The sequence below is a fragment of the Melanerpes formicivorus genome, unplaced genomic scaffold (genome assembly GCF_026170545.1).
Source record: "Melanerpes formicivorus ecotype bairdi unplaced genomic scaffold, bMelFor1.0.p_v2 SCAF_46, whole genome shotgun sequence".
NCBI classification, from domain to species: Eukaryota; Metazoa; Chordata; class Aves; order Piciformes; family Picidae; genus Melanerpes; species Melanerpes formicivorus.
Window position 1 is genome coordinate 3622366 of NW_027142398.1, and position 124048 is coordinate 3746413.

At 60.3% G+C, this 124048-nt stretch overlaps 5 protein-coding genes across 8 annotated transcripts; 3 read left to right on the forward strand and 2 right to left on the reverse strand.

The window, feature by feature from the left end:
• Nucleotides 1-1323: 1323 nt before the first annotated feature.
• Nucleotides 1324-15515, forward strand: KLHDC8A (kelch domain containing 8A). Of its 2 annotated transcripts, XM_068159665.1 has the most exons (7): nt 1324-1806; nt 9348-9414; nt 9734-10150; nt 10854-11018; nt 12985-13200; nt 14012-14113; nt 14333-15515. In XM_068159665.1, exons 3-7 carry the CDS (start codon nt 9775-9777, stop codon nt 14524-14526), a joined length of 1053 nt encoding a protein of 350 aa, XP_068015766.1. In that variant the 5' UTR covers nt 1324-1806; nt 9348-9414; nt 9734-9774; the 3' UTR covers nt 14527-15515. The 2 variants fall into 2 exon arrangements, with proteins under 2 accessions (XP_068015766.1, XP_068015768.1); XM_068159667.1 differs by lacking the exon at nt 9348-9414.
• Nucleotides 15516-27746: 12231 nt separating this feature from the next.
• Nucleotides 27747-41190, forward strand: NUAK2 (NUAK family kinase 2). Its single transcript, XM_068159668.1, has 7 exons — nt 27747-27983; nt 34048-34168; nt 36055-36206; nt 37075-37140; nt 38407-38526; nt 38869-39001; nt 39086-41190. The coding sequence occupies exons 1-7, from the start codon at nt 27777-27779 to the stop codon at nt 40219-40221; spliced, it is 1935 nt and encodes a 644-aa protein (XP_068015769.1). The 5' UTR covers nt 27747-27776; the 3' UTR covers nt 40222-41190.
• Nucleotides 41191-49548: 8358 nt separating this feature from the next.
• LOC137451716 (antifreeze protein Maxi-like) lies at nt 49549-50313 on the reverse strand. The gene has a single exon (XM_068159416.1). The coding sequence runs from the start codon at nt 50311-50313 to the stop codon at nt 49549-49551; it is 765 nt and encodes a 254-aa protein (XP_068015517.1).
• Nucleotides 50314-54318: 4005 nt separating this feature from the next.
• TMCC2 (transmembrane and coiled-coil domain family 2) lies at nt 54319-86775 on the reverse strand. Of its 3 annotated transcripts, XM_068159702.1 has the most exons (5): nt 86549-86775; nt 74733-75239; nt 57080-58017; nt 56612-56747; nt 54319-55686 (listed from the first exon to the last, which is right to left on the reverse strand). In XM_068159702.1, exons 1-5 carry the CDS (start codon nt 86714-86716, stop codon nt 55375-55377), a joined length of 2061 nt encoding a protein of 686 aa, XP_068015803.1. In that variant the 5' UTR covers nt 86717-86775; the 3' UTR covers nt 54319-55374. The 3 variants fall into 3 exon arrangements, with proteins under 3 accessions (XP_068015803.1, XP_068015804.1, XP_068015805.1); XM_068159703.1 differs by lacking the exons at nt 74733-75239; nt 86549-86775 and adding an exon at nt 69456-69706; XM_068159704.1 differs by lacking the exons at nt 74733-75239; nt 86549-86775 and adding an exon at nt 62447-62825.
• Nucleotides 86776-87670: 895 nt separating this feature from the next.
• DSTYK (dual serine/threonine and tyrosine protein kinase) lies at nt 87671-121601 on the forward strand. The gene is given in 14 exon segments (XM_068159701.1): nt 87671-88061; nt 98929-99314; nt 105818-106047; nt 106049-106485; nt 109286-109560; nt 110344-110427; nt 111228-111404; nt 112269-112398; nt 112628-112784; nt 114954-115086; nt 115624-115737; nt 116986-117100; nt 117515-117649; nt 120193-121601. Coding segments are annotated over 14 exon segments (2811 nt in total). The 5' UTR covers nt 87671-87811; the 3' UTR covers nt 120381-121601.
• Nucleotides 121602-124048: the final 2447 nt, after the last annotated feature.

Below are 124048 nucleotides of genomic sequence, written 5' to 3' on the forward strand. Positions count from 1 at the left end.
CCTACCAGGGCTCTGTTTTGTGTCACACTCTCTCTGCTCCTTATTTTATCACAATCCATCAGGATTTCTGCTCTGGCTGCCTCCAGGAGCTGTTCTCACCAGGTGCTGGATGCAACGTGGGGAGCTCAAGCACAGCCACTAAACACCAGGTGAAATGGGCAGGCAAACAGCAGGAAGGCAACAGGGGAAGGAGATGAAGGGCTGGAGATTACAGGCAAACAGCAGGAAGGGAAATCAAAAGGAGAGGAAGGGCTGGAGATGAAACAGCAGCATGAAACCAAACCCCTCAAACCCAAATGAAAACACACCAAAAAGACTCCACCTGGGGACAAAAGTCTTCAGCCAAGGTCCTGCTTGGACCTCAGCCCACAGAGCAGGAGCCTCAAAACTGTTTAGACACCAACCTGCTGCTGGGTGTCAGTGGGTTATGTAAGCCCCAGTTTGCCACCAGTCTGCCACTGGAAGCTGCTGTGTGATGCAATGGGAAGGGCCAGCTGCAGCCTGTCTCCAGCACCAACCACACAGAGCAGCCAGCACCTGGCAGCTTCGAGCTGAGCCTTCTGTGCTCAGCTCCCCAGTGGCTGAGAGCCTGGGCTGGCCACCAAAGAATCACAGAGCTGGCAGGGCTGGAAGGGAGCTCAAGGCTCAGCCAGCTCCAACCCCCTGCCATGGGCAGGGACACCTCACACCACAGCAGGCTGCTCACAGCCACCTCCAGCCTGGCTGCAAACACCTCCAGGGATGAGGCTTCCACCACCTCCCTGGGCAGCCTGTGCCAGGCTCTCACCACCCTCCTGGGGAACAACTTCTTCCTCACATCCAATCTGAATCTCCCCCCTTCTAGTTTTGCTCCATCCCCCCCAGTCCTGTCCCTCCCTGACAGCCTCAAAAGTCCCTCCCCAGCTTTCTTGGTGGGAAATGGGAGCCCAAAGTGCCCTTCACCCTCCCCCTGCCTCTGCCACCCCAGCACACTCTTTGTGGGACAGCAGAAGCCAGAGCTGCCAAGAGCAGAAGCTCTGAGGGTGCTGCTGCCCAGACTGCCCCTGCTGTGCCCCTGCCCTCCCCGTGGTGGGTGCCCATGGGCCGTGTGCCCACCTTGGTGCTGGGCTCCTCTCTTCCTGAGCTGCACCCAGTTGTCTGTCTGTGACCCACCAGCTCCCAGCCCCGGCTGGCAGCCAGCCCCAGCCCTCCCCACAGCCCGGGGACCCCCACAGCAGCACTTTGGGGGGCTCTGCCCCCCTCTCTGAGCCAGCTCTTGCTCTCCAGCTCCTGCTCCCCTATCTTTTTGTCCATCTGCCTCCCGTTCCCAGGCAGCCGGGGCGGGGAGCCGTGGTTATAGAACACCCTGTGCAAGCCTGAGGAGCCATAAAAGGCTGAAGCAAGGCTCTGGTAACGCAGCCTGCCCACACCCCCAGCCCCCCGGCTGCCGGCCCCGGGGAGGCAAAGACCAGCTGGGGAGCCAGGCTGCCTCCTGATCGCCCTGCAGCTCCGGGAGGCTGCAGCTCAGGGCTGGGGGATTTACGCCGATTTGGATCCCACCTCCCCCTTCCCTTTTCTCTTCCCCTCCCACACGCAGCTCTCCCAGCCCAGGCTGCTCCCAGCGCTGCTCACGTCCCCCCCCTCGCCGGCGCTGCGGGGTGTAGGGAGGGACGGAGGGCGCAGGAGAGAGCGGAGGAGGAGGAGGAGGAGGATGGCGATGCTGCTGCTGCTGTGCTGCAAGCGCTGAGGAGCTGGGCGGTGAAGTTGCAGAGCGGTTGTAGCAGCCAGCCATGCTCCAGCGGGACTCGGCTCGGCTTCCCGGGAGCCGTGAGTACATCCCTGCTTCCCGAGCTCGGCAGGAGGGAGGGAGGGAAGGAATTTCTCCCTGGAGGTCAGTGGGTTATTGTGGGAGGGGGGATGCTCTGGAGGAGGAGGAGGAGGAGGATGGCTGCCTCCCTCCCACCCATCAGGCCGGGTTTGTAATGGGCAACCAGAAACCAAGCCTGGAGTTTGTGGTTCCCCCCTCCCCCAAAATGTGGCTGATCAGGAATGCTTGGCTTTTTTGCCCTTTTTTTCTCCTTACTTTGGGTTTGTTTTGGTCTCCCTCAGCAGTCCTCAAATCTCCTCTCTTCAGCCTCTCTCCCCAGGACAGGCCCTGGCAGCTCAGCTCAGGCAGCAGCGATGGGCTGGGGGCACTGAGCTATCCCCAGCTGAGATCTGCTCTGAGCTCTGCACATTCCCCCAGAGGGCTGCAGCCCTAAATGTTCCCTCACAGCAGCTTTAGAGGCACAGCCAGGGAGGCTGCAGGGCTCGAAGAAGCCCTTCTGGCTTTGACCTGGGCCAAAGGGAAGCTGCTGGTGCAGCCAGCAGAGCAGAGGCAGCCTTGGGGGGCAAGGCAGGAGATGCAGGATGCTGCTGGAGTTGGGCTGGGGAAGAGACATCCCTTGGGCTCCCAGCTGGGATGCTCTCCTCTCCAGAAAGCCATAACTCCTCTCTCCAGACATGTGAGGAACCCTGACCACGTTCTCCTGACCCTTCAGCCCACCCAGGAGGAAACAAGAGGAAGGTTTGGGCTCTTTCTTTGTGCACCAAAATTAAACCCACCCCAAAAGCTCTTTTCTCCCTGTCCCATAGCCTGCTCCTGGCATCCTCCTGCTTCACAGCTGCTGTGCTGCCAGCAGGGGAATGTTTCCTTCCACCACCTCGCTGCCTCCCTCCTATTAGCAACCTCAGGAGACTGCATTTGCCCAGCTGAGGCTGGTGGGGGTGAAGCTGGGGGGCAGGTCAGGCTGGGCACAGCCACTGCCCTTCACCTTCCAGCAGCTCCTCATGCCTGCAAGGAGAGATGCTCAGGAGCAGGAGGAGGGGAGCAGGCTGCTGGGGAGTGCTGCTGCTTTTCACTCCTTGGGAAGTGCCAGGGGTTTCCTCTGCCTTTAGAACTCAGCAGCTCCTTTTGCCAGAGAGAGAAAGAGAGAGGCAGGGAACTGGTGGATTCTTTCCTGTGGTGTTGCTGCTGCTGGGGGTTGGGGTTGGGTTTTTTTTTCCCTGGGGAGCTGTTACTCTGGCAAGGAAACTTGACTCAGTGTGAAGAGAGGTCAGAAACCCCAGGCTGAACATTTCATGCATGCTCTCTTTCAAGCCCCAGCTGCCAGGGCTTGAGCAAGGGAGAAGTCTTGGCAGCAGGCTGGCCACTTTTCAGAGGCTTTTGGAAAGGTTTTTCTGCCCCAAAGCTGGAGTTGGCCTGCAGAAAACTAACCTTGGGGTTACCCTCTGGGCCCTTTCTATGGATCTTGACCTTGTTCTGAGTCTCCCCAGGAAATGAGAGGGAGTTTTGGGGTGGGACCTGAGGCTTCTCTCCTTCTGGGGTGGTACAAAGGTGCTAAACTCTTCCAAAGCCCCTGGTCCCACTAAGAACCTTAAATAGGAGGTGAAGGGTTGAAGAGAGCTATGCCTGGGGGGTGCTGAGCTCTCTGGGCTGTGCTACAAGAGGGGTTTGGGGTGCTGGGCTCCTCTTCAAAGCTTTTCTTCCTTGAGAGGCAGAGAAATGAGCCTTGTCCCTGGGGAGGAGGAATGTATGGCTCCCTTCTGGGTGCTGAGGTAGGGAGAAGGGTAGCACTCAGAGCTTGCTGGAAAAATCTGCCCCTGGGAGCTGCTTTCTTGCTGGCCAGGAGAGGTTGGGGCTGGAGCCTGCAGGGAAAAGGCTTCTTCATGCTGGGCTGAGGTTTATCTGGCAGTGGTGGTGGTTGCACCACGACAAGGATGTGCCCTCTAGGAGGAAAAGCAGCTCCCTTCCACTGCAGTGGTTGGTGGGGAGCTTGGGGTGCTGCTTCCACAGCTGAACCTTCTCCCTGCGCCAGCTGAGATCTGCTGTGTCCTGCTGATGGTCAGCACCAAGGCAACTATCATAGAGCCATGGAATGGTCAGGGCTGGAAGGGAGCTCAAAGCTCAGCCAGCTCCAAGCCCCTGCCATGGGCAGGGACACCTCACACCACAGCAGGTTGCTCACAGCCACCTCCAGCCTGGCTGCAAACACCTCCAGGCAGGAGGCTTCCACCACCTCCCTGGGCAACCTGTGCCAGGCTCTCACCACCCTCCTGGGGAACAACTTCTTCCTCACAGCCAATCTCAATCTCCCCATTTCTAGTTCTGCTTCATCCCCCCAGTCCTATCCCTCCCTGACACCCTCAAAAGTCCCTCCCCAGCTTTCTTGGAGCCCCCTTCAGATCCTGGAAGGCCACAATGAGGTCTCCTCAGAGCCTTCTCCTCTCCAGACTGCACAACCCCAACTCCCTCAGCCTGCCCTCACAGCAGAGCAGCTCCAGCCCTCTGCTCATCCTTGTAGCCCTTCTCTGGACACCTTCCAGCACCTCCAGATCCTTCCTGGCACAGAGGCTCCAGAACTGGATGCAGTGCTCCAGCTGTGGTCTCAGCAGAGCAGAGCAGAGGGGGAGAATCCCCTCCCTGGCCCTGCTGGCTGTGCTTCCCTTGCAGCCCAGACCCTCCCTTCACATCACTTGCTGGGGTGGGTTTTTTGGGGCTAGAATCAGGGATTTTGTGACATGTGAGATGTTTCTGTGATAGCATGGAATTGTTTCTGGTGGGAAAAAGCCTTTAAGAGCAGATCCAACCTTCAACCCCACACCGCCAGGACCTCTAAGCCACTTCCCCAAGTGTCTACAGATGGTTTCTGAGCACCTCCTGCCCAGGGAGGTGGTGGAGTCCCCATCCCATGTGTGGCCATGGCACCTGGGGCCATGGTTTGGTGGCCATGGTGGTGTTGGCTTGCTGCTTGGACCTGATGCTCTTGGAGACCTTTTCCCCACCAAAGCAATTCTGTGACTCCAAGTCAGTGCAGCTGAGGGTCAGCTGGGTATGGCTGGAGTGAACTTGTGCTGCCCAGAAGGGATCTTGGTGGTCTGCTGGAACTTTGTGGTGTCTCTGGAGCCCCCCCCCTGCTCCTCAAGTGAGGGATTGAGTGGGTGATGCTCTGTGAGGCACTGCCATGACCCCACTGCTGGGGCTGCAGAGCTGCTGGGGGCTTTGCAGAGCCTGCAGGGAGCTGCATCTGCCTCAGGCTGGGAGAGTTCTTCCCCAGGAGGGTGGTGAGAGCCTGGCACAGGTTGCCCAGGGAGGTGGTGGAAGCCTCCTGCCTGGAGGTGTTTGCAGCCAGGCTGGAGGTGACTGTGAGCAGCCTGCTGTGGTGTGAGGTGTCCCTGGCCATGGCAGGGGGTTGGAGCTGGCTGAGCCTTGAGCTCCCTTCCAGCCCTGCCAGCTCTGTGGTTCTATGATAACTGCCTTGGTGCTGACCATCAGCAGGACACAGCAGATCTCAGCTGGCACAGGGAGAAGGTTCAGCTGTGGAAGCAGCAGCTCAGTGTGGAGGATCTCATTCTCCCTCTAGCCCTGAGCCCTCCCTGCAGGGCCCTGTGTGTGTCACGCAGGGAAGTGTGGCTGGGGGTGTGTGCAGCGCCGGCTCAGGGTGGATAATCCTCAGCAGGAGCATTAAAAAGAGAGGATTTAGGGCTATCTCTGTGGCTTTTCATCTCCTGGGACCTTTCTGCATGCCCATCAGCTGGCAGAGGTGTAAACAGAGGACCCCTTTGCTCTCTGGGCTGATCCAGGGGTAGCATTTAGTGCCTGAAGAGCATCTTGGTGGCTGGAGGGTGGGGATTGGATGTGCAGCTGAGGGAATCTCCAAGCCAGAGGGACAAAACCTTCCAAATCCTGGTAGGCAGAGGAGCAGCAGCACCAAGCTCTCCCTCCCCTGCTCAGCTCCTCCCTCACTGTAATGCTCACCAGCATCTCTCTGCTGGAAACCACAGCTCACTGCAGGTCCCAAATGCCTCTCGACCAGGAGCTCCCTAAAATGAGCCTGGGGTAATTGGTGGGGTGAGGAATGTCACAGTATCACACAGAGTATCACAGTATCACCTCTCCTTGCAGAGGTGTGAGTGCACAGGGGGCTCAGAACCATGCACTGAGAGGTCCCCCCTCTCCCACCAGAGCCTTATCCCCCCCTCAGTGGGGGATGTGGAGCTCTCCCTGCCCCAGAACCTCTCAGGAAAGCCCCTGGGAGGGCGTGGGGGGTGGTGAGTGCTGTGCTGCTCGACCAGGAGCTCTCTAATATGAGCCTGGGGTAATTGGTGGGGTGAGGAATGTCCTCTTCTTGCAGAGGTGTGAGAGCACAGGGGGCTCAGAACCATGCACTGAGGGGTTGCCCCTCTCCCACCAGAGCCTTATCCCCCTCTCAGTGGGGGATGTGGAGCTCTCCCTGCCCCAGAACCTCTCAGGAAAGCCCCTGGGCGTGTGTGTGAGTGCTGGGCTGTGCTCTGAGCCTGGGGTAATTGGTGGGGTGAGGAATGTCCTCAGAGGTGTGAGCGCACAGGGGGCTCAGAACCATGCACTGAGAGGTCCCCCCTCTCCCACCAGAGCCTTATCCCCCCCTAAGTGGGGGATGTGGAGCTCTCCCTGCCCCAGAACCTCTCAGGAAAGCCCCTGGGAGGGCGTGGGGGGTGGTGAGTGCTGTGCTGCTCGACCAGGAGCTCTCTACTATGAGCCTGGGGTAATTGGTGGGGTGAGGAATGTCCTCTCCTTGCAGAGGTGTGAGAGCACAGTGGGCTCAGAACCATGCAATGAGGGGTCCCCTCTCTCCCACCAGAGCCTTATCCTCCTCTCAGTGGGGGATGTGGAGATCTCCCTGCCCCAGAACCTCTCAGGAAAGCCCTTGAGGGGAGTTGTGTGAGCGCTGTGCTGCTTGCTGAGCTCTTTAGCAAGGGGGTGCTCAGCCCTGCGAGGCTGCAGGAGCAGGCTCAGCACCAGGCCTGCCCTCTCCTCTGATTAGCAGAGCAATTACCGCTCCTTTTGATTTTAATGTAGCCATTTAAGGGGGTGAGGGTAAGAAAAAACACCAGAAAGCGAACGATTCCAATTTGTTTGCTCTAATTAAGTGCTAATTCCCTCTGCCTGGGAGCGGAACGTGGCTGCAGCTCCTGGAGGGGGTGTGCGGTCAGCACCTTTTGACAGCTCCCTCTGCCTCCAGCGCGGCGTTGGCAGCGCAGCATTGGCAGCGCAGCATTGGCAGCGCTTCCCAGGCAGGCTCAGGTGATGCTGGCTGTGGGCACAGCGCTTCCCAGGCAGGCTCAGGTGATGCTGGCTCTGGGCACAGCGCTTCCCAGGCAGGCTCAGGTGATGCTGGCCGTGGGCACAGCGCTTCCCAGGCAGGCTCAGGTGATGCTGGCTGTGGGGGCAGCGCTTCCCAGACAGGCTCAGGTGATGCTGGCCGTGGGCACAGCGCTTCCCAGGCAGGCTCAGGTGATGCTGGCCGTGGGCACAGCGCTTCCCAGGCAGGCTCAGGTGATGCTGGCCGTGGGCACAGCGCTTCCCAGGCAGGCTCAGGTGATGCTGGCTGTGGGCACAGCGCTTCCCAGGCAGGCTCAGGGGATGCTGGCTGTGGGCACAGCGCTTCCCAGGCAGGCTCAGGTGATGCTGGCTGTGGGAGCAGCGCTTCCCAGGCAGGCTCAGGTGATGCTGGCTGTGGGAGCAGCGCTTCCCAGGCAGGCTCAGGTGATGCTGGCTGTGGGGGCAGCGCTTCCCAGGCAGGCTCAGGTGATGCTGGCTGTGGGCACAGCGCTTCCCAGGCAGGCTCAGGTGATGCTGGCTGTGGGGGCAGCGCTTCCCAGGCAGGCTCAGGTGATGCTGGCTGTGGGCACAGCGCTTCCCAGGCAGGCTCAGGTGATGCTGGCCGTGGGCACAGCGCTTCCCAGGCAGGCTCAGGTGATGCTGGCCGTGGGCACAGCGCTTCCCAGGCAGGCTCAGGTGATGCTGGCTGTGGGGGCAGCGCTTCCCAGACAGGCTCAGGTGATGCTGGCCGTGGGCACAGCGCTTCCCAGGCAGGCTCAGGTGATGCTGGCCGTGGGCACAGCGCTTCCCAGGCAGGCTCAGGTGATGCTGGCCGTGGGCACAGCGCTTCCCAGGCAGGCTCAGGTGATGCTGGCTGTGGGCACAGCGCTTCCCAGGCAGGCTCAGGGGATGCTGGCTGTGGGCACAGCGCTTCCCAGGCAGGCTCAGGTGATGCTGGCTGTGGGCACAGCGCTTCCCAGGCAGGCTCAGGTGATGCTGGCTGTGGGAGCAGCGCTTCCCAGGCAGGCTCAGGTGATGCTGGCTGTGGGGGCAGCGCTTCCCAGGCAGGCTCAGGTGATGCTGGCTGTGGGCACAGCGCTTCCCAGGCAGGCTCAGGTGATGCTGGCTGTGGGGGCAGCGCTTCCCAGGCAGGCTCAGGTGATGCTGGCTGTGGGCGCAGCGCTTCCCAGGCAGGCTCAGGTGATGCTGGCTGTGGGCGCAGCGCTTCCCAGGCAGGCTCAGGTGATGCTGGCTGTGGGGGCAGCGCTTCCCAGGCAGGCTCAGGTGATGCTGGCTGTGGGAGCAGCGCTTCCCAGGCAGGCTCAGGTGATGCTGGCTGTGGGCACAGCGCCTCAGCCTGACCTCGGCTTTGGGGGTTGGGTTTGGGGCTTTCTTTTTTCTGCCTTTAAAGAGCAGGAAAGAGAAGATCAGCGAATTATTCCTGTGGCAAGGCAGCCGGATCGCGGCAGAGCTTTGCGCCGCTGCTGCTGCTGAGGGTTGGTGGCTCCCTGCAGCTAGCTGCTTCCCCCTGCTCTCTGGGACCCGCAGGAGCTGCCTAGCGCTCCCCGGACAGACTCAGGCAGCTCCAGGAGGGGGGCTTTGAACCACGCTCTGTGTGCTGGAATGGTGGAGGGGAAAAAAAACACAACCGGCCCAATTTTAAGGCAGTTTCGGACAGTTATGCTCAAGCCTTGGGCAGCCTTAATGACAGCAGAGAACCTGGCTGGGAGGTTCTGCTCTTGGCAGGCGTCTGAGTGATGCTGCTTTGTGTCTCACCCCCAAGGCTGCGCTGCAAAGCACTGCCTTTGTTCCTTTCCACTTGCCCTCTCTCTGTCCTCCTGCGCTAATTAATCTCATCTGCATCCTTAATGGCCGCGCTGAGAGAGGAGAGGAAAGAGGAGAGCTCCAGGGAGAGTTGGTGCCTCTCCCACCTTGGGTCCAGCTCCATGGGTCGGGGTTGGAGAGTGCTGGCTCTTGCCTGGCTGAGGTCTGCCGGAGCAGGTCCTCCCCGGGGTCTGCAGGAGGGACGGATGTGGGGTTCAGGAGGAATAATCAGGTCAGAGAAGGAGGATGCAAGGAAAAGTCTCCCAGGAGGCAGGAAAGCAGGCAGGGAAGTGAGCAGACAGCTCCCAGCCTCCTCGGAGTGGATGTCAGGTGGGGGTGGGGATGCTGGGGATAGCAAACCGGCTCCAGCCTCTCTTGCCAGCTCTTTTTTTTCCCCCCCTCTTTTGTTTTGTTTTATTTTTAGGCTCAGTCTCTGTGCAAGCTTCTGAGGCAGATCTGGAGCTGCAGGATTGATGGAGACACGATGAGAGGTACCAGTGGCTGCTGCTCAGTGCTGGAGGGGGGTGGCTGCAGGAGCAGGGGGGTCACAGGGATGCTCTGTCCCTGCCTTGCCTCAGTGGTTCTCGCTTGCTTTCCCCTGGCACCTTGCTCTCTTTTGCAGCCTAAACCAGGGACTGATGCACCTCGACCCCCTCAGCTGCCACGGAGCTTGCTAACACCAGTGGCTGCTGCTTAGTGCTGGAGGGGGGTGGCTGCAGGAGCAGGGGGGCCACAGGGATGCTCTGCTCCTGTCTTACCTCAGTGGTTCTCTCTTGCTTTCCCCTGGCACTTCTTTGCTCTCTTTTGCAGCCTAACCCAGGGACTGATGCACCTCGCCCCCCCCAGCCCCCATGGAGCTTGCTAACACCAAAGACTTCCAGTGGAAATCCCTGGCCCCCCTCCCGAGCCGCAGGGTCTACTCCACCCTGGTGGAAGCCGGGGGCCAGGTGTTTGCCCTCGGGGGCTGTGATGACAACGGAGTCCCCATGGACTGCTTCGAGGTCTACTCCCCCGAGGCTGACCAATGGACCTCGCTGCCCCCCATGCCCACGGCCCGGGCAGGGGTGGCTGTGGTCAACTTGGGCAAGAGGATCATGGTGATAGGAGGGGTTGGAGCCAACCAGCTGCCCCTGAAGATAGTGGAGATGTACAACATAGATGAGGGCAAGTGGAAGAAGAGGAACTCGCTGAGGGAGGCAGCCATGGGCATCTCGGTGACAGCAAAAGGCAAGGAGGGTTCCAGCCTGCCAGGGCAGGGGTGGCACTGGGTGGTGCTTCAGGCACTGAAGCTCCCTGGGCAATGCCTCAGGGTTCTGGTGGAGTGGAGTGGGATGGGATGGAGTGGGGTGGGATGGAATGGAATGGAATGGAATGGAATGGAATGGAATGGACCAGGTTGGAAAATACCTCTGAGACCATGGAGTCCAACCTGCCACCCAACACCCTCTGACCAACTAAACCATGGCACCAGAGGGCTGCTGTTCTGCCAGGCCTTCTCTTTGCTCCTAGAAGCTGAGCCCTGTGCAGTTGTCATCTGTCACCTGCTGAAGACAACTGCACAGGGAATCACTGGAGAGAGTCCAGCTTGAGGGGCTTGGAGCAGCTCTGTGAGGAGCAAAGGCTGAGAGCCCAGGGGCAGAGCAGCCCCAGAGGGGACCTGAACAATGCTCAGTAAGAGCTAAAGGGTGGGGGGCAAGAGGCTGGGGCCAGGCTCTGCTCAGTGGTGCTCAGGGACAGGGCAAGGGGCACAAACTGGAACCCAGGAGGTTCCATCTGCACAGGAGGAGAAATTTCCTTGGTGTGAGGCTGCTGAAGCCTTGGAACAGGCTGCCCAGGGGCACATGGGGGGCTGGGGGGGGTGGGGGAAGAGGTTCTGGTGCTTTCCTACAATAATTTGTTGGCTTTTGGTTTGCCTCTTGGCCCTGTGCAGACTACAGAGTCTATGCAGCTGGTGGGATGGGGTCTGACCTGCGGCCACACAACTACCTGCAGCACTACGACATGCTGAAGGACATCTGGGTGTCCCTGGCAGCCATGCCCACACCCAGGTATGCTGCCACCTCCTTCCTGAGAGGCTCCAAGATCTATGTGCTGGGTAAGAAACCATCCTGCCTCCTCCTCCTCCTCCTCCTTGGGCAGCAGCTCCTTTGATCTGAGCCCTGAGAAACCTCCCTGGAAGAGCTTTTGGGGATGCTCCTCCCCATCCCTGCCTGCTCTCCCCTGCAGTCAGAAGCACCAAGCTTGCTGATGTTGGGTTTGGATTCCTAGCTCCACAGCAAGCACCCTGTGCCCTGGGCTGCCTGCTTTGCCCTGCCTGCTCTCCCCTGCAGTCAGAAGCACCAAGCTTGCTGATGTTGGGTTGGGATTGCTAGCTCCACAGCAAGCACCCTGTGCCCTGGGCTGCCTGCTTTGCCCTGCCTGCTCTCCCCTGCAGTCAGAAGCTCCAAGCTTGCTGATGTTGGGTTGGGATTCCTAGCTCCACAGCAAGCACCCTGAGCCCTGGGCTGCTCCAGGAGCTGGCAGGTCCTGCAGCAGCTCTCTGCAGGGAGCTGATGGTCCTGCTGCTCTTTGCCTGCTCAGTTTGCAGCCCTGTGGCTGTGCCAAAGGCCCTGGGAACACAGCTAGGGAGGGAAAAGGCTTCTGGGAGCTGTGTGTCAGCCAAGGGCTGTGCAGCTTCGTGAGGGCTCTGCCTCTGGCAGAGGAGAATCCAGCTGTGGCTGGCAGCTGCTGGTCCAAGCTCTTCTGCAGGGGAAGGTTTTCATTAGTTTGGCCTTTCAGAAGGGGAAGCCAGGGCAGAGAGATCTTTCCTGTGAGCTCCTGGCCAAGTGGCCCACCAGGATCAAAACAGAGGAGTTCTGCTTGCTCAAACCACCAGGCAGCTCTGCCTGCTCTTCAGGAGTGGCCAGAAAAGGCTCTTTGATCTAGCCTGCAGTTTGATGTGCTGCTGCTGACCAGTTTGTGGGGCCAGTGGTGGTGCCTTCAAAGGCAGGCTGAGCACCTGGGCTGCCTTCATCTGCCAGGGATGGGTGGGAGAACAAAGCTCATCCCTGGCAGTGGTGGCTTCCCTGCTGCAGGAGCTCATCTGCAGCTTGCTGGAGTGCTCTGGAGCTGAGCTCCTCTCAGTTGCAAAGGCTCCCTGGGCCCTGGCTCTGCTGGGAACTTGTCTTGGTTGAAAGTGGTGCACAGCAAACACCTTCCTGTGCCGGCGACCCGCAGCCGCTGCCGCCGGCGGCGCCGGGGGAGGCGCAGGGGGAGAGGTGCTGACAGCTGAGAGTGTTCTCCTGTCATCAACCTGCTCTTAAAGGAGAGGGAGCTCAAGTGTGAGAGCTTACCTGGGTCAGGAGGTCCTCATCTAGCTGACTTGAGGTGTGGGGGATGTGGCATCACCTGCTGGCTTGCCTGCAGCCTGCCCCAGGAGGCTCTCCTGCTTCCTGCTGCCTTTCCTTGGTGCTAAGAGCCAGGCTGGCCTCGTTCCTTCCATCTCAGCCTTGGCTTTGCCCTCACTCCAGGGACTCTTGGGGCCATGGTTGGGTAGTCAGGAGGTCTTGGGTGACAGGTTGGACTTGATGGTCTTTGAGGTCTCTTCCAACCTTATTGATTCTATGACATTGAAGTGCTGGAGAGTGTCCAGGGAAGGGTCTGGAGAGCAGGGCTGGGGAGGGGCAGCTGAGGGAGCTGGGGGTGTTCAGTCTGGAGCAGAGGAGGCTGAGGGGAGACCTCATTGCTCTCTGCAGCTCCCTGAATGAAGGTTGGAGCCAGGCAGGGGTTGGGCTCTTCTCCCCCATAAGAAGTGATAGGACCAGAGGAGATGACCTTGAGTTGCCCCAGGGGAGGTTCAGGTTGGACATCAGAAGAATCTTCCTGCCTGAAAGGGTTCTCCAAGCCTGGCACAGGCTGCCCAGGGAGGTGGTGGAGTGCCCATCCCTGGAGGTGTTTCAGAGCTGCAGGGATGTGGTGCTGAGGGCTGTGGCTTAGCCCCAGGCTCGGTGCAGTGGGAGACTGGATGAGCTCAGAGGCCTTTTCCAACTGGAAGGCCTCTCTGCTCCCCTCCCCTGGCCCAGGAGGAAGGCAATCCAAGTATGCCATCAACGCCTTCGAGGTGTTTGACACAGAGACCAGGTCGTGGACCAAGTTCCCCAACATCCCCAACAAGAGAGCCTTCTCCAGCTTCGTGCCCACGGAGGACAAGCTCTTCAGCCTGGGGGGGCTGCGCCAGGGACGGCTCTACAGGCAGCCCAAGTTCATGAGGACTGTGGATGTCTTTGACATGGAGCAAGGTGGGCACTGGGCCAGCTCTGTCCTGTCCAGGGCAACCAGAGGGGTGCCACCCAGAGATGTCCCTTGGGGTTTTGCTGTCTTCCAGGAGTTGAGTCCTGGGAGCTGCTTGCTGGAGCTTTGAGCCCAGCCCAGAGGAAGCCCTGCAGCCAGGGTGAGCAGAGGGCTGGAGCTCCTCTCCTGTGGAGGCAGATTGAGGGAGTTGGGGTTGTGCAGGCTGGAGAGGAGAAGGCTCTGAGGTGACCTCATTGTGGCCTTCCAGGATCTGCAGGGGGCTCCAAGAAAGCTGGGGAGGGACTTGTGAGGGTGTCAGGGAGGGATAGGACTGGGGGGGCGGGGGGGGGGGGGGATGGAGCAAAACTAGAAGTGGGGAGATTCAGATTGGATGTGAGGAAGAAGTTGTTCCCCATGAGGGTGGTGAGAGCCTGGCACAGGCTGCCCAGGGAGGTGGTGGAAGCCTCATGCCTGGAGGTGTTTGCAGCCAGGCTGGAGGTGGCTGTGAGCAACCTGCTGTGGTGTGAGGTGTCCCTGGCCATGGCAGGGGGTTGGAGCTGGCTGAGCCTTGAGCTCCCTTCCAACCCTGACAACTCTCTGATTCTATGAACAAGTCAAGACAGCAGAGGGGAAACCCTTGGTCCTGGGTCAGCTGCGTTCAGCAGCTCCCTCCTGACCTGGTGCTGAGGGAGCTGAGCCCTTTGGCACAGGGTTTTGTCACCCCAAGGTGCAGCAGCAAAACTGCACCTGCAGAGGCAGGCAGGAGGTCAGAGAGGCAGGTGGTTGCCAGCCATGCCTGGCCTGTGCTGTGCCCCCCAGGTGGCTGGATGAAGATGGAGCGTGGCTCCTACCTGAAGAAGCGGCGAGCAGACTTCGTGGCTGGCTACCTGAAAGGCAGAGTTGTGGTGGCTGGAGGACTAGGTGAGGCACTGGGGGCTGGTGGTAGCACTTCAAAAGCAGGTCTGACTCGTGGGTTGTCATCCTAGAGGGGAATGGTCCTGGCCCTGGCTGCCTTGAGGGACCAGGGAAAGGGGATGCCATCAGGGAATGGGCTGCAGAGCACAGCTGCTGTCCCACAGCAGATGAGTGACACTTGCTGCTGCTTCCCAGGCGACTCAGTGCCTCCTTTTGTGCCTCCAGGAAACCAGCCAACGGTCCTGGACTCTGCAGAGGCCTTCCACCCTGAGAAGAACAAGTGGGAGAGCCTCCCCCCCATGCCCACCCCACGCTGCGCCTGCTCCAGCATCGTGGTCCGGAACTGTCTGCTGGCCGTTGGTGGAGTGAGCCAGGGCCTGAGCAGTGCAGTGGAGGCTCTGTGCCTCTCTGAGTCCTAGCTGCCTCCTGCCTGGCCAAGGACCTGCCCCTTGCTGCCTCCAGCAGTGGTGGTGCTGCTGGGTGCCCACTGCCCAAGCTGCCCTGGGAGCCTGGCAGCTGGGCACTGCCTAAAGCCAGCCCTGCCCTGGGGCCAGGGCTGCTGCTCCTCTCCCTCCTGGGGGCTGCAGTTCCAGCTGCCCAGAGGGAAGGAGCACGCTGGCCAGGGGTCCTCTGCAGTTGTCTTGGGAGCTCTGCAGGGAAAGCCAGGTGAGGGAGCTGCTTGCAGTGCTGGTGGTGTGCCTCCTGCCAGCAGGAAGGACTCTGGGGATCAGGGTGTGGGCAGGTGGCTGCCTGAGGCCATCCTGGCCCTCTAGCAAAGGCTTTGGAGGTGCTGGGAGCAGCCAGCCAGGTCAGTGGTGGTTCAGGGAGAGCTGTTGTGATGCTGCCCTCTGAGCATCCTGGGATCTCCATCCAGGTGCTTCCCTGCACAGATCCTGTTGGCTTGCAAGCAGGGCCAGTCCTGACCTGCAGCCAGACCCAGGGGATCATTCTTTTGCCTTCATAGCAAGGCTTCTCCTGCAGACCTGTAGCATCTGACTGTTGCTTTGCCAGGAGCTGGGGCAAGAGGCTGCCAAAGCTCCTGGGAGGGATGAATGCCCAAGGGGCTGTTTTGGACCTTCCTTTTGGCACAGGACTGGCACAGACTCTGCCTTTGCTGGGTTTCATGCAGAGATGACCTCAACCCTGCAATGTTCCAGCCTGGCCTGTAGCTCTTTCAATGTTTTGAGATGTTCTGCTCAGCCCTGGGAGAAAAGCAGCAGACCTGAGGGAGTCCTGGAGGTGCCAGGCAGTGGCTTTGGCCGTGGCTTTGTTGCAGTGAAGCCAGGAGCCCCCAGCCTTCCTCTCTGGTTTTGTTCTGCAGGCAGTTGGCAGGAGGGGGCCAGGCACGAGGTCACAATCGTAGCTTGTAGCAGTTGCATCATTAAAGGCTGTCTCAGAAAAGCCCTCAGGGAAGGCAGCTCTGTGCTCCGGGCTGCGGCGGGGTCGTCCTTGTACGAAACTGGGGGACCCAGACTGCAGCTGGGAGCCGGGAGCGGTGCAGCTCTCGGTGGGGTGGCCCTTCCTTGGGCACTGCCCCATCGCTTGTTCCTCTCCAAGGGGCCTCATCCCTCCTCTGAGCGGTTCCTGGGCTGCCGGAGGAAGAGGAGGGAGGTGGAGAGGTCCCGGAGGCAGCCCCTCCGTGCTGCGGGGCTCAGCCGGTGCCGCTCCCGCTGCTGCGGAGCTCCGAGGACACCGTGCGGCGGCTGCGGCAACGGCAGGGCCGGGGACCGCGGGTAGGGACCGGGGACCGCGGGTAGGGACCGGGGACTGGAGGTAGGGACCAGGGACCGGAGGTAGGGACCAGGGACCTCGCTGCTTCCCGAGCGCAGGCTCCGGGGCTGCCCCCAGCTGCGGTCCCCGGGGTGGGCACAGCCGGAGGGGCAGGGACCTTGGGCACAGGTCCCATGAGGAGCAGCTGAGGGAGTTGGGGTTGTTTAAACTGCAGAAGAGGAGGCAGAGGAGAGACCTTCTGGCTCTCTGCAGCTCCCTGGAAGGAGCCTGGAGCCAGGTGAGGGTTGGTCTCTCTTCACATGCAGTAACAGGACAAGAGGAAACAGAGCCCTGGAGCAGGGTGCCCAGAGAGGTTATGGAGCTTCCATCTCTGGAGTCAGCCCAAACCCATCTGGGTGTTGTCATCCTGGGCAAACTGCTGTGGGTGACCCTGCTCTGGCAGGGGGATTGGACTGGATCATCTCCAGAGGACCCTTCTAGCCCCTGTGGAAGGGGAAAGGCTCTGACTCCACAGCTAAGAACCTGCTCACAAACCCTCCCCATCCCCTCCACATCCCAACCTGCTCACTGCCTCCCACCTGCCACTCTCTGGCTGCATGCAGAGGCCCAGCAGTGTCAGTCCCCATCCCCTGTCGTGTTCCCACCTGTGGTCCTGCTGCTTCCTTCCTTCAGTCCCTGTGTTTGGGAAGGTTGTATCCATGCGGATCTCAGACACAGGAAGGAGCCCTGCCCCTGCTGCCCAGCCTGCTGCCCAGCCTGCTGCCCAGCCTGCTGCCCAGCCTGCTGCCCAGCCTGCTGCACATCTGCAGCTCCAGCCAGGGTGGGGGGAAGCTGCCTGCAGTGATGGTGGTTGTGGTCCAGGCTCCTGCTGAGGAGCACAGAACTCAAGCTAAGATCATCTTGGTGCAGTGCAGTCAGGGAGGGCTCCAGGCTGAGCTCTGCTTGGGGCTCTGGGGAATGGTGAGCAGGGCAGCAGGGCCTTTTTGCCTAGCAGCATTCTGGGCTGATTAAAGATCTGCTGGCTGCAGCAGAGCTGAGGGAAGGTGCTGGGAGCACACTCCTCTTCCTGTGCAGCCCTGGGGGTGCTGCCTGCTGACCCCAGCAGGCTCCTAGAACATCCATTTGAACTGCAGGCATTGCAGGAGGGTGGAGGAAGCTTGGAGGGAAGGAGGAAGCCTTCTCTTCTGGCACAAACTCTGTCTCTCCCTGCACAGCAGCTCTCCACTGCAGCCTCCTCTGCAGAGCCCTGAGCCCCTAGCTCTTAATGAAGTGTTTCCCTTTTGTCCCTGAGGAGCCTTTCCCACAGCCAGCACAGCCTGGTGCTCCTCTGCTCTGGCTGTCTCATTAGCCCTGAGCCCTGCTCCTCACAGTGGAGGCTCAGGGTTCAGAGCTGCTGCCCTGGCTTTGTTCAGCTGGAGCAAAGGGAGGAGGAATCTGCTGCCTTTGTCTGGCTGCAGCACAGCTGGAGGCTGATCCTTTGCTTTCTCCCTCCAGAAAGGCTGAAGGGAAGGACAGAAAAGGAACGTCATGGGAATGAGCCTGCTCCAGGAGCTGATGCAGAGGTGTCAGGGGCTGGGGACAAGGCTGGGGGGGGAATGGTCACTAATCAAAGCTGGGGATGTGCTGGGCATGAAGAGTGGGGGAGAAAGAGAGGCTCTGAGTTGCAGCAGGGCGAGGAGCAGCTGCCTTTGCAGTGAAACCAGCACCAGACAGGATCCCTGGGAGGTGCCCAGCGCTGCTGTGTCCCCTGCCAGCGGCAGGGCACTGGGTGGCCCTGGCTGGGGTTGCTTTGATCTGTGCTGGTGCTGTGCAGAGCCAGGTGCTCCAAACCAAGCTGTCCTTTGGACTTCCCCAGGTCACTTCTAGGCTGATCAAAGACTGGGAGGAGATCCTGTGGGGCTCCAGCAACAGCCACCCTCTTGCCAGCCACCCAAGGTCCTTTGGGAACCAGCAGCTCATCCCTGGCTCCTCTCAGCTCGTGGGAAAAAACCTTTCCAGTGGGTTGAGATTCCCTGCAGGAGCAGGACAAACCCTCCAAGCTTTCCCATTGCCTCCAGAGGCTGGCTGGTGGCATTTACCAGTTCCAGCACGCTGGCAGGCAGGAGCTGGAGGATTAAATCTCTCCACGGAAGGTTCTCACAGCTGCAGCCTGAATCCTGCCCTTCTCTGGGCTGTTCCTGCTCCTGTGGGAAATGGGAGACCGGGAGATAATCTGCTGTTGTTTGGAACAAAAGGGCTGTGTCTGCCCTCCGGGTGCTGGGGCTGTGACCGGCAGCCAAGGCTGGGGAGCCGGGAGGTGAATCAGATGCGCCCTGACCGTGTGTTGTCCTGGGCTGCTTGTTTCGAGCGGTGCTGCGCTCGGTGTGGGGCCGAGAGGTGCTGGATGGGCTCCTGCTCTCCTCCCAGTGCTCCGAACGGCAGAGGGCATCCCCGGGCTGAGCCCAGGCTGGAGCAGCGCCTCCCAGCAGGCTGCCTGCTGCCTCTGCCCCGTCCAGGCGGTGAGGCACCCTGCTGCTGGGGCGGCAGCCTGGCTTCAAGATGCCCTTTTGGGGGTTGCTGGCTAATACCTTGACGTGGAAAGGAGGCTGTGCATCTCCCCCAGCATTTCATTCCCACGAACAGGCATCTCCGAGCACCCTGCAGGAGCTGTGGCAGAGCTGAGTCCTGCTCGGAGGTCCCCCAGGCGCAGTCCCTCATGCTTGCTGGCACGATGTCAGCTGTGGGGTTGAACCCTGCTCTGGCTCAGCCCGCTGCAGCTCCCTGGGCTCTGCAGGGGCTCTGCAGGGCTCCCAAAGCTGCAGTTTCTTTCCCCAGATGTTGCTTTTCAGCAGCTGGTGCTGAGTGCTTCCACCTTTGAAACTGATACTTGATGGATGCCTGGGGGGGACACACAAGGTAAAGCCTCAGCTGGGAGGTTGAGCCCAAGGATCAAACCAGCCCCACGGAACAGGGACCTGGATGGGAATTGCCAGGGGTGGAGGGTGAGCTTGGAACACTGCTTGGGGTGAAGGCTGGTGCCAAACTCTTCTCTTCTCCAGCGTGGGTTGGCTGTGGGGACATGCCCAGTGCCGAGGCTGCAGCTGGGCTGTGCCCCTGGGGGCCGGGAGCCAGGAAAATTGCCACCAGGATCAGCACTCCTTGGAGGTGGCAGCTGCAGGCTCACCCCGCAGGCTGCCCCCTGGGCTGGGATTGCCTCCTGGCAGGGCAGCACAGATCTGGCAGCCACTGTCATCTCCAGCAGGTGCTGCTCTCTGTGAGCCACAGAGCTGCTCCAGGGCATCTCCAGGAGCTGCTTGCAGGAGCCCAGCTCCGTGGGTGGCAGACAGCAGCAAATCCTATTGCAGCATCTCTGGTCACAGGATCCCAGCACGGTGGGGGGTGGAAGGGACCTCTGGAGATCACCCCGTGCAACCCCCCCTGCTCCAGCAGGTTCATCTGGACCAGGTCTTAGGCTGGTGGTTGGACTCAGGTGATCTCTGAGGTCTTTCCCAACCCAACCCATTCTATGTTCTGTGATTATGAATCCATGGCTTGGTTGTCAGGAGGTGTCAGGTAGTAGGTAAGAGGTTGGGGTTTGATCTCTGAGGTCTTTTCCAACCTGGCTGATTCTATGATTCAACCAACTGTTCTCATGGGGGGGGGTTGGAAAGTCCAATTAGTATCCACCAGAACAAGAGGACACAGTCTCAAGCTGTGCCAGGGGGGATTCAGGATGGATGTTAGGAAGAAGTTCTTCATAGAGAGAGAGATTGACCATTGGGATGTGCTGCCCAGGGAGGTGGTGGAGTCCCCAGCCCTGGAGGTGTTTAGGAAGAGCCTGGATGGGCTGCTTGGTGCCATGGTTGAGTTGATCAGATGGTGCTGGGTGATAGATTGGACTGGATGATCTCAAAGGTCTCTTCCAACCTGGTTTATTCTATTCCTATTCCTATCCCATCCCATCCCCCAGGAGTAATTTGTACCTATTGCTCCTTGCCTTTGCCATGGCACTCCCTGTCAAGAGGGAGTCTCCATCCTCCTAGCAGCCACCCTTATTGTCCTGGTGCACTTGCAGCCTGCTCTCCACAGCCCTCTCACTGAAGCCCACTGAGCTCTTGCAGTTTCCCAGCCACCTAATGGGGCTCAACAAATCCTGGAGCTGGCTGCAGCCCTGTCCTCGCCTGACCTCCTGCTACTCGAAGTCGTGTTGGCTGAAGCCAAGCTTTTCAGTACCAGTGCTGGTGGCTGCTCTGCTCTGTGCTGCTCCTGCCCAGGCCTGTGCTGCTCCCCCTGCCAAAACCCACTGCTGCTCATTGTCCCTGAGCAGCCTTTGTCTGCATAAACAGGCAACTTCCTGAGAACAACCTCTGACAGACCTGGGGGGGGAGAAGGAATGAGTCCTGCTCCTTGCCCTGTGTCCGTGTCACGTTCTGCTCTGCTGGCCCTGGCCATCAGGGGAAGATGCTCTTTGAGGCCAGTGCTGCCCTTTTGGCCAGCAGCCAGCCCAACCCTTCCCCAAAGGGCCCCGTGGCAGCTCTGTGTGAGCGCCCTGCTGCAGCTCCTGCCACGCATTGCTCTCCGGACAAAGCTTCTCCGGGCTGCCAGAGCTGCAGAGGCACTGGGAAGCACCACGGGGTGGCTGGCACTGCTGTCCCCAACTGCCCTGACCCTCTTTGGCCCCCAGCCCTATGGGGACAAGCAGCAGCTGATGCAGCCTCCCTAGCTGCCAGCAGACAAAGCCTCTCCATCAGCATCCGCCGGTAACGGATGCGGAGTCACTGCCCTGGGACACTTCCTGCGCTGAGGAGGGAAGCTCCAGGGCTTGGGGTTGGGTTTTTGGGGGGGGGAGGAGAGGGGAGAAGTTTGCTTATTTTCCTTTCAGGAATCCCATGACACTTCTGCAGCCCCACAGGCTGTGACCTTCCCCCCCTCGCCCCCTCCCAGTGCCTGGGAGCGCAGCACAGGGCCTCCTGGGCTGTTTGATGGATGCAAGCTGTTGGGTCTGTAGCAGGGGCAGCTTGAGGGAGGTGGTGCCATCGACTCCCAGGGGGCTTTAGGTTGGGGAGAACCTTTAAAGGTTGTCTGGTCCAAGCCCTCTGCAGTCAGCAGGGACACCTGCAACGGCAGCCCCAAACAACCTGCCCTGCAATGGGGCCAGGCATGGGGCACCTCCCACCTCTCTGGGCAGCCTGGGCCACGCTCTCAGCACCCTCAGTGTGGGGGGTTGGTGCTCTGTGCACCATCTCCACCAACCATGTGCTGGCACAAGCCAGGGGTGCCCTGAGAGGAGAGCAAGGCCCAGAGGACTGCTCCAAGCCCACCAAACCAAGAGAAAACTGTGGCCAGGTCCCTGCCCAGCCCTTAGCCCAACCTGTCTGGGGTTTGGGGGCTGGAAGTGGGGGGACTTCAGTGGTGGAAGCCCGGGGTGAGAGTTCTGCTTTTCTTCATCAAGTATCTGGATGAAAGTGTAATGGAGAGCGCTGCACATCTCCCTTATCTGGCTGCAGCAATTGCTCTGAGATAAACGCCACCCAGTACTGAAGTTCAGGTAATCACTCACCAGCACCAGGACTGAAAATCCCCAGAGAAGTTTTCCCTCTGCCCTGGCTGCTTCCTGGCAGTCTGAACTAAAAGAAAAAGCTCATAAATCCAGTGGTTAAAGAAGTGTGTCACTGACCTGGGGTGACTTGTTCTGCACCAGCAGCCAGGAAATGAGGTCTTGGAACCTTTCTGTGGCTGGTTCAGCTCTAGAGCCAGCAGGACACAACCCCAGAGCCTGCCCTTCCCTACCTGCAGCCTGATCCAGCTGGAGATCTCCCTGCTCCCTACAGGGACAAGATGACCTTTGAGGGCCTCTTCCAGCTCACTGCATTCTATGCTGCTCCCAGCCTGGGTCACTCTCATCATGGTTCTGCTTTGCTGCTTTTCTCTTCTTGATGTGCTTCACTGCTCAAATCTCTACATGTGGAGCCTCTCCAAGGGAGACTTTTCCCCTGCTCTGTCCCTCCTCTGCTTTCTCCAGCCATGCTCTATCCCTGGCTGCATCCTTATCTCCATGGCTCCATGCAGCAGCAAGCTGCCTTCTGCTCTCCTTGCCTATGCTGGTAAAGATAAGGAGGGATGGCAGGACCTGGGGTCACCAGCTGCCTGCTGCAGAAGTTATCAGGTTCAGGAGGTGTTGCAGAATAATCCTTACAAATGACTTGTCAGGGCACAACATCTGACCACTGGGGAGGCAGCCAGCTGGGAAAATGAGCTGGGCTATACCCAGGGCAGGTCAGAGAACCAGAGCCACAGAGTCAGAGAATGGTGAGGGTTGGAAGGGATCTCTGGAGCTCATCCAGTCCAAACTTCCCCTGCTCAAGCCACAGCAGCTTGCCCAGGAGCACAATGGCCAGGGGGGCGTTGGAGACTCTCTGGGCAGCCTGCTCCAGGCCTCCAGCAGCATCACAGAAACTGAGTCTCTCCTTAAGTCCAGGTGAAACCTCCTGGGTTCCAGTTTGTGCCCAGTGCCCCTTGCCCTGTCCCTGGGAAGCAGTGAAAAGAGCTCAGCTCCATCCACAGATGTATGTCCTGAGCAGGTGGGTGGATGGATGGGTGGATGGATGGGTGGATGGGTGGATGGGTGGGTGGATGAATGGGTAGATGGATGGTGGATGGGTGGAAGGATGGATGGATGGATGGATGGATGGATGGATGGATGGATGGATGGATGGATGAATGGGTAGATGGATGGTGGATGAGTGGATAGATGGGTGGCTGGATGGGTGGCTGGCTGCATGCCGGTGCAATCCACATCTGTGGTGGAAGAGGGCTGTAGGGGTGGCCTCTGCTGTAATCATTAGATGTGATAGGCTATAAATTACTTTCCCAAAGGCTCCCATTGCTGCTAATCTCTTTCCCTTCTTGTGCTGATGGATGGGGCACCCAGGGGGGAGGATCAGAGCAAAAGCAGTTTCCTCGGTGTTTGTAGAGGAGGAATGGGTTTCACACCTGCCTGTGCGCTACCCAGCAGCAGGTGAGGAATGCTGCCGGCTTGGGAGACCACTAACGAGAGGTGATCATTAAAGGTTTTGTTGTCTTTGGCATTTTAATGCCTCGTGGGGCTCTTCCTTTCCCTCACCGCTGTAGGCAAAGCTGCTGGGGAAAGTTTGTTCCTTGAGAAGTCCGCCAGCAGAGGCGGACTGAGCTTGTGGCCACCAAAACCCGGAGGCAGAGCCGTGGGTTTGGACCACGGTGTGGAGGTTTTCAGAGCTGGGGTGAGGTCCTGGTGTTTATTGGGTGAGGAGAAATCAACAAATGAAAGGATCAAGAAAGTTAGGAGCCTGCAAGCAAAGAGAGCTCCTGCTAGGAGCCGGCACCGAGCTGCTGGGGCTGGCTTTGAGCAGCCGCGGCGCAGAATCATCTTGGTTGCAAAAAGACCTTTAAGGTGATGGAGTCCAAGCATACCTTAAACTACCAAGCCTGGCGCTAAAAGCTGGTGTTTAGCTGACATCCAGCCAAATTCCTTGCCGACTTTCACGCTGGTGTTAGTGGCCATGCCCTGTGGAACAAAGGGGGAACTCCCCCCACCCCCAGTTTAGGATGTCTGAGGCTGCAGCCAGGGAAGTTCAGTGGATTTCCCCGCTTTGAGAAAGCCACAGCGGCTCTCTTACAATAGAGGATCCTTATCAGTGGATTCCAGTGGACTTAGATCTGTGTCCCTTGACATTTCCATCCAAATAGGCTTCCTGAGCCAGGCAGGAACAAAAGCATACCTAAGGCTACGGCTCAGCCACCACAGCCAACTGCGGCGGCGAACTCATCCGGCAGGAGCTGAAAGAGAAGCTGCCCAAGGCTTGGCCTCCTCCCGCCGAGGGGAGAACCTCTGGAGAGCGTTCTTGGGAATGCACAGGAGTGCTAAACACGAGCTGAAAGCCAGAGGCTGCTCAGGTGCTCCCTTGGACGGGTGGCTGAACTCTGAGTGATGCCACAGCTTTCCTAGCAGTGCACTGTGGGCTCCCAGGGTCATGGAAGCATCATGGACTCACAGAGTCTCAGAACCATGGAATCACAGAGTCATGGAATCTCAGAGTCTGAGAACCATGGAATCAGAACCATGGAATCAGATTCAGGGAATCTCAGAACCATGGAATCAGAACCATGGAATCATAGAGTCTCAGAACCATGGATCAGATCCAGGGAATCTCAGAACCATGGAATCTCAGAACCATGGAATCTGTGAATCATGGAATCAGAACCATGGAATCAAAGAGTTTCAGAACCATGGAACCAAAGAGTCTCAGAACCATGGAATCAGAACCATGGAATCTCAGAACCATGGAATCTGAGAATCATGGAATCAGAACCATGGAATCAAAGAGTCTCAGAACCATGGAATCAGAACCATGGAATCATAGAATCTCAGAACCACGGAATCAGAGAGCCTCAGAACCATGGAATCAGAACCATGGAATCAGATCCAGGGAATCTCAGGACCACGGAATCTTAGAACCATGGAATCAGAGAGTCTGAGAACCATGGAATCAGAACAATGGAATCTCAGAACCATGGAATCAGAGAGTCTCAGAACCATGGAATCAAAGAGTCTCAGAACCATGGAATCAGAACCATGGAATCAGAGAGTCTCAGAACCATGGAATCATGGAATCTCAGAACCATGGAATCAGAACCATGGAATCAGAGTCTCAGAATGATGGAATCTCAGAACCATGGGACCCTAACACTGCTGAGGCAGGAAGAGACCTTTAGATCACCAAGTCCAACCCTTCACCTAGAGCTCACAACCACTGCTGCTAAGCCACCGCCACCAAAGATCCCTCAGCACCACATCTAAGCACCTTTTAAATCCCTCCAGGGATGCTGACTCCTCCACCTCCCTGGGCAGCCTGTTCCAGGCCTTGAGAACCTTTTCTGGGCAGGAATCTTTCCTCACATCCAACCTGAACCTCCCTTGGCAGACCTCGAGGCTGCTTCCTTTCGCCCTGGGTCCCGGAGTCGCAGACACTTTCATCTTATTCATCTCAAGCCAGGCGAAATTGTTTTGCTTGCTGCAATCAGGAAGGTTTGTACCTTCTCCCCTCCCACCCCCTCCTCCTCTTCAGCTCTTCTGCAATCCCTGGGCCGTGCCTGAACAGGATCCTATCTGTTTACTTTGACATTGAAATTACAGCAGTTTAGTTAATCTCAGCCTCGCCTTGTTTGTCTTCCCTCTGGGCCCTCCTGGCCACTTGCAGAGCGAAGAGGCTGCTCCTGTTACTCCCCAGTGAATAATTCATGGCTGCAGCTCCACACCAGGATCGTCTTCAACAAGAGGACACAGTCTCAAGCTGCGCCAGGGGAGGTTTAGGCTGGAGGTGAGGGGAAAGTTCTTCCCAGAGAGAGAGATTGGCCATTGGGATGTGCTGCCCAGGGAGGTGGTGGAGTCCCCATCCCTGGAGGTGTTCAAGAGGGGATTGGATGTGGCACTTGGAGCCATGGTTTAGTAGTCAGGAGGTGTTGGGTGACAGCTTGGACTTGATGATCTCTGAGGTCATTTCCAACCTTATTGACTCTGTGATTCTGTGATTCTTCTGACCTACTGGTGGGAGATGGCTGATTTCCCCACAGGGAGAAAGGTTTGCCCATGGCTTCTGGAGAGGTGGGGGTGGGGAGGATGTGGGATCAGGCTGCAGCTCCAAGTTGTACACTTGTGGAATCGTTTCAGTCAGGAAAGGTCTCTAAGGTCATGGAGTGCAACCATCAGCCCAGTACCACTCTGCCCACTAAACCATCTCCCCAAGTGCCACGTCTCCATGTGTTTTGTGTCTCCACCACCCCCCTGGGCAGCCTCTTCCAATCCCTGACCACTCTTGCAGGGAAGAAATTGTTCCTCATCTCCAACCTAAACCTCCCCTGGTGCAACTTGAGGCCATTTCCTCTCATTCTGTCACTTGATACCAGAGAGGAGTTCTTCATCCTTGATATCTTGGGAGGAATGGAGGTGCCACAGGGCCACTGGCAGTGAAAATCAGGGGCAATGCAAGACACCTCTGTGTCCTGGCTGCACTGAAGTGTTGTCTGATCTGGGGTCCTTGGCATCTCGTGTGGAGTCCTTCCAGCACTAAGACAGATGCAGGAGTTTGGTGCATGGCTGCCTCCATGGCCAGGACTCCAGTGCTGGCTGGAATGTCCCCAGCAGGTTGTTTCCTGATCTCAGCCCTCTGGTGCTCACAATGCAAGACCACCCAGGGGACCACAGCACCCACCTGGGTCTCATCCTGACACAGAGCTGTGGCACGGCCACCAGACACGGAGCCAGCGCGCAGCTCCATCCTGTGCCGCCTCCGTGGCGAGGGACACCAAGCCCTCAGAGAGGGGCTGGTGCTGGATTAAACACCCTAAATCACCCCCTTCAGACACTCCTGAGCCCTGGCTCTGCCTCACCCTGCCAGGCTGCCCTGAGCTGCTGGGGGTGGTGGGAAAATCCAGGTCTGGGAGCCGGGGTGAGTAATGCTGGAGCTATCTCCTCCTCCGATCGATCCGGTGTGTCCTCACACATGCCAGAGCTGGGCAAGAGCTTTTGTTTTGGCTCCTTTGGGTAATAACTGCATTCTTTTAATATCTCCAAGCAAAGATTTACCACAGGGGCAAAAAAGACCACACGGGGAGGTGCTGCAGAGCTAACCACAGCTGTCCCTGGGGAGCCTTTGTGTGGGAGCCTGAGCTGCCTGCGGACGTTTCCCCCTCCTGGGCTCTGCTCCTGGAGCTCAGCTGCTCCCACCCAAGCTGTGCATCCAGGAGGGCAAAGCATGGGCCTGTGGCCAGCATGGACAGGTTGTGCTTGCCCAGGCCTCTCCTCTCCCTGTGTTTGCTCTCAATATCCTCTTTTTTGTTCTGTTTTGCTTGTTTTTCTCTGAGAGCCCTGAGTGGATTCTGCCTCCTTGCAGCAAACCACATCTGTCTGTCTGTGTGTCTCTTGGCTGGCTGTATGTCTGTCTCCTTCTGTCCTCACATCTCTCCTGGGGGGGGCAGAAGGAGACCTGGGTGCTGTGCATCCCTGCCTGGAGCAGTGTCCAGCTCTGGAGTCCTCAGAACACAACAGAGATGGAGCTGCTGGAGGGAGGCCACAGCAAGGATGAGATCGCTGGAAGGGCTCTGCTGTGAGGCCAGGCTGAGAGAGTTTGGGTTCTTCAGCCTGGAGAAGAGAAGGCTCCAGGGAGACCTTTTGGTGGCCTTTCAATACTTAGAGGGACCAAGCACAAAGCTAGGGAGAGAGTTTTGAGCAGGGCCTGTTGTGACAGGGCGAGGGGTGATGGTTTGAAACTGAAAGAGGGAGAATCAGTCTTGAGATAGGGAAGAAATGGCTTATGGTGAGGGTGGTGAGAGCCTGGCCCAGGTTGCCCAGAGAGGTGGCAGCTGCCCCATGCCTGGCACCATTGCAGCTCAGGTTGTTTGGGGCTCTGAGCAGCCTGCTCTGGTTGGGGATGTCCCTGCTGGCTGCAGGGGAGCTGGGCTGGATGAGCTTCAGAGGTCCTTTCCAACCCAAACCAGTCTGAGATGCCACGATTCCATGACCACCCCAGCGCTCTGGTCCTGCTCTTCCCACCTTTTGGCTTCCAGCCTCTCCCTGCATCACCTGGAGAGTCCTCCCTGCCCACCCCCAATCTGCAGGACCCCCCTGTGTCCTCCTTTGTCTCCTGCCTCTCTCCTTTGTCCATTACCTCTGCCGCCTCCTCGCACCCAGCTTGTGTCTCCCCCTACCCCAATCCACGGCCCCCCCTTTTCCCTGCCCTGCCGGGGGGTTTCCCTCGTCCTCCCCTCTCCCTTTTGGCCCCGGTTGCGGGCGGGGCAGCCTCTGCTGCGCTGCCAATGGGCGCGGGGGGGCGCGGCCGGCGGGGCCGCCGCATTTAGCAGCCGGGCCGGGCCGGGCCGGGTTGTGCCGGGCTGGGAGCCGGGGGAAGCGGGGCTGGGGAGCGGCATGGAGCCGGCAGCGGGCGCCGGGGCAGCGCTGGGTACCTCGCTGGCCGAGGGGCTGATCAAATCCCCGCGGCCGCTGATGAAGAAGCAGGCGGTGAAACGGCACCACCACAAACACAACCTGAAGCACCGCTACGAGTTCCTGGAGACGCTGGGGAAGGGAACCTACGGCAAGGTGAAGAAAGCCCGGGAGCGCTCCGGTAAACTGGTAAGGGGCTTCTCATGGCATCGTTGTATCGGCAGCGGGAGCCGGTACCGGGGCTCCGAGCAGCCCCCTGCTCTGAGCAGCTCGGGCAAGGTGCTCACCCCCTTCGTCCCGGTGCCTCCCCTCGCTCCCCTCCCTGCTCCCGGTGCATCCTCTTCTCCTCCCTTTCTTCGTCCTGGGGCATCCCCCCCGCTTCATCCCGACGTATTCCTCCCCATCCCCTCCCTTGGTGCCGGTGCATCGCCCCCCGCCCCTCCTTTTCTTCCCGGCTCATTCCCCTAGCTGCAGTGCATCCTCCTCCTCCTTCTCTTCGTCTCGGGGTTTCCCCGCTGAGCCCGGTGCATCCCCCCCAGCTCCAGTGCATTCTCCCTCCCCGGTCCGGTGTATCCCCTTCTTATTCCCGGTGCGTTCCCCCTGGCTCATCCCCCAGTCTCCGGTGCATCCCTCCCTCTCTTTGTCCTGGTGCATCCCGCCGCCCTGAAGCATCCCCCCCCCCCGACTTCATCCCGGTGTACCCCCTCCGGTACGGGCTCTCCTCAGCCGGTAACCGCAGCCCCCTCCCGGCCCCGCTCCCGGGGCACCGCGTTGGGAGGCTGCGGCGTTGCCATGCCCGGGCCCTTGCCGCAGTCAGGGGAAGCCCGGAGCGGCTTCGCATTCCCCTTTCCGCGGGGGGTGGGGGTGTTTGCCGCTCCTTTCGCCCACTTGACCTCGTCAGGCTTCCTGGGAAAGGGACCCCGCAGGTATCCGGCAGCCAAGAGCAAATATTGCACTTGTGTCTGAAGGGCTTTTCCCTTCCTCTTGCCCTGGTTCCCGGTGGGGTTTGCCTTTCTGCTCTCAGCAAGCACAGGCTGAGCCTCCCCCCCGCCCCCCACAAGTGCTTGATTAAATCGTGACTCACCCCATCGACAGCTCAGCCCCTCCAAAAAGAGTGGCTCTGGGTGATGCAAGGCTCAGACCAGAGCACAGCCAGCCAGGCCAAGGTGCTGGGCGAGGTGGGGGCCCCCTTCACCCCCCGGGGAAAGCAGGGTGCTGGGCGAGGTGGGGGCCCCCTTCACCCCCCGGGGAAAGCAGGGTGCTGCCGTCCTGGCAGCTCTGTCCTTTAGGAACGCTGCAAGGCTTCAATGGATGAACTTGAAGGCAATTTCCCTGTCCCTGCTCGGTCCTGAGCCGCCAGCAGCGCGGTGTGGGACCCGAGAGGGGTGCTCGCTCACCCGTGGTCCCAAGGTGGGTTGGTGTGCGATAAAGGTCCTGTTGCAAGTGGCGGGACTGGCTCGGCAAGGCTCTGCGGGCTGAGCAGAAGAGCAAGGTGTGAGGTTGGATCACTAACATCTGGGTGTGAGCTCAGGGCCCTAATGTGCCACAGAGGAAGACAAGTGGAAAGCTGTGAGGGTTTCTTGTGTAACAGGACAGCTCCTTGCTCCGGGCAGATCAGCCCTCTCCATCTGATGCCGAGGGAGCTGCTGCTCTGCTGCATAATCAGGGCCTTGAAACGCAGCTTCCACCCACAGACCTGGAAGGGTCCCTCCCCTCGGGATGGGTGAGAAGATTTGGCTTTCCCTGGCTGCACCTCACGCAGCTTGGGCAAGGGGGACACCTCTGAGCTGCCCCCCGACTCTTTAGGGGCTGTGGGCAGCCCCTGAGCGGGACTCCTTTGTGCGGCGGCGCGGGTTCTGTTATCATGCAAACGCAACGCGCGGGGCCAAGGGCTCCTTAACAAACACCAGAGATAGTCTCAGGCTCAGCTAACAACCACCTCGGCCAGCCGCTGGTGGAGAGCAGGAGGCTTAAACCACAAATCTCTCCTCTTCCCACAAATTCTTTCTTGCAGCGCTCAGCGTTTCCGGACCTGTTTAATCTTTTAGGCTTATCCTGAGCCGGGTTGTTATTTGCTCCCTCTCTAAGTGGCTTTCACTTCCTAAACGCCAAGGTGTGAGAGCAGGTACGGCTGCCTCCACCAGTTACCCCTCCTGGGCTCTGCCCATCCCACGTTACCGGCTGAGGCTGTAGAGCCGGAGCTGCTTCGGGCACGGCTTTAGCCTCTGGCTAATCAGGAGCTGCTCCTCTCGGAGGCGCTGGGGATGGGACCAGCTCGTTTTACCACCTAGCCTGCTTGCTTGCCTCCCGTTTTGCCTCCCCATTCCTAACCCCCCTCCCTCCAGCCTCCCGTTTTGCCTCCCCATTCCCAACCCCCTCCCCCCAGCCTCCCGTTTTGCCTCCCCATTCCCAACCCCCCTCCCTCCCCAGCCTCCCGTTTTGCCTCCCCATTCCCAACCCCGCTCCCTCCCCAGCCTCCCGTTTTGCCTCCCCATTCCCAACCCCGCTCCCTCCCCAGCCTCCCGTTTTGCCTCCCCATTCCCAACCCCCAGGTCAGCCTCCCGTTTTGCCTCCCCATTCCCAACCCCCTCCCCCCAGCCTCCCGTTTTGCCTCCCCATTCCCAATCCCACCCCTCCAGCCTCCCGATTTGCCTCCCCATTCCCAATCCCACCCCTCCAGCCTCCCGTTTTGCCTCCCCATTCCCAATCCCCCTCCCTCCCCAGCCTCCCGTTTTGCCTCCCCATTCCCAACCCCCCCGGTCAGCCTCCCGTGTTACCTCCCCATCCCCACCCCCCAACCTGGACTTGGCTCAGAGGAAGGTGTGCCTAAGCACTTGATAGACAGCTGGCAGGCCCAGGTTCCCACAGCTGAAGAGATGTGGTAGGGGGGGAACACTGTGGCCTACCCCTCCAGGGGGACTTCCCTGAACGTTCTTGTTGCTGGGTGGAAATGCTTCAGGTGAAGGGAGGCTGATGCCTTGCGGTGGGGCACTGCTGAGGGCTCTTCCCAAGTGCTTGGGGAATGGCTGTGTACTTGAAGCAGGTGGGGAGAGAGTCGGTGGGGGGTGATTTAGGCATCTATTTGTCCTTCCCTTTCCTTTTCCCCCGTGGCTTTTGGGTTGAAGGGTCAGCAATGTGCCCCACGGAGGTGCCAAGGCTCCTGCACCTGTTTGCAGAGCAGTGTCTGGCCTGCTCTGTTGTGTTTCCCCCTCTTCCTCCTCCCAGTCTGGTGTTTCTCCCAGCCTGCTTCTCAAGCCCTGGCCTCCAGCCAAGCCAAATAGGAGGAGGAATCTCCTGTGGGACTCACTTGCAGTGTCGGAAATGTAGTTGTGGGCTCGAGTGATGTCAGGGGGAAGGCAGCACCTGGAATATTCCAAAGCAGCAAAGCCTCTTTTGATCTCCAGTAAGGGCTGGACCCTGCTCCCTTCCCTGGTGGTTTGTAATCTGTGTTTCATGGGGCATGAAATGCTGCACTTGCAATCTGGAACAACTTCTGAGGTGCTGCCTGGGGTTGTAGCTTTAATGCATCTTTCAGCAGGTGCTGAAAATACCTGTTCTGTCCCCCCTCCCCCCCAAAAACCCCAAACCCTTTTAATTGACTTCCTTTTTGACTTGGAAAGTACTCTTGAGTTCCCAAAGCTCCTGCAGCAGAGCTTCTTGGGGCTGCTTCCTGCAGGAGCTGCTGCTTGTAGCAGTGGTGGGGTGCAGGCAGGTTGTAGCAGTGTGTGGCCCTCAAGCTGCTGGTCCCCACAGAATGCTCTGGTGGGGTTGGAAGGGATCCCTAGAGACCATCCAGGCCAGCCCAGCCCCCCTGCAGTCAGCAGGGACATCCCCAACTGGAGCAGGTTGCTTAGAGCCCTATCAGGCCTGACTTTGAATGCCTCCAGGGATGGAGCCTCCAGACCTGCTCTGTCTCAAGGGGAGGTCCTCTGCTCTCACCCTCTTAGGCAGGAGATGGTTTGGAACCAAGCTGCTTCTTGGCATCCCTGGGGAAGGATGGGATGGCCAAAGGGACTAACCTCCATGGCAAGGGTTTGACTGCTCCCCTGCTGCAGGAGATGAGGACCCTGGCAGTGGTGCAGCCTCTCTGTGCTGTGCCCAACCGTTACACAGGCGGCTGGCAAGGGGAGCCCCGGGGCTCTAACAGCACTGCTGCTGCCCTGCCTCTGTCTGCCTCGGAGGTCACTAACTGCTGGCTTCAGAGGCAAGGGCGTTCTCCAGCACTGCTGAATGCAGCCAGTGGCATCTCCTAAGGCTTCCCTGGCAGCTTGGAGCCACTCTGAGTTTTCCTGAAGAGTAGATCTTGCCCTGAGCCTTGGCTCAGCAGCGTTGGTGTGCAAGCATCTCCATCAGCACCCTGAGGTACTGAGGCTGTTGGGCTGGGTGTTGAGCTTTAGAGGGGAGATGAGTGGAGTGAGTCAGGAGGGATTTTGGAGAGCAGGAGGAGGCTGACTTGCTGCACAAAGGCTTTGCCTCTGTTCCAGCAGGGGTCAGGTAAGCAGGGGCTGGAGCAAAAAATGGTTAAACTTTAACCTGTTAACCCAGCACAAAGGTCAGGGAAAAGAATACACCTGACTTTCAAGAAGCTGTTAAGCACTTTCAGTATTGCTGTGTACAGAAACTTGGGCCTGGGTTATTGAACTCCTCTTGGCCAGAGTTCATTCTGCTTGGTCCCTTCAGCCCCTGGGGCTGGGGCAGGCATGGTGCTCCACCAGAGAGCTGGAGGCACCCCCTGCCCTGTGCAGCAGTGTGCTCTGAGGCCAAAGGGACTCCATCAGCCACCTCTCACATGCCCCTCTGAGCCCTGAAATTGGGCATGGCCTCCTCCCATGGAGATCCTGATGTGGCAGCTGAGATCTTGCAGCTTTAATGTCTGGTGACTTGCTGTGGGTGTGATGGCTTTTGCTTAGCAGGGGTGGAAAGCTTGCTCTGAGCCTCTTGCTGCTCAGGGGGCAAGAAGCAGCCCACCAAGGGCTGAAGGATTGAGGCCCCTGACTGCCCTAAATCAGAGGGAGATGAGGCTGAGCATCCATCCTAGGCAACCAAAGGTGGGGGAGGGTCTCAGGGTAAGCATCAAACTCAGCCAGCCAGAGGAGGAGAAGGGTCTGAGGCTGAGCATTGAACTCAGCCAGCCGGAGGAGGAGGAGGAGGAGGGTCTCTGCACCGCATAGCTATGAGCATGGTCCCTGTGCTGGCAGCTGGGGCCAGTGGGTGTCCATGGCCCCTCTCCCCGTTGCTGGGAGACCAGTGCAGGGGTCCCTCTCCAGGATTAATGCTGTTCTGCATTCTTGTCTGAGAGAAAAAGAGAGGTTCTGCTGGATTCAGTTGTAAATTCAGCCCTAGGAGCACATTGTCTCCCCCCAGCCCCTTTGAAAGGGGATTAGAAGGCCTCTATTCTCCAGCCCTTACTCTTCTTTCTCCTGCCCTTTCAATTCCCTTGTAGAGGATAACTTAAACCCAAGAGAAAGCCTTGGGAAGCAGCTTGCATCACCAGTGCTGGGTCTGCTGCCTGGCTGGGGCTCAGCCCTGTGCCTAGGAGGGATCTACCCTTTAGTATCCAACTTTCTTCTACCTCTGCACACTCAGCTCCTTGAAACAAATGTTTGCAAGGAAAACAAAAGCCTGAGGGTAGGCTGCTTTGGGGTTTTCTCTCATTTCCATGACCCCAAGATGATGTTGTTGTTGTTGTTATCTTCCAAGTCATGTGTGCAGGTCACATTCCTGTGGCTGGCTGTGGCCCAGCAGTGGCTGCACTGGACACAGTTCCTGTGGTCATAGCACCTAAACGAGGAGCAGGGCTGTGGGAGGAGGCTTGGGGAGCTCCCCTGGCAGCAGGTTTGCCTTGGAGGGGGAGGCAAAGAGGAGCTTCTCCCTCGTGCACAGCAGCAGGGCTTGGAAAGCATAAAGGTGTCATGGATGGAGCTCACTTCCCTTGGAGTTACTGAATCACCTGGTTGGAGAAGACCTTAAGATCAAGTCCAGCCATAACTTAACATCTCCCTGTACACAACTCTTAGGCCATGGCCCTCAGCTCCTCATCCAAATGGCTTTTAGATGCCCCCAGGGATGGTGACTCCACCACAGCCCTGGGCAGCCTGAGAGTTGCTTCAGTGGAGCTGGGGGTCGTGGGCTCTGGGATGCTGTGTGGAGAAGCTGAGCCATTGACCTCTTGCTCCCCAAAAGAGGGGAGGGGACCTCTAGCTCTGCCCCAGTGCCCAGCAGCCAGTGACTCCCTGCCTGTGCTCCTCTGCAGGTGGCCATCAAGTCCATCCGGAAGGATAAAATCAAGGACGAGCAGGACCTTGTCCATATCAGGAGAGAGATTGAGATCATGTCCTCCCTCAACCACCCCCACATCATTGCTGTCCATGAAGGTGAGTCCTCCTCTCCCCTTCCCTTCTCCCCCAGCAGGGCTGGGCAGCCACCGGGGCAGGCTGTGCAGCGCGGGGCTTGGCGCTGCTCCTTCTCCTGCCTCTGTTTGCTCGGAGCAGAAGCTGCTTGCTGCTGTTTGTGCCGAGCTGGTGACTCAGTGCTGCGCGGCAAGCAGATGCTGCTGGGCTGTGGTTTCCCTGCCTGCCTGCAGAGCAGCGGCAGAGGGAAATAGCTGCTCCAGGAGTGGCTGCTTCCCGGCCCCGCCGGCCCCCGGCGGGAAGCTGCCTCCCGGCGCTGCGGTGGGGTTTGCCGGCTGGAAGCCTCAGCGCTGCCTCCAACGGCTTTGTGGTAGACCCCAAGTCACCAAGCTCTCCCTGGGGAGGCCACCACAAAGGCCGGTGCTGTGTGTGGCTCTGGTTGTGCTGGGTGCTGGCCCCAGCCGCGGCAGGCGCCGCAGCAGCGAGCAGCCTTTGCGGCTCTGCTCTCAGCCCCAGGCAGGAGCTGGTCCCAGAGCTGGAGTCCTCCTTCCCTCCCCTGGGGCACGGGGAAACGGAACCACAGGGTGCTGGGAGAGCTGCTGGGTGCTGCTGGGCTTGGCTTCACGGCCAGGGCTGGGCTTTGCTCCCAGGCTGTCAGGGCACCACCGAGCCAAGGGGAAATCCTCAGCTTCTGGCTGCAAGCAGGCTCCAAGCAGGGCTCCGGCTGGGTGAGGTTTTGCTTAAACACTGAGCCCCTGGGCTGCAGGGCTGGGTGCCCTCTGCTCTTCCCCGGGGCTGGCTCTGCCTGGAGTGGTGGCACGGTGCCAGGCTGTGACCAGCGCCTGCCTCCTCCGTGTGTGAGGTATCCAGAGTCCTTTTGTCCTCTAAACAAAAGCAAGTGGCTTGGCAGCTCAGCCGGAGTGTTTGCAAGGGCTGAGTCACGCTGGTTGGTGGAATTCAAAAACCATCGAGGGAGCTTTCTGCAAGCAGGAAGAAAAGGCTGCAGGCTCCTGTGGCCTTGAGCTGGAGCCCTGTGGGGCGCAGCAAGGCCACCCAGCAGTGCCAGTCGGTAGCTCCATCGCCTTCCCCCACCCTGGAGGGCTTTGTCTAGCAGAGACCCCTGCCTTTCAGCCGCCTTCTGGCAGAGCACAGCCCGGGCTGTGCTCGGTGGCTGCAGAGATGGCCTGGCCAGCAGCCCTGGGGGAGCTGTGGGATGGGGGTGGCAGCTCTGGCTGCCTCCCTCTGACCTGCAGGTACCTGCAGAAGCCTCGGTGAAATCCTAACCCTTCCTGCCCTGCAGAGCAGCTTGGGGGCACAGGCAAGGGGGTGAGCAGTGTGCTAGAGTCGGTCAAGGCTACACCTCCTCATTAAAAGGCTGAGCTAATGAAGTCTGTGAGCTCAGAGCACCCTCCTAGCACCCTGTGCCTCCCCATCTCCTAGTCCTTGAGCTCAGAGCACCCCTCCTAGCACCCTGTGGCTCCCCATCTCCTAGTCCTTGAGCTCAGAGCCCCCTCCTAGCACCCTGTGGCTCCCCATCTCCAGGTCCTTGAGCTCAGAGCACCCCTCCTAGCACCCTGTGGCTCCCCATCTCCAGGTCCTTGAGCTCAGAGCACCCCTCCTAGCACCCTGTGGCTCCCCATCTCCCAGTTCCTGAGCTCAGAGCACCCCTCCTAGCACCTTGTGGCTCCCCATCTCCCAGTCCCTGAGCTCAGAGCACCCCTCCTAGCACCCCGTGGCCCCCCATCTCCAAATCCCTGAGCTCAGAGCCCCCCTCCTAGCACCCCGTGGCTCCCCATCTCCAAATCCCTGAGCTCAGAGCCCCCCTCCTAGCACCCCGTGGCTCCCCCTCTCCCAGTCCCTGAGCTCAGAGCCCTCTTCCTAACACCTTGTGGCTCCTCCCCTCTGTGCAGTGTTCGAGAACAGCAGCAAGATCGTGATCGTGATGGAGTACGCCAGCAGGGGGGACCTGTACGACTACATCAGCGAGCGGCAGCGGCTGCCGGAGCGGGAGGCTCGGCACTTCTTCCGCCAGGTCGTCTCTGCTGTCTACTACTGCCACAAGGTAGGGCAGCACCACCTTCCCGGGGGGAAAAGCTGGGAGGATGGACTCCTGTGAGCTTGGTAGGGCTGGCTCTGGATAGAGGAGAAGCAGCCAGGGCTGGGTAGGGATCCGATGGGGAAGCTGGGCTTGGCCTGGGAGGTGAGAGGAGGCTGTTGGCCTTTCCTGGCAGAGGAGTTAATCCTGGGCTCTTATCTGGAGGGTGTAGCAGCCCTCAAGTAGTGCCCAGGCAGCTTTTAGGAAGCTCTTGCCTTGGCTTGCTGCTGCTGTGCCGTGGGGTGACTAACTCTGTCTGGGAGCTATCAGCTCTTCTCCTACCCACCCAGAGGGGGACGCCCTGGGGCTGTCTGTCAGGGCTGAAAGCCAACCCTGGGTCATTCATCCTGTCTGGGGCTGTGGAATGCGCTCTGCCTGGCCTGGAAGGACCCTCGAGGGTCTCCTAGGAGGATGCTCTAAGGCCATGCTTCGGTCCTGGGTGCCCAGATGCCCTTGGAAGGAAGTGGACCCAAAGCAGGGCAGCTCCTGGACCCAAAGCAAACGGAGATCTCCCTTATTTAGGCAAAAACAGCCCTGCTCATCATGCCCTGTCTAGGAGCTGGCACCAGCTGGCACGGAGGGAGGGTGTGGGAGCCCAGCATGGCACCTGGTGTTGGGTGTCACCCAGTTCCTGCTGCCAAGCAGCACAGGGAGCTGGCAGCACCCATGCCGGGACGTGGCTTCCAGCTCGTCCCCGTGGATGCACCCAGGGTTGTTTACTGCTGCTGTGTCGCCAGCCTGGCGCAGCCCTGTGCCACCCCCTGCCCCTGTGCCACCTCTCCTGCCTTCCCCCAGCACCCTGGGGCTCAACCAGCCTCTCCCTTCCCTCCTGCAGAATGGGATTGTCCACAGGGACCTGAAGCTGGAGAACATCCTTCTGGATGCAAACGGCAACATCAAGGTGAGAGGCTGCCTGACCACCCAGCCCGGGGGTCTGAGGGGTGCTGCTCAGGGTAGACGGGCTGGGGGTGGCCACAACACCCTGGACACCCCCAGGATGGGTGGTTCACAACACTCTGGGAATCATCTGCCAGCTCTGGGACCACTGGCATTGGCCCCTCTGCTGCTTGCCTGGGAGGGGGAGAGCCAGGAGGGCAGCGGTACAGGCTCCCTGCTCCCTGTGTCTGCCTCAGTCCTTGACAGGACAAGGGGCAAAGGGCACAAACTGGCACTCAGGAGGTTTCACTTGACCTTAAGGAGAAATTCCTTCACTTTGAAGGTGCTGGAGGCCTGGAGCAGGCTGCCCAGAAAGGTTGTGGAATCTCCTTCTCTGGACAGCTTCCAAACCCGCTTGGACATTGTGTGCCTGTGCACCCTGCTCCTGGCCAACCTGTGTTAGCAGAGGGGGTTGGCCTGGCTGCTCTCCAGAGCTCCCTTCCATCCCTTCCTCACCATTCTCTGGTCCTGTGGGGGGCTGTGGAGGCAGAGCAGCCTCACTGCTGCCTGTTGAGGCCATGCTGTGTGTATCTGGCTGCTGATAAGAGGGCAAAGTCTGAATGCTGAGGTCAAAACACAAGCAGCTGAGTAAGAAAAGGCTCTCCCAGTGAAAGTCCTCAGTCCCTGCAGGTGCCAAGCAGGCTGCTGCAGGGAGGTGCAGGGCAGCTCCTGGCTCCACTAGCCCCAGGTGATGCTTTTGTTTCCTCTGCTAGGGAGGAAGGAAGCAGCCACCCCTGGGATCTGGTGTGGTTGGTGCTGAGCAGGCTGTGAGGCTTTATCTCTCCAAGGGGTAATTTGGCAAAGTGGCAGCTGGGGAGCAGGGTCTGGACCTTCTGCCCCCTGGGGAATGAGGATAATGAAGGCCTGTGTGCTAGGTGGAGCAGATGGGGCCTGAAGCAGCCTCCTGTGGCTGCGAATGAGCTGGAGGAGAGCCCAGCAGCTCTCCCTCCAACCACACCTTTGAGGTTGCCTCCGCTCCTGGCAGGTTGGTGATGAGGCTGGAAGGGCAGAGCTGCAGGGCAGGTCCTGTAGTGGTCAGGATGAGCTTTCTGGGGTTGGGAAAAGGGGCAGGAGCAGCCTTGGAGGTGGAAAGCCAGGCTGCTGCTGGTCCCTGAGGAGACTGCAGGGTGTCAAGGGCAGCTTGCTTGCAGCTTGCTTGCAGGAGGCAATGCTGCTCCACCTGCAGAGGGAACTTTTGCTGCTTGGTAACAACTTCAAACATCCTCTCCAGATTGCAGACTTTGGCCTCTCCAACGTTTACCAGCAGGACAAGCTCCTGCAGACCTACTGTGGCAGCCCTCTCTATGCCTCCCCTGAGATCATCAACGGGAGACCCTACAAGGGCCCAGAGGTAGGTTGTGCCTCCCCCCCCGGGGCAGGGGAATGTCCTGCTGCCTCCTCACTTGGACTCACAAGTCCAGCAGAGCACAGCCCTGCCTGTGGGATTTGGGGCAACAGGTCCCCCCCAAGCCCCAGCACTGTGTGGCTGGTGTGTGGCAGCTGCCCTGAGGTGGATGTGGTGGGATGCAGGTGGCTGGAACCGGCCCCGCTCCATGCTCTCTCCTCCCCACTGGCTGCTGCCATCCAGGAGCTGCTGCTGAGGTTCAGGTGGTGCTGGAGGGGTCCTGGGGTGGAGGCCAGGGCTGCCTGGTCCTGCTTCCCCCCCCTCCAGGCTCATCTGCTCCTCTGGCAGGTGGACAGCTGGTCCCTGGGTGTCCTGCTCTACATCCTGGTCCATGGCACGATGCCATTCGACGGCCAGGACTACAAGACTCTGGTCAAGCAGATCACGAGTGGGGATTACAGGGAGCCCACAAAGCTGTCAGGTAGGCAGAGCCCCCTCCCCACCCCCCCTGTGCATCCTCCCCTTCCACCTGCTCCCTCCAGAGCCTGACCTTCCTCTTCCTCAGATGCCTGCGGGCTGATCCGCTGGATGCTGATGGTGAACCCGGAGCGCCGCGCCACCATCGAGGACATTGCCACCCACTGGTGGGTGAACTGGGGCTACAAAGTGCCCCTGGGGGAGCAGGAGGTGCTGCGGGAGAACGAGTCCCCCCTGGCCACGGTGGCAGAGTGGCTTCGCCGCTCCTCCCGCCCCCTCCTGGAGAACAGCTCCAAGGTTCGATGCTTCTTGAAGCAGCACATCCCCAGCGTGGCCCTGGAGAGGCAGCGCTCCCTCAAGAAGTCCAAGAAGGAGAACGACGTCTCCCACACGCTGCAGGAGGTGGCTCTGGCCCCGGAGAACCCCTCCAAATCCATCCTCAAGCGGCCCAAGGGCATCCTGAAGAAGAGAAACTCCTGTGAGCAGAAGGTGCCCAGCCCGGGTCCCCCCCCGGCAGCGCCCGCGGGAGAGGCGAAGGGCGAGGAGGGAGAGGAGGTGACTGCTGCAGGGCTCCCCCAGAGCCTGCCCGCGGGGGGGCTGCCCTGCAGCACGGAGGTGGCAGCTCTGCCCCCCAGCCTGCCCAAGAAGGGAATCCTGAAGAAGCCCCCGACGAGGGAGTCTGGGTACTACTCCTCCCTGGAGTGCTGCGAGTCTGGGGACGTCCTGGATGCGGGGAGCTTGGACCTCGATGGCAGCGTGTTTGCTGACCCCCCCTTGCCGGAGCAGGACCCCCAGAGCCTCCCCACCCTCCGGAAAGGCATCCTCAAGCACAACGGCAAATACTCCTCCAGCAGCGCCGAGCCGGACAGCCCCCCCGGGCAGGGCTTTGGGGGCTTCAGCGAGGTGCCCCTGCCCCAGGCGCCCCGTGCCCGCCCGTCCAGCGCCGTCAGCGAGGACAGCATCCTCTCCACGGAGTCCTTCGACCAGCTCGACCTGCCCGCCCGTGTCCCCCAGGCCGCCGGCACCATGCGGGGCTGCGTCTCCGCCGACAGCCTCCTGCGGCTGGAAGAGGAGGAGGAGCTGGAGGAAGGGCGCAGGCTGCGCCGCTGGACCGTGACCCACTGCCGCAGCCCCCTGCGCCAGAGCAGCTTGTCCCTGGCAGGCTGTGACACCGTCCCCGAGGGCTATCAGCGCGCCGTGGCCGTCGGCATGAAGCTGAGCTGAGAGCATCTCCCAGCAGGGCTCCCCTGGGCTGCGGTTCTGGGGAGGGGGCTGAGCCCTCCCTGCCCTCTGGGGCTGCTGCTGCTGCTGAGCCACATCCCCCAGTATTTATTTTGCAGCCTGGTGGTCCCGGGGGGGGACACGGACCCGGGCGGGGGGCTGCGGGGGGCGCTGGTGGGGGCTGCTCCGCGGCCAGGACATTCAACGGACCAAAGCCCTGAGCGATTCCGGGCGCCACCCCCGGGGGAGGAAGGGCTTGGAGGGTCCCGGAGGCTCCTCGCTGTCATCCTCCCCTTGCAGACAGACTCATCTCATCTCGGGAGAATCCAGGGCTTGGGGGGGCGGGGGGAGGGATGGTTTTTTGTCGTCTTTGCACTGTTGTGGCTGCACAAGGTATGGGATGGGGGCAGGTGATATACCTCAAACCAGCTGGAGATGTAGCAGGCTGCTGGCACAGGGCTGCCCTGGCTGGGGGTGGGGTGGGGGGCTGGGCTCTTGGGGTGGCCAAATCTGGCCAGGTCCTGGCTCTCTTCCCTTTGCTGTGCTGAGAAACTCAAACTGGATCTGGCTGAACCCCTCCCAGCCCAGCCTGAGAGGATGCTCTGGTGCCAATCTCTCTTTTTTTTGGGGTGGGCTTTGGTTTATTTTCTTCTCTTTTTTTAATGTTGGAAGGAGGGGGATAAAAAAAGAAAGAAAAGAGAGGGGGGAGGGGGGGAAAAGTGCCTTGGGTGAGGCACTGCTGCTTTATTTATTGCCTTTTGTCCAGCTTGCTGCAGAGGTGGAGCAGCACAAGCTGTGCCTGGCTCCAGAAGGGTCTCCCAGATGTTCCTGGGGGGGGGTAGGGTGGGGGTCTGTGCCCCTGCCTCTAAGCTCTGTTGCACTATTGCCATGTGCCCTGCCCCAGGGTGGGTGTTCTTCCCCCCCTGCAAAAAGTGGTCTGGAGAAAACCATTAAATGCAAAGCAAATGGTCAGGCTGAGCTGTGCTGAGTTGTGTCACCGAGGTGCTGCTGCCCCTTCGGCTCTCTGCTCTCTCTCTCTCGGGGGGGTCCAGGCTTCTGTGCTGCTCCTGTGGGGCTGGGGCTGGCTGCAGTGCAGGTGAGGATGGGTTAGGTCCAGGCAGGGGGCTCTGGGGTGTTACAGCTTTGTGCAGTGTGTGCTGGCCCCCCTGCTCCGGGGCTCTGGGGCTCAGCCCTTCTCCTCTGGGGCTCGGCCCCCTTCCTCCAGGGCTGAGGCTGCTGTGTGGATAGAATCTGGCTTTAAACCGCTGCCTGCCACCCCCCGTTGTGTGGTGCTGAGCTGTGATCTGGCACACTCCCCAGGTGGTGGCTCAGCACCCCCCAGGAGGCTGAGCGGCTCACAGAATCCCCAAGGTTGGTAGAGACCTCAGAGCTCATCAAGTCCAACCTCTCACCACAGCCCTCCTGACCAAACCACGGCACCAAGTGCCGCCTCCAATCCCCCCTGGAACACCTCCAGGGACAGTGAGCTGCAGGGTGAGACGGCGGGGAGGGGGTTGGATGAAGGCAGGACTTGCTGGGGGGGGTCCCATGGTGCAGGGATGCTGCTGGGGGTCAGTGCTGTGCCCCAGGCCCAGAGGCCAGGGAGTCAGAGAATTGTTGGGGTTGGAAGAGGCTTTAAAGCCCACCCAGTGCAACCCTTAGCCCAGCACTGCCAGGGCACCACCGAACCCTGGCCCTCAGCACCACCTCTGCACCGCTCTGGAACCCCTCCAGGGCTGGGGGTGCAGCCTGGGCCAGGGCTTGACAACCTTTTGGGGGTAAGAATTTGCTCCTCCTGTCCAAGCTCAACCCCCCCTGGAGCAGCTGGGGGCCATTTCCTCTCCTCCTACCTTGTCCTGTGCTGGGCAGAGCCCCACGAGCAGCTCAGCCCTGGCATGGCCATGAGGCTGTCTCCCCCCTGACCCTTTCCCCCTGCTGCCTTCCCCTCTGCTCCTGCTGTGTGGCACCCAGACCGCTCTCGCTGCTCTGCGAGGCCCTGGGGCCAGATCCCCTTTCCACTTGGGTGCAGTGGAACCATTTCAGGTCTCCTCCACCCCCCTGGGGAGAGGCTGAGCTGCAGAGGGGCAGGGCAGCAGGGCAGCCTGCCAGGAATGCCACCCCTGCTCCCACCGGGCTGGAGCTGTGTGGGGGTCACACAGGCTCTGCCCCCCACGGCGCATTCCCTGCGTGCTTCCTGCTCCACTAACGACCTTCCAGCTTAGGCAGGGCAAAGTCCCAGTGCCCTGAGGGCTGCTGGGGGGGGGGGGGGGGGGGGTGGGGAGGGAGAGCTGGGGGTCTGCAGCACCTATGGCTCCAGGACATGGAGGATCCCGAGGTGGAGGTGAGGCTGGGGGAGCTCTCAGAGGGACAGAGGTGGTTGTGGGGACAGCAGCTGTGGGGGAAGCTTTCTGGAGCATCCCTGGCTGGAGGAGAAGGGGAGGGGGGGGGGGGGGGGGGTGTGCTGGGCCCTGTTTTGTTAATGATTTGCAAGCAAATGTTCTCCTGGGCTGGGGTCAGAGCTGTGGCAGCTCGGGGTGGGCACCACGTGGGTGCAAGACGCCTGCTGCTTGTCCCAGTGGGCACCAGCTGCTGTTTGAGCTGGTGTAGGAGCAGTGCTTGGCTCAGCACAGCCCAGCCCTGGCTCTGGGAAGCCCTCCCTGGGGTGGGCACAGCCCCTGCCCACCCAATCCCTGGCCACAGTGATGTGTAAGGGTGGCAAATGCCACCCAGAGCCTCCCTGGGGTGGGCACAGCCCCTGGCCACAGTGATGTGTAAGGGTGGCAAATGCCACCCAGAGCCTCTCTGGGGTGGGCACAGCCCCTGCCCCCCCAATCCCTGGCCACAGTGATGTGTAAGGGTGACAAATGCCACCCAGAGCCTCCCTGGGGTGGGCACAGCCCCTGCCCACCCAATCCCTGGCCACAGTGATGTGTAAGGGTGACAAATGCCACCCAGAGCCTCCCAGGGCTGGGTGAGTGAGGGAAGGAACAGCCTCAGTGAGGCTCCTTGAAGGTGGTGGGGGCGAGGGGGGGCACAGTGACCATCCCCCATCCCTGCTGCTGCCTCTCTCCCCATGCTGTGCCCACGCTGCTGGCATTCCCTCACCAGCCCTTGGAAAGGTTCCTTTCAGCCCAGCCCTGCTTTCTGCTGCCTCTGCCTACCCCCCACCCACCGTGGGGTGCCCCCCTGCCCCCAAGCTGGGGGCTGAGCTCCCCCCCTTTCAGACCAGGACTATTATTAACAGCTCCACTTCATCCAACCCTTTCATCCCAAGGATTCCCAAACCCTCTGCTCCCCTCCAGCCTCCCCAGCTCCTGGGAACCACTTGGCCCAGCCCCCAGCCTTCCCCTTCCCCCACCCCCCCAGCTCTCACCCCCGTGGGTGTTTGAAATGGGGGAAGTGACCTCAGTGGCTTTCTGCTGAGGAAATGTCATTTTTTGGGGGGGGGAGGAGGGGAGGTGACTTCAGCTGACCTGCTGAGCCTGCTGCCAGCCCAGGCAGGGCTTTGGTGGGAGAGGAGCTGAGCTCCTGCCAGGCTGGCCTGGGGGAGAGGGAAATGAGGCAGGAGGGAAGGAGGGAAGGAGGGAAGGAAAAGGGACATCCCAGAAGTGTTTCTGCTGCAAAAGGCCTCTAAGATCATCCAGGCCAACCATCAACCCAACCCCACCATGGCCACAGGTTCCTTGAGCCCCTCCAGGGGTGGTGGCACCTCCAGGTGAGATCCCTCTGAGACATCCATGAGCAGCTCCCCTAAAAAGGGGCAGAAAAGGCTCCTTAGGGGCTGGGGCAGCAGGGAGCTGGCTGGAGAAGCAGGAACAAGCTGCTCCCCTGGCACTCCCAGCAGGTCCTGCCCAGGCTGGGCCAGGATTCCCAGCACCTTGAGTCACCCCAGGTCACCCCTTGGCACCAGGCTCCTGCCCAGGCTTGTGCCAGGGAGCCCGGATGCACCAAGCCCATATTTGGGGCAGAGCAGGCTGGGGGGGGGGGACACAAGGTGTGGGAAGGGAGCCATGTGCCTTGCCTTGGGGGTGGTGGAAAGCCTCTGAGGCCCCCAGGGACAGCCTGCAGCAACAGCCACTTGCACAGAGCTGTTGAGCAAGCAGCCCCTGGCGGCGCAGGGCGCAGGTGGCAGTGCCACAGGTCCTGCAGGGACCTTTCTCATAGGGGTGGGAAGGAGCTGGGGCTGCCTGAGGGAGCTGGGGGTGTCCAGCCTGGAGGAGAGGAGGCTGAGGGGAGGCCTCCTGGATCCCTGCAGCTACCTGAAAGGAGGCTGGAGTGAGGTGGGGCTTGGGCTCTTCTCCCTAGTGAGAAGTGACGGGACAGGAGGGAAGAGGCTCAAGCTGCACCAGGGGAGGGTTAGGCTGGGGATTAGGAGCAGGTTCCTGGCTGAAGAGTGGTCAGGGCTTGGCACAGGCTGCCCAGGGAGGTGGTGGAGTCCCCATCCCTGCAGGGGTTCAAGAAACCTGTGGCCATGGCACTTGGGGGCCAGGGTTTGGTGGCCACGGTGGGGTTGGGCTGGATGACCTCAGAGGTCTTTCCCAAGCAAAGCAGCTCTGTGATTCTGTGACTCTGTGCAGGGCAGGGAGCAGCTCCAGCAAAGGCTGCAGGGGGCTCTGAGGCTTTCCCCTCAGCGGCCACCACCTCTCTGGCACCGCAGCGCTCTGCTGCTCCTGCCTCCAGCAACCTCTGGCCGCTGCGTTTTGTGTTGTTGGTTGGCTTTGGGGTGGGTTTTTCCCCTTTCCCCTCAGGTTTGGTGCTGGAGCACTTCGGTGCCTGTCTGAGGCAGAGCCAGCAGCGTTTCGGAGCTCTTTTTGGTGGCGGCTTTGAGCGCCAGAACAATTAACACAACAAAGCTCAGACATCTCTCCTGCCTCTGATGCTTTCAAAGCCGGGCTTGCAGCGCTCTTATGGTCGCTTTTTCTCTGCTTTCAAGGTGCTTCCACTGCGACCTGTTTGATGGCTGGGTGTCTTTGAAGATCTGAAGAGGAGAAAATCCCCACATGAAAGTCCTCCTGTCTTCAGCGCAGCCTGGAGCAGCCTGGAAGGGAAGGGAAGGGGAGAACGGAGGCAGCCGGAAGCTTTGATCCGGTTTCCCTGGCCGCTCCGGGGAGGGCTGCAGCCCACCTGAGCCTCAGACTTCTACACCCACCCCCGAGTCCCACTGGGGACCTGGGAGAGGTGAGCTGGCAACCACCCTGCCTCCAGTTCTGGAGCTCCTATGACAAGAGGGATGTGGAGGTGCTGGAAGGTGTCCAGAGCAGGGCCAGGAGGATGAGCAGAGGGCTGGAGCTGCTCTGCTGTGAGGACAGACTGAGGGAGTTGGGGCTGTGCAGTCTGGAGAAGAGAAGGCTCCCAGGTGACCTCATTGTGGCCTTCCAGGATCTGCAGGGGGCTCCAGGAAGGCTGGGGAGGGACTGCTCAGGATCTCAGGGAGTGATAGGGCTAGGGGGAATGGAATGAAGCTGGAGGTGGGGAGATTCAGGCTGGAGGGGAGGAGGAAGTTCTTCCCCATGAGAGTGGTGAAGCCCTGGAATGGGTTGTCCAGGGAGGTGGTTGAGGCCCCAGCCCTGGAGGTGTTTAAGGCCAGGCTGGCTGAGGCTGTGGCCAGGCTGATCTAGTGTGGGGTGTCCCTGCCCATGGCAGGGGGGTTGGAACTGGATGATCCTTGTGGTCCCTTCCAGTCCTGACTGATTCTATGATACCCTGAAGCCCCAGAGCTCCCCCAAAGCTGCTCTGGCTGCTGGCTCTGTGCAAGACCATTGGGGTTTGGAGTCTCCCGTGGGGTGTATGAAGAAGAGTGTGGCCAGCAGGGCAGGGGAGGTTCTCTTCTCCCTCTGCTCTGCCCTGCTGAGGCCACATCTGGAGTGTTGTGGCCAGTTAGGAGCTTGCCAGTTGGAGAAGCACAGGGAAATGCTGGAGAGAGCCCAAGGAAGGGTCACAAAGCTGCTGAGGGGCCTGGAGCAGCTCTGTGAGGAGCAAAGGCTGAGAGCCCTGGGGCTGAGAGCCTGGAGGAGAGCAGCCCCAGAGGGGAGCTGGGCAGTGCTCAGCCAGAGCTAAAGGCTGGGGGGCAAGAGGCTGGGGCTGGGCTCTTGGCAGTGCTGCCCAGGGACAGCCCAAGGGGCACTGGGCACAAAGTGGAACCCAGGAGGTTTCACTTGAACTTAAGGAGAAGCTTCTTTGGTGTGAGGCTGCTGGAGGCCTGGAGCAGGCTGCCCAGGGAGGCTGTGGAGTCTCCTTCTCTGCAGAGCTTCCAACCCCCCCTGGCCATTGTGCTCCTGTGCTGTGGGTGCCCTGCTGGAGCAGGGGGTTGGACTGGATGATCCCCAGGACGATCTCTAAAGCCCCTTCCCACCCAAATCACTCCATGACCCTCTGAGACAAGCCCCTCCATGTGCTTCTGAAACGCTCCAGCCTTGTGCCAACCAGGCAGGGGAGGCCCAGCCCCGGCCCAGCCCCCGTGGGCACTCGGGGAACCAGCCCTGCTGGCTCTGCCAGCACCACCTGCCCGGGGGCTGCGCTCGCCCGGCCAGGGCACAGCTGCCACGGGGCCCTGCTGGCACCTGGCACACCCTGATGCTGTCTCCTTGCCAGGCTGCCAGCTCGGCCCTGCCCCCCCAGAGCCTGCTGAACCACTCTGCCCGGGTGCAGGTTTGGCTGCCTCCAGGAGCAGGAGAGGCAGGGGGGGAGCAGTGGCTGCGGGGTGGGGGCAGGAGCTCAGCCCTGCTCACACGCTGGGCAGTGCTGCTGCAGGGAGCTCCCAGCTGGGATGCAAAGCTGCTCCTGGACCAGGGCAACGATGGCCAGAGCTGTGCAAACCCCAGGGGCGAGAAGCAAGGCTCCTGGTGGGCCCTGGGGGTAGATGGGGGCTGCTGTGCCCAGCTCACACCTGGAGAAGGTGGAGTCACAGAGGTGCCTGGGTGCCTGAAGATGCAAAGTGTGGCCTGGCTGGATCCTCAGGAGTGCCTCAGCTGGCAGCCTGCTGAATGTGGGACCCACCAGCTCCAGCCCTCTCAAGGAACCTGTCTGGGTGCTGCTTTGCATTCACAGGCAATCAGCTGGGCTGGGAAAATCACCCTCCCCTGCAGCTCCCAGCGGTCCCACACTCGCTTGCCATGGGAGGCACGGGACAGGTTCCCTCATGGGATGGGCTGGGGGATGGAGGCTCCTGGCTGATGCAGAAAGGGCTCTGGGCAGAGCTGTTTGGGAGCTCCCTGCTCCCCCAGTGCTGCCCAAGCCCTGTGCAGACCCCACCAGCAGGGCCATGGTGTTGGGCTGCAGCCTCACTCAGGGTCTGGCTGAGCTCAGCAGGGCCCTGCCCAGCTGGGGGATGCTTGAGCGCTGTGGAGATTCCATCACAGTGAGGCAGAGCTGAGGGGAGGTGTTGCCAAGCTTGCTGTCCCCCCAGGCCACCTGAGTCACTGAGCTGTGCTAAAGGATGACAGCCAGGGGCTTGTGCAAGCCCCAGGAGCAGCTGAAGGGCTGGGATGAGGGTGCCTGAGTTGGGAAGTGCCCCCGGTGCTGCCCCACACCTCCATGCTCTGCCTGCATCCCCCACAGCAGCTTGCTCTTTGTAGCCTGGAGGGCACCAGCGGCAATTGGGACAGCAAAGCCATCCCAGAGCCTTCAGGAGGCCTGGGAGGGATGGTAGCAGTGCCCTTGGTGAATGCCTTTGGCCATCTGGTGCCTGGCATGGGGCACAGAGCCTTGGACTGGGCTCCTGCTGGGACCTGAGCATCGCTCCGCGCTCAGCCCCTCGAAGGGATTGGCAGAGCCCAGCCTTGGTCTGAGCTGGGGGCTGACTGCCTGGGGGTGAGGCAGGCTGCAGGGGAGGGGCAGTGCTGCCCCTTCTCCCTGCTCCTCCTGGGTAGCTCTTGCTGGGCAGGAAGCAGCTGAGGAGGCAGCAGAGCCCCTTCCCCACCCCAGCCTCCAGCAGGCTGTGGGGGACCTGGCAGCCCTGGGGGGGGGTGGGAGGGGGGCTGCAGCTCCCTGACTTTTCTAACCTTATCGAGCTGCCTTTCTGCTGCTTTCTCCGGGAGCCTTTTCTCCCCCTGCCTCTCCCCCTCCTCCCCTGTGCTTTGTAGCCACCGACAGCTCCACTTCCCCCCCTCCAGCCCCGCGCTTTGATCCTCGGAAGCAGCAATTGATCCTCCTTATCTTTATTGCGGTGCAGACATTCCCAGCACTGCCCTTAATTAAATTCCTCTTCATTTTCTTCCCTAAGCCTTTTCCCCCCTCCCCCCCCTGTGTCTCCCCCCTCACCCCAGACGAGGATTTATTTTCAAACGTGCAATTAAATCATTAGATTGGCCACGAGTCTAAGGGCTGGCTCCGGCAGGGCTCTGCTCTCCGTGCTCAGTGGGGGAGAACCCCGGGGCTTGCCCTTCCTCTCTCCCTCCCAAGCTGCTGGGCTCCCAAGAGCTGGAGGTGCTGCTGGTCCCCCCCCCCCCCCCCCCCCCGTGCCCCAGGCTGGGCGAGGAGCTCGGCCCTAGGGGCTGCAGGGTCTGGGAGCAGCTGTTGGCTAAGGGGCAGAACGTTTGTGGTGCCCACTGGCACGGGGAAAGGCTGCCCAGGGGGGTGGTGGAGTCACCAGCCCTGGAGGTGCTGAAAAACCCAGGCAGAGATGGCTCTTGGGGCTGTGGTTTGGTGGCCATGGTGGTGGTGGGTTGATGGATGGGATGGGATGAGATGGGATGGGATGGGATGGGATAGGATAGGTCTGACCAGACCAGACCAGGCTGGAAGAGACCTTTGAGATCATCCAGTCCAACCTATCACCCAACACCATCTGATCAACTAAACCCTGGCACCCAGCAGCCCATCCAGGCTCTTCCTAAACACCTCCAGTGCTGGGGACTCCACCACCTCCCTGGGCAGCACATCCCGGTGGCCAATCTCTCTCTGAAGAGCTTCTCCCAGCCTTAACGACCCTCTGATTTCCAAAGCCCAGTGGCGGCAGGAGCTGCTCTGTGGTGCCTCTGATGCCTGCAGGTGATGTGGAGTCCTCCACCGCCGCCACCAGCCCTGCAGGGGGAGAATGTTGCCACCCCTGGCTCCCTCCCAGCCTTTGCCTGCCCGCTGGAAGCAGAGTGAAGCTGCTGGCAGGGGCAGGCAGACCTCCTCCTGGCCCCAGTAGGGCAGGGAAGGCTCCTGGGGGCTGGCAGCACTGCCATGCTCTGGGAAGGGCCATGGTGGCATTGGCATTGGGCTTGGTGGCATCACCACCGCCCAGAGTAGCACAGGTTCTGGTTCTGGTGGCACTGGCATTAGTTGTGGTGGCATGGGCAGTGGCCATGGTGGCACCAGCACTGGACACAGGGGGACAGGCAGTGCTCAGAGCAGCACAGGCTTGGCACAGGTACTGGCTGTGGTGGCACTGACGGTGGTCATAGTGGCATGAGCACTGCCCAGAGCAGCATGGGCACTGGCATTGATTTCAGGGGCACTGGCACTGGCTGTGGTGGCACTGGCCCTGCTTGCAGTGGCACAGGCACTGGCCATGTTGGCACTGGCATTGATCACAGTGGCACTGGTACTACCCATGGTGATATTGGCATTGATTACAGTGGCACTGGTACTGGCTGCTGTGACACAGATACTTCCCAGAGTGGCACAGGCACTGGCCATGATGGCACTGGCATTGATTACAGTGGCACTGGCTGTGGTGGCACTGGCCCTGCTTGCAGTGGCACAGGCACTGGCCATGTTGGCACTGGCATTGATCACAGTGGCACTGGTACTGCCCATGGTGATATTGGCATTGATTACAGTGGCACTGGTACTGGCTGCTGTGACACAGATACTTCCCAGAGTGGCACTGGCACTGCCCATGGTGATATTGGCATTGATCACAGTGGCACTGGCACTGCCCATGGTGGCTCTGGCACTAATTACAGTGGCACAGGCACTGGCCATGACGGCACTGCCCATGGTGGCTCTGGTACTGGTTGCTGTGACACAGATACTTCCCAGAGTGGCACTGGCACTGCCCATGGTGGCACTGGCACTAATTACAGTGGCACAGGCGCTGCCCACGGTGGCACTGGCACTGCCCATGGTGATATTGGCATCGATCACAGTGGCACTGGCACTGCCCATGGTGGCACTGGCACTAATTACAGTGGCACAGGCGCTGCCCACGGTGGCATGGGCACCGCCTAGAGCAGCACAGGCAGTGGGCACGGTGGTATTGGCCCTGCCCGGGGTGACTTTGGCCCCGGCCGTGGCACGGCTGGCTGCAGGTGAGCGCCGAGCCGCGGGGGGCTGCGGCTCTGCGCCGCTCTAAGCTGTTCCGCTCGGAATTGTTTTCCTGCAGCCACTTTGACCCCGGGGGCAGAGACTATTTTTCCTGTAGATCAGTCGAAATTCCCCCGGAGACAGCGCAGGAATGTCAGGCATGTTCTCCTCGGTACCAGCTCTTTCTTCTTACGCTCTAAGCTTGGCCACGCCGCCCGCGGGGGGAGGGAACGTCTGGGGTCCTGCCGGCTTTGCCATTGAGGGCTGCCAGCAGCCACCCCCTCCCCTCCCCAGACTCCTTCCTCCTCATCCTCCTCCTTGGGAGAGCCTTCCCTCCGCCCTGGGGCAGCCAGCCCGGTGGGTACCCAGGGGAAGGGCTCCGTGCCAGGGTTCGCAGCGGGGTGAGGAGAGGGCAAGCTGAGGATGAGGCAAGGCCACTAGCAGCCCCCCGAGAAAAGGAGGTGAGGGAATTTGGGGGGCTGCAGAGGGGAGCAGCTGCCAGCTTTTGGTGCTCCTCGCCTTGGGTGCTGCCCGTGGAGATCCAACCTGGTTTAGTCTGTTCTGTCCTACCTCTGGAGCCGGGGGGATGCTGTGAGGACATCGTGGGAGTGCCAGCAGCAGGGCAGAGGGCAGCAAACACATCTGGAGCTGGCAGCCCAACACCAGCCGGCTCATTCATCACCATTAAGGGCAATTACCCCTTAGAACCCAAACCAATCAATTGTTCTTCCTTCTTCCAAGTTGACAGGATGGGGAACGGGGCCACTGCCCACAGGCCACCCCTTGTCCCACCACGGGGCAGGGGCACCCCAAGGTGAGTTTGGGTGGCACCAGTGGTGTGGTTGGAAGGCTGCAAACCAGTCCCAAAGGGGGAGCACAGAGGAGCCCTGCAGAGGGAGAGGTCTCACCCCACCAGCTTGGTGCTTCTCACCCCTGCAGACCCCCCTGGCCCATCTCTGCCTCTCTCACTGAGCTCCCTCTATGCAGTGGGCACCAGTGCCCGCATGCACCCACACCAGCCCCAGGGGATGCAGCTTGCAGTGGGTGCCAGCTGCTCCCAGCACCAGGGAGGGAGTGGCTGAGCCTTGGGACCCCGAGGAGCAAGGCTGTGAGGGTCCCCATGCCCGGTGGCATCCATCTGGGATGCCTTGCTGCTCCCAATGCCAGGCAGGGGGTGGCTGAGCCCTGGCACCCTGAGGGATGAGGCCCTGAGGGTCCCTATGGCTGGTGGCACCCCCGTTGGCGTGCCTCGCCGCCCGGCGCCCCCCGGGGCCGTGGCTCTGCCTGATGCCAGGCTCGGCAGCAGAGCGGGAGCCCAGCTGCGGCTATTACATAAAGAGCAATTAGCAGGCGGGCACGGGAGGCTGAGTGGCATTAAGGAATTCCTCCCGGGCTGACGTCAAAGCTTCACCTCTCCTCCTGCCACCCGCACAAAGGGGGCCGTTATGAACCCCCCAGCCCTGGCCCCCGCTGGCAGAATGCGAGTCCTCAGGGAGCCCCGAGCCGCTCATGCCCCGTGGGCACTGTCCCTGCCACCAGCGCCGACGTCACCGGCGGCTCCCTGGCTCCCTGCGCAGCATTTCCCGGCTCCTGCTGCCCCCTTGCCGGGCATGGGAAGATGCCAGCAGACCCCCCCCCCGCCAGCTGCTTGCCCAAGAGAGGGGGGCTCGGCTGGGTGCCCAGTCCTGGGGAGTAGGAAGGTGCTGGATGCCGGAGGGGATGTCGCTCCTGGGATGTGGCTCCCGGCTGGCACCACCTGCCCCTGGGCTCCTCTGCTGCCCGGGGTAGGATAGAGTGGAAGTGGGCACCCCGGCGGCTGGGAAGGGAGGATCCAGCGATATTTGGTGCCGAGCTGTGCCTCTCACCTTCTCCCTGCTTGGGCACTCCGGGGCACCCACCTCCCGCTGGCAAAGGAGCCTGCAGCCTCCTGGGACAAGGTGCTCGCTGTCTGCAGCACCAATCCCCTCCTTTCCTGCGAGCCCAGGGACACCAGCCCCCCTTCATTCTCTGATCAGCCCCCCAGCTCCTCCTTCAGTCCCTGGGCATCCTCCCCCCCAGCCCCTCTCGCTGCTCCAGACCCCCGTTCCAAGGGAGATGGTTAAGGAGAGGTGGGAGATGCAGGCAGGAAGGGGCTAAAGCGACTCCGCTCTGCTTTTGCAGCCTGTTTAGCGAGGATGCTCCAGAGCAGCTGCCGGCTCCTCTCCAGCGGATACCGGGGGCCCCCCTGCGGCCACGAGTCCTGATCCGAGTCCCCTGACCTGGTAGGATCACGGGGAACGGCAGGAGAGGCTTTTCCTTCTCCTTCCCCTCTCCTGCTGCGGGAGTGGGGCCGGGAGCGGTGGGGCAGCTGCTCCTCCAGCGCAGCCCTCAGGGGCTGAGCTTGGGCGGAACCAAGCAGTGAACGGAGCTGGGTTTGGGGAGCTCAGGCTTGGAAATGTAACTCCTCACTGGCTTGTTCTTGCAGGTGCCCTGCTCTGGGATGTGAAGCTCCTGCACTGAGCCCCAGCTGCCGGCATGCACTGGCAGTCGTGCCCTGGGTGTCCCCTGCAGCAGCAGCAGCCAGGCTTTGGGGAGCCCCCACCAAGGTCTGTAGTGCCCCTGCCTGCTCATCTCACCTGGGAATGGTCTCTCCACTCCAGGGTGCTCCTGCACCGTCCTGCATGCTGGGGCTTGGCTGTCTTGTCTCTGGTACTAACCCCACAGCAGCTCCTAGATGCCCTTTGCAGCAAGCACTGGGGATGCCTGGGAGTGGAGCTCACCCACGTGCCCCTCACCCATCACCAGCCAGAGGCACTGCCAGGCCATCTCAGCCCCCCAGCACCCTCTGCCTTGTTTCTCCCCACCTGGGACTGCTCAGCAGCCACTTCAGGTCCATTTGCCACCCTTCCAGGTCAGAGCAGCTGAAACTCATCTGTGCTCCTCTGCTCCTGGCTGCCCCCAGCCCACCCGTGCTGGGCTTGCTCACAGCCTGTGGTAGAGCCTCAGTGCAAACCAAGGGCTGGGATGTGCCTGGTAGCTGCTGGCTCTGCTGCCAGGTGTCTGCAAGGTCATCTTGCTGTGGTCACCTTCCACAAGCCATGGCTTGTCTCCATCCTCAGCTTCCTCCACCAACCTCCCATCCCTGCTGATGCATCAGACTCGGCACCCTGGGGTCAGGGCTCCCAGCCAAAGCCCTCCTCTGCAATTCCAAGGTACAGAGGGTCTCCTGCCCAGTGTCCTGCTCCCCCCAGCACCCAGTTGTGCTGCTGGCTCCTCTGGCAGGGCTCCTGCACCAACCTCTGGCTGCTGGGACACGCTGGGAGCTGCGCTGGTGTGAGAGGTGATGCTCAACGCGGCACTTGGTGCCATGGTTTAGCCATGGGGTCTGTGGTGCCAGGGTGGACTTGATGAGCTCTGAGGTCTCTTCCAACCTTGGTGATTCTGTGATTCAAGTGCCTGGGGGATGCAGAGAGCTCCATGTAGGGCCAGAGGTGAGCCTGGCCTAGCCCTGGGAGCAGGGAGATGGTAGGAGAGGACACACAACCTCCCCTCCACAGCTGGGGCTGCCCAGGGAGGTGGTGGAGCCACCACCCCTGGAGGTGCTCCAGAAGCTGTAGGTGTGGTGCTCCAGGATGTAGTTTCGTGGTCCTGGCAGGTGTGCTGTGGTTGGAGTTGATGACCTTCAAGGTCTCTTCCAACCTTCATGATTCTGTGGGTCAGAATCCCCCTGCCCCACACCAGCTTTGTGTATGAGGCTGGGATGTGCCACAGGACAAAACCCACCCAAATCCCACCCCCAAAAAACCATTAAAGGGTCAAATTCTGAGGCCAAGTGATGGAGGACCTCTGAGGGTGGTGGAGCAGCAGCATCTGCACCAGAGGAGGATCTGCCTGTGCATATGCCTTTATAGATCTATGTACAGATATATTTATACCTCTAATGTGTGTGTGTAGAGCTATAGTACAGAAAGATATAGGTAGGAAATAACTGAAGAACCATCTGAGACAGCATGCTGTGCTCTTGGGTAGGGCTGGGGGCAGGGGGGAAGAAGGCAGCTGCTCCCCTTCCTCCCCCTCCCCCAGCTCTCCCAGCTCTTGATTCACAAATGGGGAGAGAGTCTTGGGGTTAAATTAAAAACCACACACACACACACACACACAGAGACAGACAGACAGACACAGTGCAGGGGCTGCCAGGCCTGCAGGTGTGATGCTGCACAGTCCAAGTGTCCCTGAAGAGATCAGATCAAAGCTGAAGGAGAAGGAATCAAATCGATGAAGGGAAACCAGCTGAGGGGATGCTGCTTGTGCTGGAGCTGTCTCCAGCATTGGGTCCCCCCCGCCTCTGTCTGCCCAGCTCCACTGTCCCAGCCCTGTAGGGACACAGGGCTGGTGTCACAGCCCTGCTGCGTCCTGCCTGGGCTGTGGTGGGGTTGGGAGAGGCTGGTGGGATGCGCAGGTCCTGCTGTGCTGGCTTTGGACCTGCTTTCTTCTTTGCCACCTGCTTTGCTTCCACTCCATCCTGGGACTGAGCTGTTTTGCCCTTTTGGCCTTCCAGGACAGAAGTGCAACCCCAGCCCCAGCTAACCTCTCCTCTCTCTCTCCACAGAAAGTCCTCTTGGGGCCAGGTTTGGTCCAGCTCAATCCTTCCCACCGCCAGCAGCCCCCTGCAGAAGGCCTCTTTCCCACCAACTTCCACAACAGAAGGACATTGAGAAACTCATCCAAAACTCCTAGAAACACCCCCAAAGCCCCCTAAACTCCCAGGTTCATCCTCCTGCTTCCCCATCCTGCCCAGCCCAGACACCCCAGGGGACCAAGGGGATCCCAGCTCCACCAGGCGAAAAGCAAACCGCCGAGAGACAACCCAAAGGCTTTGCACCACCTCCCCTCGGACAGACCTCGGGGAGGGGGCAGGGGAGGCAGCAGTGGCCGGGCTGCAGATCAGCTGGGGAGCAGGATGTGCTCCAGGAAGTAGCTGATGGAGTCCCAGTGCTTCCAGAGGAAGAAGAGGAAGAGGACGAGCAGGGCGGTGCTGAGGATGCGCGTGCGAGTCTTCATCAGCGGCGTGATGAAGTTGGCGATGGTGGAGACAAAGACCAGCAGCACGGCCATGAGGGCCAGGATGACGTTGATGAACTTGCCCAGCAGTGCCCTGGCGTTGGCATTCTCCACCCCTTCCAGCTGCACCACCTGCTGCTGCTGCTGCTGCAGCTCCAGCTTGGTCACCCGCGTCAGGCAGGACTCCACCGCCTCCTGCGAGGGACAGCAGCGGCTGCTCAGGGGCTCCCAGAGGGGTCCTGCCCTGGGCTCTGAGGCCTTGCTGCTTGCCACAGCTGAGCCCTGGGTGGTCAGCTTGCCTGGAAAGGAGTTTCCTTCCCACAGACCCTTGGCCTGCTCCTCACTGGCACAGGTTGCCCAGGGAGGTGGTGGAAGCCTCCTGCCTGGAGGTGTTTGCAGCCAGGCTGGAGGTGGCTGTGAGCAGCCTGCTGCGGTGTGAGGTGTCCCTGCCCATGGCAGGGGGGTTGGAGCTGGCTGAGCCTTGAGCTCCCTTCCAACCCTGCCAGCTCTGTGATTCTGTGATCTGCTGGGGCACTGGGGCAGAGTGCCCAGAGAAGCTCTGGAAGCCTCCTCCCTGGAGGTGTTCAAGGCCAGGCCTTGAGCAACTTGTTCTAGTGGGAGGTGTCCCTGCCCATGGCAGGGGGTTGGAACTGGATGATCTTTAAGGTCCCTTCCATCCCAAACCATTCTGTGATGTGCAATCCATGCCCACCCTGCTCTGCCTGTGCCAGGGACGGCCTCAGTGCCCTGAGTACCTACTGCAGCAGAGAGGATGACCCAAACTGGGACAGTGGGGACTGCCTGCTGGCCCACACAGGGCTTGGAACAGCCTGGGGCTGGAGCCATCCACCCAGGGCCTTCAACACAGTGGGGGCTTGCTGGGGCACAGACAAGGATTTGGGGGGACAGGGCTCAGTTACCTGCTCCTTGCTGTGCCAGCATCACAGTGAGGACCTCATCTAGAGGGTGCCAGAGAAAGGGACCCACCTTGCCCACCCTCTGTCCCAGCCCAGGGTCCCTCCCTTGCCCCACAGATGGACCCAGGGAGGGTTGGGCTCCATGATCTTAGAGGCCTTCTGTGGAGGGTGCAGGGGGAGGCTGAGCCCTCACCCTGCCCTACCTGGATGTCCCGTGCCCTCTCGTAGGACTGGTAGGCCACCTTCTCCTCCATGCTGGCCAGCTCCTGCTTCAGGTTGGTCATTTCGTTCTGGTGCAGCTCAGTGAGGTCGTTGAGCTGCTCCTCCAAGCGCTCATACCTGCACAGGGAGGGTGGAGGGGTGCTGGGGTGGGCAGAGCTCCCTGCAGGACCTCCTCCTGTCCTCCTCTTCCTCCTCCTGGGCACTGGGGGAAACCACCTGGTGCCTCTGCCCCACCCTGCTCCTGCTTATGGCTGCTGAAGGGGGAAAGCCTGGCACGATCCTCCATGGCAGCGCTGCTGCTGGGGAGGGTTGGCAGCAGAGAGGAGGGCAGCAGAGAGGAGGGCAGCAGAGAGGAGGGCAGCTCCTTCCATCCCTGGCACGCAGGGTAAGCTTAGCAGGCTGGCAGCTTCTGTGGTCCTTAGAGCCCCCCAGCACCCCCCGACCCCTACCTGTAGCGCTCCTCCTGCAGGCACTGCGTCATGTAGGTGTAGTCCCTCTGCAGCTGGGCCTTGAGGTCCTCCATGGAGTCCTCCAGGTGGGACTGGCTGTCCTTGATCTCCCGCAGCTCCTCCAGGATGGCGTCGAAGCTGTTGTGGTGGCTGTCCAGGGTGTTGGACTTGGGGCTGCCCAGCCCGCCGGGGGCCGCCCCGGAGTTGCTGCCGGCGGCCGAGCCGGAGGTGGCGCTGGAGCACTCGTCGTCGCTGCCGTACTTGGGGCTGGAGACCAGGGTGGCGCTGCCGCTGAGCGCCCGCGCCGCCTCCTCGGGGTGCCCGTCGTCCAGCGCCTCCTTCAGGTGGGCGATGTTGTCGGCGCTGCCGAACTTGTTGCGGATGAGGCTGGCGAACTCCCGCGGCTTGGAGACCACGGCGCTGTGGGTGGCCTGGGAGAGCCCCGAGAGGCCTCCCTTCACCCCTTCCACCACGCCGCCGCCGAAGCCGCTGATGCTGGAGCGGACGTTGGCCCCCACGTCCTTCAGGCCCTGGTGCATGTCCCTGAAGACGTCCTTGGGCTGCCGGGAGGGGCCGTTCTGCTCGATCTCCTTCAGCTTCTTGTGGTAGTGCTCCAGCTTCTTGTGCAGCTGGGCGATGGTCTGGGCCGACTTCTGGTTCTTCTTCTCGAAGACCTGCTTGATGCGCGACGCCTGCTGCTTGTCGGCGTTGTTGGCCAGCTTCAGGTACTCGGCCACGTTGTCGTCCCGCGCCTCCTGCTCGATCTTGATCTGCTCCGTGATCTTCAGGATCTTCTGGTGCAGGTGCTCGATGGCGGCCTTCGTCCTCTGGGGGTCAGGGGTGCCCTCGGGGACGTCCAGGCAGATGGTGCCATCGGCGTCGCCGTGCCCGCCGGTGCCGGGGGGCAGGTTGAGGGCGGTCACGTCCCCCTTGTCCAGCTGGGGGCAAAGAGAGAGAGAGAGAGAGAGGAGGGAGATGCTCAGCACAATGCAGGGAGGTTGGAGCTAGATGAGCCTTGAGGTCCCGTCCAGCCCTGACAGTTCAGCGGCTCCCTCTGCCCCCCGGCAGCTCCCTCTGCCCCCGGCGGCTCCCTGCACCTGCAGTTCCTTGCCTCCGGCGGCTCCCTCTGGCCCCAGCGGTTCCCTGCCCCTGCAGCTCCCTCTGCCCCCAGTGGCTCTCTGCCCCCTACAGTTCCTTGCCCTTGGCGGCTCCCTCTGCCCCTACAGTTCCCTACCCTCGGCGGCTCCCTCTGCTCCTACAGTTCCTTCCCCCTGGCGGCTCCCTCTGCCCTCGGGTGGCTCCCTGCCCCTGCAGTTCCTTGCCCCCGGCAGCTCCCTCTGCCCCTGGCAATTCCCTGCCCCCCGGCAGCTCCCCCTGCCCCCCGGCGGCTCCCTTGCCCCTACAGTTCCCTGCCCCAGCAGCACTGCCTGGGGAGGGGGCAGGAAGGGAACGCGGCAGAGGAGGAGGAGGAGGAAGAGCTGGGCAGGAGAATAGTTAACCAGAGCAAGAAGTTGTTGGTTTATCCCCCACTGGTTAAGCATTGCCCTTGCAGGCCACTGGCACCCCAGCCAGAAGCAGCAATAAGCTGAGGAGGGTTTGGAGGATGGTGGTAGCCACTGGCTCTCAGCAAGGAGCAGCCTGACTGACTTCCCATCCTCTCTCTGGGCACAGCTGGGCACCTGCTGGGTTTTCTTTTCTGGGCTGCTGGACACCCTGTGCCAGCCAGGGAAGAAGAGGAAGCAAGGAGGCAAAACTGGAACCCATCCTCAACTCGCAGCAGTGAGAGCAGGGATTGAGCAACCTGCAGGTAAACTTGTCCTTTGTTTGCAGTCTTGGGTGCACAGAGAGGGTTTGTAGCTGAGGAGAACCTCTGCCTTCAATCCCAGTCTGTAGTGACTTAGGAGCAGCCTCCGGCCCCCAGGGAGCAGCCTCCGGCCCCCAGGGAGCAGCCTCCAGCCCCCAGGGAGCAGCAGGCTGTGGTTGCAAGATCTCCTTTACTTTCTTTCCCAAGCTTTCCCACCTTGCATTGCCAGGTTCCTCTTCCATGCCCAAGAAGCCACCTAGAAAGCTTGGACACAGGCTGATAGCCATTTCCAGGTGGAAAGATTGGAGGTTTTGGGGGAGGGAACCACTCCAAGGGGGTAAGATTGGAGCTTTTGGGGAAGGGAGCCACTCCAAGGGGGAAAGATTGGAGCTTTTGGGGGGAAGGAATCACTCCAAGAGGGAAAGACTGGAGCCTTTGGGGAAGGGAACCACTCCAAGGGGGAAAGATTGGAGCTTTTGGGGGAGGGAATCACTCCAAGGTGGAAAGATTGGAGGGTGTGGGGGAGGGAACCACACCAAGGGGGGGAAATTGGAGTGATTCCTTCCCCCCAAAAGCTCCAAGGGGGAAAGATTGGAGCTTTTTGGGTGAAGGAATCACTCCAAGGGGGGGAAAATGTGGGAGCTTTGTGGGTCAGGAAATCATTTGCTTGAGGCCACACTTAAAACCGCTGGACTGCAAGCTAGGGGGCCAGGGTCTGCAACCCAGGGTCCAACCCGGGCAGGTTGCTGTGCCACCTGGAAACAAGCCCAGCCAACCCATCAGTGAATCTTCCCAGCTGCTGGGTTTGCTCTTGCAGATCCTTATGCAAATCTCAGTGGTTGTCTAAATGGCTCCTGGCTTCTAATTAAGAGGCTGCTGGAAAGTTAAGCACTGTTGGCAGACCTGAATAGGCTCTCATTCCCATCAGGCTTCTCCCCTGAACGACCCTTTGATGGGGGTAACGCCGGGAGATCATTACTCAGGAGTGTGTTGTCCCCAGGAAATGCCTTGCACGGGAGGGAGGAATGTGCTCAAGATGCTGCTTTGCAAAACACTCCTGCTCGCAGCAGGTCCCACGCAGGGTTTGGCAAAGCAGAAGCGAGTGTTGCCCTCCTCTTAGTGCCTGGCATCTCCTATCCCTGTCCTGCTGGGAGCCTGGGGGTGCTGCTGCTGCTTCATGTAGGAATCAGAGAACCAATAAGGTTGGAAAGGACCTCAGAGACCATCAAGTCCAACCTAGCACCCAGAACCTCCTGACAGCCAACCCATGGCTCCAAGTGCCACATCCAATCCCCTCTTGAACATCTCCAGGGATGGGGACTCCACCACCTCCCTGGGCAGCACATCCCAGTGGCCAATCTCTCTTGCTGGGAAGAACTTCTTCCTAACACCCAGCTTGAACCTCCCCTGGCGCAGCTTGAGACTGTGTCCTCTTGTTCTGCTGCTGGGTGCCTGAGAGAAGAGACCAACCCCCACCTGGCTCCAATCTCCCTTCAGGGAGTTGTGGAGAGCAATGAGGTCTCCCCTGAGCCTCCTCTTCTGCAGGCTAAGCAACCCCAGCTCCCTCAGCCTCTCCTCCCAGGGCTGTGCTCCAGACCCCTCCCCAGCTTTGTTGCCCTTCTCTGGACACCATCCAGCAAGTTAAATGGTTGGCCTGGATGATCCCAAAGGGCTTTTCCACCCCACCCCACCCCACCCCACCCCATGATCTTTGCATTTATTTGTGGGGCAGCAGCTGGGAGCAGAGCAGGGAGGGCAGGGGGGCTGGTGACCAGCTGCCTGCCCGTGCTGACATGGCTCTGGGGTGAAACCCTTTCCCCAAGCCCCCCGAAAGCTCTGCTCTCTCTCTCTCAGCATCACAGGGAAGCCACAGGAGGTTACTGCTCTGCAAACAACCATCCAAAGGAACAAAACAAAAAAAAACCCCAACCCCAAACCAAATAAAACAGAGCATTAAAGACAGTGCTGCCCATCCCTGCAGCATTAACAGACAGTGCCTGCTAAATCCCAGCAAGCCCAGATGACTGTGCAGTGGATTTAACTGGGGGATTAGTCAAAGCCACACTTTCCCTACATGCAGAAAGCCTTCTGCTGAGCACATCCCAAGGGAAAAGCTGTTTTCCAGCCCTTGTTGCTCACAGGGGCTGATGTGGGATGAGGGAGGAATGCAGGGATGCAGGGAGAGGTGGAGGGGGGGAGAAGAAAAAGCCTAAAATTGTTGTTATCACCAGAGTTCAAACCGGGAGAGCTGAGATATGCAAAAGGCTCAGGCTAATAAGCTGAGCAAACAGTACTTAGAGGGCCAGGGCCAGGCACAATTATGCAATGCTTGGGTTATTTGCTGCTGCAGGTTGGAAGGAGGGAAGCCTGGGTGGAGAGGCTCAGGAGAGGAGCTTGCTGAAGGGGGGTGGGGGGGTGGGGGTGGTTCACTTGTGGTCATAGCCCTGGCATGGGGCTGTGGGGCTCCCAGCACACCCAGGAGCAGGAGGGATTTGGAGGAGTTCTTAAGGAATTGCATAATGGTGGCAAAGTTCAGGAGCAAACTCTCCAGGCACTTACTCATGCCCTGAACTGTTCTGTTTTCCATCCCTGCTGTAGCCTACTGGAGGTGCAGAGGATGAGCTCACACCGTGGCTCCTGCTGCCCTGACCCCGAGCCACAGCTTTCACTGAGCTGTAGCCACAGCTCCCAGCCAGAAGGTGACACAGGGACAACACAGCTGTGGGAAGGACCTTATGCACCCCTGAGTGTGGAAGGAAGAAGTGCCAGCGAGCTGCTGAGGGATGCTGGCATGCAGGGCAGACCTGAGGAGCTGCTGAAGCGTGCCCTGAGCCCACGGTGGCTGTGGCAAGCCAGCAGAGAGAGGCCACAGCCAGCACAGAAGCCCAGGTGGGAAGTGGATGTGGGGAGGTTGGTTTCTGGGGCAGCTACTAACTGTGGTCCTTCCATGGCCCCAGAGCTCCTTAGCAGCACAACTCAGGATGGCATCTGCCCTGTGAGCTGCTGGTTGTGGTCAGCCCAGTGCTGCTGGGGACACTCTGGGTGTCCCAGCCCCATCCCCACAGGCTTCCACAGCCCTGTGCCTCCTGGAGCAGAGCTGCTATTCCCACCAGGCCACATTACCCACCCCAGGAGTTGAAAATAGAAGCAGGAGCCCTGACTCACACTTCCCACCCTGCTTACTTCCAAGCCTGCAGCAGGGACCAAAGCAGGCAGCTCCGTGCCCCCCTCCCTGTGCCCTGCCTGGCCTGGCCTGCCCTACCCTGCCCGCTCCCACATCGCCCCCGATGGACACAGCAGGCCAGCAGCAGCTGCCTCCACTCCTTTCCCAGCCTGAGGAGCGTTTGTCTTGTATCCTGTAGAAGCAAGGTAAAGGTTTCAGCTCACAGAGCAGCTCCCCAGCCAGCCTTTGCCGTGCCAGCACGGGGTGGTGCCTGCGGGATTCATTCACCGAGCACCAGAAACGCAGGTACCCGAAGTCCCCCTAAAGTCCTTCTGCCCACCACCATCCTCCACCTCCTCCCCACAGCCTTATCCTAACCCCAGCAGCTGCCAGGACCTACCTCCATTGCGGGCAGGGCTCGGGTCCCCCAGGACTAGTCGGTGCCGGCTGCTTGGCCGCGTCCCCGCCGCGTCCCCCAGCCTGGCAGCGCCGGGCGGGCAGCGCTGGCTGCCATGGCAGGGTGCCTGGCCGGGGGGGAAAGCGGCAGCTGACGGCAGCAAAGGTTTGGGGGAGCAGCGGGGAGGGAGGGAGGAGCTGAGCCCTCTAGCAGCCCCCCAGGAGGGCTGGCCCCGCGTCCCCCCGGGGGCTCCCTCCCGACGGCGCAGGGCTGGAGCGTGGCTGCAGCAGGATTGCAGACTCAGGAGATCTGCGGGAGCTGTTTACGGCTCTCAGCCTCCGGAGCTTTCAGGGCTGAAATGCAAACCCCCCCTCCCCCCCGGCCCCGTGGCGGGAGATTCGCACGCCTGCAGCCCCAGCCGCTGCCCTGACGCGCAGGGTCGGCACAGGCTGCTGGCAGCTGCTGGGTCACCTCCCGGGACGGGGAGCCCCGCAGAGGCTGGGGGAAGCGTGCACGAAGCAAGCCCCGGGCGGGAGCGGCGCACGGGGGGAGCACAGTCACCAAACAAGGAGCTGGGCAAGCCCGGGGGAGCTAAACGCCGGGAATCAGCCACTCGTGTCAGGCCCAGAGAGAGCCCTGGAAGTGGAACCTGCCCTGGGCGCAGTGCTGCACCTCTGAGCCCTGCAGGGTGCAGACCCTGGAGCTGGGGCTGTCTGGGTTTAGCAGCTGGGGGAGGCAGCAGGAAGATCCTTGCACTGGGATGGAGCCAGGTCCAGGTGGCCCATGGAGCGCTGCCAACCTCCTCACACCACAGAGGGACGATGGGCAAGGTGGCACCGACCCGGCTCTGCCGCGGGAGACAGGGCCAGGCTTGGGAAACAGCCACTCAGCTGCCCAGGCACCGGAGTGGGAGGCTTCAGGTGCAATTCGAAAGCCATTAAACGGGATGGCTGAGCAGCTGACAGCAGGCAGGGGATGGTGGCAGCCTGGAGTCACCTCCCAGGTGCTGCATTCGTGTGGGAAGAGACCAAAGTGAAAGTCCTGGGTGAGAAAGGAGACCCAAGAGGCTCACAGTTCCTGTCTTTGACTCAGCCCAGGCCCGTGGGGGTTGCACAGAGCAGGGTTTCTGTGGCCAGCAGTGCAGGATCAGGCCTGGATAAGGGAGATTGAGGGAAGCAGGATTCAAGCCCACAGCCTTACCAAAGCCCTCAACGTGCCTGGGCTGAGGCTGACAGCTCAAACCCGCTGTGGCTGCAGAGCAGAGAGCATCTGTGCAGCTGCAGACAAAGGGACAAATGAGAGAGGCTCATCTGCAGCCCTCAGCTTTAGTTATGGCTCACAGAGAAGCAGCAAGACAACAGCTTAGCAAGTCTGCTCTGAATGGTGCAGGCTGGCCCAACAAGCTGATCATGACCTAGATGCAAGTTCAGTGGAGAAGACCAAGCTGCTCCCACAGCTGAGCCGTTCCCACCCTCCCTTGGGCTCTCCCTATGTCCCTCCATGCCCTGGAAGTTGGAGCTGGAGAGGCTCTGGGTGCAATGCTGCACCTCTGTGGTGCACAGCCAGCACTGCCCGTGCTGGAGCTGGCCCTGCCTGGATTTAGCAGCTGGGAAAGGCAGCACAGAACTCCCCCTGACCCTGGTTTGGTTTGAGGGCTCCACAAAAGCACCACCCCCAAGCCTCTGTTCCTCTGTATCCTGCAAATGCTGAGCTCCCCTAAACCTCAGCATGGACACAGCTCCTGCAGAGCCAGCAAAGAATCTCTGCAGGAACACTTCCAGAGCAATTGCTCTGACAGCTCTGGGCAGGGACTGCCACAAGCTGCCTGCCTTGTCAAGCCTGGCACTGTCAGATCCTTCTGGACCTACAGTGATGCCTATGCCTGCATGCCCAGGGACCCCTGGGTGCCAGGAGCAGGGAGGAGGCAGCTGAGCTGCACTAGAGCATCCTCAGCCAGGCTGGGAAAGCTGCATATGGATGAGCAGGAGCCAGGCTGCTGATACAGGTAAAGAGCTGCCAGCCCAGTGCTCCTCAGCCTGGTGTCTCCAGCTGCTTTTGCTGTCCAGAGCAAGAGGCTTCTTGGCTGAGACCTCCAGCCCTGCCAGCAGCAACCACACAGAGCCCAGCAGCAGCCTGACTGCCCCAGCAGGCACCACCTTGCTCCTCACCCCTTATGCCTGGACATCCCAAGTCCTTGCCCTGCCCGTGCCTAGGAGCAGGGAGGGGAGCAGGGAGGAGGTACTTACAAAGACACCCAGCAGAGAATTTAAGAGCAATATCCTCTTCCCAGGACAAGAGTCAGGAGGAGGTGGCTCTGGCAGGAGCAGGCCCTGGTCACTCCTGCTGGTGCTCCGGCAGGCAGCCGCATCCTCTCCCTCCATCATGGCTGTGGCTAAGCAGTTGAAGAACCAGAGGACTGCAGGCTGTGTGCTTGCAGAGGAGGCTCTACGAGGCTCTGAGGCAGCCAAGAACAAGCAGCACAGGCTGGTGAGCAGGGAGGGAGCCCAGGGGGGGAGCAGGAACAGGCTGGGAGCTGATCCTGCTCCTCCAACTGTGCTGGGAGAACAAACAGCCCCACCGAGTGCTGCCTCCCAGCTGCCTTCTAGCCGTGCAGAGAGCAAACCCAGGGCCCCCCCAGTCTGAGCTGGGGTGATGCCACTACCCCCCCAGGGCACAAGGGGCAGTCCCCAAAGTGGGGGACGTGGTGTCCAACAAAGAAAGGCTGAGATTCACAGCGTGTGGCGAGGCACAGGGCACCGGGAGGCTGTGTGTGGAAGGAAGGTGGTTGTGTGGCTGCAGGTGGGCAGCTCCTGGGGTCCATCCCTGCTGCCTGCCCTCAGCTCCCTGCTTCCCAGTGCCTCCCAGTGCTTCCCAGTGCCTCCATGCCTCTCCACACCCTGTGAATCCCAGCACTTCCTACCTGGACACCACATCCTTCAGCCTGGGGACTTGTGCCTTAGGCTTGCAGGTCACCAGGAGAGCAGCAGGGGTGATCCCATGGCCACCCCTCAGGGGTGAAGCTGCTCAGGGCCCTGCCTGCCCTTGGAGAACCTTTGGAAAAACTCCCAGCAGTTTTCACTGGGGAGGTTAAGTAACCCCTGGGAGCTCCCAGGATGGTGCTGCCCTTCCACTGGCTGGCTGGCTCAGCCTTAAAGCCACCAGCAGCACCCCCAGTGGGTTTCCACACCCCCAAAGGGCTGCTTGGGCAGCTGGGGGGTGGACTTCTGGCAGCTTTTGTTTGCAGGGGAAGGCAGAAGAGGCTGAGCTCAGCTGCAGCAAGGTGAGGAGGCACAAGGCAGGACCCTGCTTTGCTCATCCTGACTCAGGAGCCAGATCCTGCTCTCAGCTGCAACCCAACCACCTGCCTGGAGAGGAGAGCTCATGGTACAGATGTGAACCTCTGCTACCCACATCCTGCCCTGGGCATCCACCCCACACACAGTGATAGGGTTTGGAAGGGACCTCTGGAGATCATCCAGTCCAACCCCTCTGCCAGGGCAGGGCTGCCCCACAGCAGGGCTGCCCCACAGCAGGGCTGCCCCACAGCAGGTTAGAAGAACTAGGAAATGGGGTTGGTTGGAAGGCCCCTTTGAGATTCCTGAGTCCATGGTCATTAAACCAAAGTGTGTGAACCCCTCCAGGTTCACCAGGGTGATGTCCAGGCAGGCTTTGAGTGACTCCAGCGATGGAGACTCCACCACCTCTCTGGGCAGCCTGCTCCTGTGCTCCACCACCCTCCACAGCAAGAAGCTCCTCCTCGTCTTCAGGTGGAACTTCTTACAGCCAAGTTTGTGCCCGTCCCGGGAGCACCGCTGAGGAAATCCTGGCCCCATCCTCCTGCCCCCCAGCCTTTGAAGTATTGATCAGCATCGATCAGAACCTTTCTCTTTTCCAGGCTACAAAGGGCCAAGTCCCTCAGGCGTTCCCTCGACCCAGCTCCCCCGGCGGTGCTGCCTGCAGGGAACGGGAGCTGCTGGTGGGCTGGGAACAGCAGCCATATGTCAGCGAAGGCTGAGGAACACGATGTCTCTGCTGGGGGGGGAGGGGGGAGGGCTGAATCAGTGCGAGAGGCTGACATTCTTCTCCTCCTGCGTTAATTAAGCGGCAATCTCGGGTGTCTTTTTGTCTTCCCAGCTATTATCTGCTGGTTCCCAAAGTGCTCCTCAGCAGCACCCTCCCCAGGGGAGCGAGGCAGCGCCTTCCCACCACCGCCCTCCGCTCGCAGGCTCTCGGCCGCCTGTCCCACGCCGGGAGGAGGAGGCAGAGAGGTTGGACCTGACCTGCGCCCCGGAGCTCTCCCCTCTGCGCTTCCCTGACCCCCGCTGGGGGCTCGGGTTGCAGCCAAGGTCAGCATTTTCCCCCCACCCCCCAGCCCCAACCCCTTGGTGCTTTGCCACAACGACCCCAGGCAGAGCTGCAGGCTGGGGGCAGAGTGGCTGAGAGCAGCCAGAGAGGGACCTGGGGGTGCTGATGAACAGCTGGCTGAACATGAGCCAGCAGTGTGCCCAGGTGGCTGAGAAGGCCAATGGCATCCTGGGCTGCATCAGGAAGAGTGTGGCCAGCAGGAGCAGGGAGCTCATCCTGCCCTGTGCTCAGCACTGCTCAGGCCACACCTTGAGTCCTGTGTCCAGTTCTTGGCCTCTCAGTTCAGGACAGATGTTGAGCTGTTGGAAGGTGTCCAGAGAAGGGCAACAAAGCTGGGGAGGGGTCTGGAGCACCCTGGGAGGAGAGGCTGAGGGAGCTGGGGTTGCTTAGCCTGCAGAAGAGGAGGCTCAGGGGAGACCTTCTTGCTCTCTCCAACTCCCTGAAGGGAGGTTGGAGCCAGCTGGGGGTTGGTCTCTTCTCCCAGGCAAGCAGCACTAGAACAAGAGGACACAGTCTCAAGCTGTGCCAGGGGAGGTTTAGACTGGAGGTGAGGAGAAAGTTCTTCCCAGAGAGAGTTGTTGGCCATTGGGATGTGCTGCCCAGGGAGGTGGTGGAGTCCCCATCCCTGGAGGTGCTCAAGAGGGGATTGGATGTGGCCCTTGGAGCCATGGTTTAGTTGTCAGGAGGTCTGTGGTGCCAGGTTGGACTTGATGGTCTTTGAGGTCTCTTCCAACCTTGGTGATTCTGTGTTCCTGTCTCTGCACACCAGTGCTCCTCAGCTGATGTCCAGCCCCGGGGCTGTGGGGCTGCAGGGAGGGCAGCTTTACTCCACTGCTCTCTCTGATCACTTCCTCCCTCACCTCTGGCATGTTTTAGCTCCTGCCTCTGGGATTTTACCACCAGAACTTGCTTGGAGGTTGGGTGGGAGGGCAGGGCATGCTTTGCTTCCATCAGCAAATCCTCCTAAGGAGCTGCCAGAGGCTTCCCCTAAAGCATGGAAGTGCTGCCTCTGCTTCCCAGATGGGGAAGCTGAGATAAGGAGCAAAGGACAACTCTGGGAATTCCCTGCCTGGGAAACTCCTGCTTGGGGTAGATGTAGGGACAACAACCAGCAGCAGTGGGATGTGAAGGTCCTGTGCCCCCTTAGCCCATGCTCAGCACCTCCAGAAAGCAGGCTGACAGCTCAGGAGCTCAGCCTCAGGCTTCTGGGTTTAGGATCACCAGCCCCAGCTCCACCAGCACTGCACCTCCCACCTAAAATGAGTTTTAGGGGCAGGAAAGCATCCCCAGCATGCCACCAGCTGAGCCACTGCAGTGTGCCCAAGTGACCTCCCCTGCCACCACCACCTCCTCACTCGCTGCAGGGAGAAAGGATACTCAGCAAGCACCATGGAGCAAGCCTGGCTTCCTACCTGCAGGCCCCAGCCCCAGAGCATCTCCCCCCCGAGCTGGAGCAGGGCTGGGGCTGCTCAGCACTCCAGGGGTTCCAGGGAGTCACAGCTAGATTGCACAGAGTCCCTGTCCCCATTCCTGTCCTGGCTGTCAGCTGAGAGCAGTTGTGGGTAACTGGAGCCAGAGGGGTGAGACACCACCTCCCCACCCTGGAGCCAAAGGGGGGCAGATGCCAGTGGGGCCAGAGGGAGCCAGGGCCATGCCACAGCCAAAAAGAGACAGCAGGGGAGGTGAACTTTGCCTGATGGTCCCCAAGGGCTGAGCTGTGCTGCAGGTTCCTGGCTGCCCCTCACCCACTCCCCTCCAGGCCCACAGCAGCCCTGGGCTGGGTGCTCAGAATCTGCTGCTCTCTTCCACTGCTGTAATCCCTCTGGCCCTGATCTGGTCCCTGACCCAGCCAGCTGCTAAATTTAGCAGGATGAATCCTGCCCTGTGCTGGGAGCACTGCTGCCCTTGGAGCAGCAGGAGGGTAGGGATGGGGCCACAGGGACAGGTCCCCACCCTGCAAGGCACAGTCCCAGGATGCTGTGGATCACCTGGGCACGAGACAAGGAGCAGAGGGAGGAGATGGGAGCAGGGAAAGGGCACAGACAGGCTCCAAGCCCAGCAGCAGGCACAAGCTCGAAGCTGAGGGGTGGCACAGAGTCCCTCCTGCTCCCCCCATTCCTCTCCTGTGTCTCATGGGAGAAGCATCTGTGCCAGGGGGCGGGGAAGGGTGGCTGCAGGAGGAGCACAGGGACAGCAGGCAGCTGCTGCTGTCACTTGCCAAGGGCAGAGGGGCAGGAGGAGCCCAGGCAGGGCTCTGACCCTTTGCACCCCTCGGGGGGGAGCTCCGTGGGGTCCACGCAGGGCTGAGCCCTTTGCACTCGTGACACTTGTGAGTGGGTCCCGCTGGGATGCTGGGCAGAAGCTGGGTGGGCACAGACAGACACAGGCGGCGGGACAGGAGGACGGAGAGTGGGACAGGCGCAGAGGGACGGACAGAGAGGGGCTGGGACAGACACAGGCAGATGGACAGGCAGAGGCTGGGACGGAGACACGGACAGACACGGCCAGGCGGACAGAGACGGACAGCCAGCCAGGCGGACAGGCAGCGGCGCACGCCGGTGCGGCAACGCTGCCCTCTAACGGCCGCCAGCCCGGTGCCAGCCCGGCCGCTCGGGGGGTCCGGGAGGGCTCCCCGGCAGAGGCTCACCTGGACATGGACCATCCCGCAGTCCCCGCACGCATCGGCGCAGCTCCCCGGCAGCGCCAGGCACAGAACCCCGCGGCCGCCCCGGTCCAGCTCTGGCCAGCCCCCGGCAGGGGACGAGGGTCCCCCCGGGATGCTCTGTCCCGCCAGCACCGCCACTCGGTGTCCCCCCACCTTGTCCCGGGGGGGGTTCCGGGCCCGCGGGGGACCCCTCAAGCGCCGCTGCGGGGCCCTCGGTGGCCGTCCCGGCTGGCGGTGCCCTTGGGGGCGCGGCGCTGGCGGGTCACCAGCAGCAGATTAGGGAGATAAGGAGAGAGCTCTCAGCGCGATCCCAGCGCCACGCACGGTCCCTGCCGGCAGCCTCCCCCTGCCGCTGTCACATGTGCCACTCTGCCTGCGGCTGCGGAGCCGGAGCGCTGCGGGGAGGCTGGGACCCAGGCGGATGCCCCCTGCCTGGAGGTGCTCAGGGCCGGGCTGGGAGAGGAGCAGCCTGGGCTAGTGTGGGGTGTCCCTGCCCACGGCAGGAGGGTTTGGAGCTGGCTGATCCTTGAGCTCCCTTCCAGCCCTGACAATTCTATGATCAGGACCCTCCAAAAGCTGCTTTGCTCTCCTCCCAGAGCATCAGACACCAGCTGTGCTCCCTCCCTGCGGGGTGGCACCAGGGGCTCTCAGGCTCCTGCCTGCTTGTGGCCCTCTTGCAGCAGCACAGCCTGGGCTGGGGTAATTGTCTGATGCTTGGACACCCACTGAGCCAATCAGTGCAGCCCCTCACCCATCTCCTCCTCACCTCCCCACCCAAGAGCAGCTGGAACATGAGGCAAGCCCCAGGAGCTACAGGGAAAGGGCTGATCTTGAAGGTCCCCTCAACCCAGACCACTGTGTGTGTGGTGTGGAAGGCTTGGGCCACAGTCCCACCTGCCCCCTCTACCCGTCCCCATCTGCTTCTTCCCACCACAGCACCCTGGCAGCTGCTTCTGGTGGGCACTGAGGGGGGGTGGGGGGGAGAAACAGTGTGTGCCTGCCCCCAGGAGGGTGGCCCAGGGCCAGTGGGGACTGCAGGGCAAGGAAGTGGTGCAAGTGAAGGTAGGGAAGGGCAAGGAGCTGGTGTGGATAAAGGCAGGGAAGGGGCAGGAACTTGTGTAGGTAGGGAAAGGAACTGGGGCTGCAGAGGGGAAGGAAGGGAAGGGCAAGGAACTGGTGCAGGTGAGGGAAGGGGAGGGCAAGGAATTGGTGTGGGTAAAGGAGGGGAAGAGCAAGGAAGTGGTGTGGATGAAGGCAGGGAAGGGAAAGCTGCAGGAAGCTAACTGAGGAAACCAAAAAAGAAAGAAGGAAAGAAAGAAAAAGGCAAGAAAAATCGGTAGCTGCTCCCAAAGCACCTGCTGAGGCTGAGCAATCCCCCGGGGGCTGGAGCCAGAGAGTGCTCAGCTCCCTACACAGCAGAGGCAAAATCCAGCAGCAAATTCCTGGGGGGGAAAAGCCTCTTTCCCAGGAGCCCTCTGCAGCCCTGGGGTGGTGGCTTCTGGAGCAAGGCTGAAATGGGGAGGAGAGGTCTGAGGCCAGCAGGGGAAGGCAGAGGTGAAGGCTCTGCTGGGGTCTGTCCCAGGCAGAGGTGAGGTGAAGGCTCTGCTGGGGTCTGTCCCAGGCAGAGGTGATGTGAAGGCTCTGCTGGGGTCTGCCCCAGGCAGAGGTGAGGTGAAGGCTCTGTTGGGGTCTGCCCCAGGCAGAGGTGATGTGAAGGCTCTGCTGGGGTCTGTCCCAGGCAGAGGTGAGGTGAAGGCACTGCTGGGGTCTGTCCCAGGCAGAGGTGAGGTGAAGGCTCTGCTGGGGTCTGCCCCAGGCAGAGGTGAGGTGAAGGCTCTGCTGGTGATGTGAAGGCACTGCTGGGGTCTGCCCCAGGCAGAGGTGAGGTGAAGGCTCTGCTGGGGTCTGTCCCAGGCAGAGGTGATGTGAAGGCTCTGTTGGGGTCTGTCCCAGGCAGGGGTGATGTGAAGGCTCTGCTGGGGTCTGTCCCAGGCAGAGGTGAGGTGAAGGCTCTGCTGGGGTCTGTCCCAGGCAGAGGTGAGGTGAAGGCACTGCTGGGGTCTGTCCCAGGCAGAGGTGAGGTGAAGGCACTGCTGGGGTCTGGCCCAGGCAGAGGTGAGGTGAAGGCACTGCTGGGGTCTGGCCCAGGCAGAGGTGAGGTGAAGGCTCTGCTGGGGTCTGTCCCAGGCAGAGGTGAGGTGAAGGCTCTGCTGGGGTCTGTCCCAGGCAGAGGTGGTGTGAAGGCTCTGCTGGGGCCTGGCCAAGCTGTGCTGGGTGTGCTGGAGGCCAGGGCAGGGCAGGAGCAGCCGTGCCAGGGGGAGGGAGCTGGGCTGCTGTGGGCAGGAGGCAGGGTTTCCTGAGGGCTGAGGGAAAAGAATACTGCATGGGAATATCACATAGCTCCTGTTTCTCTAAATAGGTTTATTTTTTCCACTGCCTCACAAAGGCCCCAGTATCATCTCTCTCTCTCCTTATTACTCTTTGTGTCATATGCAGTTAATTATTCATCCCCTTTCTGGGCTCTTTGTCCTGCTGCTGTCCCAGTGCAAACCACTGCAGCTCAAAGGGTTGGCTGTACCCCCCCGAGAGCTCAGCAGGATCAGGCTCCTTCCAAGGCCAATGCCACGGGCCAGCTGGGGGGAATTTTGGCTGCAGATGCTCAAATTAACTCCCTGAGTGGCTCCTGGCCCTGCTGGGGCACTTGGTGTGGGTGCAGCAAGCTGGTGGAGTGCAGTGGGACTGCCTAGGAAGGGTCAGGGTGCCCTGACTTGCACACTGAAGTGGTGAGAGGAGGACCTGGGTAGCTTTATCTTGTGAGCACAACACTGTGTCTGTCCTCTGGGACCAGATTCCCACGTCCTGCTGGTGGCCCCATCCCTGCACAGCCATGGCAGGGGAGCAGTGCTGGCACCCACTGCAAGCTGTGAGTGTCTGCTGCAGCTCAGCACTCACTCAAAGAGCTGAAGGGAAACCAGACAGAAAAAGTATCTGGAGGATCCTCTTTCCGTGAGCTCAGAGGGCAACAGAAGTCCCCAGGTCAGATTTCCCTCTCAGAGGCTCAGTGCCAAAGAGAGGAGAGAGGCTGGGCCGGGGGACAGGTGGGAAGCATCGTGCCCAGTCCCACTGGAGAGAGTGCAGGGACCTGCCCCCCCCACTGCCACCCCACCCTGGCAGCTCTGCCCAGCCACTGCCACCCTGTGACACAGCTGTCCCTGCTGAAGCCACCAGTGGCCAGCGGGGGTTGGAATCTCTCCAGAGAAGCAGAGTCCACAGCCTCCCTGGGCAGCCTGCTCCAGGCCTCCAGCAGCCTCACACCAAAGAAACTTCTCTTTAAGTTCAAGTGGAACCTCCTGGGCTCCAGTTTGTGCCCAGTGCCCCTTGTGCTGTCCCTGGGCAGCACTGCCAAGAGCCCAGCCCCAGCCTCTTGCCCCCCAGCCTTTAGCTCTGTCTGAGCATTGCTCAGCTGCCCTCTGGGGCTGCTCTCCTCCAGGCTCAACAGCCCCAGGGCTCTTCACAGAGGTGCTCCAGGCCCTTAATCATCCTTGTAGCATCCTCTGGACTCTCTCCAGTAGCTCCCTGCCTCTCCTGAGCTGGAAGCTCAGAACTGGACACAATACTCCAGGTGAGGCCTCAGGAGGGCAGAGGGGGAGAATGGGGGCTTGGGATCCCCTCAGACCCTCTGCTGGGGGTCTCACCCCCTCATCACTGAGCTCTTGCCACATCCCTCTCTCTCCCTCAGATCCCGCTCTGGGAATCCCTGCCTTGACCACCCCATGAGAGGAGCATCAGCCCCAGCAGCTGTCCTCCACCCTGCACACTCCATGAGAGGAGCATCAGCCCCAGCAGCTGTCCAGCATCCTGCACACTCCATGAGAGGAGCATCAGCCCCAGCAGCTGTCCAGCATCCTGCACACTCCATGAGAGGAGCATCAGCCCCAGCAGACATCCACCACCCTGCACACCCCATGAGAGGAGCATCAACCCCAGCAGCTGTCCTGCACCCTGCACACCCCATGAGAGGAGCATCAGCCCCAGCAGCTGTCCAGCATCCTGCACACTCCATGAGAGGAGCATCAGCCCCAGCAGACATCCACCACCCTGCACACCCCATGAGAGGAGCATCAGCCCCAGCAGCTGTCCTGCACCGTGCACACTCCATGAGAGGAGCATCAGCCCCAGCAGCTGTCCAGCACCCTGCACTCTCCATGAGAGGAGCATCAGCCCCAGCAGCTGTCCTGCACCCTGCACACTCCATGAGAGGAGCATCAGCCCCAGCAGCTGTCCAGCACCCTGAACACTCCATGAGAGGAGCATCAGCCCCAGCAGCTGTCCTGCACCGTGCACACTCCATGAGAGGAGCATCAGCCCCAGCAGCTGTCCTCCACCCTGCACACTCCATGAGAGGAGCATCAGCCCCAGCAGCTGTCCTCCACCCTGCACACTCCATGAGAGGAGCATCAACCCCAGCAGCTGTCCTGCACCCTGCACACTCCATGAGAGGAGCATCAGCCCCAGCAGCTGTCCAGCACCCTGCACTCTCCATGAGAGGAGCATCAGCCCCAGCAGCTGTCCAGCACCCTGCACTCTCCATGAGAGGAGCATCAGCCCCAGCAGCTGTCCTCCACCCTGCACACTCCATGAGAGGAGCATCAACCCCAGCAGCTGTCCTCCACCCTGCACACCCCATGAGAGGAGCATCAGCCCCAGCAGCTGTCCTCCACCCTGCACACTCCATGAGAGGAGCATCAGCCCCAGCAGCTGTCCTCCACCCTGCACACTCCATGAGAGGAGCATCAGCCCCAGCAGCTGTCCTCCACCCTGCACACTCCATGAGAGGAGCATCAGCCCCAGCAGCTGTCCTCCACCCTGCACACTCCATGAGAGGAGCATCAGCCCCAGCAGCTGTCCTCCACCCTGCACACTCCCTGAGAGGAGCATCAGCCCCAGCAGCTGTCCTCCACCCTGCACACTCCATGAGAGGAGCATCAGCCCCAGCAGCTGTCCTCCACCCTGCACACTCCATGAGAGGAGCATCAACCCCAGCAGCTGTCCAGCACCCTGCAGACCCCACCCCATGAGAGGAGCATCAACCTCAGCAGCTGTCCAGCACCCTGCAGACCCCACCCCGTGAGAGGAGCATCAGCCCCAGCAGCTGTCCACCACCCTGCACACCCAGCACTCCCCCAAGAAAGGTTCTCCTCCCAGTAGCACTTTGGGCTGCTCCCCACCCGGGGGCTGCCCCCCGCGCCTCAGCCCTACCTTATCGGCCAGGCCCTCGGTGTCCTCGGTGAGCAGGTAGACGGCGCCGCTCTCGGCCAGCAGGATGGCAGTGTCGGTGGTGGAGGAGGACCGGGGCCGGCCCTGGTGCTGGTGCAGGATGGCGGTGAGGCTGCTGTCCTGGGGGGCCTTGCGCAGCAGGTGGGGGCTGCCCCGCTGGGGCTCCAGGGAGCCGCTCTTGGCTCGGCGGCTGCCGCTGTGCAGGCTGCTGCCGCGCTTGATGGAGGGCCGGGCGCGGATCTGCTGCAGCACGCGGTTGAAGGCGGTGGGGCGGGCGGGGAGGTCGTGCAGGGAGACGGCGTAGGAGACGCGGTGCATCTCCGGGGAGCGCTCCTTCTCGTCGGGGGAGTCGTGGTCGGAGGCTCCGTGGTGCGGCGGCAGCGAGTCCTGCGAGCTCTGCTGCTCGCGTTCCCGCGACCGCCGCCGGCTGTGGAAGAGGTGCTTCAGGCCGTGGCCGAACATGGAGCCCTCGGAGAGCTGCTGGATCTTCTGCAGGGGGAAACAGAGGGGAAGCAGCCCCCTTGGCACCGCCTGGCAGGAAGGGGGGCACGGGACCAGAGCGCTGCTTCGCTTGGCAAACAGCTCTCAGGTTGTCCAGCACAGCCTCGCACCCAGCACCGCCACGGCCAGCACAGCCTGGCCCCGAGTGCCATGGTCCCGAGTGCCATGGCCACCACAGCCTGGCCCCGAGTGCCCTGGCCCCGGGTGCCATGGCCAGCACAGCCTGCCCCGAGTGCCATGGTCCCGAGTGCCATGGCCACCACAGCCTGCCCTGAGTGCCCTGGCCCCGGGTGCCATGGCCAGCACAGCCTGGCCCCGAGTGCCATGGTCCCGAGTGCCATGGCCACCACAGCCTGGCCCCGAGTGCCCTGGCCCCGGGTGCCATGGCCAGCACAGCCTGCCCCGAGTGCCATGGTCCCGAGTGCCATGGCCACCACAGCCTGCCCTGAGTGCCCTGGCCCCGGGTGCCATGGCCAGCACAGCCTGCCCCGAGTGCCATGGCCACTACAGCCTGGCCCCGAGTGCCCTGGCCCCGAGTGCCGTGGCCACCACAGCCTGGCCCCGAGTGCCGTGACCCCAGGAGCCATGGCCACTACAACCTGCCCTGGGTGCCATGGCCACCACAGTCTGGCCCTGAGTGCCGTGGTCCCGAGTGCCGTGGCCACCACAGCCTGGCCCTGAGTGCCCTGGCCCCGTGTGCCATGGCCACTACATCCTGGCCCCGAGTGCCCTGGCCACCACAGCCTGGCCCTGAGTGCCCTGGCCCCGAGTGCCATGGCCACCACAGCCTGGCTCTGAGTGCCCTGGCCCCGGGTGCCATGGCCACCACAGCCTGGCCCTGAGTGCCCTGCCTCCAGGGCCCATGGCCACGCATCCTGGAAACCCCTCCAGGGATGGGGACTCCACCACCTCCCTGGGTAGCCTCTGCCAATCCCTGACCACTCTGGCAGCAGAGAAATCGCTCCCAATACCCAACCTAACCCTCCCCTGGCACAACTTCACCTCCTCTCATCCTATCACCCGAGCCTAGGGAGCGGAGCCCAAGCCCCAGCCTCCCTTCAGGGAGCTGCAGAGAGCAGGGAGGTCTCCCCTCAGCCTCCTCCAGACTGAACACCCCGAGTTCCCTCAGCTGCTCCTCCCCAGCCCTGTTCTCCAGACCTTTCCCCAGCTTCCTTGCCCTTCCCTGGCCATGCTCCAGCCTCTCAATGTCCTTCTTGCAGTCAGGAGCCCAAAGCCAGACCCAGGATTCGGGGTGCAGCCTCCCCAGTGCCAAGCACCGGGGGACAACCACTGCCCTCCTGCTGCTGGCCACACCACTGCTGCTGGGGTTCATGGTGCCTGTGACAGCAGACTGCTGCCAGAGGTGGGATCAGGCCCTGCCTTCCCCTCAACCTTTTTCCCCCAGACATCAGAACTCAGCAGAGGATGCATCAGGGGGGAAAGGTCTCCTTGTCCACCCCTCCAGCTGCGCTCAGCAGGGACACCTCCCAGCTAGGTTCAGGCTGCTCAGAGCCACAAGAAGTTTGGCCTTGAGTGGCTCCAAGGATGAGGCTTCCACCACCTCTCTGGGCAGCCTGTGTTTCACTGCCCTCACTGGGAAGAGCTTCCTCCTAGCATCCAAACAGCATCGCCCTGCTTGGGCACGCAGAGCTCTGCCCACGCTGCCACTGAAGCTGGCATTAAAGAGCTGCTGGAGGGCTCTGGGGACCCCACACCAGCCCAAAGAGATCTGTGGAAGGGAAGAAGCCTTGGTGCCAGGCCTGCACTTCATCCCCACGGGAGAGTGCTGAGCACCAGTAGCCATTTGGTGGCAGAGAGGGCTGAGCATTGCAGCTCAGGACGGCTCAGGTATGCAGCTCCGAGGGCTGGGAGGTCTCTGATGAGCACTGGCTGCTCCTACAAGCAGCAAGGGGAGCAGAAGGAGCCTCCAGGGCAATGGAGGGAGGGGGGTGCCTGCTGCAGCCAATGCCATGTGCTGCACTGAGCCCCCAGCCCTGGGGGCAGCAGGCATGGAGCAGCCTTCTCCTCAGCTGGAGGAGCCAGGGCTACTCCCAGCCCGGGATCCTGGGCCACCAACACGCTGCCAGGAGCCACCTGCTCTTCAAACTGTGCTCCAGGAAGGGTCAGACCAGGGAGGGCTCTTCCCAGGCTGGTTTTCCATGGCCTCTGAAGGCAGCATGGACCAGGCTGACCTCACTCACAGGGCTGAAACCGCAGCTCGTGGCCCAGTGCCACCAAATCCAGTCCCAGCTGGGAGGCAACTGGCTTGCAGCAGGAGAGGGGGGCACACTGCTCCCCTGGGGACCCCTGGGTCTTCCTGGGGGCAGAGACTCACATTCCCACAGAGCACACTGCCCTTCTGCTGCTGGCTCCTGGGACTCAGGGTGGCTCCTGGCATGGCCAAGGAGAAGTCATGCAATATGGATGGTGGAACAGATCCTGCCCCTGATAGCAGCCAGGGCAGCCTGCAGGGCTTTCTCTCCAGCCACTGCAAGGCCCAGATTGGCATCCACAGGAGATTTGGGCTGGGAGCCCTCTGCAGCCCCCTGTGTGTGGGGCTGAACAGAGGACACAGTGGCACAAGCCCCTGGGGAGGGACTTTGGACAAGGGCTTGGAGTGACAGGACGAGGGGCAAGGCCTTCAAACTGGAAGCAGCTGGGTTTAGATGAGATGTTAGGAAGAAATTCTTCCTCCTGAGGGTGGTGAGGCACTGGAACAGGCTGCCCAGAGAAGCTGTGAGTGCTCAAGGCCAGGCTGGATGGGGCTTGGAGCAGGCTGCTCTAGTGGGAGGTGTCCCTGCCCATGGGATGCTCTTTAAGGTCCCTTCCAGCCCAAACCATTCTCTGATTCTATGGCTTCCAGCATCTGCAAATGGCTTGGCAGACCCCAAACCCCTGGTCCAGCCTGGCTCCCAGGCAGCAAGTGAATGTTCCTGGGACACCAGAAGGTCCTCTTGCCCCCCAGAGCAGCCTCAGCTACTGGGAAGCCAGCAGCTCACAAGGCATGGGAGTGCCCTGGCTCGGCTGTGGCGTGGAGCCAAGCACCCAACCTTTGAGGACGCCAGTCCTGACCCTGCTGACGTTGGGGGCCCTGACTTCCTGCCACTGGGATTCTCCCTAGGGATGCTGACTCCTGTAACTGTGGCTCTGGCATGAACTCATGCTTGAAAACCAGCTTGGAGCAGCCACAGAACTGGGAGCTACTCACAGCTCCAGAGGGCACCTGGGCAAAGCTTTGGCTTGCAGAAAGGAAGTGACCCTGGGGAGACCACAGAAGGGCTTAGGCTGGAAGGGACCTTCAAGCTCGAGTCCTGTGGCCAGTTCTGGGCCCCTCAGCTTAAGAAGGACATTGAGAGACTTGAAAGTGTCCAGAGAAGGGCAAGAAAGCTGGGGAGGGGTCTGGAGCACAGCCCTGGGAGGAGAGGCTGAAGGAGCTGGGGTTGCTTAGCCTGCAGAAGAGGAGGCTCAGGGGAGACCTCATTGCTGTCTACAGCTACCTGAAGGGAGGTTGGAGCCAGGTGGGGGTTGGGCTCTTCTCCCAGGCAAGCAGCACCAGAACAAGAGGACACAGTCTCAAGCTGTGCCAGGGGAGGTTCAGGCTGGAGGGGAGGAGAAAGTTCTTCCCAGAGAGAGCTGTTGGCCATTGGGATGTGCTGCCCAGGGAGGTGGTGGAGTCCCCATCCCTGGAGGTGTTCAAGAGGGGACTGGATGTGGCACTTGGAGCCATGGTTTAGTCAGGAGGTCTGTGGTGCCAGGTTCACAGTATCACCAAGGTTGGAAGAGACCTCAGAGATCATCAAGTCCAAGCTGTCACCACAGACCTCATGACTACACCATGGCTCCAAGTGCCACATCCAATCCCCTCCTGAACCCCTCCAGGGATGGGGACTCCACCACCTCCCTGGGCAGTTGGACTTGATGATCTTTGAGGTCTTTTCCAACCTTCTTGATTCTATGATTTCATGATTCTATCCAGCTCCAGCCCCCTGCCATGGGCAGGGACCCCTCCCACCAGCCCAGGGTGCTCAGGGCCTCATCCAACCTGGCCTTGAATAGCTCCAGGGAGGGGGCAGCCACAACCTCCCTGGGCAGCCTGTGCCAGGAGCTGCAGAGTGGGGAGGGCTTCATGGCCACTCAGAAATGATTCCTTCTCCTGAGATCCCAGACATTGGAGCCCCAAGATCCAGCTCCATCAGTGCCTCACCACACTTGTCAATGCTGCTGGGGACTCAGCACTCAGATCCCCTGCCTCTCAAGTCTCCAGGCAAGCCTGCTGGATCCTGCTGCTGTCCATTCATGAGGAAACTTTGGCTCCTTCTGAGTTTTCCCTGGGAAACATCTCCCAGGATCTATGAGGCCTGGGTTGCTACTCCAGGAAATAGTGATTTAAATTTGATTCTATTTATAGAATCTCTATGGAAACAGAGAGAGCATCAGAGAAGTAATAACCCTCAGCTTTCCACCAGCAAGGGCCTGCCACAGCCTGGGCTGCAGCCAACTCCCCTTCAGGAGGTCCAATGGACAAGATGCAACCAGCTCCTGCCCTGGAGGGGAATGAAGCTTGGGAGTGTGACCAGCAGGAGCAGGGCAGGGACTGTCCCCCTCTGAGCAGCACTGGGGAGGCCACACCTCGAGGACTGAGTTCACTTTTGGGCTCTTCACTCCTGGAAGGCCATTGAGAGGCTGGAGCAGGTCCAGAGAAGGGCAACAGAGCTGGGGAAGGGTCTGGAGAAGAGGGCAGGGGAGGAGCAGCTGAGGGAGCTGAGGCTGGAGAAGAGGAGGCTGAGGGAGACCTCATTGCTCTCTACAAGTCCCTGAAAGGAGGCTGGAGCCAGGGGGGGTTACAGAATCACCCAGGTTGGAAGAGAGCTCAAAGCTCATCAAGTCCAACCTGGCACCAGCACCTCCTGGCTAAACCAAGTGCCACATCCAATCCCCTCTTGAACACCTCTCCTCTCCCCAGTAACAAGTGCTAGGATGAGAGGAAAGAGCCTGAAGTTCCCCAGGGGAGGCTTAGGTTGGACATCAGAAGAGCTTCAGTGCAAGGGTGCTCAGGCACTGGCCCAGGCAGGTGGTGGAGTCCCCAGCCCTGGGGGGCTTGAACAGCTGTTTGGATGTGGAGCTGAGGGCCACGGTCCCACAGCTGTGCCATGGTCAGCCTCAGGTCTTGGGGCCTTTTCCAACCAGGTGATTCCATGGCTCTATCACCACCATCCCCAGCAGCCAGCCTGGGGGCTGAGCTGGCCCCGGGGTGGGTGGCAACCAAGTGCCCCTTGCAGCCTGGCCCCCAGATCCCCTCTCCTGCCACTCCTCCTGCTGCCACCGAGCCCAAGGCAAAGGTAGAGCTGTGCTAAACTGGCAAATAAAGCACTGCCCACCCACACTTCTCCTCCTGGGGACAGGAGGAGAGAACAAACATGTGACAAGCCTGAGTCACGGCGGTGAAGGCACCACCACCAGGCTCTGGTGACACACAGCCCCTTCAGCTCCCTCTGGCATCACCCCTGCAGGGCTGCCACCCGCTGCCCAGGGGTGCCCCGGGCTCTGGGGGGTGCTGCAGGGCCCCCCAGGAGCTCCCCAGCTCCCAGGTGGTGTTTGGGGAGCAGATGTGGTCCTGAGGGAGCACCACAGAGAGTGGCAGCCCACGGACTGCTCCTCCTGGGGCTGGCACCTCTGGCTCCTGAAGGGAGAGCAGAGCTGCTGGGAGATGGAATGTGGTGGGAAGTGAGGATGGGGTCGCTGGGGGGTCAGAGCTGGGGGGGGTGGCCATGGGAGGCTTGGCCTCAGCCAGGTGCCTCACACCAACATGCAGCTCCCTGGCTTTGGCTCTTGCCTCTTCACCCTGCCTGGCACAACCCCCAGGGGAACACAGAGGGGTTGGGGCTGCAGCCTGCCCAGGAGGATGGGGCTGAGGGGTCCCAAGCACCCACAGTGGTGGGAGTGGGGACCCACTGAGCTCCCTGCCAGCAGCCTGAGAGCTTTTGATGGGTGATGCCCTGGGGAGGTGATGGCTGTGGCCTCTCCAGGGGACAAAGCCCAGGGGAACAGCTGTGCTTTGGGCTGCAGCCTGCCCAGGAGGATGGGGCTGAGGGGTCCCAAGCACCCACACTGGTGGGAGTGGGGATCCATTGAGGTCCCTGCCAGCAGCCTGAGAGCTTTTGATGGGTGATGCCCTGGGGAGATGATGGCTGTGGCCTCTCCAGGGCCAAACCCCAGGGAAGGACACTTCCTGCAGGATGCAGCCTGCCCTGGAGGATGTCCTCCCCTCCTTTGGGAGCTGGGGGGGGAGGGTCCCCCTGTGCAGCTCCACAGCAGTGAGAGCAGGGAGCCACTGCCAGCAGCCTGAGACCTTTTGAGGAGCGATGCCCTGGGGAGATGATGGATGGGGCTGCTCCAGGGACCAGGCTGCTCCTGCTTGAGCTGCTTGACAACAGCTCCATCCTGCTAGCCACAGGGGAGCCTGCTCACCTTGGCTGTGTCCTTTCAAGACCAAAATATGCCTGGAAATTGTTCGTGCAAGGGATTAAAGATAAATGTTCCTGAGGCTCTAGCACAGGGGCTGGGGACCTTTATGGAGAGGAAGAGCCCTCCTCATCCTCCCTACAGCGAGCAGCCTGCACAGGCACCACTCTGCTGGGAGCCTCTGAACCTCCTCAGAGGGTCTCCCCCTCCCAAGTCATCTCCTCATAGGGAGGGACTTTCAAAAAGCATTGAACTAACCAAGTGGGTTGGACCTGCTGGGAGCTTAAAGCTTCATTTTGCCCCCCCCAGGCACCCCCAGCCCAGCCCCACTGCTCAGGATGGGACCTGCATGGGAGCAGCACCTGCAGGGGTGGGACCTCTCCTTGCCTTTCACCTTCCTCCTCCCCCTCAGGAGATGCTTCTCATCTCCACGAGAGGTTTCCCAGCCCCACAAGGAGTCTCCCAGCTCCACAAGGAGTCTCCCAGCCCCACAAGGAGTCTCCCAGCCCCACAAGGAGTCTCCCAGCTCCACAAGGAGTCTCCCAGCTCCAGGAAGCCCAGAGGAAGCTTTTTGCCCATGGCAAAGGGAAGAGCTGCCCCTAGCCCCCTGCTGACCTGGGCTTTCAGGTTCAATGGAGGGAAAGGTGGGAGCCACAGAGCCCAGGATGGTGAAAGTGGAGCTGGAAATGATGTCAGGCTTCAACTTCCAGCCCTTGGCCAGCTGAAGCTTTTGGGGAGCACACATTGAGAGACCCACGGAAAACACTCAGCTCAGAGAAGGGAGTGGGGAGTGGGAGCAAGCAGGGAGGATGAGACACCTTGGGAGCCAGGAGGGGTTGGATGTCTCCTCCTGCAGTGCTTTGCATGGAGCCAGTCACAGAGCAGAGGCATCCCTGCCCCCCAGCTTTATTTTTGAGCAGAGCTGTGTCATGCATCTGCTCTGCTCCTCACCAGAACTTCTTTTTCCCACCTCTTTTCCCCCTAATGGAGCTCAAGCTCTCAGCCTGGAGCTGGAGCTGGGGCTGGGGGACAGAGAGCTGCCATGGCTCTGCCAGGGTCAGGGGCTGGAGCTGAGGCAAGGCAGCTCCGTGGCTCTAGGAGGCCAACTCAGATCCATCTTGGGGTGGCAGCAAGGATAAGTTTACAGCTGACAATCACAGAAGGGGTTGGGTTGGAAGGGATCTTCAAGATTATCTCCTTCCAACCTCCCTGCCATGGGAAGGGACACCTTCCACCAGCCCAAGCTGCTCAAGACCTCACCCAGCCTGGCCCCCAGGGAGGGAGCACTTCAGTGTCCATCAGGAGATGAACCTGGGGACAGCAGAGGGGCCAAGCAGCACTGTGGGGAGGGTGGTGCAGCCCCTGGGGCAGGAAAGCTCTGAGATGATATTAATGATGCCACTGCTTGTAGCAACAGGAGGAGAAGTGGCTGGCTGGGTGCTGGCTGTGGTGGGGCCAGGCAGAGTGCCCAGCTCTGCTGGGGAAGCTGTGGGCAGCACTGAGGCCATTTTTCATGCCTTGGGCAAGAGCCAAGCAGGGCTGGGGCTTCCCCTCGTGTGGGCAATTAATTGCTGAGCTGCATTTGTGCTAAAGGTGAGGGTGGGGAAGGAAACCTGCAGCAGGACATTGTGCTCAGGTCGATAAAATCAATGGCAGCTTGGCCACTGCTGTGGCTGGGAGCTGGACAGGGCTGCAGGCCAGGCTGAGCTCCAGCTCAGAGCAGGACCTGCCAGCTGAGGAGCCCTGGGCCTGGTGGCCATCCCCACCACAAGCTGCCCTCTGTGACTCATTCATGGGGCCCTGATGGGATGGAGAGAGGCTGGGGGAGGATGTGGATCATCATCACCATCATCATCACTGAATCAGCACAGAATGGCCTAGGTTGGAAGGGACCTCAGAGATCATCTGCTCCAACCTCCCCACCATGGGCTGGGACAGCACTCATCCAGCCCAGGGTGCTCAAGGCCTCATCCAACCTGGCCTTGAACACCTCAAGAGAGGAGGCATCCACAGCCTTCCTGGGCAGCCTGTGCCAGAGTTTCACCACCCTCATACTGAAGAACTTCTTGGCCAAGCCAGGCTGAGCCTCCTTGAGGTCAGGGTGTCCCACCCCAGCAGCCTTGGCATGGCCCTGAGCACCACATCCCCAGGGCTGTGCTTTCCCCTGGCTCTGGGCTCTCTCTGCCAGATTCTTTTAGGGCAGCAAAGCCAAACTGGTCTGAGGAGCAGGAGCTGCTGCTTGGACATCAAGGAAAAGGCAGCAGGTGTGACAGCAAAGCTCTGCCCTGCAGCCTCAGGGCTTCTGGGGCCTCAAGCAGCCCAGCTCCCCCACGGGAAGGGGCAAGTTACTCCCTGGCTGCCTCTCTGCAAGGGGTTGCCTGCAGGCACAGCAGCAGCCTGGCAGTCCTGGCTGTGTCTCCCAGCTCCTGCATGACCTTGACTGTGCCAGGAAGACCTTCCAGGCCAAGCAGCAGACCTGGGTGCTGCACAGCAAGGATCTCCACCCAGGATGCCAGGCTGCCTTGGGGCAACCAGGGACACTCTTCACCTTTATTCAGCTGGGGGTTTTGTGTGATGTTTCTTTTGGAAGCAGCACCTCCAAACCACCACCATCCAACCACCACCACCACATAACCACCACACCACCACCATCACCACACAAGCACCACACAACCACCACCACATAACCACCACACCACCACCATCACCACACAAGCACCACACAACCACCACCACACCAACACCACCACCACTCCATCACCACACCACCACCAGCACCACACAAGCACCACACAACTACCACCACCACACAACCACCACACCACCACCACCACACAACCACCACCACCCCATCACCACACCACCACCATCACCACACAAGCACCACACCACCACCACCACACAACCATCACCACACAAGCACCACCACCATGACACAAGCACCACATCACCACCACACCACCACCACCACCATACAACCACCACCACACCACCACCACACAACCATCACCACCACCCCATCACCACACCACCACCACACAACCACCACCACCACACAACCATCACCACACAAGCACCACCACCATGACACAAGCACCACACCACCACCACCACACCATCACCACCATACAACCATCACCACCACACCACCACCACACCACCACCACCATGACACAAGCACCACCACACAACCCTCACCACGCCACAACCACCACACCACCACCACCACACAACCATCACCACACAACCACCATCACCACCCCATCACCACCACCCCACCACCACCACCACCCAACCCTCACCATGCCACAACCACCACACCACCACCACACAACCATCACCACACAAGCACCACCACCACCCCACAACCACCACCACCACCACCCCACCACCACCCAAGCACCATCACCACACCATCACCACCACCACCACACAACCCCCACCACGCCACAACCACCACAACACCACCATCACACAACCACCACCACGACACGACCACGACCAGCACCTCTGACAGCGCCGCCAGGAGCAGGCTCTGCCCCCCTGCAGCTGCTGCAAGCACCAAAGTTAGGAGCAGAGAATCCACCTCCAAATGCCACCCAGCACCCAGGGCAGTGGGACCCCGTGGAGCGGAGCCGCTCCCCTCCAAACTCTGCCCGGCTCCAGCCGGGGTTGCTCTCCTCCGCGCCAGGCTCCCGCAGCGCTGCAGTGCCGCGGAACTGTTGTGCTTGCTTTTTTTTTCTCCCCTCATTAACCGGACACAGCCTGAAGGCTCCGGAGCAGCCCGGGGGCCATTTCTCCACCGTCACTTCCCGGCTGCCGCAGCACTAGATCCAAACCCACACTGATGGTGGCCCCAGAGCATCTCAAGAGCTCAGCGCTGGGGTGACTCCGGGGGTTGCTCAGCCCCTCTGAAGGGGGACAGCTCTGTTTACACACACACACCCCCTCCCCCCCGCTAAAATCTGGCCTCTCCAGAGCTGCCCCAGCAGCACCCCCATGCCCGGGGGGGGGTGGTGCCAGCAGGGGATTGCCACCTCTCCCACCGCTGCCCTGTTGTTATCGGTGCTCTTGGCGGCCAGGCTGCAGCAGGGCCACGGCCTCGGCGGTGCCCAGCCCTCTGCATGCCTACCGTAGGGCATCTCCAGCCTTGGAGGTGGCCCACTGTGGAGGCACGCACACTCCAAGGGCAACCTTCCCCCGGGAGCATCCTCAGCCTGGGAGCATCTCAGCCTGGGACCTCTTCGTCCCAGCAGCATCCCCGTTCCAGGAGCACCTTTACTGCAGGAGTATCCTAATTCTGGGACTGTTCTCATCCCCAGACCTTCCTCGGCACAGGATCATTTCCATCCCAGGAGCATATCCATCCTGGGACCCCCCCTCATCCTGGGACTATCCCTGCATTTCAGGAGCATCCCCCATCTGGGAGCGTCCCAGCCTGGGACCTCACCGTCCTAGGGTGCAACCTCATGCCAGAAGCATCCTCACCACAGGAGCATCCCCATCCTGGGACCATGCTCAGCCCAGGAGCATCCCCATCCCTGGAGCATCATCATCCTGGGACCATCCTCACCCCTGGCTATCCCACCTCGTCCAATGTCACACCTGTAGCAGAGCAGAGACCGGGGGGTGGGACGGAGGTGTCCCACCGTGGTGCACAGCCCACCAGGCTCCCACTGGATGCTCACCTCACCGGGAGCGCCAAAGGGAACGTCAAGGGGTGCTTGCCTGATTGGTGACCCTAAGGGGTCCTCACCCCTCCAGCGACCCCACCGGGATGCTCGCCCCATTGACAACCCACCGGCAGCCGCCGGCCGATGCCACCGCGGGCTCACCTTCAGATCGGGGGGCTTGGTGCGCGGCGGCGGCGGGACAGCGCCCGTCTCTGGGGCCGCCGCCCCCTCCCCGGACTTGGCCTCCATGGCGACAGGGCCGGGCGGCTCCCCCGCGGCACCGGGATCCTCTTCGGGTTGCCGCAGCTCGTCCGACCGGCACCGCTTCATACCGGTGCGCGGTACCCCCGGGAGGCGGGGGCGCTTACGGCCGCGGTGGCGGCTGCGGGCGGCGCCCGGGCGGTCGCTGCGGGGCCCGCGGGCTCCGCGCCCCCGCCCCGCCCGCGCCTGCCCCGCCGTGCCCGGGCCGGGCGGCGGCTCCGCGCCGCGGCGGCTCCGCGCCCGCCGGCATCGGCATCGGGATCCCCGCCGCCGCCGGGGCTCGAGTGGCAGCACCGCTGACCAATGGCGCGGCGCGGTGGGCGGAGCCGGCGGAGGTGATTGGCGGCGGCGCGGAGCTGTCGCGGCGGCGGGTGCTGCCGGGCCCACCGCCCGCGGCCGGAGCGAGCCCCCGGGGTGCCGGTGCCCGGCCTCCCGGGCGCTGCTTTGCCTTTTGTGTCATTGACAAAACACGTATGTTTGTGGTTGTAATTATCTGTGGCTATTTCGTCCTCACTCTCGCCCTCCGCGCAGGAGGAGCCCTTGGCAGCTCCGCGGGCCCGGTGGTGCTGACCGGGCAGCGGGGCCGTCCCGCAGCGGCCGCGGATCCTCCGCCGCCGCTTTGCCTCAGCGCGGGCGTGGCTGCGGGCGAGGACTGCGCCGGGCGCTGCCGCCCGCTTGCTTCTCCCGCCCCGCTCCGCGCCCCGCACCTCCCCGCCGTGCCGAGCCGCGGCGTGGGCGGAGGCCCCGGAGCGGGGCTGGGCAGCCGCGGGAGGGCGGCCCGGCGCCGGGAGCCTCTGCGGCCTCACGGGACCACAGCTCCCAGGACGTCGTGCGGCAAGAGCGGGACTACGGCTCCCGGCATGCTCCGCGGCGCGGGTCCGCCCGGCCTCCTCCCCCTTTGCCCCGCGGCGCCCCGATAAAGGTTCCGCGGCGCACGCAGCGCGGATCGCCGAGGCGCTGTCCCGGAGGAGGAAGGCGGCGGTCGGCGGGGGGTAGGGGAGGCGGGAGGGGTGGGGGGGGGGAAACGAGCCGAGCAGAGCCCGGCCGCCGGGGCCGCGCCGCGCCGCTCCCTCCGGCAGAACGGAGAGGCCTGGGAGTGGCAGCCTGGCAGGGGCCGAGCGTCCCCCGCGGTGGGGAGAGGATAGCGGAACGGACCCGGAGGACATGGAGGGCGAAGGGGCCCCTGCGAGCCGGGGTCCCGGCGCCGGCGGAGGGGTACTGCGCGAGCTCTGCCGCTCCTTCGGCCACTACAACCGGCACCTGGCGCGGCTGCAGCACAACCTGCGCGAGACCAGGAAGTTCTTCCGCGACGTCAAGTACTCCCAAGGCCACCCCTTCGCCTCGGCGGCGGCTGGCGAGGGCCTCCCCCTCGGGGATGGGGATGGAGCCCCCCGGGACGGACCCGCGCCCGGCGGTGAGAGAGGGCCGGGGAAGGATCGGGCAGGGCCTGCGGCGGGCGGGGGAGGCCTGCGTTAGAGAGTGCGGGGACCGGGGCACAAGCGGGGGGCTGGGGGGGAACCTCTGGGCAGGCAGGGGTGAGGGCTTGGGAGGGCTTGATCAGCTGAACCAGGGCACCAAGCAGCCCGTCCAGGGGTGGTGACTCCACCACCTCCCTGGGCAGCACATCCCAAGGGCCAGGGGTGCTCAGGGGGGGCTTGGATGTGGCGCTCGGAGCCATGGCTTAGCCAGAAGGTCCTGGCTGACAGGCTGGGCTTGGTGAGCTTTGAGGGTGAGCTTTGAGGTCTTTTCCAACCTTATTGATTCTCTGATTCCTGGGAAGAATTTCTTCCTCCCCTCCAGCTAAACCTCCCCTGGCACAGCTTGAGTTGTGTCCTCTTGTTCTGGTGCTGCTTGCCTGGGAGAAGATCCCAACCCCCACCTGGCTACAACCTCCCTGCAGGGAGTTGCAGAGAGCAAGAAGGTCTGCCCTGAGCCTCCTCTTCTGCAGGCCAAGCAACCCCAGCTCCCTCAGCCTCTCCTCCCAGGGCTGTGCCCCAGACCCCTCCCCAGCTCTGCTGCCCTTCCCTGGACACCTTGGGGGTGTGAGAGGCTTTGTAGGGTGAAGGGAGCGAGGCCTAGGGGCGGGTGGGGGGTGGGGGCTGTCTGGAGGATGTGTTCCTCTGCCTGTCTCCCTCACCCCCCCGGGGCAGTGGGGGCTGTGGGCTGAGGGTCAGCTGGCAGCGGGGGGCTGGTGGGGTGGCTGTGCCTTGCGGCCGTGGGGCTCCGTCCGTCTGTCCATCCATCAGCTCTCCCCTGCTCTGTGGCTGCTGACACTCTGCTGCTGGGGAGAGCCCTCCTGCTGTCAGCACAGCTCAGAGCTTTCCATGAGACTGTCTTGTGAGGAGAGCTGACTGTGACATGAAAACGCTTCCCAGGCTCTTCTTTATTCACTCCCCGCTGGCTCGGGAGCCCTCTCCGGGGGCTGCTTGTCCCAGGCTCTCTCCGTGCTTAGCCTCCTGCCTGCAGAGCTGACCTCCTGAGCAGTGCTCTCAGCTTCTGTCAGGAACAAAGCCCACCCAGCCCCCAAAACTTGAGAGTTGATGCTGATCCCCCTCAGTTTGAGAAGGACACTGAGGCTCTTGGAGGGCTCCAGAGAAGGGCAACAAAGCTGGGGAGGGGTCTGGGGCACAGCCCTGGGAGGAGAGGCTGAGGGAGCTGGGGTTGCTTGGCCTGCAGAAGAGGAGGCTCAGGGGAGACCTCATTGCTTTCCACAACTCCCTGCAGGGAGGTTGTAGCCAGGTGGGGGTTGGTCTCTTCTCCCAGGCAAGCAGCAGCAGAACAAGAGGACACAGTCTCAAGCTGTGCCAGGGGAGGTTCAAGCTGGGTGTTAGGAAGAAGCTCTTCCCAGCAAGAGAGATTGGCCATGGGAATGTGCTGCCCAGGGAGGTGGTGGAGTCCCCATCCCTGGAGGTGTTCAGGAGGGGATTGCATGTAGCCCTTGGAGCCATGGTTTGGTTGTCAGGAGGTGCTGGGTGCCAGCTTGGCCTTGATGCTCTCTGAGGCCTTTCCCAACCTTACTGATTGATGTGAGCTGCACAAATAGAAGGGAAAGGTTTGGTCAGTGTTTGGGGCCTGCCTGTTGCAGCTCTCTGTGGCTTCCAGGAGGTAGGAGCTGGTTGGTTTCCTTCACCTTTTCCTCCTTTCATTTTGGCCTTCCTGCTGGTTGAGTGGCAGCACTGCCCTGCAGTTGCTCTTCTGTTGGCTTGCTCCTGAGCTCTTGCTGGGTAAGCAGGCAGAGCATCTCTGAGAGCCTGCTGGAAGGGCTTGCTTGGAGTGGGTGCACCACTGATGGCATATCCCTGATGCAGGATACAAACTTCACCCAAGGTCCTGCTTGTCCTTTCCACCACAGAGCCTCCTTTCTGCTCTTGGAACCTCTTTTCCCCCCCTCTCTTTCAGCTGGTTGCCTTGAGCCCAGTTGTGTCCCCAGCTGGCCCTTGAGGAGCAGGGCTTCAGGGAGAGGCTGACTGCTCCAGAGCTCGTTCATGCCCACAGGAGTGACAGTGCAGGCTCTTGCCTTGGGATTTCAGGCTCACTGTGCCTGAAAAGAGTTCTGAGAGTTGGCCAGAGATGAGTGCAGGGCTGGGGAAGAGCCTGGAACAGGCTGCCCAGGGAGGCTGTGGGTGTCTCCTCCCTGGGAGGTTCTGCCCCTTGGCTCTGCTCTGCTCCAATCCTGCCTCCAGCTCTGCTGTCCCCAGCAGAAGGACACAGAGCTGTGGAGTGAGGCCAGAGGAGGCCACAGAGATGCTCCAAGGGCTGGAGCAGCTCTGCTGTGGGCACAGGCTGAGGGGGCTGGGGCTGTGCAGCCTGGGGAGGAGGAGGCTCTGGGGGGATCTCTGAGTCTGGAGGATCTCCGAGGGCTTTTCCAGACCCAGAGTCTGTGATCTGAGAGCTGCCTTCCAATAGCTGAAGGGATGCTAGAGGAAGGCTGCAGAGAGGCTTTTCCTGAGGGGGTCTGAGCCAGGCCAAGGGGAAATGGTTTGGAGCTGAGGCAGAGCAGGGTTAGAGTGGAGCTGAGGAAGAAGTTGTTCAGTCTGAGGCTGGTGAGGCTCTGGCACAGGCTGCCCAGGGAGCCTGGGGGTGCTCAAAGCCAGGCTGGATGAGCAGCTGAGTCTAGTTGAGAGGTGTCCCTGCCCATGGTGGGGAGCTTGGAGGGGATGAGCTCTGAGGTCCCTTCCAACCTGAGCCATTCTATGAACTGCAGATCAGCTGAACCAATGATCATTGGCTTTCCCTCAAGCCTTGGTGTGAAGCCCAGAGCCTTGGTGCTGCTTTGTGGCTGAACAACCACCTCTGGACAGAGCCTGGCTCAGTAAAGCATTGGTGTGCTGTGTTTCCAGCACTCCCTAACCTTAGTGACTGGCAGTACAGTGGGGTTTTTCCCCTCCCTGCCATGGGGAGGTGATTTGAAGTGTCAAAGAGTTTAAGGAGCACCTTTTTCCCTGGCTTCAGCACCACTTTACCTTAGAATCTGCTCTCCAGGTGGTGTCAAAGTGAGAGGAGTTCTGACCAAATGATTCTGCAGGCTCCTTGCAGTGTGCCCTGCAGCAGGCTCCTTGCAGTGTGCCCTGCAGGCTCCTGAGGCTGCATTGTAAGGTTTGGTGAAAGAGAAAGGAACTGGGCAGGACACTCGAGTGGCTGTGCTTGAGGTGGCAAAACAAACTGTGAAGGCAACTGCAGAGGTCTTGGAAACCAAACAGAGGTGTGTGGGGGGGTGTGGGGTGTGCTTTCTGAGCCACCTGTGAGGCTGGTGTGACAACCCAGGGGAGTAACTGCCCCTGCAAGCAGCACAGCTCCAGCATCCTAAGGCACAGCTGGGGGTGCTTCACCCCAAAGCAGCCCTCAGTAGCTGCTGAGCTTTGAGGGCAGCTGGGTCAGTCAGGGCTGGGGGCTTGAAGGAGCAGATGTGTGCCTGCTGAGGAGGGTGAGAGGCAGTGCTCATCCACAAAGGGTTGTCACTGACCAAATGCTCCCCAAACCTGGCCTTGATCCCAGGAGTTACTCCTGGCAGTAAGGGAGAAGGAGAACTAAGTCCAAGAGAGGAGATAACTCTCCTCCACTGAGAGGGGAGGGAGGGAGGGAGTCCTGGCTGCAGTTCTGAAGCACTCAGCAAGATGCTTAGTCCTGAGCAGGTTTGAGAGTGGTTTGTTGAGAGGCTTTGGCAGTCCTGGAGCTGCACAGCTCTGGCAGCTGCTCCTTGTCTTGGTGCTGCTAACAAGTGTTTGGGACTGGCTTTGGCAAGAGAGGATCCTCACCAGGGGCTCAGCAGCAAGTATTACCAAGCTCTCATGGAGTGGCTCAGGCTGGGGGGGACCTCAGGGATCATCTGCTCCAACCTCCCCACCATGGGCAGGGACAGCTCTCAGCTGGGCTCAGCTGCTCATGGACTCAGCCAGCCTGCTCTTGGGCACCCCCAGGCAGGAGGCCTCCCCAGGCAGGAGGCACCCCCAGCCCCCCTGGGCAGCCTGTGCCAGACTCTCACCACCCTCACACTGAAGAGCAGTGTTTTGGAGAGGCTGAGTGTGTTAGCCAGAGGGCTTTGGGAGAGTGCTCCTCCTGAGGCTGTGTTGACCAAGGCTTGCCCTGGTTAAAGTGTGACTGCTCTGCTTACACTGCTGTGCTCCCCCAGAGCTTGGGGCTCCATTGTGCTCCTGGGTCTGTCAACACAAGGAGCTGGGTGTGAAGACCACACCATGTCTGGAGGGCTGGTGGGGAGAGTACCTCCTCACAGAGGTGGCAGGAGGTGTTTGCTGGCAAGCTTCAGGTGAGGCAGAAGGTGAAGCTTGGCTCTGCCCAGCAGAGGAGCTGCTGCTGCTGTAACCTCTGCCAGAGCAGGAGTGCCAGCTCCTGCACCAGCTGCTGGTGCTGCTGGATGGGGTCATGGGCTGGTTTCCTTAAAGCTCCTCTGATCCAACCCCCCTGCAGTCAGCAAGGACATCTGCAGCCTGCTCAGACCTGACCTGGGGTGGATCCAGGGCATCTCCCACCCCTCTGGGCTACCAGGGCTGGGCTCTCACCACCCTCACTCTCAAACATTTCTTCCTCCCCTCCAGCCTGAATTTCTCTCTTTCAGTTTCAAGCCATCCCCCCTTGTCCTGTCCTGCCAGGCCCTGCACAGAAGTCTGTCCTCACAGCTCCTGTAGGCCCTCTCAGTGTTGAGCATGGTGTAGCCATGAGGTCTGTGCTGCCAGGTTGGACTTGAGGAGCTTTGAGGTCTCCTCCAGCCTTGGTGGTTCTGTGAGGAGCTGCAGGGAGGTCACTCTGCAGCCTTCTCTTGAAGGCTTCTCCCAGGTGGGAAAGTTGCAGCTGGGGGAGCTGGGGTTGTTCAGGCTGAGGGGAGACCTCATTGCTCTCTCCAGCTCCCTGAAAGGAGGCTGGAGCCAGCTGGGGCTTGGGCTCTTCTCCCTGGTATCAAGGGATGGAAGAAGAGGAACTGGCCTCAGGCTGCGCCAGGGGAGGCTCAGGTTGGATGTTAAAACTTCTCCCCTCCTCTCTCCTCTCAAAGCCTGGCCCAGGCTGCCCAGGGAGGTGGTGGAATGCCCATCCCTGGAGGGGTTTCAGAGCTGTGGTGCTGAGGGCCCTGGCTCAGCACCAGGCTTGGCAGAGTCAGGGAGTGGTCGGAGTGGAAGAGCTCAAAGGCCTTTCCCAGCCAAACCCATCCTCCGCTTCCCTCTGCCTTTGGCCTCCCTGGGAAGGGGCTGAGCTGAGCTGCTCAGGGCTTCGATGGACTCCATCCATTCAACCTAAGCTGGCTCTGCCAAGTGTTGGGAGCGAGTTTGGGGCTGGGTGGTGGTGAGAGCCAGCCTTGTTCTTGGACAGGCCTCCTTTCATCGGCGGCAGCGCCGGGGCTCGCAGCGCCCCGGGGCTCCCCCGCAGCCCTGGGGTTTGATGTCTTCATCACATGTCTCCCAATGAGACAGTGTCTGGGTACCGTGTGTGGCACCAGCTCCCAGCTCTGGCAGAGGCCCTCTCACAAGCAGGAGCTGCTCCCAGGAGCTGTGGCAGCCTTGCCTGCTCCCTCCAGGAGCCTGTGCTGCCACGGCACAGAGAGCAGATCCAGCCCCGGGCTGCGCCGGGAGCAGGGTGGGCAGCAGGGCAGGGGAGAGGCTTCTGCCCCTTGGCTCTGCTCTGCCCCTCCAGTCCTGCCTCCAGCTCTGCTGTCCCCAGCAGCAGAAGGACACAGAGCTGTGGAGTGAGGCCGGAGGAGGCCACAGAGATGCTCCAAGGGCTGTGGGCACAGGCTGAGGGGGCTGGGGCTGTGCAGCCTGCAGAGGAGGAGGCTCTGGGGGGATCTCTGGGTCTGGAGGATCTCTGAGGGCTTTTCCAACCTTGCTGAGTCTGTGATCTGAGAGCTGCCTTCCAATAGCTGAAGGGATGCTAGAGGAAGGCTGCAGAGAGGCTTTTCCTGAGGGGGTCTGAGCCAGGCCAAGGGGAAATGGTTTGGAGCTGAGGCAGAGCAGGGTTAGAGGGGAGCTGAGGAAGAAGTTGTTCAGTCTGAGGCTGGTGAGGCTCTGGCACAGGCTGCCCAGGGAGGCTGTGGCTGCCTCCTGCCTGGGGGTGCTCAAGGCCAGGCTGGGTGAGGCCCTGAGCAGCTGAGCCTAGCTGAGAGGAGTCCCTGCCCATGGTGGGGAGCTTGGAGGGGATGAGCTCTGAGGTCCCTTCCAACCTGAGCCATTCTGTTATCCTCTCCTCAGAAGGAGGCTTCCTGGCTTGTGCAAAGCTCTCTGAGTTGTGTTTTCTCATGCCTGGTAGCTGAAGAGTGTCTGGCTTCCTGCTGGAGTATCACCAGCTCCATCAAAGCAGTTCTTTATCTGGCAGATGAAGGCTGAAATGTGGTGCTTGTGGCTTTCTGCTGATGTTTTGTCTCTTGGGAGCTGCTGGCCAGCTTCTGCCCTTCAGTCACTTGATGTGGCCACTCTGCTCTGGTGGTGGGTCTTGAAAGGCTTGGTTATGAAACAGTTACCAAGAGTCACACTTCACAGAAGCACAGAATGGGTTGGCTTGGGAGGGACCTTAAAGAGAATCCAGTTCCAACCCCCCCTGCCACGAGCAAGGACATCCCCCCCAGCCCAGGTTGCTCAAAGCCTCATCCAGCCTGGCCTTGAACACCTCCAGGGAGGGAGCATCCATGGAGATGGAGGTGCTGGAAGGTGTCCAGAGCAGGGCCAGGAGGATGAGCAGAGGGCTGGAGCTGCTCTGCTGTGAGGACAGACTGAAGGAGTTGGGGCTGTGCAGTCTGGAGAAGAGAAGGCTCTGAGGTGACCTCATTGTGGCCTTCCAGGATCTGAAGGGGGCTCCAGGAAGGCTGGGGAGGGACTGCTCAGGATCTCAGGGAGTGATAGGAGTAGGGGAAATGGAATGAAGCTGGAGGTGGGGAGATTGAGGCTGGAGGTGAGGAGGAAGTTCTTCCCCATGAGAGTGGTGAAGCCCTGGGATGGGTTGTCCAGGGAGGTGGTTGAGGCCCTGGACCAGGCTGGCTGAGGCTGTGGCCAGGCTGATCTAGTGTGGGGTGTCCCTGCCCATGGCAGGGGGGGTGGAACTGGCTGATCCTTGTGGTCCCTTCCAACCCTGACTGATTCTATGCCCTCCCTGGGCAGCCTGTGCCAGTGTCTCCCCACCCTCACTGGGAAGGATTTCTTCCTCATCTCCAGTCCTGGGAGCAATTCCCTTCCCAGCAGCAGTGTCTCCCTGAGACCTTTCCAGACTGTGGGCTTGTGAGGCTGAGTGTCTGTGGGGCAGAGGTGCAGGGGATGAGCTTGAAGAGCACACAGAGGCTCTCCCTGTGCTGTGGTGCCTCAGGAGGACTCCTCTGCTGGAGGCAACTCCTCCAGCAGTCCTGTTGCCAGCCTGTGGCTTTGAAGGAGAGGGAAGCCTTAGCCAAGGTGATAAAGGAGCCTGAAGCTAAGGACAGAAGCAGCTCTGCATGGGGCTGCTGCTGATTGGAGTGACTGGAATTCAGGTGGGGGGCTGGAATGCTCTGGGAGCAGGGGTTGGGAGTAGCTGTGGTGAGTGTGTGCTCTTTAATTGAGGGCTGTCTTGGGGTAGGAGAGCAGCTTGGTTTGTTTTCTTGGGGCTTGAGATGCTGAAACCATTTGAGATGCCAGAAGATGACTCATGAGAAGAATTTTAATGGCCTTGGTGAAGCCAGACCTTGCCCTACAAAATCCCTGCTGCTTTCTCTGCTGTGCTCTTGGAGTCCACCTCCAGCCTGGCCTTCTGCTCAGCTTGCCTGGCACCAGGGGATGGCTCTGCAGAGCTCTCAGAGCTGGCAGTTATTCTGGGGACTTGGTGTCTCTCTTGTGCCATTCTGATCCTCTGGTGCCATCTGCCCTCAGAGCTGGGCCCAGGGGTAGCTCCCAGGCTGTTCTGTGCTCCCAGGGCTTGGGCTGGAGTGGAGCAGGAGGAGATCCAAGGACTGGAGCAGCTCTGCTGTGGGGACAGGCTGAGAGAGTTGGTGGTGCTCAGCCTGGGGAAGAGAAGGCTGCAGGGAGACCTTCCAGGGCCTGAAGGGGGCTCCAGGAGAGCTGGGGAGGGACTGTGGACAGAGGAGTGACAGGAGGAGAGGTGATGGCTTCAGGCTGGGAGAAGCTGGACTGAGATTGGAGAGGAGGAAGAAACCCTTCCCCCAGGAGGAGGAAACCCTTCCCCCAGAAGGAGGAAACCCTTCCCCAGGAGGGTGCTGAGGCTCTGGACCAGGCTGCCCAGAGAAGTTTTGGAGGCTCCAAGGCTGGATGTGTTCAAAGGCAGGTTGGATGGGGCCTTGAGCCTCCTGGTCTAGGAGGTGCCCCTGGCCATGGGATGGAGCTGGCTGCTCTTCAGGGCCCCTTCCAGCCCAGCCCTTTCCCTGCTGCTGTGAGGTTGTTTGGAGCCATTTATTTATTTTCCTCTTGTACTACCAGAAGTGCTCTGTTGCTATGCATGAGGTAACACCAAGCCTCTTGGCTTCCAGCTTGGATGCCTGAGTGTGGGAGAAGCTGTATTTAGGAGCTGCAGCAGGAGGCAGGAGCTAAATCCAGCGCTGGGGCTGAGCCTGTGTAGTAAAAGTGACTTGCAGCGTCACGGGGCAGGGATCCACGGGGCCTGCTCTGGGGGATGGTCCAACTGCTGCTCCAGCTGGGGGATGGGTGAGGAGAGTGAGGCCAGGGAGGCCTGCAGGAGCTGCAGGTGGAGTCACAGTGGTTGGAGAAGGCCTTTAAGCTCATCCAGTGCGGCTCTGACCAGCCTGACCCCCTTCCATGCCCAGGGGACTGCCTGCTGGCTGTGGGGCAGGCTGTGGGTGAGGTCTGCCTGGAGCTCAGCAAGGCCTTTGCCACCATCCCCCACAGCAAACTCCTGGCCAAGCTGCCAGCCCCTGGCTTGGATGGGAGCACACTGCACTGGGTTAGGAACTGGCTGGAGGCTGAGCCCAGAGAGTGGTGGTGAATGGTGCCACAGCCAGCTGGCAGCCAGGCACCAGTGCTGTGCCCCAGGGAGCAGTGCAGGGCCCTGTGCTCAATAACATCTTGATTGATGATCTGGATGAGGGCATTGAGTCCATCAGCAGTAAGTTTGCAGATGACACCAAGCTGGGGGCAGGAGTTGAGCTGCTGGAGGGCAGAGAGGCTCTGCAGAGGGACCTGGCCAGGCTGGGCAGATGGGCAGAGGCCAAGGGCAGGAGATTGAACACAGCCAAGTGCCAGGGGCTGCACATTGGCCACAGCAACCCCAGGCAGTGCTACAGGCTGGGGGCAGAGTGGCTGAGAGCAGCCAGGCAGAGAGGGACCTGGGGGTGCTGGTTGATGGTAGGCTGAACATGAGCCTGCAGTGTGCCCAGGCAGCCAAGAGGACCAAGGGCATCCTGGGCTGCATCAGGAGCAGTGTGGCCAGCAGGAGCAGGGAGCTCATCCTGCCCTGTGCTCAGCACTGCTGAGGCCACACCTGGAGTCCTGTGTCCAGGTCTGGGCCCCTCAGTTTAGGAAGGAGGTTGAGCTGCTGGAAGGTGTCCAGAGAAGGGCAACAAAGCTGGGGAGGGGTCTGGAGCACAGCCCTGGGAGGAGAGGCTGAGGGAGCTGGGGTTGCTTAGCCTGCAGAAGAGGAGGCTCAGGGGAGACCTTCTTGCTCTCTCCAACTCCCTGAAGGGAGGTTGGAGCCAGGTGGGGGTTGGTCTCTTCTCCCAGGCAAGCAGCAGCAGAACAAGAGGCCACAGTCTCAAGCTGTGCCAAGGGAGGTTCAGGCTGGATGCTAGGAAGAAGTTCTACACAGAGAGAGAGATTGGCCACTGGGATGTGCTGCCAGGGGAGGTGGTGGAGTCCCCATCCCTGGAGGTGTTCAGGAGGAGACTTGCTGGGGTGCTGGGTGCCATGGGTTAGTTGTTTAGGTGGGTTGGATTGGTTGATGGGTTGGACTTGCTGATCTTGAAGGTCTCTTCCAACCTGGTGTATTCTATTCTATGTATCTCCAACTCCACCAAGCCTGAGGCTAAACCACCCCCCTCAGCCCCACCTCTCAGTGGCTTTGGGACACCTCCACAGCATTCCCCAGGGACACAGGTGGGGAGAACAGTGAGGAATGGTCTTAATGGCCTGGTGAGAATCAGCCTCCTGTGGTGTCCTCTGTGTTGGTGCAGTAGAAGTGCTGAGCTGCTGACACTGATGGTAGGACACAGAGGCAAATCCTTGGTGCTGTGTGAGCTTCCTGGGGGGCCGTGGGGCAGCGTTGTCTGAGCTGTAGAGATGAGACTTTGTGCTCCAGCCACTTGAGAGAGGTGGTTCTGCCACTCTGCCCTGCTGAGGCTTCACTTGGAGCACTGTGGCCAGCTGTGGGACCCCCAGCACAGAGACCTGGCCCAAAGGAGGGTCACAAAGACGATCAGAGGGCTGCAGCGCCTCTGCTATGGGGACGGGCTGGGAGAGTTGGGGCTGCTCAGCCTGGGGAAGCCTCCAGGGAGACCTTGGAGCTGCATTTCAGTATCTGAAGAGGACCTACAGGGAGGCTGGGGAGGGACTGTTCAGAAGGGCTTGGAGTGGTGTGATGAGGGGCAATGGTTTGGAAGTGGAGCAGGGCACTGGTTGGGCCCCAGGAGGAAGCTCTGCACAGGGAGGGTGGGGAACACCGCAGCAGGTTGCCCGGGGATGGGGTTGAGGCCCTGCAGGCATTCAGGATCAGACTTGATGTGGCCCTGAGCAGCCTGATCTCATTGGAGGTGTCCCTGCTGAGTGCAGGGGGCTTGGAGAAGCTGCCCTTTGAGGGTCCCTCCCCAGCCCTTTGTTCAGCCTGCCCTAATGCTCTGCCCTCCGTTTCAGGGCAGAACTTCATTTCCTTCCCTCGCCACGAGGAAGAGCATCTCCAGAGGACTGTGAGCTGGCACCCTTGCCTCCTGATTCTTGGCCAGAACTGCAATGCCAAATGCCAGCTGCTCAACATCCTGCTGGGTGAGAAGCTGCTGCCCACCACCAAGGTCAGCAGCGAGGAGAACTGCCGGAGGCGGCGGATCCGCTTCACGCACGGCGCCCAGACCCGCCTCAGCCTGGCGCTGCCCGAGCAGTACGAACTGGTCCACATGATGGCAGCCCACAGAGGGCACTGGGACACCATTCCAGAGGAGGACTTGGAGATTCATGGGGACAGTGAGGATCCTGCTCAGCAGATAGCAGAGCTGGAGGTCATGCTGCCCTACTCCCTGCTGAAGGTAACTTGGAGGTGCAGGCCCCGGCCGGGCAGCGAGCGCTCGGGGTGCCGCCGAGTCCCCAGGCAGAGAACACAGTCACAGGGTGGGCAGGGCTGGAAGGGAGCTCAAGGACCAGCCAGTCCCAACCCCCTGCCACGGCCAGGGACACCTCACACTGCAGCAGGTTGCTCCCAGCCACATCCAGCCTGGCTGCAAACACCTCCAGGGTCGAGGATGAGGCTTCCACCACCTCCCTGGGCAGCCTGTGCCAGGCTCTCACCACCCTCCTGGGGAACAACTTCTTCCTCACAGCCAATCTCAATCTACCCACTTCTAGTTTTTTCCTATCCCTCCCTGAGATCCTCAAAAGTCCCTCCCCAGCTTTCTTGGAGCCCCCTGCAGATCCTGGAAGGCCACACTACTGCAGCTGATGGTGTAACCTCTCCAGCACAGGAGCTGCAGCACCAGACTCCCAGCTTCTCCTTCATTAAGGTTTTAATTGGGCATCACCTCCTCTGCTTCTGTGCTTTTCTTTCAATGTGGACTTCAGTGTTGGAGTGAGGCCAGGGGAAGCCACAAAGATGCTCCCAGGGCTGGAGCAGCTCTGCTGTGAGCACAGGCTGAGGCAGCTGGGGCTGTGCAGCCCAGAGGGGAGAAGGCTCTAGGAGGAGCTTAGAGCTGCCTGCCAGGACCTGAAGGGATCCTCCAGGAAGGCTGCAGAGGGAACTCTTCCTGAGGGTGTCTAGAGCCAGGCCAAGGGGGAATGGTTTGAAGTGAGGGAGAGCAGGGTTAGACTGGAGCTGAGGAAAAAGTTCTTCAGCAAGAGGTGACCTAATTGTGGCCTTCCAGGATCTGAAGGGGGTCTACAGGAAGGCTGGGGAGGGACTGCTCAGGATCTCAGGGAGTGATAGGACTAGGGGGAGTGGAAGGAAGCTGGAGGTGGGGAGATTGAGGCTGGAGGTGAGGAGGAAGTTCTTCCCCATGAGAGTGGTGAAGCCCTGGAATGGGTTGTCCAGGGAGGTGGTTGGGGCTCTGTCCCTGGAGGTGTTTAAGGCCAGGCTGGCTGAGGTTGTGGCCAGGCTGATCTAGTGTGGGGTGTCCCTGCCCATGGCAGGGGGGTTGGAACTGGCTGATCCTTGTGCTCCCTTCCAACCCTGACTGATTCTATGATACTATGAAAAGAAACTCTTTCCAGTGAGGGTGGGGAGAGACACTGGCACAGGTTGCCCAGGGTGGGGGCTGGATGCTCCCTCCCTGGAGGTGCTCAAGGCCAGGCTGGATGAAGCCTTGAGCAGCCAAACCTAGCTGAGAGTTGTCCCTGCCCATGGCAGGGGGGAGTTGGAGCAGATGATCTTTGAGGTCCCTCCCAACCCATTCCATAAATGCTGGAAGCTCAGCCTCCTTAGCTGGAGCTCCAAATGCCTCCCTGGCCTTTGGTCCAGTGTTTCACCAGCCTGACTTTCAACAGTTGCTTCCTACTCTTAGCAAGGAATCAATCACTCAAGCCACAGAAATAGAAAGATGGATGAAAGCCTCTCCTGGGTCTTGCTGCCCAACCCTTCCTTGCCCTGCACAAAAGAGGCTTCAGCCTCACACTTCTCTGGCTGGGGTTTGTATTTTAGCTGGGCCACTTTAGCCAGGCTGCAGCTCCCAACCCTCTCTCAGCCTGCTCCTGGGAAGTGACAAAGATCTCTCTGTCTGCCTCCAGTTATATTTAGGGCACTCAGATGAAAACAGCCAGTCAGATTAATTTGAAAAGGGGGCTGGGGGAAATCAAAAGCTCTTCCAGTGGAAGGAGAAGGGAGGGTGAATCACAGCCAGCTTCAGAGGGAGCTGAAGGAGTCCTTTAGATGGATTCAAGGGGAATAAAGGAAAAGCCAAAGTTGTGGGGGCTTGGTTTTGTAAAGGCTAATAGGAGAAGATGAATTGCAGCAGGTAATTGGCCTGGGGAGAGGTTCCTCTGCAATTCCAGCAGCCTGACCTCCTCTGCAGACCTCTGGGCTGCCTGGGTTTTTTTTTCCCCCCACCCTTTCAGCTGATTTGTGTTCTGCAGCTCTTCTCAGCACACACCAAGGCAGCCTGCTGGAGTGGGGCCAGAGGAGGGCAATGAAGCTGATGAGGGCTCTGCAGAACAGGGCTGCTGAGGGAGCTGAGGGTGTTCAGCCTGGAGAGTGGACACTGAAGAGAGACCTCCTGGCTCCCCCGTAGCTCCCTGAGAGGAGGTTGGAGCCAGGCAGGGCTTGGTCTTTTCTCTGAGGTAAGAAAGGAACTGGCCTCAAGTTGCCCCAGGGGAGGTTTAGGTTGGACATGAGAAGAAACTTCCCTGCAAGGATTCTCCAAGCCTGGCCCAGGCTGCCCAGGGAGGTGGCTGAATGCCCATCCCTGGAGGTGTTGCAGAGCTGTGGTGCTGAGGGCCCTGGCTTAGCCCCAGCCTTGGTAGAGTTAGAGACTGGTTGGACTTGGGTGGCCTTAGAGGCCTTTTCCAACAGAAATGCTCCTAAGAACCTTTGCAGTAGCTGTCTGCTGGCCATGGGCACTGCTGGCACCAGGGGAACCTAGCTGGAGCCGTGGTGGAGGAGAGGCCTTGGCCACTAGCCAAAGCTGCTGTCTGCAGAGCTGCTCTGGGGGAACTTCTGCTCTTTCTGAGCTGGTGGAGTAGGACTCACAACAATTGCATGCCTGATGATTAAGTGATAGCACAGAGCTGAGCATTCACATCTGCCCAGGAAGCAGAGGAGTTGGAGGAGCTCAGCACCTTGTGGGTGGAGGGGGAGGAGAATCAGTTGGAATTTTACCCTCCCCTCCCCCCCTGCTATCCAGAATCCCTCTGTGCTCATCTGCTTGTTCTCCCCCAGCAGCAGAGTGGTCAGGACTTCCACTCTGACACCCAAACATCTCAGCAGTGTTTGAAGAAGCATTTCTGGATCCTTATCACGGACCCCAACAGCTGTAAGAGTTTCACCTGGGGACTTCTGGTGGAGATCACCTCCATCTCCCCTTGCTGAGGAGGCTTTGCCCACCAGAGATCTGCCCTCAGAGGAGCTCCCAGTGGCTGTAAGAGCTGGGCAGTGCTGCAGCTCTTCAGGCCTCTTCCTGAGAGGTTTAATTACACAACCTGGCTGGCACCTAGGTTGTGCTGCTGTGTTGTGCAGGCACTTGGTGCTGAGTCATGCTTGGTGCATGCTTGCTAAATCCCAGCTCATTAGCTGTGACCCTGCTAGAGAGAGGTGAGGTTGGTTGGAAGTTAACAGCATCCAAGCACTAACTACAGAGAGCCTCAACACAGGTGTAGAGCATCCCAGTTCTTCATCCTGAGCTGCCAGGGGAAGGCCCTGAGAAGGTTTTTTCCCCTTCTCAGAGATTCACAGAATGGTTTGGGTTGGAAAGGACCTTAAAGATAATTCTAGGCCCAACCCCCCTGCCATGGGCAGGGACAGCTCCCCCCAGCCCAGCTTGCTCAAGGCCTCGTCCAGCCTGGCCTTCAACACCTCCAGGGAGGGAGCATCCACCCCCCACCCTGGGCAACCTGTGCCAGTGTCTCCCCACCCTCACTGGAAAGAGTTTCTTATCATAGAATCATTCAGGGTTGGAAGGGAGCACAAGGATCATCCAGTTCCAACCCCCCTGCCATGGGCAGGGACACCCCACACTAGATCAGCCTGGCCACAGCCTCAGCCAGCCTGGCCTTAAACATCTCCAGGGACAGGGCCCCAACCACCTCCCTGGACAACCCATCCCAGGGCTTCATCACTCTCATGGGGAAGAACTTCCTCCTCACCTCCAGCCTCAATCTCCCCACCTCCAGCTTCATTCCATTCCCCCTAGTCCTATCACTGCCTGAGATCCTGAGCAGTCCCTCCCCAGCCTTCCTGTAGCCCCCTTCAGATCCTGGAAGGCCACAATGAGGTCACCTCGGAGCCTTCTCTTCTGCAGACTGAACAGCCCCAACTCCTTCAGTCTGTCCTCACAGCAGAGCAGCTCCAGCCCTCTGCTCATCCTCCTGGCCCTGCTCTGGACACCTTCCAGCACCTCCAGATCCCTCCTGCAATAGAGGCTCCAGAACTGGAGGCAGTACTCCAGGTGGGGTCTCCCCAGAGCTGAGCAGAGGGGGAGAATCACCTCCCTTGCCCTGCTGGCCACACTTCTCCTGCTGCAGCCCAGGCTCTGGTTGGCTTTCTGGGCTGCAAGTGCACACTGAGAGCTCCTGGTGAGCTTCTCCTCCCCCAGCACCCCCAAGGCTCTCTCCTCAGGGCTGCTTTCCAGCCAGTCCCTGCCCAGCCTGGATTAGTGCCTGGGGTTGCCTCCCCCCAGCTGCAGGACCCTGCATTGGTGAAGTGGGAGGCTTTGATGCCTTACAGAAAGGGCCTTTCAGAGAAGCAAGAGAGGAATGGAGTTACTTAACAGCAATTTCATGCTTACAGCTGTCACAGAAGCCTTTGAGGATGATTATAACACTGTGCCCTTGGGAGAACCAGCTTGGGAATGTTTGGAATCCAGGTTGAGTCAGAGGTGTTCCCCACATAGGAAGGGCTCCATCCCTAGGAGCGTGGTGCTGCACAGGCAGCCCTCCAGCTGCTCCAGGACCCTTCTGAGGAGCAAACCAAAGGGGTGAGCAAGCCAAAGAATTGCCAAGCCTCTTTGGGAAGGCCTGAAAGGCCTCTCTGGAAGCAGAAGGAGCAGTTGCTCATGTGGTGTTGGGTTGTGTTGGGTTTTTTTTCCCCCCTCCCTGTCTCCTAGAGACAGCTCTGGCTTCCTCCTTTGTTTACAGTGGCTGCTGTGAGTCATCTGTTCTGGGGAGCATTGCAGCACTACACATCCCAGGCTGCTCAGCCTCCTCTGCAGCAGGCAGGGCTGAAGTAAGGACTTCCTCTTAGCTCCAAGAGCAGGTGGGAGATGTGGTCAAGGCTTTCATTTCTCTGGTGTAGGGGGGGAAAAGAACCATAAATGATTGAAGTGTTCATTTTGCTGCTCCCCACCCTTCCCCCTCCCTGTTAGGTGTTGGGAGGTGGCCAAACCTCCTTGCTTCAGTTCAGAGCCTTCAATGTTTTCCCTCCTTATGCTAGTGACAGATGAAATCCCAACTCTGTTCCTGCCTGTGCAAAGGTGAATCTCATCTCCATCCTTGGGAGGGAGGGAAGCAGGTTTCAGAGCTGGCCTCTCTTCAGCAGGGTTAGTAAGAAGCAGCATCAGGAGGAGCATGTGAGCAAAGCAGGGAAACTGTGCTGTCAGAATTGTTTGATCCCTGAATCCCAGGCCTGGGATTGCTGAGGCCTGGAAGGGACCTCTTGAGATCATCCAGGCCAAGCCCCTGCTCAGGCAGGGGCACACACACAGCTTTGCCTGGGATCAAAATGTCCTGGTGGGTTTGGAATCTCTCTAGAGAAGGACACCCCACAACCTCCCTGGGCAGCCTGCTCCAGGCCTCCAGCAGCCTCACACCAAAGAAGTTTCTCCTCCTGTTCAGATGGAGCCTCCTGGGCTCCAGTTTATGCCCAGTACCTGCCACTGAGCACCACTGACAACAGCCCAGCCCCATCCTCCTGTCTCCCACCCTTTAGTTCTTGCTGAGCATTGCTCAGCTCCCCTCTGGGGCTGCTCTCCTCCAGGCTCTCAGCCCCAGGGCTCTCAGCCTTTGCTCCTCCCAGAGCTGCTCCAGGCCTCTCAGCAGCTTTGCAGCCTCCCCTGGGCTCTCTCCAGCAGATCCCTGTCTCTCTTGACCTGGGGATCCCAGGACTGGACCCAGTACTGCAGCTGTGGCCTCCCTGGGGCCCTCTCTTAGTTGTTTGCTGGATCTGAAGAAAATCCTGGCTCAGGTTGTCCCAGCCCCCTGCCCCTCCTCAGCCACCCTTTAGCTGTGACCTCTGGAACGAGGTCTTGTGGTGCCTCTGCCAGCAGCAGCTGGCGTGGTGCTGCCTGCTGCTGGGAGCTCCAGCTGGATCTGTCCCCTCAGGGAGCTGAGCTGGTGCACATCAGCAGGGGGAGAGGCAGTTCATAGGATCATAGAATCAGTCAGGGTTGGAAGGGACCCCAAGGATCATCCAGTTCCAACCCCCCTGCCATGGGCAGGGACACCCCACACTAGATCAGCCTGGCCACAGCCTCAGCCAGCCTGGCCTTAAACACCTCCAGGGACAGGGCCCCAACCACCTCCCTGGACAACCCATTCCAGGGCTTCACCACTCTCATGGGGAAGAACTTCCTCCTCCCCTCCAGCCTCAATCTCCCCACCTCCAGCTTCATTCCATTCCCCCTAGTCCTATCGCTGCCTGAGATCCTGAGCAGTCCCTCCCCAGCCTTCTTGGAGCCCCCTTCAGATCCTGGAAGGCCACAATGAGGTCACCTGGGAGCCTTCTCTTCTCCAGCCTGAAGAGCCCCAAGTTAAGCTGAAGGATCTGAGCTGCTCCCTGGGCAGCTTCCTCCAAGCCCTGCAGCGTTCTGTGCCGCCGCAGCCGGCGGAGAGGCTCTGGCTGCCTCTGACCCCTGCAGACCTCTCTCTAACTCTTTTGTCCTTCCTCACTTGCTAGGAAGTGGACATTGTGGTGGCACCCTGTCGAGGCTTCCAGTCTGCCGAGGCCACCTTGGCAGAGTACGTGAACCAAGTGCTGCCCGTGGTGACCTTCGCCATCAGCGAGGCCGAGCTCTCGCCGCCGGACGAGAGCGAGCTGCGCCGCATCAAGGAGAGGTTCTCCCTGCCCATCTTCTTCTTCAGGGTGCCGGACTCGGGCCTCGACCTGATCGCTCCCGCCCCCCCCCGCCGACGAGCAGTCCTCCCTGTACTGCCAGCTGCTGGACTTGCAGTACCTGAGCGGCAGCCACTGCAGCTGCGGGGCGCCGGCCCCCGCCGAGGGCGAGGCTCAGAGCATGCTGGTGGAGCGGCTGGAGAAGCTGCGGCTCCTGGGCGCCTTCTGCAGGCAGGTGCTGCAGAAGCACCTGGTGGAGGCAGCCACCGGCCTGAGCGAGGTGCACTGCCGCTGCCTCGACATCTTCATCAACCAGGCCTTCGACATGCAGCGGGACCTGCAGATCACCCCCAAGCGGCTGGAGTACACCCGCCGCAAGGAGAGCGAGCTCTACGAGTCCCTGATGGGCATCGCCAACCGCAAGCAGGAGGAGATGAAGGACATGATCGTGGAGACCCTGGGCAACATGAAGGAGGAGCTCCTGGAGGATGCTGCCAGCATGGAGTTCAAAGGTAACCACGGGCAGGAGAGCAGGGGGGAGCCTGAGAAGGGGGTGGGGGGAGCGGTGCTTGCCCCTGGCGCTCGGTGAGGCTCGCCGGGGCCCCGAGCCACCAGGTCCGGCTGGAGAGGCAGAGTGAGGCTGGGAGACAGCCTCCAAGGTCAGCTTGTGCAGCCAGCAGGGGCACCTCCAGCTTGCAATAGAATTAACCAGCTTGGAAAAGACCTCAGAGATCATCCAGTCCAACCTATCACCCAGCACCATCTGATCAACTCAACCCTGGCACCAAGGGCCTCAGCCAGGCTCTTCCTAAACACCTCCAGGGATGGGGACTCCACCCTGGGCAGCACATTCCCAGGGCCAATCTCTCTTGCTGGGAAGCATTTCTTCCTCACATCCAGCCTGAACCTCCCCTGGCACAGCTTGAGACTGTGTCCTCTTGTTCTGCTGCTGCTGCTTGTCTGGGAGAAGAGACCAACCCCCACCTGGCTCCAACCTCCCTGCAGGGAGTTGGAGAGAGCAAGAAGGTCTCTCCCGAGCCTCCTCTTCTCCAGGCTAAGCAACCCCAGCTCCCTCAGCCTCTCCTCCCAGGGCTGTGCTCTGTGGGGTTGGGCTGGAGGGGACCTTAAAGATCACAGAGCCACAGAATGGGTTGGAAGGGACCTTGAAGATCCTTCAGTTGCACCCCTCCTGCCATGGGCAGGGACCCCTCCAGGATCAGCTTGCTCAGGGCCCCATCCAGTCTGGCTCTCAACAACTCAAGGGTTGGAGCCTCCACAGCTTCTCTGGGCAGCCTGTCCCAGTGCTTCACCACCCTCATGGTAAAGAGTCTCCTCCTAAAGTCTGATCTAATCCAGCTTCCCCCAGGCTGAAGCCATCCCCTCTCATGCTGTCACTCCATGCCCTTAGCAGAAGTCCCTCCCCAGTTCTCCTGGAGCTCTTCAGGTACTGGAAGGCTGCTCTGAGGTCTCCCTGCAGGCTTCTCCTCTCCAGGCTGAACAGCCCCAACTCCCTCAGCCTGTCCTCACAGCAGAGGTGCTGCAGCCCTCTGTTCATCCTCATGATGCTCTCTGCCCTGAGCCTCATTCCTCTTCTGAGGAGGTTTGCTGCTGGTGGGGATTTTCCATTTCAGACCAGCCATAGCTCAAGGTTGTTGGCTTAGGAGAGCACTCAATGGACACAATCATTTCTTCTGAGGCATGGGAGCAGCCAAAACTCCAGGTCACACTGTTTGTCTTGACTGACTTCCTTCCATTGCCCAGCTGAAGGACAAAGAGGAGAGCTGAGGGATTAGCTTTAAGCTTGCAGGCTAGGAGCTGCAGCTTTTTGCTTCTGCAGCTGGGGAAATAAGGAGGACACAGAGCTGTTGGAGTGAGTCCAGAGGAGGGCCACAAGGATGATCCAAGGGCTGGAGCACCTCTGCCATGAGGACAGGCTGAGGGAGCTGGGGGGGTTCAGCCTGGAGAAGGGAAGACACCAGGGGGACCTCAGAGCAGCCTTCCAGTAGCTGAAGGGGCTGCAGGAAGGCTGCAGAGGGACTGTGTGCAGAGGCCTGCAGGGACAGGCTGAGGAGAAATGGTCTGAAATGAGAGCAGAGCAGAGATTGGATGTGAGGAGCAAGTTCTGCACCATGAGGGTGGTGGAACACTGGGACAGGTTGCCCAGGGAGGTAGCTGAGGCTCCATCCCTGGAGACCTTCAGGGTGAGGCTGCACAAAGCTCTCAGCAGCCTGCTCCAGTGGAGGATGTCCCTGCTGGGTGCAGGGGGGTTGGCCTGGGTGAGCTTTGGAGCTCCCTTCCAACCCAGCCCATTGGAGGTCTCTGATTTCAGAGCTGGAGCACTGCAGTGCCCAAGGTCAGGATTCTCTGGTGTGCAGGAGGAGCCTCCTGAGGGGCAGCAGCAGATCACCCTGCAGTGAATGGCTGTCTGCCCCTCTGCACAGCAGCCAGCACTGGCTGTGAGGCATCTTGGTGGCTATCAGCAGTTAAGTGTAGTACCCTGCAAGCAGGAAGGTGTTGTTTTGAGGAGCTAATGCCATCTGCTGATCACTGGATTTGTTTTAAGCAGATAGACTCTTGCTGGCCAAGATCTGGAGCCCAAGGTCTTCAGCTCCTGGTAGTTAACTTGCATTGCTCAGAGTGGTTCCAGTGCCTGGGCAGGGATTGCTCCTTGCTGGTTTAAAAATGCCAAGTGCCCCTCTGCTCTGCCCTAGGGAGGCCACAGCTGGGGTGCTGTGTCCAGTTCTGGGCTCCCCAGCTCAAGAGGGAGAGGGAACTGCTGGGGAGAGTCCAAGCTACAGAGCTGCTGAGCTGCTCCAGGCCCCTCTGGGAGGAGCTGAGAGCCCTGGGGCTGAGAGCCTGCAGAAGAGCAGCCCCAGAGGGGAGCTGAGCAATGCTCAGCAAGAGCTAAAGGGAGAGGGGCAGGAGGCTGGGGCTGGGCTCTTGTCAGTGCTGCCCAGAGCCAGGAGAAGGGGCAGTGGGCACAAACTGGAACCCAGGAGGTTCCACCTGAGCTTCGTGGGAATCTTGTTCGCTGTGAGGCTGCTGGAGGCCTGGAGCAGGCTGCCCAGGGAGGTTGGTGCTCAGCAGTTGGTTTGTGTGTGACTTCTGAAGCGAGATGAACTGCTTTGACCATCTTGTCTTGAAGGTCTGAAGGGACAGCAGAGCAGCAGCATGCTTGGAGCAGCAGCTGCCTGCAGCAGGGCTGTGCTCCAGGCCTTTGCAGCGAGCTCCAAGCAGCTCTGGGCAGCCGCTGCTGCTTCGCTGCCCACAGAAGATGCCTCCTCTTTGCTTCCCCTTCTCTTTTCTGTGTAGATATCATCATCCCTGAGAATGGGGAACCTGTCAGTTCCAAGGACATCAAATGTTGCATCAAACAGATCCAGGAGCTGATCATCTCTCGCTTGAACCAAGCTGTGGCCAACAAGCTGATCAGCTCCGTGGACTACCTGCGGGAGAGCTTCGTGGGGACCCTGGAGAGGTGTCTGAAGAGCCTGGAGGAGTCCTGGGAGGTCTCAGTCCATCCTGCAAGGAGTTTGGAGAAGTCCAAGGATGCTTCTGTACACATCACAAGCAATTATCTCAAACAGGTATGGTGGCTTCCAGGCTTGCCTGTGCTCTCCTTAGTTCATCCTTACCCTCATCCTTGAAGGTGTTCCAGGGAAGGGCAATGAGGCTGGGGAGGGGTCTGGAGCACAGCCCTGGGAGGAGAGGCTGAGGGAGCTGGGGTTGCTTAGCCTGCAGAAGAGGAGGCTCAGGGGAGACCTTCTTGCTCTCTGCAACTCCCTGCAGGGAGGTTGTAGCCAGGTGGGGGTTAGTCTCTTCTCCCAGGCAAGCAGCAGCAGAACAAGAGGACACAGTCTCAAGCTGTGCCAGGGGAGGTTTAGGCTGGAGGTGAGGAGAAAGTTCTTCCCAGAGAGAGTTGTTAGCCATTGGGATGTGCTGCCCAGGGAGGTGTTGGAGTCCCCATCCCTGGAGGTGTTCAAGAGGGGATTGGCTGTGGCCCTTGGAGCCATGGTTTGGTTGTCAGGAGGTGTTGGGTGACAGCTTGGACTTGCTGCTCTCTGAGATCTTTTCCAACCTTCTTGATTCTATGATTCTAAGGGTGGCAGGAGGCTGAGCTGCTCAGTGAAAGGAGAGGAGCTCAGCTCTGGGGTCATGAAGGGAGGGGCTAAAATTGGGAGAGAGTCACTTAAAGTACTTCCCCCTCCTGGATCTATGTGCAGTGGTCAGTCTACAGCTCAGAACCACCTCAGCAGAGCAGCTGGATCCTGGAGGGTTCCATCTCTTGTCTCCTTGCTCTCATTTGCAGAGGCTCCAGCAAACTCTCTGGTGCAAAGTTCCCATTCTCTCACCTTTCCTCTGCTTTCCAGATCCTGAATGCAGCTTACCATGTTGAAGTCACTTTCCACTCTGGCTCCACAGTGACCAGGATGCTGTGGGAGCAGATCAAACAGGTATGGGCATCTTGGTCTTTTGTTTCTAGTGCTGGCACTTAGTGCAAAGCCTGATGTCAATACCCCACCCAGAATGTTCTGGCCAGCTCTGGAGCCCCCAGCAGGAGGAGGACATGGAATTGCTGGGATAGGTCCAGAGGAGGCCATGAAGATGGTCAGAGGGCTGGAGCACCTCTGCTATGAAGACAGGCTGAGAGAGTTGGGGTGGTTCAGCCTGGAGAAGAGAAGGCTCCAGGGAGACCTCAGAGCAGCTTCCCAGGACCTGAAGAGGCTGCAGGAGAGCTGGGGAGGGAGTTGTGATGGAGGCATGGAGTGACAGGAGGAGAGGGGATGGCCTCAGCCTGGGTTCAGGTTGGACATTAGGAGGAAGCTCTTCCCCATGAGGGTGCTGAGGCTCTGGAACAGGCTGCCCAGAGAAGCTGTGGAGGTTCCAAGGCTGGAAGCCAGGTTTGGAGACCTCCTTGCTCTCTCCAACTCCCTGAAGGGAGGTGGTAGCCAGGTGGGGGTTGGGCTCTTCTCTCTAGCAGCCAGCAGCAGAACAAGAGGACACAGTCTCAAGCTGTGCCAGGGGAGGTTTAGGCTGGAGGTGAGGAGAAAGTTCTTCCCTGAGAGAGTTGTTGGCCATTGGGATGTGCTGCCCAGGGAGGTGGTGGAGTCCCCATCCCTGGAGGTGTTCCAGAGGGGATTGGATGTGGCACTTGGGGCCATGGTCTGGTCATGAGGTCTGTGGTGCCAGCTTGGACCTGATGAGCTTTGAGGTCTCTTCCAACCTTGCTGATTCTGTGTTTCCTGACCCCTAGATCATCCAGAGGATCACCTGGGTCAGCCCCCCTGCCATCACCAGTGACTGGAAGAGGAAGGTTGCTCAGGATGCCATCGAGAGCCTCAGTGCCTCCAAGCTGGCCAAGAGCATCTGCAGCCAGTTCCGCACCAGGCTGAACAGCTCCCACGAGGCCTTCGCAGCTTCCCTGAGGCAGGTGAGTGTGGGCAGCACAGGAGGAGGCTTTGTCTTGTGCATTGCCCCTGCTGGGAAGAGGAGTTTTGATTGCAGAGGGAGCTCCCAAGAGCAGCTTGTGCAGCGGATTGCTGCCCCTCTGCAGGTAGAGGCGGCAGCGCTGGAGCGCAGGGAGCTGGGTTCGGATGAGCTGTCAGTGAGATCTCTTTGCAGGCCCTCAGCTTTACACCACCAGGGCTTCAAACCAGGCAGGGTGTGCCCAGGCACCTGTCCTTCAGAGACAGGCTGAGAGAGCTGGGGCTCTTCAGCATGGAGAGGAGAAGGCTCCAGGAAGCACTGAGAGCAGCAGTTCAGTACCCCAAGGGGACCTCCAGGAAGGCTGGGGAGGGACTGTCTAGAAGGGCCTGTGGGGATAGCATGAGGAGCAATGGTTTGGAGCTGGAACAAGGGAGATTCAGGCTGGGCATCAGGAAGCTCTGCACAATGGGTGGTGAGAGACTGGAACAGGCTGCTCAGGGATGTGCTTGAGGCTCCAGCCCTGGAGATGTTCAAGATGTGGCCCTGGGCAGCCTGCTGTAGTTGGAGGTGTCCCTGCTGCCTGCAGGGGGGTTGGACAAGCTGAGCTTTGAGGGTCATAGTATCATAGTAACAGTCAGGGTTGGAAGGGAGCACAAGGATCAGCCAGCTCCAACCCCCCTGCCATGGGCAGGGACACCCCACACTAGATCAGGCTGCCCAGAGCCTCAGCCAGCCTGGGCTGGGGCCCCAACCACCTCCCTGGACAACCCATTCCAGGGCTTCCCCACTCTCATGGGGAAGAACTTCCTCCTCACATCCAGCCTGAAGGCTCCCTTCCAACCCACTGGCATCTGTGGGTCTCTTGCAGCTCGAGGATGGCCACTCTGGCAGGCTGGAGAAGACAGAGGACCTGTGGCTGAAGGTGCGGAAGGATCACGCCCCGCGCCTGGCCCGGCTCTCCCTGGAGAGCAGGTCCCTCCAGGATGTGCTCTTACACGGTGAGCAGCCTGCTTCATCTCCCTCCTGTTGCCTTCTGCTCCCCCCTGAGGCCTCCAGTGGGTGGGGAGGAGGAGGCAGGCTGTTTGCTTTTCACTCAGCTACTTCAGGCAGCCGATGCCTGGGGAGCGCCGGGAGCCGTGCGGCCTGCGAGGGGCTGGGGGCTGCCGGGGGGAGAGGGGGAGAGGGGAGCACCTCTGAGGGAGGGACTGAGTGGTGCTTGTCTTGCAGGCAAGCCCAAGCTGGGCCGAGAGCTGGGCAGAGGGCAGTATGGAGTGGTCTACCTGTGTGACAGCTGGGGAGGCCACTTCCCCTGTGCCCTCAAGTCAGTGGTTCCCCCGGATGAGAAGCACTGGAACGACCTGGCGCTGGAGTTCCACTACATGAGGTCTGTGACCTAAGTGCTGCTCTCCTCCCTCTGGGCTTCTCCTTCCCCTCACTGCTGCAAACAAGTGCTGTCTGCCCCCCAGGGAGCAGCCCTGCCTCACCTCCTGGAAGGCTCAGCTGCTGTTTCCAGCCCAGCTGCCACTGCAGAGCTGTGACAGGCCCGAAATGGGAGGCAGGGCTGCTCCTCCCTCTCCATCTCTGCACTCTGCCTTCATTTACAAGGGAGGGGCTGGACTGGGTGACCTTTAGAGGTCCCTTCCAACCCAAACCATTCTATGGTGATAGGACAGCAGTCTTCTAGTACCTGAAGGGTGGCTGCAGAAAACCTGGGGAGGGACTTTTGGGAGCTAGGCTGAGGGGCAATGGCTTTGAGCTGGGAGAGGGGAGACTGAGGCTGGAGGTGAGGAAGAAATTCTTTGCAGTGAGGGTGGGGAGGCACTGGAACAGCTTGCCCAGGAAGGTCATGGATGCCCCCTCCTCAAAGGTGTTCAGGGCCAGGCTGGATGAGGCCTTGAGCAGCCTGGGCTGGTGGGAGGTGTCCCTGCCCATGGCAGGGGGTTGGAGCTGGCTGAGCTTTCAGGACCCTTCCAGCCCAGCCCCTTCTTGTGACTCTGATTCTCTGGTGCCTCCACTGTTCAGAGGCTTGCTGGTCTGCAGACTCAGTTTGAACTAACAAGCTGTGAATGCAAACAGCTCTTCCCTGCTGAGCTCTGCTGGTGGGAAGGGAGGGATGATTCAGTCTTGGTCTCCTCACAAAAGCAGCTTGGGGGCTACACTGCAGGAAGGCAAGCTTGTGCTCAGGGAAGAGCTGCAGAGCAGGGAGCTGAGATCAGCCAGGAGTGCTTGGGTGCTGTGACCCTGAAATTGGCTTCCTTCAGCTTAACTGCCCCAGGCAGCTCTCCTGAGCCACCCAGCTGGGGCAGGCTGCTGGGGGTTTGCCTCCCTGTCGTGCTCCAGCTGTTGAGTTTCTCCTTCACCAGCTCTGAGGCTTTGGCTTGGTGTGGAGGGGGAAGGATCAAAAGAAGCACCCACAGCAAACTGCTCTCTAAGCTGTCAGCTTGTGGCTTGGACAGCAGCTCTCTGAGCTGGGTCAGGAACTGGCTGGAGGCTGAACCCAGAGAGTGGTGGTGAATGGTGCCACAGCCAGCTGGCAGCCAGGCACCAGTGGTGTGCCCCAGGGAGCAGTGCTGGGCCCTGTGCTCTTTAACATCTTCATTGATGATCTGGATGAGGGGCTCGAGTCAGTCAGCAGCAAGTTTGCAGCTGACACCAAGTTAGGAGCAGAGGTTGGTCAGTTAGAGGGCAGAAAGGCTCTGCAGAGGGACCTTGACCAACTGGGCAGCTGGGCAGAGGCCAATGGGATGGCATTCAACAAGTCCAAGTGCCAGGGGCTGCACTTTGGCTACGGCAATCCCAGGCAGAGCTACAGGCTGGGGTCAGAGTGGCTGAGAGCAGCCAGGCAGAGAGGGACCTGGGGGTGCTGATTGACAGCTGCCTGAACATGAGCCAGCAGTGTGCCCAGGTGGCCAAGAGGGCCAAGGGCATCCTGGCCTGCATCAGGAGCAGTGTGGCCAGCAGGAGCAGGGAGGTCATTGTGCCCCTGGACTCTGCATTGGTTAGGCCACACCTGGAGTCCTGTGTCCAGTTCTGGGCTCCTCAGGTTAGGAAAGAGGTTGAGCTGCTGGAAGGTGTCCAGAGAAGGGCAACAAAGCTGGGGAGGGGTCTGGAGCACAGCCCTGGGAGGAGAGGCTGAGGGAGCTGGGGTTACTTGGCCTGCAGAAGAGGAGGCTCAGGGGAGACCTTCTTGCTCTCTCCAGCTCCCTGAAGGGAGGTTGTAGCCAGGTGGGGGTTGGTCTCTTCTCCCAGGCAGCCAGCACCAGAACAAGAGGACACAGTCTCAAGCTGTGCCAGGGGAGGTTTAGGCTGGAGGTGAGGAGAAAGCTCTTCACTGAGAGAGCTGTTGGCCATTGGAATGTGCTGCCCAGGGAGGTGGTGGAGTCCCCATCCCTGGAGGTGTCCCAGAGGGGATTGGATGTGGCACTTGGAGCCATGGTTTAGTCATGGGGTCTGTGGTGAGAGGTTGGACTCGATGATCCTCGAGGTCTCTTCCAACCTTGGTGATACTGTGAGACTGAACCTGAGCAGCTTTTCTGTGCTGAACTCCCTCTAGGTCCTTGCAGAGCCATGAGAGGCTTGTCCACCTCCATGGCTCTGTGATAGATTATGGCTATGGAGGAGGCTCCAGCATTGCTGTGCTGCTCATCATGGAACGCTTGCACAGAGACCTCTACACAGGCCTGAAGGTAACAGCAGCCTGGGGGCTGTGGCCCTGGGGGTGGCTCAGCCTGGAGGGGAGAGGCTGAGGGGTTCTAAAAGCCCCTAAAAAAAGAGGTTGGAGCCAGGTGGGGATTGATCTCTTCTCCCTGGAATCAGGTGACAGAAGTGAGGAAATGGCCTCCAGCTGCACCAGGGGAGGGTCAGGTTGGGGCCCAGGAACAATTTATTTGCTGCAGGAGTGGTCAGGGTTTGGCCCAGGCTGCCCAGGGAGGTGGTGGAATCCCCATCCCTGGAGGTGGCCAAGAAACCTGTGGCCATGGCACTGGGGGGCCAGGGTTTAGTGGCCCTGGTGGGGTTGGGTTGCTGCTGGGAGCTGATCTTAGAACTCTCCCCCCCCAAACACTTCTGAGTGGCTTCATTTCAAATAGCCCACACCCAAGTGTCTCTAACTCTGCAAAACACAGCCAGAACTGCTCAGCTTTCAGTGCTTTTGGGGAAGTAAAGAGGAGAGAGGTGGTGACTTCCCCTGGAGGAATGAAGCCTGTGTTGGGTTTGCTCTGCAGGCTGGGCTGGAGCTGAAGCCACGGCTGCAGATCGCCCTGGATGTGGTCGAAGGCATTCGGTACCTCCACAGCCAGGGACTTGTGCACAGGGATATCAAGCTTAAAAATGTCTTGGTAAGGACAACTTGGGTTGTTTCTGGCTGCCCCTGAAGTCTTACCAGGCCCTTTGGGTAGGAGGGAGAAGCATCATGCAACAGAGACCTGCCAAGAGTGGAAGGGGGCTACAGGAGAGCTGGGGAGGGACAGGATGAGAGGGGACTGAAGCTTGAGGAAGGCAGATTGAGGCTGAAGGTTGACAGGGTGGGGAGGCACTGGAAGAGGTTTTTCCAGGGAGGTTGTGGATGTCCTCTCCTTGGAAGTGTTCAAGGCCAGGCTGGATGAGGCCCTAGGCTGGGGGGAGCTGTCCCTGCCCATGGCAGGGGGCTGGAACTGGCTGATCTTTAAGGTCCCTTCCAACCCAACCCATTCTGTGGCTGAAGTGAAGCAATAGCTTCCTTCACCCAGGAGCTGTTAGCCTGGCCTATTTTTAGCCACAGCCAGCCTGGCAGTGAGGTTTCCCCAACTCATTTTGGGGCAGAAAGCCTTGGGGAAAGGGAGCTGCAGAGAGACTTCTCCCAAAGGCAGAGGGCTTGAACTCCAGGCAGGGTTTCCAGTTCCTGCTGCTGCGAGATCCCAGCCACACCCTCCTGGGAGAAGACAAGTGAAGGCTTCTCTTGGTACTGAGCTTAACTAGGTGAGTGTCCAAGAGCAGCCAGGTGATGCTTGGAGCTCCAGAGCAGCTGCTCAAGCCTTCAGCTGCAAGCCTGGCTCAAAATCTTCAACACAGGAAGGATGTGAACCTGATGGAGCAGGTCCAGAGGAGGACCATGAGGTTGATCAGGGGGCTGGAGCACCTCTGCCATGAGGACAGGCTGAGGGAGCTGGGGGGGTTCAGCCTGGAGAAGGGAAGACACCAGGGGGACCTCAGAGCAGCCTTCCAGTAGCTGAAGGGGCTGCAGGAAGGCTGCAGAGGGACTGTGTGCAGAGGCCTGCAGGGACAGGCTGAGGAGAAATGGTCTGAAATGAGAGCAGAGCAGAGATTGGATGTGAGGAGCAAGTTCTGCACCATGAGGGTGGTGGAACACTGGGACAGGTTGCCCAGGGAGGTAGCTGAGGCTCCATCCCTGGGGACATTCAAGGTGAGGCTGCACAAAGCTCTGAGCAGCCTGCTCCAGTGGAGGATGTCCCTGCTGGGTGCAGGGGGGTTGGCCTGGGTGAGCTTTGGAGCTCCCTTCCAACCCAAGCCTAGGGTTCTGTGTCAAGAGGCAATGGCAGGGCGTGGAAGGGTGGCTGTCAGCTGCCTGTGTGTGAATCCTTCCCCAGCTTGACAAGAAGAATCGAGCCAAGATCACTGACCTGGGCTTCTGCAAGCCAGAAGCTATGATGTCTGGCAGCATCGTGGGCACCCCCATCCACATGGCTCCTGAGCTCTTCACAGGTATGCTGCTGGCCTGCAGCCACTGCTGGCCTCCTCTGCCTTCCCTTCTGGCAGCCAGCACTTTGAATTAAGCTCCCAGCTTGGATTTTGAGAGGGAGTGGGGAGGGGAAAGAAATGAAATACAACCCATGAACCTCAGCACCTCAGCTTGGGAGCTGCTGGTACAGGTGGAGGGACAGATCCTCTGAGAACTGGAAGCTCTCCACTTGAAGCTCTCCACTCTTACCCTTCCACCTCTTGGGCACTGACTCCTAACTGGCTTCCCCCAAGTCCTTGCCCTTCTGGCAGTGAAGCTGTGGTTGGAATTCAAGGACCTGGAAGCCCAGCTCTCAGTTTCTCAGGCTGCTGAGTTTGCAGGGCTGGGCAGGATGTTTGCCCTGCTGAGCTGCTGTGGTGTTCTTTCTCCTCTCCCAGGGAAGTATGATAACTCAGTGGATGTTTATGCTTTTGGCATTCTCTTCTGGTACATCTGTTCTGGCCATGTGAAGCTGCCAGAGGCCTTTGAGAGATGTGCAAGCAAAGATCACCTCTGGAACAACGTCAGAAGAGGTATGAAAGGTTTATTGGTGCTCTGAGTGATGTTGTAGAGAAGCACAGAGCTGGCAGGGCTGGAAGGGAGCTCAAGGCTCAGCCAGCTCCAACCCCCTGCCATGGGCAGGGACACCTCACACCGCAGCAGGTTGCTCACAGCCACCTCCAGCCTGGCTGCAAACACCTCCAGGCAGGAGGCTTCCACCACCTCCCTGGGCAGCCTGTGCCAGGCTCTCACCACCCTCCTGGGGAACAACTTCTGCCTCACAGCCAATCTGAATCTCCCCACTGCTCCATCCCCCCCAGTCCTATCCCTCCCTGACACCCTCAGAAGTCCCTCCCCAGCTTTCTTGTAGCCCCCTGCAGATCCTGGAAGGCCCCAAGGAGGTCTCCTCTGAGCCTTCTCTCCTCTTGTACTTGAGGCAATCTACTTCTTTTTGAGGCCTTGAGCAGCCTCAAGGCCTCAGCACCTGGTTGAGAGGTGTCCCCACCCTTCGTGGGGGGGTTGGAGTAGATGATCTGTGAGGTCTCTTCCAAGCTAAGCCATTCAATGGCACCATGAGTTTTGTCCTCCTGGAACTGAAAGGTGAGGACACCACCTGTCCAGGCTGCCAGTGGGGCAGGAGAGTGACACTGACTTGGACTGACTCTCCTGAAGGCCTAAAATCAGCAGGGGGGGAAAAAGCCTTTCAGTTCCCTCCCATTTGGCCTTAGTATCACAGGAGCTCTCCTACCACACAGCTTAAAGCCTGCCAAGCAGCACAGCACCCCTGATGTCAAGCAGGCCTCCAAAAGCAGCCAGGAATGATCCCCTGAGGAATGTTTAATCCCTTTGGGATTCCTGGAGGCTGTGTGTGGTGGTCTCCAGCACTCCATGTGCAGCCAGCAGGCTGAGGGAGCTTCTGTTGAGTCAAAGCCATGGTGCTGGTGGCTCACCAAAGCACAGCCCTGCTGTCATGCCCATGGAGGTGGGCTGGAGGAGGAGGTTTGGTGGTGCTTCAGTCCCTTGCACTGTGTCAGGGGCTCAGAGTGCTCTGTGGCCTCAGATCCTGCCCATAGGATCTCTCCCTTCCTCATGTGAAGAAGATTAGCTCAGCTGAGTGAGTCTTGGAGCTGGTCCAGAGGCTGCACTTGCTGCTTGCTTTTGTGTTGAGCCTGCTCCCAGAGGCCCTGTCAGGAGCAGGTGGGGTGGGGGAGCTCTGTCCTTTCAGGGGAGGGTTTTCATTTAGTACTTTTAAAGGGGGGAGGCTGCAGGGAAATGAAAAGCTGTTGGCCATCCTCTCCTGAGCAACTTCAGCTCAGTGAATGGCTCCTCAGGGGATGGCTGAGCTCCAGTCTCAGCCTTTAGCAAGAGTGAGAGACCCCAGAGCAGTCCCCTTCAGCCTGCACCAGAGCAGGGAGCTTCATCTGAGGCTTCTCAGAGGTGGCAGGAACAGGGGAGGGTGAGGTTGGAACAGGCTGCTCAGGGAGGTGCTGGAGTCACCATCCCTGCAGGAGCTCAAGGAGTGTGTGGATGTGGCTTTGGGGGCCATGGTTCAGTGGCCATGGTGGTGGGGGGGTGATGGTTGGGCTGGATGACCTTAGAGGTCTCTCCCAACCCAAACAACCCAAGGATTCTCCTGGGTGCCAGGAGGGGAACTTTGGCTCTGCCTGGCACTGAGAGCCCCCCTTGCCTCAGCAGGATGTGGTCCTCCTGCTGTGCAAAGCACCCAAAGGGCTGCAGGGAATCCCAGAATGAACCAGCTTGGAAAAGACCTTGGAGGGGATGAGTCCAACCTCACCCCCAGCAGCAGCTCCTCAACCCAACCATGGCACCAAGGGCCTCAGCCAGGCTCTCTGTAAACACTTCCAGGGGTGGGGACTCCAGGGAGGTGGTGGAGTCACAGAATCAGTCAGGGTTGGAAGGGAGCACAAGGAGCAGCCAGTTCCACCCCCCCTGCCATGGGCAGGGACACCCCACACTACATCAGCCTGGCCACAGCCTCATCCAGCCTGGCCTTAAACACCCCCAGGGATGGGGCCCCAACCACCTCCCTGCACAACCCATCCCAGGGCTTCACCACTCTCATGGGGAAGAACTTCCTCCTCCCCTCCAGCCTCAATCTCCCCACCTCCAGCTTCATTCCATTCCCCCTAGTCCTGTCACTCCCTGAGATCCTGAGCAGTCCCTCCCCAGCCTTCCTGTAGCCCCCTTCAGATCCTGGAAGGCCACAATGAGGTCACCTCAGAGCCTTCTCCAGACTGCACAGCCCCAACTCCTTCAGTCTGTCCTCACAGCAGAGCAGCTCCAGCCCTCTGCTCATCCTCCTGGCCCTGCTCTGGACACCTTCCAGCACCTCCACATCCCTCTTGCCATAGGGGCTCCAGACCTGGAGGCAGTACTGCAGGTTGGGTCTCCCCAGAGCTGAGCAGAGGGGGAGGATCACCTCCCTTGACCTTGAGTCCCCATCCCTGGGAGTGTTTGCCCAGCTCCAGTGCCCCTCAGCCCTGCAGCGGGGCAGGGAGCCTGGGCTGAGGCTGCTGCCGGCTGCTCACCGAGTCCCTGCCTGCCCTCTCCGCAGGGGTGCGCCCGGAGCGGCTGCCGGTGTTCGATGAGGAATGCTGGCAGCTGATGGAAGCCTGCTGGGACGGAGACTCCTCCCAGCGCCCTCTCTTGGGGATCGTTCAGCCTATGCTGCAGGGCATCATGGACAGGCTCTGCAAGCCGAGCTCTGAGCACCCAAGCAAAGGCTTGGACGACTCGACCTGAGGAGGAAGCAGGAAGCACAGAAGAATCTCCTTTCCTTTCTTTAACTGTGGGAGAATCCTGACCCCCTGACTCCTGCAGATGGCTTCTTCAGATGTAAGCTCCTTGGGGCTGGCACCAGTGGGACAGGTAACAGCAAAGCAGAAGAGTGCTCACAGAGGTGAGACCTTTAGGGGGGGGGTGGGGGGAGGGGAGGGAAATGTTCCATCTTGAACAGCAAGCCAGAGGACCCTCCCCTGGAGCAGCCCCCCCTCGATGCTAGTTACCCTGCTGCAGCTCTTCTCATGGAGGTGTGCACATGAGAGAGGAAGAGATCCACACCCCTGAACTGAAAAGGGGGGGAGGAGGCTTTGCCAAGCCCCCACAAAGCATCTTGTCAAGAGCTCCAGGCAGGGTCTGTGTTGCCAGGAGCTCATCCTGACACTCTTGACTCGAGTCCAAACTCTTCCTGTTCAGTGCTGGTCCCAGGTGGCCTTTGGGCTACTCCCCCCTCTCCTCCCAGCTATCCCAATCCCTTCTCAGCTTGGCACAGGGTGGTTGGAAAGAGGAAAGCAGAGGCTGGAGGCTGAGGCAGTGTTGGAGGAGCTAAAAGCAGCTCCCTTAGCTTCTTGCAGCACCCCAGATGTTTACATTGAGAGGAGCAAAGCTTCCCTGTTTTACCTGAGGGGGGTTCACTGCAGGGCAAGCACCCCAAGTTGATAAGCTAACTTCTCCTGTACCCTTCCCCTCCTCCTTTCTCTAACCAAGCTCTCTTTTTGGGGGGGGTTTCCCTGATGGTTTTGCTTCACCATAGCTACTGAAGTGTCTGATCAAACCCAGCCTTGGCCTGGCAGCCTCCTGGTCAAATTGGAAGGCACATGGGAGAGGCAACCCCAAAAAAGTCCTGGGGGGAGCTGCCAGTTCCTTTTAATTCCTTGGTTCCTCCTCTTTGGGAGGGGGATTTGAGTTAGTTGGCAAAGCAAGGAGAGTTTTAAAGTGTGCTAACTGAGAGAGAGAGAGAGAGATGGGAGAGGTTTTTAAACAAGGTTTCTCTCGTGGGTGGTGGCTTGTTTTAAAGTCACCTGCCTGGGGAGGGCTTACTGGGAGGGGGGAAAACAGGTCAGTCCCTGCTCCCCAGTGGCTGTGTGGTGTGGCTGTGGCCCTCCCTGTGCTCATTGCACCCTGGGAGCTCTTCCTTTGGCTGTGCTGGAGAGAAGAAAACCTGCAGAGAGGAGGGAGGGAGGGAGGGAGGGAGGGAGAAGCATCCCAGGCTGGGGTGATCCTGCTGCTCTTTCCCAGAGGGCTGATTCTTCCTTTTGCCCACCCCCAGCCTTGCCTTGAGCATTTCTGGGGCAAGGATGGGTCAGTGTGAACAGCCTGAGAGGGTGGAGGCTGAAGGAGAACATACACCCCAGGGGGAACCACTGAGCTGGCAACTTCTCCCTGGGTTGTGCTGCTCCTCCTGGCTGCAGAGGATGGGCACCAAGTGGCTTTGTTTGCCAGGGAGGCTGCCCAGGGCGGGCAGCAGGCTGCAGCCAGAGCAGGCTGGGGCCCTGTGGAATTGCTGCACCTCACTGCTGGAACTTCTTGGCTAGGAGGGAGCAAAGTTCCACCCCACAGCCTGCCTGCTTGACAGCTGGGGCAAAGGAGAGGGATGCCCAGCCCTGCAGCCCTAGCTTGGCTTCTCTCTTCCTTCCTTTGTGCAGGAAAGATAATTGCTGTGCTTTCAGGTGACTAGAGAGGGATTACCCCAAAAAAGACCTTTCTGGACTTCCCTGCAGGCAGCTCTCTGGTCTGGGGTGGCATGAAGTGTGGTTCTGTGCAGCCCCCTCCCACCCCCCACCACCTCCTGCTGCCAGCACAACCAAGAACTTGGCCCCAGGCAGAATCCTTCAGCCTTTTGCTGCCTTGCTGATGCCACTCACAGTATTAACTCTGCTCTGGCATGGTGGTTAGGACCCAACCTGCCTCAGCACCAGGAGAGGCAGGGGCAGGCTCTGGCAATTAAGCAGAGTGTGAATAACCAGGGTCTGCCTGAAGTTTCCATCTCTCTCTGCCATTCCAGAGCTGCTTTCCTTGAGCAGCCATCACCAGGCACTTTCTCTGCTGCCTTGTCTCAGTGCTGCCTTGCAGCTCTTTGCTGTCTTGTTTCCATTCAGTGTTTTGGGGGGGGTTGGGTTTGGTTTGAGTCCTTTTGCATGTACAGCTTTCCCCCAAGCTCAGCACTGCCACTTCTCTGCACTTAATACTTTGTTGGGATCAAGCCTGCCTGGCTGAACTCCTCTGGAGAGCTTTCCCACCCTCCCCCTGTTTATCTTTCAAGCCAGTGTTCTCTTCCCCCTCCTTTAGAGCCAGGAAAACAAAGTGATGAATAATTACTGGATTGGAAAGAGTCCCCAGGCTCTAAGCTGGGCCAAGCTCAAAGCACCTGAGCCTGGGGCAGTGAGGCTGAGCTGGGCAGCAGCTCTCCTCTCCACCCTCTCCTCCCTTTCTCCTGATGGTGTTTGTTACAGGACCTTTTTAATGTTACACTGCAAGAAGGGGACCTGAAGCTTGTGCCCTGTGCACTGTGCCAGCTGGCCCCAGGCACTGGGCAGACCTCTGTGTTCTGTGGACACTTTTCCACTGCTGTGACCATTTGTCACTTAAGCCAAGCTCAATCCCAGAGGCTGAGGCTTGGCTGCAGGGGGGGAGTCCACCTCCTTTCTCCCTTCCTGCCAACCTGAAGTGGAGCTGAGGCCTTGAAGTGACTTTGGCAAAGCAGCTGTGGTTGGCAGGGTTAGTGGGGTGAGGGTCACAGGGTGCTGCTGGGGCTCTGCCAGCAGAGGTGGGAGCTCACTGCAAAGCTCAAGCAGAGCCCTGGAGGTGTTGGGAACTCTCTCTGCACTTGACTCCCCAGCCCACTTGTAAGCATTTCCTGCACACTACACTTGGTGGGATGAACTTGGACCACATGGGGTGAGGAAGGAATGGAGGGGAGGGCTCTGGCTGCTGCTTCTGCTGCCCCAGCAGGAGGCTGCAGGGCACTTCCTTGGCGGTCTGGAAGCACCTGAGACTTTAATTTAGAGGACTACTGCCTCCACTACATGCCATGACGTGGGACTGAGAAGCAGAAAGGCTGCTGAGCCGGGAGAGGGCAGCCTGGGCTCTCCCCCTCCCCACTGCAGGACTGGGGGGAGCCGAGCAGCCCTTCCCCTTCCCCTGGCCCTGCTCCTTTTAGCCCAAATCAAGTTACAGAAGTAGCTCTTTTTATCTTTTCCCTACAGCAGAACTGCCCTTGGGGCAGGAGCCAGCAGCCCTTGATCTGCTTCCCACTCCCTCGGGGGCTTAAAAAAAAATAAACCAGCACTAAAAACCTTTTCTTTCGCAGCGGCTTGGCCGCGGGGCGGGGGGGGGGGAAGGGAGCGCATGGGGACCCCAGGCTGGGGTTGTGCTGTACCGACCCTCCCCAGCGCGTAGAGAAAGTGCAATAAGCGGCACGACCGAGCTCACCTGTTGGATTTTACTGTTGCAATTGTTATTCCCATTGTTTTTGTTGTTGTCGTTGTTTTGTATCAGACCCGCGCGGTACTAACCTCCCCGCCCCGCCCCGCACCCCTCCTGTGTTGTACGAGACGCGACTGTGAGTTCAGCCTTCGCCTCGCGGGCGCTGCACAATAAAGCTGCTGTGAACGGCCGCTCCCCGCTGCTCT

Bases quoted from the DNA above. Each gene is read 5' to 3' on its own strand.
- KLHDC8A (XM_068159665.1), top strand. From the start codon at position 9,775: ATGGAGCTTGCTAACACCAAAGACTTCCAGTGGAAATCCCTGGCCCCC. The intron at 10,151-10,853 runs GCAAGGAGGGTT...GGCCCTGTGCAG, and splicing joins CATCTCGGTGACAGCAAAAG to ACTACAGAGTCTATGCAGCT. The intron at 13,201-14,011 runs GTGGGCACTGGG...TGTGCCCCCCAG, and splicing joins TGTCTTTGACATGGAGCAAG to GTGGCTGGATGAAGATGGAG.
- NUAK2 (XM_068159668.1), top strand. From the start codon at position 27,777: ATGGAGCCGGCAGCGGGCGCCGGGGCAGCGCTGGGTACCTCGCTGGCC. The intron at 34,169-36,054 runs GTGAGTCCTCCT...CCCTCTGTGCAG, and splicing joins CATCATTGCTGTCCATGAAG to TGTTCGAGAACAGCAGCAAG. The intron at 38,527-38,868 runs GTAGGTTGTGCC...CTCCTCTGGCAG, and splicing joins GACCCTACAAGGGCCCAGAG to GTGGACAGCTGGTCCCTGGG.
- LOC137451716 (XM_068159416.1), bottom strand. From the start codon at position 50,313: ATGGGCAGTGCCAGTGCCACTGTGATCGATGCCAATATCACCATGGGC.
- TMCC2 (XM_068159702.1), bottom strand. From the start codon at position 86,716: ATGAAGCGGTGCCGGTCGGACGAGCTGCGGCAACCCGAAGAGGATCCC. The intron at 75,240-86,548 runs GTGAGCCCGCGG...TTCCCCCTGCAG, and splicing joins CCAAGCCCCCCGATCTGAAG to AAGATCCAGCAGCTCTCCGA. The intron at 58,018-74,732 runs GTAGGGCTGAGG...CTTTGCCCCCAG, and splicing joins CCGAGGGCCTGGCCGATAAG to CTGGACAAGGGGGACGTGAC.